Source organism: Macaca thibetana, chromosome 3 (assembly GCF_024542745.1).
Source record: "Macaca thibetana thibetana isolate TM-01 chromosome 3, ASM2454274v1, whole genome shotgun sequence".
Classification (NCBI taxonomy): Eukaryota; Metazoa; Chordata; class Mammalia; order Primates; family Cercopithecidae; genus Macaca; species Macaca thibetana.
The window spans coordinates 65,579,642-65,723,820 of NC_065580.1; the positions used below are offsets into that span (position 1 = coordinate 65,579,642).

Genomic DNA, 144,179 nt, shown 5'->3' on the forward strand with positions numbered 1-144,179 from the left:
TAGGAAAGCCTACTTAGAATCAGTATAAATGTTAATTGCTTTCCCCTTGCTTAATTCAAATCCCCTCGTGACGGTAATCAGCTCAGCTAGTTGAGCACTTGCACCTGAGGGGAGAGACACACTCTCAATAACATCATTCAGGGTGACTATTGCACACCCTGCTATGCTGATCCCTTGCTCTACAAAGGAGCATCCATCCATAGTGAGAGTCCAGTCTGGGTTCTCTAAGGGGATTTCTTGGAGGTCCTCTCTGGCCACATAGGTTTGCATTACTATCTGTTTGCAGTCATGTTCAAGCTCCCCAGATTCCTCTGGGAGGAAGTTGACTGGGCTTAGGGAGGAACAGGTTCTTAACTGGACTGCAGATCTCTCTAATAGCAGAGCTTCATATTTGAGGAGGCAGTTGTTCATTAGCCAGAGACTCCCCTTAGAAGACAGCAGTCCTGCCACATTATGTGGGGTATAAATGGTTAAGTTATTCCCCATGGCTAACTTTGTAGCTTCTGGTACTAGCAAAGTTACCACTACAACTGCCCAGAGGCAGGCCGGCCATTCTTTAGCTACTAAATCAAGCTCCTTGCTTAGGTAGCCTACAGGGTGCTGGGCTGGACCTTGGGCCTGGGTTAGAAAACCCAGTGCCATTCCCTTCCCTGCTTTCTGAGAAATAAAGATTGAACATCTCCCTAATGGGAAGACTAAGGGCTGCTGCCTCAAGCATGCTGGTTTTCATTGGTCAAAGGCCCTTTTAGCTTCTGTTTAAGTTAGGGAGCGGGTCTCAGCTGTCTGAGTTTCCTTCATAGGGTAATATAAGGGACAGGATATTTCGCCATACACCGATGTCCATAGCCTGCAGAATCCTCTAATGCCAAAGTCTCCTCAGTTGCTTGAGAGTTTTGGGAGGGAAAAGGAGAAGGTGGGCTTAAATTTTTATTTGCGTAATGCCCTGATCCCCTCTGACAAGGCTAGACCTGGGTACATCACTGAAGTCTGATGGAGCTGACCCATAGATTTTGAGACCTTATATCCTCTGTTAGTCAGAAAATTAAGAGCCTTATTTCCCTCCTGAAAGATTATCTCAGTTGGAGCAGAGGAGAATGTTATCTACATATTGTAAAACTTTAACCTGAGGATAAAGGAACAAAGAGAGGTCTTTGGACAATGTCTGCCCAAACAGGTGAGGGCTGTCTCAGAATCCCTGAGGTAAAACCATCCAATAGCTCTTTGGTCCAGTAGGAGGGATCCTCAAACGCAAACAAATACTGGGAATCAGGGTATAACAATGATATGGTTTGGATTTGTCCCCACCCAAATCCATCTTGAATTGTAGCTATCATAATTCCCATGGGTTGTAAAAGGGACACAATGGAAGATAATTAAGTAATGGGGCAGTTTCCCTCATATTGTTCTTGTGGTAGTGAACAAGTCCTATGAGATATGATGAGTTTATAAGGGGAAACCTCTTTTGCTTGGTTCTCATTCTTGAGTAACAGGAAGAGATTGGAAGAGTTTGGAGGGCTCAGAAGAAGACAGGAAAGTGTAGAAAATGTTAGGACTTCCTAGAGACTTGTATAGTGGCTTGACTTAAATGCTAATTAATAATATGCACAATGAAATCCAGACTGAGGTGGTCTCAGAAGGAGGTGAGACACTTGTTGGTAACTAGAGTAAAGGTAAGTCTTGCTATGTTTCAGCAAAGAGACTGGTAGCATTTTGCCCCTGCCCTAGAGATCTGTGGAACTCTGAACTTGAAGGAGATAATTTAGGGTATGTAGTGGAAGAAATTTCTCAGCAGCAGTGCATTCAAGAGTTGGCTTAGGTACTATTAAAAGCATTCAGTTTTTAAAAGGAAAAAGAGCATAACATTTCAGAAAATTTGCAGCCTGACGATGCAACAGAAAAAAAAAAAAATTTTATGAGGAGAAACTTTTGCCAATTGCAGAAATTTGCATAAGTAATGAGGAGCTAAATATTAATTTCCAAGACAATGAGGAAAATGTGTCCAGGGCATTTCAGAGACCTTTATGGTAGCCCCTCCCATCACAAGCCCAGAGGCCTAAGATAAATAAATGGTTTCCTGGGTCAGGCCTAGGGCCCCCCTTCTGTGTGCAGCCTACGGACTTACTGCCCTTCACCCTTCATCCCAGACACTCTAACTATGGCTAAAAGAGGCCAATGTACAGCTGAGGTCATGGGTTCTGAGGGTACAAGCTCTAAGCCTTGGCAGCTTCCATGTGGTATTGAGCCTGCAGGTGCACAGAAGCCAAGAACTGAGGTTTGGAAACCTCTGCTTAGATTTCAGAGGATGTAGGAAATCTCCTGGATGTCCAAGAAGAAGTTTGTTGCAGGGGCAGGCCCTCATGGAGAACCTCTGCTAGGGCAATGCAGAAGGGAAATGTGGGGTTGAAGCATCCACACAGAGTTCCCAATGGGGAACTGCCTAGTGGAGCTGTGAGAAGAGAGCCACTGTCCTCAAGACTCCAGAATGGTAGATCCAATGACAACTTGCACCATGCACCCGGAAAAGCTGTAGACACTTAATGTCAGCCTGTGAAAGCAGCCAAGAGGGAGGCTGTGTCCTGCAAAGCCACAGGGGTAGAGCTGCCCAAGATCATGGGAAACAACCTCTTGCATCAGCATTACCTGAATGTGAGACATGGAGTCAAAGGAGATCATGTTGGAGTTATCTAGGAAGTAACTAACTTGCTTTTGATTTTATAGGCTTATAGGTAGAAAGGAGTTTCCTTATCTCAGATAAGACTTTGGACTGTGAACTTTCAAGTTAACACTGAAATGAGTTAAGACTTTGGGGGACTTTGGGAAGGTATGAGTGGTTTTGAAATGTGAGGACATGAGATTTGGGACTGACCAGGGGTGGAATGATATGGTTTGGTTGTGTCCCCACTCAAATCTCATCTTGTATTGTAGTTCCCACAATTCCCATGTGTAGTGGGAGGGAGCTGGTGGGAGATAATAGAATCATGGGGGCAATTTCCCTCATACTGCCATCATGGTAGTGAATTAGTCTCACAAGATCTGATGGTTTTATAAGGAGAAACCCCTTTCACTTGGTTCTCATTCTTTCTCGTCTGCCTCCATGTATAACGTGCCTTTCACCTTTGGCCATGATTGTGTGGCCTTACCAGCCATGTGAAAGTGTGAGTCCATTAAACTTGTTTTTCTTTATAAATTACCCAGTCCCAGGTGTGCCTTTATAAGCAGCATGAAAACAGACTAATACAAATGGTATGCAGTAAAAGGCAGCCTTTATGTCCTGGACTGTGAAGCATTTAGTTCCCTCAAGTATTAGGGTTAGCAAAGTATAGGGATGGGAAACCACTGGGTGAATTGGAACCACAGCTTTATTAATGAGGTGGAGGTCCTGAACCAGTCTCTTTTCCCCAAAGGGTTTTTTTTACCCCCCCAAATCACCCATTGAGCAATAAACTTATCCTTTATGATTTGCTGTTCTACTGAATCAGGAGATACAGCAGTGTGCTTTAGGGCCTTCTTAGCCTTTTGAGGAAGGCAGTGGGATTCTCATCTAATTCCTGTTCTATCATGGATAGCTTGAAGTAATTGAGAGGTTTACTACTAGTCCTTTTTAAGCCTCCAATATGCACACCTGAAAGTGTTTCCTCTTCCAATTTCCCATTTTATCATTGGGATCCCATTTATAATCCTACAGTGGTACTGCTATTCTTCCAATTGGATAAGGGTCCACCCATTTCCTGGAACTACATGAGAGAAAAAGCTCATTCCCTAAATTCTCTGCCATTTGCAGGGTGGCCTGCTTTTCAGTGGTAGTCAGGGTCTGATTCAAAAGTAACATAATGTCCTTCCAGGAGAGTTCAAATACTTGGGTTAAATTCTGGAAAGCCTCTATGTACCTGTCAGCATCATCTGAAAACATGCCAAGATCTCCTTTAATTTGCCCTCAAGTCCTGTAGAAAAAAGGGACTTGGACCTTACTGGCCATATTCTTGAAGCATCTGTTGCAGGGGCAGGAGTGAGACTGGGGCATGCTTAAACCAGGATTTCTAGGATGGGGAAAGCTTGAGAGAGAACTTGGATATAAAGAATCTGTATAGGGAGAAGCAGAGGGAGTTGACTCCCTGATGGAGGTACCTCTGGGGTTTGCTTCTCTAGTTCCCTGGGATTTCCCCTTGCATCCTCTCCTGAGATGGCCACCAGAGGGCTGAATCAATCCTACAATGTTGGCAAAGGTCCAGAGTACCTTGCAGGCAAAGAAAGTCTGCATGTATGAGACTTTGGATCATTTGCCCTCATGTTGGCAAAAAAGGTCCAGCTGCACAGTGGTTTTGAAATTAATGCTTTTTTCCTGAGGAGATGCTTCTCCTTGCTGTAGAACATAATTTGGCCACACCATTGTCCAAAGGAATATGAGGTGTATTTTCTCCAGAGTCTGAGAGTCAAAGGAGTCCCAGTGATTCAGGATACACTCTAGAGGAGAATAGGCTGAAAATATTTGGTTACCCATCTGGAAGAGAGGAGAGAGAGGAGGAAAAATGCATCATTTTTTCCTTTCTCCAGTGTCTGAGGCTGAAATGGATCCCAGCAATTCAGGATGCATTTGGGAGGAGTGCAGGTGCAAGTTAGTTGGTTACCTATCTGGAGAAAGGGGAAAAAGGCATCCCTTTGTTCATTTGTCTTTCTAGTGAATACCTGGGGTACATGAGGGAAGAAAAAAAAAGCATCCCTTTTTTTATTCTGATCTTATATCCCAAAATCAGGTGACCTTTGCAGTCCCACGGGTGCAAGTGCCACCTTGACCCATGAAGCAGGGAGGCATAGCCAGCAGGAATATTCACACTCACCTACTCAGTGCTTAAACCTCCCACTGTCTGTAACCTTTGAATTCCCTAGACTTTATCTATGGCATGAATGGGAGAATGGCCTCCATCTATAAAGTTGGAGGACATAATTGACAGGAATTCATGCTCACTGTACTGTGCCCGTAGACTTCCATGGTTATCTGCCTCTGGATTCCTCAGATGTAGTTTTCCTTTCTAGGGCCTCAAACTAAAGATTGGAATTGCCTCAGGAGGGTGTAGGGTCTCAATAAATTAAGTCCCAGGTGGCCCTCACCAAATTGCAGAGAGCAACCAATGGGGCAGCCCCTCTATTGCTTCTCTATGATAAGCAGGTGAAACTATGGGAGCCAGTCCTCCTCAAACAAGGGAGAGAAAGGGAGTCCAGGGAATTGGGGACCTGGCCTAAAAATATGCCTCTCAAAAGGAAAAACGGATCAGTCTGTCACATAGAAAAATTCCCTATATATGCAGGACTATATTAACTCCTGACACAGTGAAAAAAAGAGAAGAAAACAACTTACATGCAAGGAAGGGGAAGGTACCTGGGGGAAACAGCTCCTTGCCCTACGCAATGGGTTCTTCAACAGGAGAAAGAAAACTCAATTATTACATATGCTCCATACTCCTATGAATTGGTAGATACCACAGTGCTCTCATTTACAATATACACTCCTGATGACTAAGCCAAATTCCAAATGCTCATTCTACTCAGGAATATTTATGTGGTTTGCAGCAACACCCATAACATTGTACATAAAGAAGAGATAGGAGCCATGACAGCCAAGAAAGAAAAGAAAAGAAAAGAAAAGAAAGAAAAGAAAGAGAAAGAAAGAAAGAAAGAAAGAAAGAAAGAAAGAAAAGAAAAGAAAAGAAAGAAAGAAAGAAAGAAAAAGAAAGAGCAGGCAGAGAGAGAACAGAGATGGAAAACAGAGAGGGAGATGGAGGGAGGGAGGGAAAGAAAGAAAAAAGGAAAAAGAAAAGAATGAGAAGGAAAGGAAAGGAAAAAAAAAAAGAAAGGAAGGACTGGGTGTTCTAGTGCCAACACTCTCAAGTGGTTGGGGATTAAAGTTAGTCCAGGGGCCTTTGGATAGCACTGAGGTGTAGCCTCAGCCAGCTACCCTCTGTTGCCCCAGGACCTCCTTTGGATTCCATGCGATGTCTAGACCTCTGTGAAGGGAAATTGGATTGGAACAAAGCCAACATTCCCAACACTGGAAGGTAATTGGGGATTAACAATTTCTTCTCGAGCAAACCTGTCCTCCATGTCTTAAGTCCCACAGCTGCACTAGTCACTTTTCACTGGCTAACAGCAGTTCAGTGTTTTTCTTTCATTTTGACTATTGTGGAGTTTAGAGACTCTGAAAACAGGAGAGAAATCAGCAAATCCACTTTTTGTTTTTGTTTTTGTTTTTGAGACAGATTCTCACTCTGTTTCCAAGCTGGAGTACAGATGTGTAATCTCAGCTCACTGCAACCTCCACCTCCCGGGTTCAAGCAATTCTCCTGCCTCAGTCTGCCAAGTAGCTGAGACTATAGGTGTGCTCCACTATACCCAGCTAATTTTTGTGTTTTTAGTAGAGACAGGGTTTCACCATATTGGTCAGGCTGATCTCGAACTCCTCACCTCATGATCCACCCACCTCAGCCTCCCAAAATGTTGAGATTACAGGCATAAGCCACTATGCCCAACCACAAGTCCACTTTTATTCAACCTTCTACAGATCCCAAAAAAGCCCCCCAGAATGTCACGGGATCCTTAATGTGTTACTCCCTCAGCCAGAAAACCCTGTGACCAGTGGCACCTTTGCCTGAGTTTTGCTTGAGCCCAGGGGGCCCAGTTTGTTCAATTGGCCAGGTAGGGTGTACTTGGCTTTTGCTACCAGCCTGGATCCCATGCATGCCAAGGCATGGAGTGGTGAGGAGACTGTGAGCGAGTGAGCATGGAATCTGGACACTGTATATAGCCAGGCACGCCAGCTTCGGTAGGGTGGGCAACTATAGGGACTGGCACAGCCACTGGCTTCCTGCTGCAACAGAACCAGGCATACCACAAGCAGCTTCCACTGAGGGCACTGGGGAACATGGTGGCACCCAGAAGCTTGGAGACACCAGGAACTGCAGAGCTCCAAAGAGGTTGTCACATCCCTGGCTTAGGGAGCTCCTAGGTCTGGGATCCCGGAAGGGCCACAGCTCTTCTTTCCTCTCCTCGTCCACAACGTGGTGAGGAGGGGGTATGTTTCAGCTCTATTTTAATTGTGGCTCTTTCAGTCCTGCCAGATCCGAGTTCTTGTCTTGTATCCAGGAAAAATGAGGTACACAGGCAACTGGAGCAAGGCGAACAGGTCCTTTACTGAGTGACAGTTCAGGTCTCAGGAAACCTGGAATGGGTAGCTTCTATCCACAGGCAGTTCATCCTGACGTGTGTACAGATATCAGTGGAGAGGAGACACACAGTGGGTACCTCTTCTCTGCAGGCAAGTCGTCCGAACATCTCTGCAGCCCTCAGCAGAGAGGAGACCTGGAGCAGATAGCTCCTACCCACAGGGAGGATTTGATCCTGACGAGTGTACAGCTCTCAGCAGAGGGGAGACCCACAGCAGGTAGGTCCTATCCACAGTCAGGACTTCCCATCGTCTGCCCAAGTCTGGCTGAATCCAGGGTTTTTGTGGGGTTCAGAAGGGAAGAAGTGCCTGCTGATTGGTCCATAGGCAGCCATTGGCTGGCCTGGAAAAAGCACCTTAAGTTCTCACTCTGGTTGTTGGAAGTGGCAGCCTGGCCCCCACCCTTCAAGCCATCTCTGGCTTGAAGATGGGGTATCACCAGGGACCTGTCCCTTTCCAGTCTCCTGCCACAGTTCATGGTGCCCAGGCTGTTCATGCCAAAGGGTGCCCATTCAAGCCACCCTCAGACCCCCCTCGGCCTTCTTCCTGTGCTGGTCAGCACCTGAAGTCTGGAGGGGACCGAGGTGGCAGGAGGTTGGGATGTCAGCACCACCCTGAGCGTGTGCACACCCAGCCAGGTCGTGACAGTGCCTGGGCTTGGCCACAACTTTACCCTGAAATCAGAGTGGGCATGAGGAGCACAGAGAGGCCAGGGAAGAGGAGCAAGCACTTCTAAGCCTGCAGGGGCAGTGGGGCTTCCCAGGTCCCTAAGAGGACAGGGGTGCCTGGGTTCATGGCTGCCACTGGATGGCTACAGCTGTGCCTGAGAGCGCTGGGCTCTTGTCCCACCAACTCGGAAGGGGTGGGTGGGGGGCTCCCGCATGTTACCAGCTCTGGGGAGTCAGCAGCCCTGGCTGCACCTCCCCCACTGCAGCTGGTGTCTTTGCAGCAGCAGCTACAGACTGGCCGCTTCTGTCATCAGTTATGCATTTCAATCACTGAATGTAACTAGCCAATGTAAAGAAATCATAAATAATTATCAGCTGGAGATAATGCTATAGTTCTGTTTTAGCGGATAAAAATCAAACATTAACTTGTTTTTATTTGAATCTGGGTTTTATAAATTTGTAAAACGTGCAAAAATCTAAGGCTTACATGTACAGAATTTCATGCACAATGATTGTTAAATGCTGAGACACCTAGTACGTTGGAAATAAACAGTAGAAATAAAATCTGGCAGCTTTAAATGTCCCAGTTGCATCACCACCAACACCATTTATTTATAATATTTTACGGAAAGACAAACAAGCCCCAGTCAGAGGGCTCAGAACATCATTAGCCACAGGGCAGTCCACGACTAAAAATAAAGATTTCTATCAAAACAGTATACTACTTTAGTGCCTTTTAAATATTAAAATGACGAGGGGTATGAATTGTAACTAAATTTTCTATAGATAAATAATATATAAAAGTCTACATGTTAAACATCTGCTTAGATTTCTATTGTAAAGATAAAGCATTTTCCCTTGATTAAAATTATTTACATATGCCATATATATATATGTATATATCAAATGCCACATATATATGGCATTTGAACCAGACGTCAAATGCATTTTTCCTTTCTGGAGATGTCTTTGTTTGATATCACCTACTGAAGATGATCTGATCATTAACATTAAATTTGAATCACAAGCTTATTATATTTATATTTTCCCTTAATTCCTCACGCACTTTATAAGTTTTGGAAAGTGAGGATGGGCATGGCCAAGTGGAGGAAAAAATTAAAGAAAAGTGTCTGTTACTATTTAGTTAAATTTCAAAACCTGTCCTCTCAGTCAATATTTCAGAAATTCAGATTAAGAGATCTTAAAAGGTAGGAGGTCTAGCAAAAAAAGAATGAAACAATTGAAAGGGTTGTAATAAATGAAATTGTTTAACTTAACCACAAACCTCCATTGTTCATTCATTCATCTGTTCATTAATTCATTTGACTAATGCTTATTTATTACCTACAGAATTTTATAATCTATTATAGGAAGTGAAAATAAGTGAATGAAAGAGACAAAAGTCTCTAATATTATACAAAGCTTATATTGAAAGAAGTCAAATCAAGAGGTAGTAAAATTCATGAATAATATTCAAATGATCATGAGTGTTCTGGGGAAAACTATAAAGCAGAGAAGGAGGATAGGTTGTATGTGTTAGGAGGGCCCAGCATAGACAGAGAGGAATCATATATGTATTAAAGCAAAGGCAATGAGGAATGGTGTGGGAATTCTCATTTCTTTGTGAAACAAAGAAATAGGGTAGAATCTGAATTTTATAGAAACAGAAAGATAAATAGGGTAGAGAATGTAATACTAGGCCTGGTGGCCTCAAGGCTGATAATGCTAGTAATCTTCAAGACATAAGGAAAACCCTTGGTAAACATTTGCCTCTCTTTTGTCTCTCAGCTTTTCCCAGTGACTTGAGAGAACGCTTTTTTTCCCCCGCTTCAACTCTGCTTTAGTAGAATTTTTATTTCAGCTCTTGGTTAGCACAGGTCCTATCATATCACTTACTTATTGGGTATCATACTTACAGTTCTTGACATTTTGTATATCACATACAGCTGTAAAACCTGTAGAAAGGTCTGCTTTTTTATTCTACTAGTAAGCTAACAATTTAGCCTACCACAATTTTATGGATACTAGCAGGAGACAGGAACTCTTGGGCCAGAGACGAAGGAGTACAGCACAGCAGGCAATAAGATGTGATTAGGATTGGTTAGGAAATCGTCAACTTTATAAGGGGGATACTGTAAGACCTGCCCTATCTTTCCCCTTGAAGGAGACACTATCTTTATTAACCTGGTAAAGAAATTAATCTACCCTCTGCACTGGAAGGAAACACTATTTCTCTTATCAAAGACTGTTTGCTGTACAAAAATCCTTGAAAAAATGGTTCAGAACAAAGCTGTCAATGGCTCTTTACAAGATGTGTAAAATCACCAGAATCTCATGGAGAACTGTCTCCCAATGGCTGCACGATTGAGCTCTCAACAATCTTACACAAATTACCAAAATTTTCAAGCTTATCATTGAGATTTGCAATTCTGAGTCTCTTCCCTCCTGGTCAAACTGTGTTGACTCCTGAATCCAATTTTCTAATTCTATGGTTTGTCCAAATCCAGTCTCCTATATATCATATTCCTATTATAAAATTTAATTACATTTATATTAACATAACAGATAATCTGAATTTTATAGAAATTGTGAAGTAGTCAAAATTTTTATTTCAATATCCTCAAATTTTTTTACCATATATTTTTTCTTTACATCTTGACAATATTTGTTTTATTATCTGCTTTCTTGCCTTAAGGAAAATGATGTTAAAACAATTTATTCTAGTGTTAATAAAATAATAGACTGATTTAATTACCCCTTCAAGAACATTTGCATTTCAACAAGTGTATAGTCATAACCAAAGTAATTGTTATTTGTACAAGTAATAAAGGTTAATTGAAAAGTTGTGTTGAGGCAGAACAAGCCTTTTGTGACTCTTTCTAATTCAGAAAAAGATTCCATTCTGTGTGTGGCCTCAGGTGCATGAAGCAGACCCAAGAGACCAGGACCTGTTTCATCCTGAGCAGCTCTGCTTTTATCTATGTTATATATTGGACCAGCATCAGAGATTTCACTGAATTAAAAGCTTTGTAGCTAAAGATAGAAAAAACCATCATCAACAAAACAAACCTGAAGGTCATTGTTCTAATTTATTTATGACTTAGAACTCACCATACCTTGAGTTCTTTCATTTTTACTCCTGTCATTTGTTTAAACATTATTAATTAAGGCAGCACCATTTGGTACAGATTTTCTATCTATGATTTATCTTAACCAAGGAACTATTTTCTAATCTGAACTTGCCTTGGTAAATTCTGGGAAAATATTAGTTCATGGTGATTAATTATTCCATATTCTAGACAACAAATGCTGTTGTTGTGTAAATAGAGTATGTAAATATATTTTAAGATATTCAGATTACCTGAGGAAAATATTTCTTTCAACTTGCTTAAGGGGCATTTACTTCTAATTTCCATATAATTAGAGAAGATGCATTTTCTATTTATTGTCACAAAATATAGTGTCTGTGAGTACTTAAAACTTGTGACAATCTAAGAGTGTGACTTTTGATTTGTAGAATAGTGTCAAGTATCATGGGCATTATTGGTGGGTATTTGCATTACGATTTTCCAGAAAAAAATGGTTCTTGTTTCTATGACTGTATTCCCAGAATACCTAATTATTTCAGCTCAACAAGAAATACCAAACACTTCTTTCGATCTTAGTGACTCAATCATTAAAACTGCATGACAGAAACTTTCTTGTAATATGCAATAGGGAATTAATATTCCCCACAATTAAAATATTGCTTGTCTTTTCTTTAGGGTTTTATTTTTCTTTTCTAAAAATTGCATTAAAAACAGGTATTTTTCCCAAGTAATTATGTTATTAAAATTCAAAGCTAATTTAATTTGATTACTATTCTTAAGGAGAAGAAACTTTAAAAAAATTATTAAAACTATGTCAATGTTTTTGATGTTCACAGAAATTTAAGTATGCACAGTCTACAGCAAATTCTCCCTGGTCAGGCTTGCAGCACTGTCCCTCACCTTGAGGACATGTTTGGCTTTAGTCGGCCTGATCATTTGCTAAACACATTGTGGTGATCTGTTTACCTTGGTTGACAGCCTTGAGTCCTGTCTAAGGCTAAGCTGCATTCCTCCAGGAGTTTCAGAAATAAATCACTGCCACTTCTTCTACTGCCTATAAAACCTGGGAAATCAATATGCTTCTCTCTATGTGTGGGCTTCCAGGAAGATTTCTTATAAAAATTGTCAAATAAGTACTGCTTGATAACTGAACTAGGTCTAATTTCAAGCCTGTAAAGCTGCCATTCTGGAACATACTGGAAAGTAGATGCTAACGTAAATTTAATCTGTACATTTAGAAAATGCCATATGTTCTTCATAGAAATTCCCTTCTAGTAAGGCCTCTATGCCCTAAAAAGTATATAGCCTTCTAACTTTTGTCTCATGAGTTTTCTGACACTACTTCTGTGTATGTCTAAGATTTCTCTTCAAAAATTTTAGCAAATGTTTGTGTATTTATTTGCTTATAGTTCATTTGTCTATTTAATCTTTATTATATGGTACTGAAATCTGTTTTGTGATTCTTTAATCTTTAATAAAAATATAAATTTCAGAAATGTATATATTTATTTGTATATTTTATATCTATAGTTTAAAAATTTACCAGTATACATTTTATTTATAAAACTTGTTAATTTTTCAAGTGAATTTTCTCTAGTTTACGTTTATCCATTTTATCATGAATTTGCTGAAGATGAGAACATTTAACCATTCTTTTAATAGTGATTACACTTGATTACATTTTTTTCTGGCCTATTAATTTGTGTTGTGTTGCTCTTTTTAAAAATTTGAGCTGAAAACTAATAAATTTTAAAACTTGTGAAATGCAGATATGTTTAAAAGGAAATGCATAACTTTAAGCTTGTGTATTAGAAGAAAGTACATGCTGAAAATACATAAAGTAATTACCTAACTCGAAGAAAGGAAACTAAATAAAAATGTAAGATAAAAAATTAAAGAAATAGATAACAATGATATTTTAAAATATACAAACAATGGACAAGATCAATTAAACAGTTGATTGTTTAAAATTACTAACAAAACTGATGAGGAAAATAAAACTACTAAAAAGATTAAAAGCATCAAGAACTTTAAAAGATGTAATTGCTGTTGACAGTCTGTATTACTATAAAAATTAGAAAAAGGTATAAATTTATGCCATAACTATAAAAATATGCCATGTAAAAATTTCTAGAAAAAATGCATTTTACTGAAACTAACTCAAGAAGATTTGAAATCTCATATTATTATAACTATTAAAACATGTAATGCATAATATCAAACCTTCTTTCAAAGGAACTGTTGACTCAGGTGGCATTACTGGTGAATAACTAATGTTAACCCTACAAATACTACTGCACAGAATAAAGCTTTGACAAGAACAGCATAAACTTGTTATCTAAACACAACTCAATTTATACAAGTATAAATACTCCTCAAGTTACACTGTAGATTCAATGTAGTCATAATGATTCAAACTTTTTTGCCTTTTTATGGGCAACTTGACAAATGATTTTACATTTATATGAGATTTCAAAGTCCAAGAGTAGAGATTTTTAAAATAGAAGAATAATGAGGGAAAAGTGCTTTACTGGATATCTAAGGTTTGTAAATCAGTCATTAATCCTGGATCTTATTGGTTATAAATATGTGTGTGTGAGAGAGAGAGAGAGAGAAAGAGACAGAGAGAGAGAGAGAAGAGAAATAGATTAGAGAAACTGAAAATGGAGTGGAAAACACATTTAGGACCTGATTCAGAAAAAAGTTAGCAACAAAAGCATTGGGAAGGAATGGTCCTTTTTAGTAAATGGTGCTAGATCACTTGGATAACTTTGGAGAAAAAATAAAACCTGATGAATACCACACCACATACACAAAAATAAATTGTGGAAGTGTTGTAGATCAATTTAAAACATGCAAAATAATATATTTTCAGAAATCAATATTGCAGAATATCTTTATGGCCTTGTGGTAGACAAAGATTTATTAAATAAGACATTAAAAATGTGCTGAACATAAAGGTATAGACTGATAAATTGATCTACCTCACAGGTAAGAACTTCTGTACATCAAAAGAAACTATTAAGGGAATGAAAGTACCAGGCACCAAATTAAAAAATAAACAAATGCATTTGCAACACCTCTGAAACTTTGTGCCTAGAATATCTAATGAATCATAAAGTAATATATGATTAATAATGAACTAAAATATATTAAAAATAGGTGCAAAAGACTTGAAAAGCATTTCACAAAGAGATATTCAAGTGATTATTTAATATTTGAAAATTGCTGAACTCAGTTATTAAGGCAATAAAAATTAAAACTGCAATGAGATACAAATGCAAAACACACCAGAATGGCTAAAATTAGAAATGTGAACACACCAGATGTTGGCAAATATGTGGAGTAAGGGAAATTCTCAGACATTACTGTGGAGTGTGTACATGGATTCAAATTCTTTGGAAAAAGTCCTTTTCCTGCTAAAATTGAACTTAACACCCAGTCATTTCACTCATGGTTTTGTATCCAACAGAGCCATGTGCAAAAGACAAGCTCCAACTTATACATGACTGCCTTCTGTAATAATAAAAATTAGAAACAACCCAACTTCCTTTGAAAAGAAGGATGAATAAATAACCTGTGTTTAATTTATAGAATGGGGTACTACGCGTAATTAAAAAACAGGAATTGCAGTTATATGCAACAACACAAATTAATCTTTAAAATAATGAGTTTGAAATAAAGAAACCTGACCAAAAATATACATCCTGTATGATTTCACTTATATAAAATAAAGGGCAAAGCTAAAGAATGTTATTCAGAGACGAGAAAGTAACTGTTACAAACCTCAATGTAAGGTGTAAAATTGAATGGGATAATAATAAAAATAGAGTGAGGGTTTTAGAGGAATGATGGTGCACTAGACATATTCTGTTTCTTGATCTAAGTGCCTTAGTTACCCACGTATTTACTTTGTGATATATCACTAAGATGTAAAACTCTCTTTTGTCCTCATTTTAGTTTATTGTATGCAATACACAATAGGTTAAGAGGGAAAAGATCCAATGGGAGAGAGGAGAAATACAGAGAGAGAGAGAGAGAGAGAGAACTAGGATATATAGATGGTGCTTCTTTTTAATTTTCTTAATATATGTGTGATTTATTAATTTTCATATGTTTAAATTAGATTTTTCAGATTGTAATTTAACCCAGGTTCACCTGTAACAATATTCAGAAAACTCTAAAATATGGCTTATTAGTGTTATATCTTAATAACATATATTTATTAAAAAGAAAACTGCAAAACTGATCATCAGCATCAAATGCATACTATTTATAGTTTTCGCCAGTTACTATCATTTTTTACTTCATAAGTATCCATGTTTCTTTTTGGTTTCCCAAGAGAGTCCTGAAGATATGAGTTAAAATATGTTATCAAGGGGCACTTTGTAATTTTTATCTAGTGTAGTGTTAAAAAGAGAAAACATCTTCATATCTTAGTTATTGGGTCCTGCCTCTGAACCCAAATGAAACAATGACCAACAATTGATACCACTGTAACTCCTGATGTTTTTGTTTATAAGATTTTTACATTATTAAAGCCAAAATAAGTTATGCCAAATAAAATTCGACAGCTAAATAATGATTTTCCAATTCTAATTAGATATTATTAGATATGTAACAATATTTTAGATTTAAAATCTTTCGAATATTATTTTAGATTAAAAGTCCTTCTTTGACAGAAAGAAAATCTATGCATGTAACAGCACAATGGTGGGCATTTGTAGTCCCTGAAGAAGTTAAGCCCAGACTTCGAGTCCAGCCTAGATAACATAGTGAGGGCCCATCTCTAAAAAAAAAAATAAAAACAAGTAAATAAATACAAAAGAAAAAACACTTACAAAGAAGCCTAATATGTAGAATGGATTAAAATAATGAAAGTAATGATGTTTTTCATTCTGGAGGCAATGAGCAATAGAACCTCAACTTTGTCTTCTATGATGCAGGTGCACAGTTTGAAAACAATTTCATTAATGCATTTTCTAAATGGCAGAAGTTCCAAAATTTAAAATTTCAATATAATCTTAGAATCAGTACAGGTGAAGCAAGAAGTGTAGAGAAAAAATAGTGAAAAGAAATGAACAAAGCCTCCAAGAAATATGGGATTATGTGAAAAGACCAAATCTACGTCTGATTGGGGTGCCTGAAAGTGATGGGGAGAATGGAACCAAGTTGGAAAACACTCTTCATGATATCATCCAGGAGAACGTCCCCAACCTAGCAAGGCAGGCCAACATTCAAATTCAGGAAATATAAAGAACACCACAAAGATACTCCTCGAGAAGAGCAACTCCAAGACACATAATTGTCAGAATCACCAAAGTTGAAATGAAGGAAAAAATGTTAATGGCAGCCAGACAGAAAGGTCGGGTTACCCACAAAGGGAAGCCCATCACACTAACAGTAGATCTCTCGGCAGAAACTCTAAAAGCCAGAAGAGAGTGGGGGCCAATATTCAACATACTTAAAGAAAAGAATTTTCAACCCAGAATTTTATATCCAGCCACACTGTTTCATAAGTGAAGGAGAAATAAAATATTTTACAGACAAGCAAATGCTTAGAGATTTTGTCACCACCAGGCCTGTCCTACAAGAGATCCTGAAGGAAGCACTAAACATGGAAAGAAACAACTCGTACCAGCCACTGCAAAAACATGCCAAAATGTAAAGTACATCAATGCTAGTAAGAAACTGCATCAACTAACAAGCAAAATAACCAGCTAACATCATAATGACAGGATCAAGTTCACACATAACAATATTTACCTTAAATGTAAATGGACTAAATGGTCCAATTAAAAGACACAGACTGGCAAATTGGATAAAGAGTCAAGACCCATCAGTTTGCTGTATTCAGGAGACCCATCTCACATGCAGAGACACACATAGGCTCAAAATAAAGGGATGGAGGAAGATATACCAAGCAAATGGAAAACAAAAAAAGCAGGGGTTGCAATCCTGTCTCTGATAAAAGAGACTTTAAACCATCAAAGATCAAAAGAGACAAAGAAGGCCATTACATAATGGTAAAGGGATCAATTCAACAGGAAGAGATAACTATCCTAAATATATATGCACCCAATACAGGAGCACCCAGATTCATAAAGCAAGTCCTTAGAGACTTACAAAGAGACTTCGACTCCCACACAATAATAATGGGAGACTATAAAACCCCACTGTCAACATTAGACATATCAACGATACAAAAAGTTAACAAGAATATCCAGGAATTGAACTCAACTCAGCACCAAGCGGACCTAATAGACATCTACAGAATTCTCTACCCCAAAGCAACAGAATATACATTCTTCTCAGCATCAAATTGCACTTATTCCAAAATTGACCACATAGTTGGAAGTGAAGCACTCCTCAGCAAATATAAAAGAACAGAAATTATAACAAACTGTCTCTCAGACCACAGTGCAATCAAACTAGAACTCAGGACTAAGAAACTAAATTAAAACCACTTAACTACATGGAAAGTGAACAACCTGCTCCTGAATGACTACAGGGTACATAACGAAATGAAGGCAGAAATAAAGATGTTCTTTGAAACCAACGAGAACAAAGATACAAAATATCAGAATCTCTGGGACACATTTAAAGGAGTGTGTAGAGGGAAATTGATAGAACTAAATGCCCACAAGAGAAAGCAGGAAAGATCTAAAATTGACACTCTAACATCACAATTAAAAGAACTAGAGAAGCAAGATCAAACACATTCAAAAGCAGAAGGCAAGAAATAACTAAGATCAGAGCAGAACTGAAGAAAGAGAGACACAAAAAACCCTCCAAAAAATCAATGAATCCAGGAGCTTGTTTTTGGAAAAGATCAACAAAATTGATAGATCATTAGCAAGACTAATAAAGAAGAAAAGAAAGAAAAATCAAATAGACTCAATAAAAAATTATAAAGGGGATATCACCACTGACCCACAGAAATACAAACTACCATAAGAGAATACTATAAACACCTCTATGCAAATAAACTAGAAAACCTAGAAGAAATGGATAATTTCCTGGACACTTACATTCTCCCAAGACTAAACCAGGAAGAACTTGAATCCCTGAATAGACCAATAGCAGGCTCTGAAATTGAGGCAATAATAGCCTACAAATCAAAAAAAGTCCAAGACCAGATGGATTCACAGCCACATTCTACCTGAGGTACAAGTAGGAGTTGGTACCATTCCTTCTGAAACTATTCCAATCAATAGAAAAAGAGAGAATCCTCCCTAACTCATTTTATGAGGCCAACATCACCCTTATACCAAAGCCTGGCAGAGACACAACAAAAAAAGAAAATTTTAGACCAATATCCCTGATGAATATCGATGCAAAAATCCTTAATAAAATACTGGCAAACCGAATCCAGCAGCACATCAAAAATCTTACACACCATGATCAAGTGGGCTTCATCCCTGGGATGTAAGGCTGGTTCAATATACACAAATCAATAAACATAATCCAGTATATAAACAGAACTAAAGAAAAAAACCACATGATTATCTCAATAGATGCAGAAAAGGCCTTTTAAAAAATTCAACAGCCCTTCATGCTAAAAACTCTCAATAAATTCGGTATTGATGGAATGTATCTCTAAATACTAAGAGCTATTTATGACAAACCCACAGCCAATATCATACTGAATGGGCAAAAACTGGAAGCATTCCCTTTGAAAACTGGCACAAGACAGGGATGCCCTCTCTCACCACTCCCATTCAACATAGTGTTGGAAATTCTGGCTAGGGCAATCAGGCAAAAGAAAGAAATAAAGAATATTCAATTAGGAAAAGAAGAAGTCAAATTGTCCCTGTTTGCACATGACATGACTGTATATTTAGAAAACCCCATCGTCTCAGCCCAAAATCTCCTTAAGCTGATAAGCAACTTCAGCAAAGTCTCAGGATACGAAATCAATGTGCAAAAATCACAAGCATTCTTATACACCAGTAACAGACAAACAGAGAGCAAAATCATGAATGAACTCCCATCCACAATAGCTTCAAAGAGAATAAAATACCTAGGAATCCAACTTACAAGGGATGTAAAGGACCTCTTCAAGGAGAGCTATAAACCACTGGTCAACGAAATAAGAGGACACAAACAAATGGAAGAACATTCCATGCTCATGGATAGGAAGAATCAACATTGTGAAAATGGCCATACTGCCCAAGGTAATTTATAGATTCAATGCCATCCCCATTAAGCTACCAATGACTTTCTTCACTGAAACGGAAAAAAAAAAAACTGCTTTAAAATTTGTATGGAATCAAAAGAGCTCACATTGCCAAGAAAATCCTAAGCCAAAAGAACAAAGCTGGAGGCATCACGCTACCTGACTTCAAACTATACTACAAGACTATGGTAACCAAAACAGCATGGTACTGGTACCAAAACAGAGATATAGAACAATGGAACAGAACAGAGCCCTCAGAAATAATATCACACATCTACAGCCATCTAATCTTTGACAAACCTGACAAAAAAAAGAAATGGGGAGAGGATTCCCTATTTAATAAATGATGCTGGGGAAATTGGCTAGCCGTAAGTAGAAAGCTGAAACTGGATCCTTTCCTTACTCCTTATACAAAAATTAATTCAAGATGGATTAGAGACTTAAATGTTAGAGCTAAAACCATAAAAACCCTAGAAGAAAACATAGGGAATACCATTCAAGACATATGCATGGGCAAGGACTTCATGTCTAAAACACCAAAAGCAATGGAAAAAAAAGCCATAATTGACAAATGGGATCTAATTAAACTAAAGAGCTTCTGCACAGCAAAAGAAACTACCATCAGAGTGAACAAGCAACCTACAGAATGGGAGAAAAATTTTGCAATCTATTCATCTGACAAAGGGCTAATATCCAGAACCTACAAAGAACTCAAACAAATTTACAAGAAATAAACAAACAACCCCATCAAAAAGTGGGCAAAGGATATGAACAGACACTTCTCAAAAGAAGACATTCATGCAGGCAACAGACACATGAAAAAATGCTCATCATCACTAGCCATCAAAGAAATGCAAATCAAAACCACAACGAGATACCATCTCACACCAGTTAGAATGGCGATCATTAAAAAGTCAGAAAACAACAGGTGTTGGAGAGGATGTGGAGAAATAGGAACACTTTTACACTGTCGGTGGGACTGTAAACAAGTTCATCCATTGTGAAAGACAGTGTGGCAATTCCTCAAGGATCTAGAACTAGAAATCCCATTTGAACCAGCCATCCCATTACTGGGGATATACCCAAAGGATTATAAGTCATGCTGCTATAAAGACACATGCACACGTATGTTTATTGTGGCACTATTCACAATAGCAAAGACTTAGAATCAACCCAAATGTCCATCAGTGACAGACTGGATTGAGAAAATGTGGCACATATACACCATGGAATACTATGCAGCCATAAAAAAGGATGAGTTTGTGTCCTTTGTGGGGACATAGATGCGGCTGGAAACCATCATTCTCAGCAAACTATCGCAAGAACAGAGAAACAAATACCGCATGTTCTCACTCATAGGTGAGAATTGAACAATGAGATCACTTGGACACAGGAAGGGGAACATCACACACCGGGTCCTGTTGAGGGGAGGGGGGAGGGGGGAGGGAAGGCATTGGGAGATATACCTAATGTAAATGACAAGTTGATGGGTGCAGCACACCAACGTGGCACATGTATACATATATAACAAACCTGCACATTGTGCACATGTACCCTAGAACTTAAAGTATAATAAAAAATAAAAAACTAAAAATAAATAAATTTTCAACAACAACAACAAAAAACAAAGAATCAGTACAGGCAATCCTTCAGTTGGAAAAAAAAAACATAATTTTGAGTGACACATCAGCTTTCTGATGATGGCAATTGGTTTATTCAGCTTTTCTATACATGTGATTTGTGACATGACCTTCTGGTGTTTTCAGGTGCTTTTAAGAACTAGTGCCAAATAGCAGATTCATGTAAACCTAAAAATGACTCTGAAACTTAAAAATCTGTATTGATGAAAGGCTAATGACAACAGGAACTATTTTTAGTAGAAGGTAAAGTTTACTAGTTATTTATTTGATTTAGATGTATCCAAGAGCTAGCCAAACATATTACTTTGTATTTAATTATCTTGCAAACTGGCAGTATAAAGCAAACAAAATCTGACAAAGTATTTTCAAGATCATAAAATCTGTGGATTTCATTGAAAGGTTTTTTTTTTATGGATTTTTAAAAGCTGGCTTTGCTTTTATGATTTATATATATATTTTTTTATTCATTTGAGTAGCACAAGCTGTGCCGTACTAAAGGGTTTGGTCAGCATTCTTGGCAGGCTGCAGATCTAGATTTAAAGAAACTTTACCACGTTACTATTTCCACTCTCCCAATCCTGCTCTCTCACCTGGTTTAAAGCAATTTTTTATCCAGCACCAGTGTAAAGGTGATGAGAAAGCAAATAAACAGTGTGAAACGTAACTATAATTTTGTTTAAACCAGTGCTTTACAACACATTTAGATAAGTTAAAAAATATTTCTCATATTCTTTCCATATTCTGATCATTTGGTATATGCTGATCTTTTGTTATAATATATTGCAAAATAATTTGACAAAAACAATAGAGGTAATTGGTATTTTGTATGGTCTTATATAATCAAAAAGCCTTAATTTCTATTTCAGGTTTTGTTCATTTCAACTGTTGAATTTTTTTATTCTTGAAAGTCAGAATAATTTCAAATTTCTTACTATTTAACCAATAACCAATACTCATATAAATAGTTATAATCATAAACATTAAGTCTTATTTATTGAGTGCACATGATCATTTGTTTTAATTACTTGATAAAGAAATGGTACAGGGGGTGCGGTTCCAGGATGGCCGGATAGGAACAGTTCCAGTCTCCAGCTCCCAACGTGAGCAACACAGAAGACAGGTGATTTCTGGATTTCCAACTGAAGTACCAGGTTCATCTCACCAGTGTGTCAGACAGTGGGTGCAGGACAGTGGGTGCAGCCTAATCAGCGAAAGCCAAAGCAGGGCGAGGCATCACCTCACCTGGAAAGCACAAGGGGGAAGGGAATTCCCTTCCCTAGCTAAGGGAAACCATGACACACAACACCTGGAAAATCGGGTCACTCCCACCCTAATACTACGCTTTACCAAGGGTCTTAGCAAACAGCAAACCAGGAGATTATATCCCACGCCTGGTTCAGAGGGTCCCACACCCATGGAATCTCCCTCATTGCTAGCACAACAGTCTGAGATCTAACTGCAAGGTGGCAGTGAGGCTAGGGGAGCAAAGAGCAAACTAGGAGATTATATCTCATGCCTGGTTCAGAGGGTCCCATGCCCATGGAACCTCCCTCATTGCTAGCACAACAGTCTGAGGTCTAACTGCAATGTGGCAGTGAGTCTGGGGGAGAGGCGCCCGCCATTGCTGAGGCTTAAGTAGGTAAACAAAGTGGCCAGAAAGTTCGAACTGGGGGGAGCCCACCGCAGCTCAAGGAGAACTGCCTGCCTTTGTAGACTCCACCTCAGGGGTCAGGGAATAGCCAAACAAAAGACAGCACAAACCTCTGTAGATGTAAATGTCCCTGTCTGACAGCTTTGAAGAGAGTAGTGGTTCTCCCAGCATGAAGTTTGAGATCTGAGAATGGACAGACTGGCTGCTCAAGTGGGTCCCTGACCCCCGAGTAGCCTAACTGGGAGACATCCCCAACTAGGGGCAGACTGACAAATCACACCTCACACAGCTGGGTACCCCTCTGAGATGAAGCTTCCAGAGGAACGATGAGACAGCAACATTTGCTGTTCAGCAATATTCACTCTTCTGCAGCCTCCGCTGCTGATACCCAGGCAAACAGGGTCTGGAGTGGACCTCGAGCAAACTCCAACAGACCTACAGCTGAGGGTCCTGAATGTTAGAAGGAAAACTAACAAACAGAAAGGACATCCACACCAAAACCCCATCTGGACGTCACCATCATCAAAGTCCAAAGGTAGATAAAACCACAAAGATGGGGAAAAAGCAAAGCAGAAAAGCTGAAAATTCTATAAATCAGAGTGCCTCTTCCCCTCCAAAGGAACACAGCTCCTTGCCAGCAACAGAACAAAGCTGGATGGAGAATGACTTTCACGAGTTGAGAGAAGAAGGCTTCAGACAATCAAGCTTCTCAGAGCTAAAGGAGGAAGTTTGAACTCAGTGCAAAGAAGCTAAAAACTTTGAAAAAAGATTTGACAAATGCATATCTAGAATAATCAATGTAGAGAAGTCTTCACATGACCTGATAGAGCGGAAAACCATGACACAAAAAATACGTGACAAATGCACAAGCTTCAGTAACTGACTCGATCAACTGGAAGAAATGGTATCAGTGATTGAAGATCAAATGAATGAAATAAAGCGAGAAGTTTAGAGAAAAAAGTAAAAAGAAATGAACAAAGTCTCCAAGAAATATGGGGTTATGTGAAAAGACCAAATCTACGTCTGATTGGTGTACCTGAAAGTGACGGGGAGAATGGAACCAAGTTGGAAAACACTCTCCAGGATATCATCCAGGAGAACTTCCCCAACCTAGCAAGGCAGGCCAACATTCAAATTCAGGAAATACTAAGAACGCCACAAAGATACTCCTCGAGAAGAGCAACTCCAAGACACATAATTGTCAGAATCACCAAAGTTGAGATGAAGGAAAAAATGCTAAGGGCAGCCAGAAAGAAAAGTCGGGTTACCCACAAAGAAAAGTCCATCAGACTAACAGCGGATCTCTTGGCAGAAACTCTACAAGCCAGAAGAGAGGGGGGTCCAATATTCAACATTCTTAAAGAAAAGAATTTTCAACCCAGAATTTCATATCCAGCCACACTGGATTTCATAAGAGAAAGAGAAATTAAATCATAAGAGAAGGAGAAATTAAATCCTTTACAGAAAAGCAAATGCTGCTAAATTTTGTCACCACCAGGCCTGTCCTACAAGAGATCCTGAAGGAAGCACTAAACATGGAAAGAAACAACTCATACCAGCCACTGCCAAAACATGCCAAAATGTAAAGTACATCAATGCTAGTAAGAAACTGCATCAACTAATGAGCAAAATAACCCGCTAACATCATAATGACAGTATCAAGTTCACACATAACAAGTTCCACATAACAATAGTAACCTTAAATGTAAATGGGCTAAATTCTCCAATTAAAAGACACAGACTAGCAAACTGGATAGAGTCAAGACCCATCAGTTTGCTGTATTCAAGAGACCCATCTCACATGCAGAGACACACATAGGTTCAAAATAAAGGGATGGAGGAAGATCTACCAAGCAAATGGAAAACAAAACAAACAAACAAACAAAAAAGCACAGGTTGCAATCCTAGTCGCTGATAAAGCAGACTTTAAACCAACAAGGATCAAAAGAGACAAAGAAGGCCATTACATAATGGTAAAGGGATCAATTCATCAGGAACAGCTACCAATTCTAAACATATATCGGCCCAATACAGGAGCACCCAGATTCATAAAGCAAGTCCTTAGAGACTTACAAAGAGACTTAGACTCCCACGCAATAATAATGGAGACTTTAACATCCCACTGTCAACATTAGACAGATCAGCGAGACAGAAAGTTAACAAGGATATCCAGGAATTGAACTCAGCTCTGCACCAAGTGGACCTAACAGACATCTTCAGAACTCTCCACCCCAAATCAACAGAATATACATTCTTCTCAGCACCACATTGCACTTATTCCAAAATTGATCACATAGTTGGATGTAAAGCACTCCTCAGCAAATGTAAAAGAACAGAAATTATAACAAACTGTTCATCAGACCACAGTGCAATCAAACAAGAACTTAGGACTAAGAAACTCAATGAAAACCACTCAACCACATGGAAACTGAACAATCTGCTCCTGAATGACTACTGGGTAAATAACAAAATGAAGGAAGAAATAAAGATGTTCTTTGAAACCAATGAGAGCAAAGAAAGATACAACGTACCAGAATCTCCGGGACACATTTAAAGCAGTGTGTAGATGGAAATTTATAGCACTAAATGCCCACAAGAGAAAGCAGGAAAGATCTAAAATGGACACCCTAATATCACAATTAAAAGAACTATAGAAGCATGCGCAAACACATTCAAAAGCTAGCAGAAGTCAAGAAATAACTAAGATTAGAGCAGAACTGAAGGAGACAGAGACATAAAAAAACCCTTCAAAAAACCAATGAATCCAGGAGCTAGTTTTTTTGAAAAGATCAACAAAATGGATAGACCACTAGGAAGTCTAATAGAGAAGAAAAGAGAGAAGAATCAAACAGACACAATAAAAACTGATGAAGGTGATATCACCACTGACCCCACAGAAATACAAACTACCATTAGAGAATACTATAAACACCTCTTTGCAAGTAAACTAGAAAACCTAGAAGAAATGGATAAATTTCTGGACACATACACCCTCCCAAGACTAAACTAGGAAGAAGTTGAATGTCTGAATAGATTGATAACAGGCTCTGAAATTGAGGCAATAATTAATAGCCTACCAACCAAAAAAAGTCCAGGACCAGACAGATTCACAGCCACATTCTACCAGAAGTATGAGGAAGAGCTGGTACCATTACTTCTGAAACTATTCCAAACAACAGAAAAAGAGGGAATCCTCCCTAACTCATTTTATGAGGCCAACATCACCCTGAAATCAAAGCCTGGCAGAGACACAACAAAAAAAGAGAATTTTAGACCAATATCCCTGATGAATATCGATGCAAAAATCCTTAATAAAATACTGGCAAACCGAATCCAGCAGCACATCAAAAATCTTACACACCATGATCAAGTGGGCTTCATCCCTGGGATGCAAGGCTGGTTCAACATATGAAAATTATTAACGTAATCCAGCATATAAACAGAACCAAAGACAAAAACCACATGATTATCTCAATAGACGCAGAAAAGGCCTTTGACAAAATTCAACAGCCTTTCATGCTAAAAACTCTGAATAAATTCAGTACTGATGGAACATATTTCAAAATAAAATATTAAGACAAACCCACAGCCAATATCATACTGAATGGGCAAAAACTGGAAGCATTCCCTTTGAAAACTGGCACAAGACAGGGATGCCCTCTCTCACCACTCCTATTCAACATAGTGTTGGAAATTCTGGCTAGGGCAATCAGGCAAGAGAAAGAAATAAAACATATTCAATTAGGAAAAGAAGTTAAATTGTCCCTGTTTGCCGATGACATGACTGTATATCTAGAAAAGCCCATCGTCTCAGCTCCAAATCTCCTTAAGATGATAAGCAACTTCAGCAAAGTCTCAGGATACGAAATCAATGTGCAAAAATCACAAGCATTCTTATACACCAATAACAGACAAACAGAGAACAAAATCATGAATGCCCTCCCCTTCACAATAGCTTCAAAGAGAATAAAATACCTAGGAATCCAACTTACAAAGGATGCGAAGGACCTCTTCAAGGAGAACTACAAACCACTGCTCAAGGAAATAAAAGAGGACACAAACAAATGGAAGAACATTCCATGCTCATGGATAGGAAGAATCAATATCATGAAAATGGCCATACTTCCCAAGGTAATTTATAGATTCAATGCCATCCCCATTAAGCTATCAATGACTTTCTTCACAGAAAGGGAACAAAACTACTTTAAAGTTCATATGAAACCAAAAAAGAGCCCTCATTGCCACAACAATCCTAAACCAAAAGAATAAAGCTGGAGGCATCACACTATCTGACTTCAAACTATACTACAAGGCTACAGTAACCAAAACAGCTTGGTACTGATACCAAAACAGAGATATAGAACAATGGAACAGAACAGAGCCCTCAGAAATAATACCACACATCTACAGCCATCTGATCTTTGACAAACCTGACAAAAACAAGAAATGGGGAAAGGATTCCCTATTTAGGAAATGGTGTTGGGAAAACTGGCTAGCCGTAAGTAGAAAGCTGAAACTGGATCCCATCCTTACACCTTATACAAAAATTAATTCAAGATGGATTAGAGACTTATATTTTAGACCTAAACCCATAAAAACCCTAGAAGAAAACCTAGGTAGTACCATTCAGGACATAGGTATGGACAACAACTTCATGTCTAAAACACCAAAAGCAATGGCAACAAAAGCCAAAATTGACAAATGGGATCTCATTAAACTAAAGAGCTTCTGCACAGCTAAAGAAACTACCATCAGAGTGAACAGGCAACCTACAGAATGGGAAAAAAATTTTGCAATCTACTCATCTGACAAAGGGCTAATATCCAGAACCTACAAAGAACTCAAACAAATTTATAAGAAAAAAACAACCCCATCAAACAGTGGGCAAAGGATATGAACAGACACTTCTCAAAAGAAGACATTAATGCAGCCAACAGACACATGAAAAAATGCTCATCATCACTAGCCATCAAAGAAATGCAAATCAAAACCACAATGAGATACCATCTCATGCCAGTTAGAATGGCGATGATTAAAACAATCAGGAAACAACAGGTGCTGGAGAAGATGTGGAGAAATAGGAACACTTTTACACTGTTTGTGGGACTGTAAACAAGTTCAACCATTGTGGAAAACAGTGTGGCGATTCCTCAAGGATCTAGAACTAGAAATACCATTTGACCCAGCCATCCCATTACTGGGGATATACCCAAAGGATTATGAGTCATGCTGCTATAAAGACACATGCACACGTATGTTTATTGTGGCACTATTCACAATAGCAAAGACTTGGAATCAACCCAAATGTCCATCAATGACAGACCGGATTAAGAAAATGTGGCACATATACACCATGGAATACTATGCACCCATAAAAAGGATGAGTTCGTGTCCTTTATGGGGACATGGATGAAGCTGGAAACCATCATTCTCAGCATACAATCACAAGAACAAAAAACCAAACACTGCATGTTCTCACTCATAGGTGGGAATCGAACACTGAGATCACTTGGACACAGGAAGGGAACATCACACCAGGGCCTGTTGTGGGGTGAGAGGAGCGGGGAGGAATAGCATTAGGAGATAAACCTAATGTAAATGACGAGTTAATGGATGAAGCACACCAACATGGCACATGTATACATATGTAACAAACCTGCATGTTGTGCACATGTACCCTAGAACATAAAGTATATATAAAAAAGAAATGGTACAATTTATACAACAGTTTCTGTGGTAAGCACAATTTTTGTTTCCCATTATTTCATTTTCATATACTTTCTTAATATTTCCAGAAGAATCCCTAGAAAATGTCCAAACTTGAAAGAGATAATAGTCATGTAATTTATTTTTCCACTTTGGCATGTACTGAAAGCAGGTTTGTCACTTCCTATATTAGAGTGAGCATTTTAATATTTTTTGTATTTCTATACATTATTTTTCCTACTCTTAAAGCTCAGACATTATACAAATAATTCCTCAAAGTATCACAAATATTATAAATATATATTCATTCCCACATGATCGTTTTCTTCTTTTTCTTACATTTCCAGAATTATTTCAAAACACTAGTCATTGAACTCAAATTTTGAAATTACAAAAGGTATCAGGTTCTGTATCTAAAAATAAGAACACCTGCTGGGCGTAATCTTTAAAACAAATTACTGAGAAATTCAGCAAACAAACCTCTGCAATTAAATTGTATGATAATACTTTGGAAATGAGGTCTCAAGTGAAGATGAAACACTGAACAAGATTCAGCCCTTAGAGTTATATTCATCCAGCAGATGATTCTTGAGAGATGTAGACACTTCAATTTATGGCTCTTTTAAAAAATTATAGTTAAGTGCATATATCACTTTTTTTTTTTTGCAGTGGGAATAATATGAAGCAACATAAAAAGGAAACAACCTCCCTTCATTCATTATTTCTGTCTTTGGAAATCCTGTAGTAAATAAAACACCTTAAAATTATGTAGATTGAGGAAGTTTTGATCTGTACAATGAAGTTTAAGTTCTGTATCACCTACATATTTTTCTTTTCCTTTATTTTATGAATTCCAATATGCTTCTCTGACATTTATGGGCCAATAAACAGGTTCCCTGTTGGCTAATTTAACACCTGCACATTGGGCTTAGTATAAACATAAAATCTGAATAACCTAGATGGCTAAAATTTATTATGCTGGTTTAGAAGATTCTACCTAGCTCTTAAGAACCCATTCCAACGAGGAGCTCACATAGTAAATTCTGAACTGAACAAAAGAGACAAAGTAATTATCACTATGTGATGGTTTTAAGGGACAACTGTCCTTCCATATTTCTGGATGTTTTATGTAAGGGGTTCCTCTATTATCCTGCTTTAACCCATGTCATTCAATGTATATTCACTAACTGCTATTAGTGAACACTTAGGAAAGTCTTTGTTGATGGAAACTCAAAAGGTATTGCGAAATGTAAAGTGAGCAGAATATCCCCGAAAGTTAGTAATCTAATATATGTGATAAAATGCTAACACAAAACCACCATTAAAAAGTAATACGTATGGCTGCATAGTATTCCATGGTGTATATGTGCCACATTTTCTTAATCCAATCTGTCACTGATGGACATTTGGGTTGATTCCAAGTCTTATGCAGCCATAAAAAAGGATGAGTTTGAGTCCTTTGTAGGGACTTGGATGCAGCTGGAATCCATCATTCTTAGCAAACTATCACAAGAACAGAAAACCAAACACCGCATGTTCTCACTCATAGGTGGGAACTGAACAATGAGATCACTCGGACTCAGGAAGGGGAACATCACACACCAGGGCCTATCATGGGGAGGGGGGAGGGGGGAGGGATTGCATTGGGAGTTATACCTGATGTAAATGACGAGTTGATGGGTGCAGCACAGCAACATGGCACAAGTATACATATGTAACAAACCTGCACGTTATGCACATGTACCCTACAACTTAAAGTATAATAATAATAAATAAATTAAAAAAAAAAAAAATAAAAAAATAAAGTCTTTTGGGAACCCAAAAAAAAAAAAAAAAAAAAAAAAAAAAGTAATACGTAAGCAAGTGCAGCACATCCTAATCTTGTACAATTAAGCAGGCCCAAGCTAAAGGGATCGTTGAAGTGAAACAATCAAATAAGTTGAAATCACTTTGTTACCATCTGTTTTTCCCAATGAATCATCAAGAACACAGCAAGATTTTAATTACAATATATAGACCCTACAAACAAATTGAATTTAAATAAAGTAAGTGAACAATAACAGCAGACAACACATTGCAGAATATTGAATCATCCTTTCTCATAGAAGAATAGAGAAAATCTTTTTCATACTCTGAATGATAATTTTACAAATCAAGTCATACTTGTCATACTCAATTAATCATAATCTAAAGTCACTTAGGGCGTATAGCACTGCTCCAAGAACTGAATTCTCTCCTAGCTGCTGAAATGGTCTGCTGCAACCTTAAGACCAGTTTTAGCTAGTAGTGGGTTAAACCACCTTGCATGACTCTAAAATTAGTATCACCTATCACCATCACTCACTAATCAGAGTTTACTGGCTCCCAAAAGATTCTTTAGTGCCCATAAGCTTTCTTTCAAAACCATAGGCAATAATTATCTTCCTAATAAAACCCTAACCTTTTCTTTGTTCTTCAGACATATCAAAGACCACCTGATCTGCATGTATGCTCTGAACTGCAATTTTTGCTTCCACAAATAAAATGTTAAATTTAGATATTCATCCCTACGCTGTATGTTGACTTTGACAATACTATTTCTACATACTTAAATTTATTTATTTCAATTTTCTTACAAGAACACCAAACATCTTTTATTAGCACAAGAAAGTAGCTGTAACAAGGCACATCAAGCAGAAACATGCATTACTAGTCATAGGGTTAGTGTTGTATACAAATACAGCTTTGCTTTTTTTGTAGCCTTGGCAATCGCCATAGTGATGTAAAATCACATTTTGTAGCAGCTAGTGTAGAAACTGTGGAGCACTCAACAGTGGTATAGAGCACATTCACAAAAAGACATAAGAATGGATGTGGCTATTTTACTGCCAAATATCTAGAACTGTAAATTCAGTTCTGTTACTTAGAAGTGAACACTAGAACTTGAAATAACTTCAAGAACAGCTCACTCCAGTAGTGATACATACTATTCAAAATGATGAAAAGGAGCTAAGCTATTTATGGATACAATGGTTATGCAGTACCTTTTAAATCTAAATTTTAGATCTCAGATTTCCCATTAAGAATAACTGCACTGAGGTTCTATAAATTATACTTAATTCAGCCTTGAGAATTTACAACAAAGAGATAAGTACTGCTATCCAAATTATTAATTATAGTTTAACAATAATCTCAACATCTCCAACCACTGAAGTTCTTATTTTCTGACTTGTTCGGTAATCTTCTAGTTTCATCTTCTTCATGGTTCACAAACTCATTATGGGCATAGAAAAATATCCAGCTTTTATGAAACAACAATTAGACTGCATGTCAACTTAAAAAAATCACATGGAAGAATACATTGTAGCAGCTATTCCAAATACTTGTTTTAAATTAAAGCACTCATTAAAAATATCGGTACTTAGGGCCTTTAAATAAAATTCTACTACTAATTTTGTAAGTCTGAAATTTTAAGAATGACTATTCAGAAAAGCTGGTTTACTTACCAGTACCTTTTGCAGAGAAGAAAAGGAGTGTAACTATAAACTACATCAACACTTAATTGAACTGCACTATGCCCTTGTGACTAGAAACTTGCATTTTTTTTTTCTTAAAAGGAAGGCAGTCTTTTATTTTATTTTATTTTATTGCACTCCCAAAGCTTGAATTATAGCAACTACAAACATCATTACTTCTGGAAGATTATAGAAAAACATAGACGAAATAATTTCAAAGAGTCACAATGCTGAAATACTCATCCAATATTAAGCATTTGTCCTTCAGAAAGAAATAGAATTCTTCATAACAAATGCCCCAGTGTTGCCTCACTGAATTACTACAGCCATTAAAAACTGTTAGCTAAATCACCAAAATGTTTTTGTAGTCTTACTGAATACCTGTAGTTCTATCCTGTTGTTTCAATAGGCACCACATTTATCTGAATAAGTAACAGCAGATTGCGTCTGACAGATACTAACACTAAGCTTACATACTGTATGAGAAAACCCACCACTCATACGTTTGTTGCTATAGGTGTGCTATCTTATCCACATGAAAGCAGACCTAGTTAATACCCTCTGAGGACAGGAGAGTTTACTTTGGCTTGACCGGTCCTCATTTTAACTTGTGAATCCTACCTTTTTGTTTGTAATGATACTTTTAAAAATTCCTATAACATTGATGGTAAAGGGAGTTAATCAATCCATCATATGTAGTGTACCTGCAGATTACTGCATGGCAGATATATTGCAGGCTAAAAGGAGAAGTCCCATCTAGAGATATAGTAAGCAACAGTTCAAAACACATGCAAGACATGGGATCTTTATAATGTTCTAAAAGTTATCTGTTTCATTTTAGAAGTGAAATCCACACGGGTCATGGGCATCAAAACTAAAGTTGTGAATCCACTGCTCAGGTTGTGTATGCAGGAGTTTTTGTCATTGCAAAAGCTTAGAGAAGAGGTTGTCCTTGTGCTCAGAGTTCATGAGGAAAATTTGCCTTTAGGTTTCCCTTGGGAAAGGTGCATCACTGCACAGTAACAGGGATCCCCTGTAATCTGAAGCAAATAGTACAGGAAGCAGTGTATGTAATCAGTGTGTGGACTTTCCAAGCTCCCTACCTGGTCACATGGGCATGGCCGTCTCCAGATACCTGACACTGCTTCTCCCTCCATGACTGCAAACACAAGGTGGTCCTCTTCTCTTCCAAGTCACAATTACCTTGCAGAATTGCAGAAGTGTTTCCTCTTATTTCAGTCATTCCAGGAGTTAACTTTGGTCTCAGCTTATATAATGGGTTAGCCTGTACAGTAGTTCCAAATGTATGTATTTGTGCATTAGGAGGGGGAATCAACTTCTTATTCAATAAGCCATCTTCTCTATCTTCTTTGTCTTCTGTAGAAACTAAAGATGAATCAAATGTATCAAAAATGTTGAATGTGGACTCACAGGAGCTGTATGCTGTTGAATCAAATGCCTTTTTTGGGCTAAATGTGAACCAGTAGGAAAAGGACATTTCTCAAGCATTAATTCAGAAAGAGAGATTTTTCTTTTACTAGAGAAAAGAGGCTTGACTGCGATAATTTAAATAATTTTGTACATGAAATAAATTTTGTGTACATCAATCCATCAGAAAGCAAAGGTGTCAGATGTGGAATGTTCCACTTGTGGTGTCATGTCTCGAAGAGTTTCTATTTAGAAGAAATTTGGATTTTGGATTTTTGGAATAGCAGTATTGCTATTCTCAATCTGTATATCATCCATCTGTATATCATGGTGGTTTTAACCCATACTGATGACTGATGCTGCTATCCATCAATCTGTATATCATGGTGGTTTTAACCCATATTTACCTTACGATTAGATAAATTTGTTGTATTTTCTATTGTGTTGTGTTTCTAGGTATAGTCCGAATATCCTGTGGATGGCTATTATGTCAAATATATTATTGAAAACATATTTCTCCACTTTGCCTATTGACTTATGTGCTCTTAGTTTAGTTGATAAACAAAAATAATTATGTTTACTAGAATTCTCTACTGATTAATACTTTTTGCATGACGTACCTAAATCTTGGTCAATCCTAGTGTCACAAAGATGTTAAGTTTTCCTATGAAAGTCATATTTATTTGTAGATACATAGATAAAAACAAAGTTGGATGTTTTTATCTTTCTATATATGTGACTTTATACCGTGACACCACTCTAAGTTCATGGTGTCATCTTATTGTGACTTGGCACACAGGTAAGAAATTTACAGAGTTATGGGCATATTTCTTCTTCTGTCACTTTAAAAACTGTTGTTTTGAAAGAATTTGTCCAAGTCATTTTAATTTTCAAATTTATTAGCAAATATAGAAGTTGAGGCCGGGCACGGTGGTTCACACCTGTAATCCCAGCACTTTGGGAGGCCGAGGTGGGCAGAACATGAGGTCAGGAGATAGATACAATCCTGGCCAACAGGGTGAAACCCAGTCTACCCTAAAAATACAAAAGTTAACTGGGCTTAGTGGCATGTGCCTATAATCCCAGCTACTCGGGAGGCTGAGGTGGGAGAAACTCTTGAACCGGGGTGGCAGAGGTTGCAGTGAGCTGAGATCATGCCACACTGCACTCCAATCTGGCAACAGAGCTAGGTTCTGTCTCCAAAAAAAAAAAAAAAAAAAGTTGAAAACTACTTCATATTATCTCCTCTTTAAACCTATCATGATGTTCCCCATTCAATCCTAATAATTATAGCCCGTGTAATTTTTCTCTCCCTGTTATTTCTTTTTGTACAGATTATCAAAACTCTTATCAAATACATTATAACTTTAAAAAACAAACTTTTGACATCGTTGAATTTTTCTATTGCACATTGCTTTTGATTTAATTAATTTAAAATGCAGAGCATTTTCAAGTGAAAACACAAAAAAAATTTAAACATATTTGCCTTAAAATAAATGTGCTTATTTTTGTATTTCTTCCAGTTTTTCATTCACAAGTGTAATTTTCTTTCACTATTTTTTTCTGAAGGAATTTCATCTCATTTTTTGAGATTCTCATTTGGAAATAGCAAGCTATAGGATTTACCTGCTTTGTGAGCATGCATTCAAGTCATACTTTTATTGTGTACAGGAATGTTATTCTATCATCTATTTCTTCTTTCTTAAAATAATTTTAGATGAGGTTGACCTAAACATTTTCTGTTTTTCAATTTTATATTAAATTACTTTTCCTAAAACACTAAGAATGAGACAGAGTTCAGAATAATTTTTCAAACTTAAAAAAAGTTATTGGAATAAGGGTGCTCCTAAAATTTTTAAGTATTTTATACTTTTAGGTTTGAAATGGTAGCCCCTCCTTTATTCTCATAATTTTAAATTGCCACCCTTTCTCTTTCTCTTTCTGTATTTTTTTAATCACTCCTGCTACAGGTTTGTCAATTGTGTTAATAGTTTAAAAGAATAAATATTTTTATGTATTAATATACTGTTTGTCCATTTCCTGTGTCATGGATTGCTTTTCTTATCTTTATTAGTTGTCTTCTTCTACATACTTTGCATTCAATTTACTTGTTCTTTTCTAGCTTTGTAAGTGAAACATTCAGATAATTGGTTTTAGGCCATTCTTCCTTTCTATTATTAAAAAAAAAAATCTATACAGTTTTATCTAAGCATAATTTTAGTTCCCTCCCACAAACATTGATGTTTAATATATTCATTCTGATTTATTCAAAATATTTTCAAATTTTACCTATGATGTCTCCTTTGATGCAAGGGTTATTTAAAAGTGAGGTGCTTTTTTGTTTTGTTTTTGTTTTTGTTTTTTCCCCAGTAGCAGGGGCTCTACATTTCTCTTAGGTGGAACTCCCAGAGGCAACCAACGACTCCATTGCCACTACCACTGCATTGGTACTGCCCTTGCTGGCCTCAGACTAGGTAAGGAACAAAGACCCCAAGTGCTTTAATAACACCTCAAGCAAGTCACAGCTGCCCTAAGGAGAAGAGGTCACTCGGCTCCCCAACCAGCTCCCCATGCCCCTGGTCATCACCAGGCAGGGCCCCTCAGTTTGGGGCCACGTCACAGCCACCCTACTCTAGATTGATCACACCAAGCAGCTCTAGCTCTGCATTCTTCTGGGGTAGAACCCCAAGATAGTAGTAGAAGGCCCTCTGCCACAGCCACTGCAAGAGTCCCTGCCCCTGCTGCCTCTAACCTGATGAAGAAACAAAGCCTGAGTTCACCCAAGGACTGTGGTGTAGAGTCTGGGAGTGCCAAGTTGAAATATGCAGTTAGCACTTCAGCAGGGGAGGAGCCCACACTTTCAGATCACTGAGAGGGAGCATGGCTGCAAACATGATGAAATAGAGAGAAGCCACATGGCTGAGCAAGAGCCTATCTCCTAGCCATTACGCTTAAAAGCAATTTATTGGATCACAACCCAAACTTCAACACCAAAAATACCTTACTAATATACCACCCTGTGAAATCATGTTTCAAAACTCAGATATAAATAGAGACCCTGCACAAAGTATTAGCCCCCTGGAAACAACCAGAAAAGAATTCAACTGATGGTACTCAAATTATATCACATTAAAGGAACATCAACCCACACAGATGAGAAGGAATCAGCTCAAGAACTCTGGCAACTCAAATGGTCAGCATGTCCCCCGTTGTCCAAATAGCCACGTTAGTTCCCCAGCAAGAGTTCTTAACCAGGTTGAAATGGCTAAAATGAGAGAAATAGAATTCAGAATATAGATAAGAATGAAGATCATTGAGATTCAGGAGAAAGATGAAACTCAAGGAATCTTCAGAAAATAATTATACATGAGCTAATAGATGAAATAGCCATTATAAGAAAGAACCAAACTGATTGGATAGAACTACAAAACACACAAGTATTTCATAAGGCAATTGCAAGTGTTAAGAGCAAAATAAACTAAGCTAAGGAAAGAATTTCAGAGCCTGAAGACTGGTTCAATGAAGTAACTCAGTCAGACAAAAATAAAGGAAATAACCAAAATGAACAAAGAAAACTTTCAGGAAATATTGGATTATGTAAAGAGACCAAATCTATTATCTATTTGTGTCCCTGAAGAAGATGGAGAGAAAGCAACCAACTTGAATAACATATTTCAGGATATCATCTGTAAAAATTTCTCCAACCTCATTGGAGAGGTCAACATTCAAATTCATGAAATGCAGAGAACCCCTACAAGATACTACACAAAAAGGCCATCGCTAAGACACAGAGTCATCAGACTATCCAAGGTCAAAAATGAAAGAAAAAAATGTTAAAGGCAGCTAGAGGGAAAGGGTAGGTCACCTACAAAGGGAACCCCATCAAGCTGACAGTGGAGCTTTCAACAGAAACCAGAAGAGGTTCAGCATTCTTGAAGAAAAGAAACTCCAACCAAGAATTTATATCCAGCCAAACTATGCTTCATAAGCAAAGGAGAAGTAGATCCTTTTCAGATAAACAAATGCTAAAGGAATTCATTACCACCAGACCTGCCTCACAAGAGGTCCTGAAGAAAACACTAAAAAGTATCACTAGAAAAAAAACACACTGAAGAACACAGACCAGTGACCCTATAAAACAACCGCACAAACAGGTCTTCATAATAACCAGCTAACAACAGGATGACAGGATCAAATCCACACATGTCAATATTAACCTTGAATGTAAACAGGCTGAATGTTCCAATCAGAAGGCAAAGAGTGACAAGTTGGATAAAAAAGACACGACCTAATGGTATGCAGTCTTCAAAAGACTGATCTCACAAGCAATAACACTTACAAAGTCAAAGTAAAGGGATGGAGATAAATCTAAAAAGCACATGGAAAACAGAAAAAAGCAGGGATTACCATCTGGATTTTCAGACAAAACAGAGAACAGCATGGGAAAGACCCAGCCCATGATTCAATACTTCCCACCAGTTTCCTCCCACAATATATGGGAATTGTGGGAGTTACAATGGAAGATGATATTTGGGTGGGGAGATAGCCAAACCACATCATTCTGACCTAGACCCTCCCAAATATCATGGCCTCACATTTCAAAACCAATCAGGCTTTCCAACAGTCCCTTAAAGTCCTCACTCATTTCAGCATTAAATCAAAAGTCCACAATCCAAAGTTTCATCAAAGACAAGGCAAGTCCCTTCCACCTATGAGCCTGTAAAATAAAAAAGCATTTAGTTACTTCCCAGATACAATGAGGATACAGTCATTGGGTAAATACTGCCATTCCAAATGAGAGAAGTTGGCCAAAACAAAGGGGCTATATGCCCCATGCAAGTAAAAAATCAAGCAGAGCTGTCAAACCTTAAAGCTCCAAAATGATCTCTTTGACTCCATGTCTCACAGCCAGGTCAAGCTCAGCAAGAGGTGGGTTCCCATTGTCTTGGGAAGCTCTGCCCCTGTGGCTCTGCAGGGTACAGCCTCCCACCCAGCTGCTCTCACAGGCTCATGTTGAGGGCCTGTGGCTTTTCCAGGTGCACGGTGCAAGCTGTCACTGAATCTAATATTCTGGAGTTTGGAGGAGTGTGGCCTTCTTTCACAGCTTCAGTAGGCAGTACCCCAATGGGGAATATGTTTGGGGGCTTCAATCCTACACTTCCCTTCTTCACTGCCCTAGAAGAGGTTCTCCATGAGGGCCCTGCCCCTGCAGCAAATTTCTGCCTGAACATCCAGGTGTTTCCACATATCCTCTGAAATATACGCAGAGGTTCCCAAACCTCAATTCTTGACTTCTGTGAACCCACAGGCTCAACACAACATGGAAGCTGCCAAGACTTGGGACTTGTACCCTCTGAAGCCATGGCAGAAACAGACAGTTCATTCAATCTCCACACTTATCTGAGAAGTGCAATCTGCTCATTGGTTATATTTCCCCTAGGCAGCATTGAGGATTTTTTAAATAATAAATCCACATAGGTAACAAAGAGCTTTTTAGAAGGAGAATAGATTTGTATCAAAAAATTTTCTCCCCACATGGCAGTTTGTTTTATATGTCAGTTTTAGGCTTGCCAGTGGCCTGATCTAATGGCCAGTTAGCTATAGCCCATGGCTATAGGGAATTATCTGATGTGCCTTACAGGGAAAGTGCCTGTTAGATAAGCTTTGTTCAACCTACCTGTGAGTCAGGTAGGTTCATTGGTTTCCATATGTCCCACCAAGACATCACTAACTACAGCACTTCCCACTAGGGCTTGGACAGAATGGCTATCAGGAGTGCAAATAAACTATAGATCAATACTAATAATATATTCAGTAGTGAGGAACAAAATATCTTGCTGACGTTGAAGTATAGATATCTTAAATAGAAACTGATATTAATCATAGAAGAAAACAATGATAAACTAGATTCTATTAAAATTTAAAATATCCTTTCCTCACCACTAGGAAAGTGTCAAGGCAAACCACAGTGTTCCCAATGCAAATATGAGACAAAGGTCTAATATCCACATATTAAAAATTTCACAAATTGATAAGATTAAGATATGCCACCTACCCAACTATGAAAAAGACACACAAAATCCTGAAATAGAGGCCTTAAAATTATACATATTTAAGGGGCAAATATACATATGAAAAGATGTTCAACATAATTATTCACCAGGGAATTATAAGTTGAATCTAGAATTAGGTACCACTACAGAATGAGGTATTTAATAAAATGGTTAAAAGGAGAAAGATAAAATATCAAAGGAATTAAAATAACCGAAACTCTTGTACGTTGCTTTTGGGAGTGTAAATTAACATAATCACTTAAAAATGTATGCCATTATATAGATGACTATATGTATGCCCTACGACTCTTAAATTTGACTCTCATGTTTACACTCAACAGAATATAAATATATATTAACAGCAAAATTATAATCAACAGCCCTAAACTGAAAATAAAGGAAATGTTATCAAAAACTATAATTCTATACAGTAATAGAATGAATGAATGATCAGTACATGTAACAATAGTAATGAATGTCATAAATAAAATGTCAATAAACAGAAATGAAACATAGGTCAACATATACACTATGATTTGATTTGTATAATACAAACAGAGGCAATATTAATCTATACTGTTCACAAACAGATTGAGTAAAGACTTTTCTGTTGAGAAGTGGAATGGGATGTTCATGACTGTAAATAAAAAAGATGAAATGAACTCATAGTTGCAGAAAACGAGTTATTTCTTGATCTGAAAGTTAGTTATATATTTTCCATTTGTAAAAAAGTCACGAAGGTGCCATAATATTAACACTTTTCTCAACATACAATTAAATTTCAATAATAAAAAATGAGAATGGGTAAAATGATGATATCAAAAGGCATATTTCCCATGAGGGGGTAGTGATGATAAATGGTAGCAATGAGTTATGATGTACTGGTTACAATCTGTTTTTTGGTCGTGATGCTGAGTTCACTGATTTTTGCACTCTTGGGAGTGATAAATGCATTTATTTCCTTATTTGTGGTGGCGATTTCACTGACATAGATAAACCAAAAGGAAAAGACTGACAGCATCAAATTTGGTGACAATTTGGAGAAGAAAATGGGAAAATGCTATTGAAGAGTAATTGGAAGTTTTTATTTTAATAAGGTTAAACATATACCTACTCCTATGTTATCTATTCAAAATATATAAAATATATTTCTACAAAAAAAAAAAAAAAAACTTGTACCAGTATTCCCTTTCTCTCTTCCTATATTTTTCCATCTGCCCATTCTTTGCCTTCCATTCCTTTTTTTTTCCTCTCCTAAGCAGAGTCATCTATGTTCAAGAAAGCAGGTAGAAAGAGGGAGGAGTTTCCTCCAGGAATCTAAGCTCAGGTACCCAAGGAAGTTGGACTTTGAAGTGGAGTGTTACATGTTCCAGTGAGTATGACACTGATAGGGAGCAAGAGGCCAAAGAAGGAGCCACACCATGGCCTGACATCCTAGGCAGTAAGGTGGTAAAAAAAATAAATAAATAAATAAATAAATAAAATCAGGCAGACGAGGCACAATGATTGAAAATTTAATTAGATTGACCAAATCAATTTTTTGATTAAGCAAATAAGTCAAGACATCAAGAATAATTACATTTAAGATTCTTTTACCTGCGGAGAAATGATTTTCAAATGTGGAAAGAGAGAAGGCTAGCTAGAACCGTGAGGTATTATATTAGAATTGTAAGTATTGGTATGATTTTTTTAAATATACTGTCAATCTTCATTATTCATGTGTTCCGTATCTGTGAGTTCATCTACTTACCAAAATGTATGTGTAATTCCAAAATTAGTAGAGCACATTCATGGGCATGTTTAGGCATTGGGAAAAGCATCAAAAAAATTGTAGTTACCAAGCGTACATTTTTCCGACTAAGGTCAAACAAGGGAGTGTGCTGCTTTTTTGTTTCAACACTTCTCGTAGAAACAAATGTTATTTTCTTGGTCTATTGAGTGCCACAGCTCATTCTTGGGCTTTTAGTTAATGCATTTGCTGTTTTAAATGGTCCCTAAGGATAGTGCTGAAGTGTTGTCCAGTTTTCCTAAGTGTGAGAAGTATCTGATATGCCTTACAGGGAAAGTGTCTGTTAGATAAGCCTTGTTCAAGGAAGGGTTACAGTGCTATTGGCTGTGAGTTCAATGTTAACCAAAATTATTTATCAAATAAGGTGTTTTTACACAGAAACACATATATAACAACATTATGTATTAATTAATTGATAAAAATATTATGACTGGAGGAATACTGTATTACCAGAAAGTGAGGGTATGATCAAAGAATAAAGATATGTCCAAAAAAACTAGTAGGAGCCTGCTTGAGCGTTTTTTTCATTGAGAAAATCTAGGGCAGTTTGAGCATCAAACTAAATAATGGGAGTATCACACTATAGGCTATTTAATAAAAGAAGGTAATGAGTTTATACATATATAAATAAATGAGGAAGAAAGGAAAACTCTCTTTCCTATTAATTAAAAATAAAGAAGCATTGACTGATATTCGTAATTAGAAAATTATAACAGTGAGTGAAGTTTTGCCAAGAAAGAGTATACTGATATAATATTGGAATATCTCTTTACACAATGATAGCTCTCACACTGAAAGACCTGGGCCTAGGGATGAGAAAATAGCCTCCAGACCTAGGTAGATGGTCATTTTACACGATGAAAAGCCTGCAAACCTTCAAGGCTGCTGAGAACAACAACAAAAGACTATTAAAGACATAAGAGACAAGGAGAGATAAAGTAACTGCTCCAGATTGAAGGAAATTAACAAAGCATATAAATTAAAAGCAACAGTTTTCCTGGATAGGTATCTGGATATGAAATGAAACATATACATTGATGCAATGATTAATACGACTAAAATGGAGTGTGTGGATTGGAAAACAGCATTTCCTAAAAGAAGGTGGTATGTAGGAAAGTATTCTTGTTTTTAGAAAGTGCACACTAGAGTATTTTAGAGGTGATGGGGCATCATATTAGACAAAGACAATTTTCATCTTTCTGTCTTTTTGTATATCTGTATATTTATCTATGTAATCTATAAGATAGAACATTATTTCTCATTTTTGTTTTACCCTGCAGAAACCTTTGAAATAATTTGTAAGTTTCCCACAAAAAAAATTATATCCGTAGGTGTTAGTAACTTAATGAGGTCCATAAATTTAGATATATTACAATAATAACTTTCAATGCTATTTTAAGTTGAGAATGTTTTTGTTTTTGTTTTTGGTGGATGTGCTTATTAGGACATATCATTAGCCAACTCTCTTTGTGTAGTTCCCCTTCTCCATAAAGTACATCACTTTGAATATGTCAGTAAGGCAGGTAAAGGAAATGAGAGTTTTTATATTTTTTAATAAATCTTTTTTTTTTTCTTTTTTGCTTTTTGGCAGGTAATGTATTCCTACCCCAAATTTTCACTACACAAAATGCTAATAAAGGAAGTATATGTTAAATGACTTAACTGCAATTTCAATGCCTCCATTAAAACTAGATCCAACCATTCTTGAAAAAAAAAAATAAACACAGCATACCTTTCTTAAATTTAATTTCTTTGTATACATTTTAAAAACACAAAAGGCAAACAATGTTTTTATTACATTACTGTCATAAGGTAAAATGAGATTTAATAATTTAAAGGAAAGCTAAATATATCTAATTTAAATAAAGGATATATGTTGATTTTCATTAATGTTATTGATTGTGTTGAGTAGTAAATTTACTTAACCATAATCTAAAACAATGCAAACACAAATTGGTCTAAGACATAAATTTATACAAGACTTTGAAAATATATATATATATATATATTTTTACTGAGTGACAGTATATAAACTGTAAGAGAAATTCAATTCTTGCTTAGGAAGGAGCAGCAAACTTCAACTGAAGTATAATCATACCACAGCTTACCTATCCTCTTCTCTCAAAGTCAAGTCCTCTAGCTGAGCAGAAGCTTCAAAAAATGGGTCACAGTTACCAAGTCTTGAAATTGAGTGAATGCCATTCGGTTTTGTTCTGCAGTTCTTTCAGGCAGTTTTCAAAGAGACTTAAAACTTGCTGATTTCTTTTCTCACATTCAAACCCAAGTAGCAGTGGAAAATATCACATACAACCCCACCATCACCCCCATGCGACTTTTTTTTTTTTTTTTTCCAACATGATTTCCCCAAAGATTTAGCTTCTTTTTAAATCCTAGGATTTTTCACTTAATGTCAAAATATTTTCTCCAGGGCCTTGCAGAGATTAGTTCAACTGGTTTATGTGGTGAAAAATAGCTCTTAAGTACACTAGTTTTTGAACTCATTCTTAATCTTCAAAGCACTGAGCGAAATCTGGCCTACTATTTCCTTGAAAAAAAGTCCTGCAGTAAGATGAGTAAGTTCTGAGGATCTATTGTACAGCAGTATGAATACAGTAAATAATACTGTATTGTTTACTTAACGTTTGCTCAGAGAATAGATCTTAAGTATCCTTACCACTCCCCTGCCCACACACACACACACACACACACACACACACACACACACACACAATGGTAACTGTGTGTGGTGATGAACATATTAATTTGATTGTGGTATCATTACACCATATATGTGTATGGATACACATGTCAAATCATCACAATGTATACCTGGAATATATATAATTTTTAATTTGTCAATTATACCTCAAAATGCTGAAAAAAGTAAAAAAAAAAAAAATTCCTGCAATTCTTATTTCACCTAAGTCATGCTGCTTTGAAATATTCCTTCATTAAACCACCATATTTATTTGCTTGGCAGGGGATTTATGTCCTGTTTGTTCAAACTTGTCTTTGAGTGATAAAATAATAAAGTTACCTATTTTTGTAGTATTATTCAGAAGTTATTTTTATTTTATTCATAAAAATTGTTGACAATATTTGCAACACAATGTCTTATTAAAGAAAAACAGCTCTGCATTATAATACCAGGGTTTTCTTTACTTTTTTTTTTTCTTAAAGAGTGGAAACCTCTTCTGAAGCTTACTATTGATGGGACACCATAAATACACATATCAGCACAGTCTTTATAAAACAACCTTGTTGTTTAAATGTATAAAGACAAAACTACTAAGTATATCTGGCTTTGCTTGCCTCTAACAGTTTTTTGAGTAGCTTCCATTAAAATGACAAACTGCTTTTGTGTCTTTTATTGCAATAGTGCATGGCCATGCTTGAGAAGATTGTAACTTTTCACCCTAACCTTCTCTTCCTCCATATCAAAACTTATATTTAGAAAACTCTATATTGAACTGTAAATGTGATGTAAATTCATAAACTCATAAAATATAAAGCAAAAGAACCTAACATGAGAAAAAAATAAATAAATCACAATAAAATTCATGTCTGACCTAACAATCCTTGTTTTGCAATGATTTTAAAAAGCAGCTAAATATGGTGGTAATGGGGATGGCAAGTGAGTTGTGGCATGTGAAAATGCATTATGTAGAATCAAACTCCTATTTCTCATTAACCTGTAAAGGTTGTTCCCACCCACAAGCCAATCTGATGGATTAAGGAGAAATTGAGAAAGGTAACTCTAGAGGGAAAGACTGAGATTATTGGCCCCTCCATGCAATAAACAGCTTACAAACTCTCTCTTTGGGAATTTCACCTCATATCAAACACTGAGAATGGATATGACTACATGAACACAGTTTTAGTGTACATTTCCATGTGTGCTGAATGACTTCCATTAACTTACTACCCGGGCTGCTTGGTCAATCTCTATCAGTAAAAACTTTAACATCACACGGAACTCCAAGTTAAAAAAGAAACAAAAAGCCAACAAACAAAAAGACAACTATCACTATCTCTCACAGAAATTACAGGGACATGTCATGGCGCCTTAGATTTCTTCTAAATCCCATTTGAATACCTTTCTCCCTCTCTAAATATGTACGTACATATTACTACATGTACTATACAGTAATATATACTATATATTATTTTAGCTATTACTATATATGTATATAATACCATCTTTGTATTGTGTAACACATCTATATATATAGAAAGAAAAAGGGAGATAGAAAACTGTAGATTAAATGATAGTACTACATCATTGTCAAGTTTTGTGATTTATATAATTGTATAGTGGTTAGATAATGATATAAGAGAATGTCTGGAATTTGGGGGACAACTGGGCATGATATTTCTAAAATTACTCTCCAATGACTCAAGAGAGAGAAAGAATGCTAAATTCAATAAGCAAAATGTAAACAGTTAAGAAATCTGAAGAAATGTATATTGGTGTTCTTTATAAGACTATTGCAACTTTTCTATACGGTTGTTTATTTTGTTTGTTTGTTTGTTTGTCTGTTTGTTTGTTTGTTTTGAGATGGAATCTCATTCTGTTGCCCAGGCTGGAGTGCAGTGGCATGATCTCGGCTGACTGCATCCTCTGCCTCCCAGGTTTAAGCGATTCTCCTGCTTCAGCTTCCTGAGTAGCTGGGATTACAGGCGTACACCACCACACCTGGCTAACTTTTGTATTTTTTTTTAGTACAGATGAGGTTTTACCATGTTAGTCAGGCTAGTCTCGAACTCCTGACCTCGTGATCCACCCGCCTTGGCCTCCCAAAGTACTGGGATTACAGGCGTGAGCCACTGTGCCTGGTCCTGTATAAGTTTTTATCTAAATCAAAATATAAGGTGTAAGGAATGAAAAGTCCACACATACATGAAGCCTTTAATAGTTCCCTTATATTTGTAGCATGTTATGTCTAACCACATTACTTTCTAAATTAACTACATACTTAATTTAGGACGTGACTAAAGATATAAAAAGTTACTGCAAATTTTCATGCTAGTATTTAACAATAAGTATTTTTGAATTAATAAATTGAGGGTTACTTCTAGTCTAAAAAATACGTAGAATTAAACATTCCCTTTATGATTCCTTGGTGCTCAAGACATGTATTTGTCATAGCTTCCATAATATTTTATAACAGCTTTATAGGTCTTAAGTCAGGCATTGTCATTATATGTCATTCTTAAGAACTGAATCAGATTCAGAGTGAATGTATAATACTGATTTAATCAATAAATGCATCAATCGATTTGTGTTTTTCTTTCATCATTTCATAGCTAAAGAGAAAGTAATTAAAATTGATTCAATTATTTATTAAAATTTTCAGAGATTATTTAGACTTCCATAACGAATTAAACTGTGATAAATCTGGACAATGTTTATGTTCTCATGAAGTGAAATGTAATTAAAAGTGAAGAGACCTAAGTTTTAGAATAATCATTAATATCTTTAGAATTGGAGTAGTCATCTTATCGAATATTCACCATTCCTTTATCACTAGTATAAGGACATAAAGCTAAACAATTATGAAGACTCCTTCCAGCTTTAAAATATTAATTAATATTCTCAGAAGAATCATAGGCTTGGGATATCCTAAGCACGTGTGCACACACACACACACACATAAGCAATCATACCTTAACTTTTTAAATAAAGAGCCTATTGTATTTCAGTTCCAGTCATATTTAATGATTATGCTGTTTAATAGTCCTCTAAGAACTCAAGTATATTTTGAGAAGTAAAAATAATTTAGGCAATTGTACTGTTAGATCTGAAAAGTCATAAATATACATTGTTCCAGCATCAAGCTTTGTACTATTTGCAAAGTGATAGGTTTGAAAATTCTTGTTTGAAAAATACACTGATCACTTTTTTTTCTGAAGACACAAAGTGAAATTAAATAAAAGGGTATATAATTCCACAAGAAACAAAATAAAACGGTTGTCATCAGGAGGAAAAACATTTCAACCAATTCTAAGTCCCTGACTGCGGACTAATGAATGTTTACCAAATATTGAGGACAAGGGAAAATGCAGCTTAAGTTCCTATAGAGAATGGAGCCCAAAGCAAGGCATTCTCCCAATAACCTCAGAGATCAGGATTCAAAAATACCAGAAATAAGTCAGAAAGAATGTGAGACAGGACAGAAAACATAAATATGAATGAAATGGTATTTGGAATAGTAGACCCCTCACCCCCAACACTGATGCAAACCTCTCATGCAGAAAACTAAAATCTTCCCTCCAGGTAAAGTGAAACACAGTGAATAGCCCCTGAGTTGGGGAGAAGGCAAAGAGTTCTTCATGTACTGTCATTTAGCCATCCCTTACACAAAAGCTAGATTCATCTTCAAACTTGGAAGCATCAATTTCCTGATCAATAAGCCACACTAAAGTACACAGTGTTCTGAGACCTTTTTTTCTCATTAAATATAAACAGAAAGTCACAATCACCATACATTTAAGGAAAGCCTGAAACATAGCATAGAAGGACAAGGTTACATGCACAAATACAATCTTCCTCAAACAAATATCTTTAGAGAGATTTGAAAAGACCTATTATTCATGAAGTATGATGCTATTTAAAAGATAAGAAGTGAGAGAGAGAAAAAATAAAGAGGAAGGGAGAGAGAGAGAAAAGAGGGAGGAGAGAGGCAGACAGCAGTAGGTGTTAGAAAATGAAAATGCTGAAGACAAATTAGTGAAAGGGGAAAATCTACAATATTCCCAAAAAAAGCGTAAATGGATAACAGATTTTTTTTTTTAGCATACAAGCATAAATGGATAAATATAAGGGAAGACATAAAGGACATAAACATCAGTCTAAGGTATCCAGCATATGTTTAATAAAGGTTCAAAAAGGGCAAATGAATGATCATGCCTCCATATTGAAAGGACACTCCAAAGTTCATGGAAAAAATGTATCAACCCTGAAACTATAACATATTGTGAAATAGTATAAACCAAAAATAACAAAAATTTTAAAGTTTTTTTTTCTTTAACAGGGGGAAGAAAAATAAAGAGATATAATTGTTGAGGAAATAGCTACCTGCAATGTTATAAGAATTGAATTCACATCTGTATACTCATCAGCAACACTAGATTTCAGGTGCCAATGCAGTGGTGTTTGTTACATTCTGAGACATTATTTTAGCCAAGTGTTCAGTACTCAATACCTTCAATTAAGTTTTAGCCAGAATGAAAATATTTTCAACACAAGAAGAATCAGAAAACTTCCTTCTATACATTCTGTCCTAGGAAATTACTTACGGATATGCTTAGCAGTATAAGGATATAAACTATGTGAGAGAAGATCAGAAAGGAAGTGATATCAAAGTTCCAGTGTCTGTAACAGATCTGAATAAGATGACAATCAGTCTACATTGAATATTAAAACAGGTGTGTTACAATCTCCAGGTCAGAGGTAGGTGTTTGGTAAAAAAGAAAGAGAAGGGTATTCAAAATATTTCACTTTGAACATTAAAACAGGTGTGTTACAATCTCCAGGTCAGAGGTAGGTGTTTGGTAAAAAAGAAAGAGAAGGGTATTCAAAATACTTCCCTTTTTTTTTTTTTTTTTTTTAAGTTTTTGGAACAACTTAGGACAGTCAATGCAAGGTAAAAAAGAGAAAGTAAGAAATCACAGGGATAAGAAGCTATATAGGAGATTAATGAAAGTTATAGAAGACTGTGTAAATTGGCAGATAAACGACTTACATTGTTCTACAAAATAAACATTTTGTTCTAGTTTAACTAGAAATGATAACAATTTAGGCATGAAGGAGTTGAGGATCTTTGAGAAAGATCTCTCATAGGAGAGAAAATTAAGAAATCAAAAATTAGTTATTTAAGCATTTAGTTTTTAAATATAGAATTCAAAGGGGAATGAAGCAGGAAACTTTACTTTTTATTAAAAGTCTTTCTGCTTTCTCAACCACTTGTAAATATTACTTTGATTATTCTTCAAATGAATTTTTCATATGAAACAATCATTATCAATTTGCATTTTCTTATTTCATAACAAATTTGTTGACATTTGTACAGTGTCAAAAAGTGGCAAATATCATATATAATTGTAATATAAATAAATAAAACACATGGAATGGGTTTCTGAGTCACTTCTTGTACTCTTCTCAAAACACAATCACATTGCTTTGCTTTATCTAAAATCTTCTTTTCCTGCATGGTTCTTTATAATTGCCAGCTGTTGTGATGTTTGTTTTGTTTTTTTAAAAAAATTCATTATAAAATATTTTATATAATTCCAACACAAGCTAGAAGGCATTAACAGTCCTTAAGGTACAGAGACATAGCATTTCCTTCTGGAACATTCAAAATTTCCTTGAAAAATTAGGACAGTTACTTGTTTAAAATATTTTCAGAAGATACTCCCACAAAAGCAATGATACGTCATTTGCTTTAGCCTCGCAAACTTTCTGGCATCATATTACAGTGTATTTATCAAATTCAGACATCCACTTGTATATCAATATCAAATTTAAAAACTAAATTCTCGTAATCAGAAACCGAGGTCAGCCTGACTGAATTAGCATTGAAGCTCACTTATAACCTGTGTTACCTTAAGCAAGTATTTGTTCTGTCCATTTCTGATTCCCTTTGTGAGGAACAGCATTAGTCACTTCTATTTCTATGTACACTGTGAAGATTAGATGTAAATTGTTTGCACTGTGCCTGGCTCCGATTACGTTTGTAATTCATGGGAGGAGTGTTGTTGTCAATGTTGCTGCTGGTGGTACTGATAAAATTTATCTTCATCATTGAAAACCCCAACCTTCCAACAAAGCTTTTTGTATTTCCTAAGTGATAATTGATGGATATCACCAATTCTCCCTTCAAGCCAAAAATACCCATTACTGCAGAAACTAGTAGATAGTCATTCTAAAACAGATGACGTTATAGGAAATGCAGGGTATGACCACAGAGCCATATAACTATGGTCCTTATGGCACCTATAAAATGCCTTTATAGCTAATTCCAGGTGAGTTGCTACTCAAGAGCTATCAGTCACTGAGGACAAGTATCAGGTAGCTGATGCCTTATAAAGGCAATGTACAGTTGATTATGTAAGTTCTGATGTATCTTAGAAAATGTTTCTTTTATACTCATTTTACTGATGTCCACACAGTACAGAGACTCTTATGTATTAAAGAGAAAATATATACTAATAGCCAAGTTTCCAGTTTACTCACAATACTCCTTATACATACATACAAAGTTTAATTTTCATTTTCCATAAAAGATATAAAGGTACTCATAGTTTCCTACCTTGCTATTTTTTAAGGGTAGATATTAATATAAAATAGTTTAATCTGCCAATATATGATTTCATAGTCTTCACAATTATAAATTTCTATTTTCAATGAGTTAGTCACTTTCAAGGATGTATTCTTCCATTCAAATGCCTCATTCTGTTGTAATTTTCATCAAGATATGTCAGGACATACTGAGTCCTTCAACATTCTCATAGTAGCAGGGGATAAGAGGACCTTCAATCTTCTTTTGTTTTTCAGCTCCCCTCTCATAGATGCTGTGCTGTAGCTGGTGGAGTCTGGATCCCACGATGGTGATATTAAAACGTGATTTTCTGATTAGTCTTTGAAGGACAATATTCTAATGTCTACTTTTAGAAGCCATGGTGCAAAAACTATTTGTCCCCAGTCATGATGTACTCTGTCAAACTTGTGTTAGACTGTCTATAGGGCATGTGAGTTCTCCAATTCCACACTGACATGTCTAGATTCCCCATTTTATTCTCCATAAACAATTTTCTGGGATTCAGGACAAAGGCCTTAGGTTCAACTGTTATGCCACCTCTATCAGCATACTGCACTTTTGTTTTGCATCATGCTCATGCTGAATATCAAGCTAAATAAGCTATATTTGCTAAAACTTCGGAAACTAAATTTCCTAAAGGAAGGCACCATGTTTACAGAAATGTTTGCTTCTGCCTCAAATTCTTCAAATCCCAACAACCTAGTACAGTATCTAGTACAGTATCTATCAGCAATAATTAATTAATAATAATTGACTGAATTGGTGCGTGGATAATTTGAGGCCAGAAGTTCAAGAACAGCCTGCCCAACATGGCAAAAACCCATCTCTAGTAAAAATACACAAATTAGCCCAGTGTTGGGGGTGTGCACCTGTAATGCCAGCTACTCAGGAGGCTGAAGCAAGAGAATCACTTGAACCTGGGAGGTGGAAGTTGCAGTTAGCAGAGATCTCATGACTGCACTCCAGCCTGGGCAACAGAGCAAGACTCTATCTCAAAAAACAAACAAACAAACAAAAATGACTGAATCAATCACCCTATCAATAAGATCATGTGGCACCAAGCTAATTAATTGAGTAATGGAAAGAAACAGGATTATAAGTCACAATGAAAGTAAATAATGGTTTCAATATATACACAATTTTGCTTTGCTGCAACTATGAGCTCATTGAGATGGATCATTTCCAACCATGATGAAAAGCACAGCCCATTCCTAATAGAGGGCAAATTAAGTGGTGTAAAAATGACATTAATATATGTAGAATTGAGTGAGGAAGTCTGACCTTAGGTACCACAGGGGTAATGGTTGCTGGTATTGAAGTTGCCAAGAATTTTGGCAAGATAGAGATGACCATGGGAGTTATGAACTTGCTGATGGAGTCATTAAGGAGAAGGGATTGTATTTTGAGTGTTTGTTGCTAAAACACTAAATACAAAGATGCTGGTATTAAGGGTATGGTAAGTATTTTCAAAAAGTCACTGCTGATTGGCAGTGGCCAAAGTGTAGCCTATTATTAGCATGGGAGTCTACAGCAAAGAGGGCTAGAAAAGAAAGCAAAATTTCAATTAAAGTAAATAAGTTGGATTTGTTGTTTATAGAAATATTTGATGGTACAAGAAAATATATCTTAATAGTATACTGTTACTTTGAGGTTCGTTGGAAAAATCCAGGAGTGGTTGTGAAGATGGAGAATAGTGAGATAAGCAGTGTAATAGAATAATGCTACAAATACTGAATAAAGTATTTGAGAAGTAGAGTTTCTCTCTGGTAAATAAGATGAAGAAAGCACAGGTAAAGGAAAAAATTAATAGTGGCATGGGAAATAAAACAAACGCTAAACAGAAGATATATTAGTGGAGAATATTGGAGAAGTGACCAAACCCAGACAGTAAACATCTCACTTGTGAGCAAAATTGCTCATAACCCTTGTAATAAACTATCTCAAATAACTCATGGAAGTTTGCATATATTGAACCATCGTCTTAGGAAGAGTCACAAATGCCTATGCTGTGATTAATGCTGCAACATTCATTAATTTGCTTTTGTAAATTAAGGGCTAATGAATTAAATGAAGGCAGCTGTCAGTTTTATTGTTTCAAACCCCAAATATGTGACAATACTCAATAAACATTTTTAATTATTGTTCAATAATGAAATCACTGAAGTTTGTCTTTAATTAACAAATACAAGTAAATTCAAAAATAATGTATATGTAAATGGACTCACAGGTGGACCTTAACCACCTGAAACAACTTAAATGCTGGTAAAATAGGGATACAACAATTCACAATACAATTAAAATTATGAAATGTATCAGATACACAAAAGAGTCAGGAAAGATCTACATCTTATTGTAATGATTTTCTAGACTATAAAGCGCTAAGATGAAATTTTGGTTTCCAAATTTTCTAAACTGAATCCCCAAGTAAAAGTCAACTTTTACGATTTTTAACAGAAATCTTATTTTCCATTTTACTTTTTAGTCCACATAAAGTGCTATTTATCTCTGCCCTATCCTTCATTTAAACACTTCTTGACACTTTAACATTTATTGTTTGCATAACACATTCTATTTCAAAACAGTTCCAATTTTCTTTATGATTTCCATAATTTCCCTGTGAGATAAGTAAGAATGTCATCCTCCCCTGGGATTTTACAGATAAAAATATTATCTGATCAATTTACATGGCTTGTTCACACAGATAATGTACTCAAACTTCATTAACCTAGAAACTAAGTTTCTTATTCCAAATCATGACATTATATATTAACTTTTTACTACTTTTCATTTCCTCTGTCCCATAGTCTCAATCTGGCATAATCTTCAAACTGTAGTCACTCTCTGTCTCAAGTGTAAAATACTTTCCTTCTTTATGCCAACTTGTTATTGGCTTTCTCAGTGTGGCTTTAACTGGCATCTTTTCCTCTCTGCAAATTGCTAGTACCTAAAATGAAATTATTTTGCAGCCTTAATTTTATACAAAATGCTGTATAACTACTTCATCCTAGAACAAGATCAATTGCAAATTACAGGTTATGCTTAGAGAATAAATATCTTTCCCAATTCAAGGACTGGTCATGAATTTGTCCTTCATACTACCTTATGATACAATAAAATATTGTCAGTTAACACATTTAAACTCCTATAGAGTAGAATATAAGACAGTTTTTCAAGAGAGACTTCAATATGGTTCCTCCATTTTTTTTTTTTGTAGTCCCAGTAAATTGCAATCAATTTTGTCATGACTTCACTGGCAAACAGAGAATTTAAAAACACTAGGATAATTTCTTTATCTTTCTCTGAAAGGCAAATGGGGAGAAGACCACATGACACAATAACTTGACCAAAATTTAAGAGATCAAGGTTTTAATGTTAATTCCCATACTAACACTTCCTTATGATGTACCAACCTCAGTTTCTGCAACAGTGAAAAAATGTAATTGTAACTCCATCACCTATTTCAGCGGTGTTACAGAAGATCACAGGAGATGGCCTATGTGATAGATCTTTGAAACATATAGAGCGGTTTAGAAGTGCAATGCATGAATAAATAGCCACATCTCTGCTATCTTTTTCTATTGCAGCTCTCATTATTCTGTGACAGAAAAAACCCTCACATTTTAAGAAAAATGCAATAAGAATTTTAAATTAAAAACAGAAATCTGGACAAACAAAAAAACCCTCAAGTTTGAATCCTTTCAAATCTTTAGATTCTTCACTAGCCCCTGGGCTATCTTATTTGCTATACTATTATCCAGCAGACTTTCCCAGTAAGTGTTGTGCTTTATGTCACTATCAGTAAGTCATCATCTCCTGGAAGCCTCTCTGTCTATTCCCCTTTGCCTACTCCAATTTGGCTTAGTTTCCATTTCTCTGTACTTTACTTTCTCCTCTGCACTTTTATATCTTGAACAATTAAAACTACGTAATGTAATCATATATTCACCTTTCTGTATTCCTCAATAGACTGAAAGTTCTGGACAAGCTGCTAAGTTATCTATTATATCCATCATTGTTTTCCCAGAGTCCAGCACATAAAGGTTTTTATAAGTGCATAAATCAAGTCTTTTACTCCAACCAGAGCATGAGTCGGTAGGTCTTTCTTTATTACCTTCAAGTAGTATCCAAATAAATTTAGAACATGGAGTTTACGTGAGTGATGCTTCTCTAAGTTTTGCTGTAGCATATATTTTGAATAGAGATTTACTCTTAAATGCAGAATAGGATAAAATAACTGACCAAGAAAGATCTCGAATATGTCGCAGATATCATACTCCATATATAATGACTGAACAAGGTTATCAAACTTATTTCTGATACAAATAACCCACATTAAGAACTCCATTTTAATAATTTTATCATGTAATCTATTCATAGGAAGCCCAATGAGCTCAATACATGCCCCTTGGTAAGTCTACATTTTATTAGACCACCTTTCCAAACACATTACCTGAGGTTCCATATTCTATATAAAATTGCTTTGTTGAATGGAAAAGAGTTATCACTTTTGATTAATCTTTCATCAGAAGAACTTAGTTTTCTAGGTTCAGATATTATAAAGGATGACCATGTTTAAGAATAAGAACTCAAAATTTCTTCTCCCCAATAACATATCAATATCTCTTTAGCCTAAGTTCAACTGACAATGGTCTTAATGTCTTACATGGAACATACTAATCTGTACAAACTCTTTATCATCTTTCCTATTTCCTGAGCCACAGTGGTATTTCTGCCTGCTGGGCATATGCATTTTTAATCATGTCTTTGTTGTCCTATTTTCTGCTATTCTCTAAATTATCATTTGTATTTAATCCTTTGCTGCTTTATTCCCTTGAGTCTGTTTGGTTGTACAAAGTCTCTTGGCCTAGGTTTTTTGTTTGTTCGTTAACCTCTTGCCAAGTACTTCACCATCTGACCTTCCCTCTCTATTATCTACCAATCACACTAAGGTTCAAAATATAACATTTTCATTCTTAAGAATGTGCTATTTTTTAATATAGAAGTAACAGGCAAGGCACAACAATTAACACATATTTTCCTGGTTCATGACCATTTAAATTTCAGATTTGCTTCCTTCCATGAATATTAAATGGTTCTGGTTACTAGTGGGGTTTTTTTTGGAGTATTGTAGTGTTAAATATTTCATGGTGAAAAGGCAAAAATAAGATGTACCAGTAAATACAGGGCTGACTGTATTAGCACCAACTAGCTCCTCTTCATAATGGTTACGTGTGTTATTTCACAATGCATGGAATTGAAAAATCTTTCATTGTGTACTTCTGTGTGAGCAATGGCAACATTCCAATCTTTGCCATATTTAGCCACTCAATTACACAGTTTTCATCCACTCATTGCTTGACAGAAAATCAGGTATACTTTTTCTTCAGCCTTTTAATAAAGCTATATCATAATATTGGCATTATTAAAAGTAAAATAAATTTAAATATATGGAAATATAAAATCTATATATAGTCAAGTCAATGTTCACATATTATACATTTTTTACTGAAATGATAGAAAAGTATATTTTCATGTTTTTTTCTAGTTCCCTTTCCTGTAACACACACACACACACACACACACACACACACCCCTAAGCTCTCTTTGCAGCTTTTACTTTTCAGCACCTATAGACTGTGTACTTCAGCAGTTTAAAATCCTTCTCTTTGCACAGCAGATAAAAACCACATCGAAGCCATTAACCTTATAAATCCCCAAAGCGTTTAGTGTAAGGTATGTGGACATAGCTTTTGACAGGAATAGAATTTCAACAACGCAACCCAGTGATATGAGGTATTCTCACAAAATCTACCTGCAAGGCCAAATCATTCTGTCATCAAACATTACATTTAATATACAAAATGAATCAGTGTGGTTGTCAGTTGGCTATGACATTTTTTAAAAGTACATAAAGGCCCACACAGCTTGGGTTCTTTAGGGTGGATAGCACTTCGCTTTTCAAGTTTTAGGAAAACATGCCCAATCCCTTAGAGTGTGCTGGGTCTCTATGGTTCACTGCACTCTGCTGTGGTGAGGCAGAACTATTTTTCTGCATCATCAATTATATTTCCTATGCTATCACCAGCTGGAAGTGAAGAAAGAGAAGGTAAGCACATCTATAATTTCTTTGTCTCATGTAATATTTGCACCATGTCCACAAAATCATAAGACATTAAGGTATAAGTATATCTAAAGATTAGGAAGCCTGTACTCTTACTCGTGTGTTAGGCTGGAATCTGCTCTGTCAATTTTCACAGTTGGTGAACTTATTCATCTACGATTTCAGTGAAACAAAACTCAAAAAGTTCACTTATTTATTTATTCATTCATTGAATATTTATTCGATGATGTACTCCAAAGACAGAACAGGGAAGTGAAAAGTTAAAATCCTTGCTCTTATTACCTTTGGATTATCATGGAAGGAGAGGGACAAAATAAAAAACAATTAAGTAAAAAGACATGAGGTTAGATTGGTAAGGACTATGAATTAAAACGAAGCAAGCAACAGAGAAGGGCATTGTTAAATAGAATGGGGAGTTCAATTTTCAATAAGATAATGGTAAAGGCCTCACTGAGCAAGTTTCTGGGGCACAGAGCATAAGAAAGTGAGAGCAAACCATGAGTGTTAATGAGAAGAACTCTCTAGTCAATAACAAAAGAAACAGCTGAAGATGTAAAAACATTTAGACGGTATGATCTGGTAAGACTAGAGAAGAATAAATAAGAAGGATTGCAATAGGACATGAAGTTAGAGAGGCAATGTTGTTGGAAGGGAAAGGTATAGATTTTGAAAGACATTCTGGGCTATTTCAATAATTTTTGCTTCTTTGAGTGATATGGGAAGATGTTAATGTCCTTTGTAGCATAAAACTGACATTATTGGATAGATATTCCCACTAGACAGTGGCCTCCTTTGAGGGCAGAGACTAATTTGTTTATCATTATCTTAGCACCTAGCACAATACTTGAAACATAATAAGTATTCCATAGTATTTGATAAATGCATGAATATATTTAATATTATATTTGAGAAAATGTGATGTATCATATATCATGTAATAAATTAATTTTTGCTGTTTTCTTATAATTTTCTTTTAAACTATTTTGACTTTTGCTTATTTTTTTCCAAAGAAAAAAATTATATTTGTCATTGCTTTTTTAATTGTACATGCTTTGAAAGGCATGATAACTGTTTTGAAAGTTAACCTTATAAATTTACACTATTTCTCATGAAAAAAATATATATAGATAGAATCAAAATAGATTGAAAAATGATAGTTAGATATATATGTAGATAAATAGAAAGTATTTTCATCAATGCTGGGTAAAAAGTATATAATGAGGGTCATAATTGTAAATACAAGACAAAATTAGGTCATTTATCTACAGTAGGAATGACATTGGCTTAAAATCATGTTGCTCTGTTGGAGGTAGTAAACTGTTAGTTAAATTTTGACTCTATTATATTTTGTTTTTCAGTGAAGAATTCTTTATCTTCATTTAATGAATTTTGACCACATTTTAAAAGCAAATATGATAGGATTTGGCATCAAATTGAAAATTGGTTACAAAGAAGAAGAAATGATGATAAAAAGACTTCTAGCCTAAGCAGCTAGAAGGATGGCTTAGCTGTAATCAAGAATGAAAGTATCTCAATAAAAGAAGGTCTTGGTGGAGATAAGTCTTATTTGAAGAAAAGTAAGTAGAAGATGCATTTTGACTATTCAGGTAGAGATACTGAGTAGGTGGCATTGTGCAGGTGTGGAATTTAGGGATTTGGGAGAAAAGACCAAGCTGCAGAAATACTTTTATAGGTAATTGACATGTATATAATATTTAAAGCCATGATTGTCAAGGAGTGGATTTATATGAGGACATAAATCATCCTCTGTGTCCAGAGATTCTAAAATATTGAGGTATCAGAAAGCTAAAACACCATTTTTAGCTTTCTAAAAAGTGTAGCCATTGACAAAAAAGGAAAACCACCATGAGAGTGAAGTGTCCTGCAAAATAATTGAAGAAGTACTTTGAGGAAGTAGGAATGATTACTGCATAAAAATCATGATGATATATAAAGGTTGATGAAAACTGAGGATTGCTATTGGATTTAGAATTGTAAAAATTACTGGTGATTTTGACAGAAGTAGTTGGCAGTGAAATTCTCATTGTAATATCTTCAAGGAGAATAGGAAAAGAAATGCAAATAGGTCATTTAAAAAAACTATTTTCAGCTATTTCCTGTTGAATAGGGTAGAGAAAAAGACTAATAGCTGGGAAGAAAAGGGAAAGGGACCAAAAGTTATGTGTGTGTGTGTGTGTGTGTGTGTGTGTGTGTGTGTGTGTGTGTGTGTGTGTGTTTTGGACAGAAAATATCAGGGACAGAAAGAGCCAGATGATGGAATAAGATTCTCTCGAGTTATCCAGCTACAGAAACATCAATTTGAACAACCTGAATGAGGAATGAAGGTATCCACACATACTCTCACAAGAGGTAAGGATACCAAACAAAAGGTCATTGTACCTGGTTGCAATAAAATTATAAGAAAAGATGCATTGAAGAGTGTAGGAAGGGCAGTTTTGCATTACCTGTGTCACCTTTACCCCAAACCCAAGAAGCACAGTGCAGGGAGATACTGTTCACTTGGAGGAACAAAAGGCAAGTGAGAACAGGACTTTACCTGGTACCCTACCACTGGGCCCACCAGCACCAGGAATATTCCTATGTCTCATATGATTTAAGCAGCTGGTATCTGCTTTCATAGCTTCTATGTCCACCCTGGTACCAGGCAGAACCGCACTGCTTCAGGTTTCAGGGTTGCATTATGAAGTTGATCTCAAGCTCATACTTCTGGGCCATTGTAAACAGCACCGAGCTCCAGAAAGCCCTTAGCAGGAGGCAGGTTTCAGTGGTCCCTGACTTCAGGTGTGCCCCAGCACTGCACTGGCCACATTTGGCATGGGCTTCTGGCCCATGCCAGTACCCTGCCTCCCACAAGGCTTTCTCAGACAAAGCCAATCTGCAAAAACTGGAATAAGTAACTAACTTCTTCAAATGTATAGATGTTGACACATGAATACAGGGATCAATAATGCTTGTGGAAACACAATGTAACAGAAAGGACAAAATAAGGGGCCACTGGTTGACCCTAAAAAACTGGAAATGCATAAACTGCATGACAAAAATTCAAAACAACTGTTTATGGAAGCTCAGCAAATGTAAAGAAATTAAGGAGAAACAATTCAACAAAATGAGGAAAATAGTAAGTGACCAGAATGAGAAATATGACACAGAGATTGAAATATAAAATAAATCAAAAAGAAATCCTGGAGGTAAAATTACAATGAATAAAATAAAAATTGCAATAGAAATCATCAACAGTAGACATAATCAGGCAAGGGAAAGAACTATAAACTCAAAGACAGGTTATTTGAAAATATACGGGCAGAAGAGGGAAAAGGAAAAAATAATAATAAAGAATGCTTACAGAAATGATGAAATAGCATCAAAAGTACAAATTTTCTAGTCATGAAGATTTGATTAAAAAAAGAGATAAAGGAGTAGAAAGCTTATTTAACGAAATAGTAGCAGAAAACTTTCTAAACCCGGTGAAAGGTATAAATATCTATGTATGTGAAGGGCAAAGATTGTCAATCAGATTTAATAGAAATAATACTATTCAAAGACATATTCAGACTGTCCAAAGTTAAAGACAAGAGAGAATCCTTAAAGAAACAAAAGAAATAAAGCAAATTATATATTAAGAAGTTCCAATATCCCTAGCAGCACACTTCACAGCAGAAACCTTAGAGGCCAGGAGGAAGAAAAGTTGAAAGCTTATTTTCAAAGATAGAGAACAAAACAAGAATGCCCACTCCAACCACTTCTACTCAACATAGTAGTAGAGTCCAAGTCAGGCAGTTAGGCAAGAGAAAAAAAATAAAAGGCATCCAACTGGAAGAAAGGAAGTTAAATTTTCTCTATTAAATTGTCAAATACTGAGGGAAAAAAAACACTTTAAACCAAGAATGCTGCACCCAGCCAAACAGTTCATAATAAATGAAAAAGAGATAAAGACTTTTCCAGGCAAACCAAAACTGAGGGAGTTTATTACTACAAACCTGATTGACATGAAATTCTGAAGGGAGTTCTTCAAATTGAAAGAAAGGATGTGAATGAGTAACATGAAAACATGTGAAAGTATTAAACTTAAATTGACTATTTAAACTCAGAATACTTGAGTACTGTAATGGTGGCGTGTAAATAACATATGTCTACAGCATAAAGGTTAAAAGACAAAACCATTATAAAAATGATAGCTACAATAATTTACCAAGGTATATATAACATAAAAGGCAGTAAATTATACCATCAAAAACTTCAAAACGTGGGGGAAAGATTAGAGTAAAAATATATAAAGCTTTTTACTTGTTTGTTTCTCTATGATCAAAGGTGTCATCAACTTAAAATAACCTGTCATAACTATAAGGTTTTTTGTAAACTTCATGTTAAGCACAAAGCAAAACTTACAGTACATACATGCAAAAACCAGCTGAGAATCAAAACTTATCACCAGAGAAAATTATTTAACTAGAAGAAAGATATTAAGAGAAGAAAATGGCAAAACATCTACAAAACATCTAAACACAATAAACAAAATGGCAGAAGTATGTCCTTACCTACCAATCATTACTCTAAATATAAATGGATTAAATTCTCCAAACAAAAGATGTAGAATCAAATAGCATGGAAGAGACAAATTTCTGGACATAAACAATATATCAAGATTGAATTATGATAAAAATTAGAAACTTGAATACATTAATAAGGAGATTTAATCAGTAATAAAATGTCTACTATCAAAGAAGTGCAGAACCTAATAGTTTGACTGCTACCAAACATTTTAAAATATATATATTAATTATTCTCAAACTGATACAAAAATTGAAGACAAAGAAATACTTCCAAACTCATTTTTACAATGCAAAGATTACCCTGATACCAAAACCAGACGAGGACACAACATAAAAAGAAAACTGAAGGCCAATATCTCTGATGAATATAGATGCAAAAATTTGCAACAAAATACTAGCTGATGGAATTCAACAGCCTATTAAAAAATTACTCATTGCTTCTTGGTCTTTGTCTATGGTCTAGTGTAGTAAAAGTTCATTAATCAAGATCAAGTGGAATTTACCCCAGGGATGTAAGAATTATTGAGCATATGTAAGTCAATAAACATAATATATTACATTCACATAACAAAGGACACAACAATACAATTATCTGGATAGATGAAGAAAAGTATTTTACAAAATTCAACATTCATGACAAAAACTCTCAACAAATTAGGTATAGAAGAAATGTACCTGAACATAATTAAGGTCATATATTACAAACCAACAGCTATCCTCATTCTTAATGGGGGAAACGTTGAAAGCTTTTCCTCTAAGCTCGGGAACAAGAAAAAAATGCCCACTCTCATCACCTATATTCAACCTAGTACTAGAGTCCAAGTCAGGCAATTAGGCAAGAGAAAAAAATAAAAGGCATCCAGTTAGGAAAAAAAAAAAAAAAAAAAAAAATTTAAACTGTACCTGTTTGAAGACAGCATGATTTTATACATAGAAACCCCCTTACTAACTTGGAGAAACCCCATCTCTACTGAAAATACAAAATTAGCCGGGCATGGTGGTGCATGTATGTAATCCCAGCTACTTGGGAGGCTGAGGCAGAAGAATCGCTTGAACCCTGGAGGCGGAGGTTGTGATGAGCCGAGATCATGCCATTGCACTCCAGCCTGGGCAACAAGAGTAAAACTCTGTCTCAAAATGAAAACAAAAACAGCTAAAGATTTAACCAAAAAAACCTACTAGAACTAATAAACAAATTCAGTAAAGTTTCAGGACACAAATACCAAAATAAAAATCAATAGTGTTTCTAAACACTAACCTCAACTTATCTTTAAAAAATCAAGAAAACAATCACATTTACAATAAGTACAAAAATACTTAGAAATAAATGTAACCAAGGAGGTGATTTCTGCACAGAAAACTATAAATTGTTGATGAGAGACATTGAAGAAAACACAAAAAATGGGAAGACATCTGTGTTCATGGACTGAACGAATTAATATTGTTAAACTGTCTGTGCTAGCCACAGCAATCTACAGATTCAACACAATTCCTATCAAAACACTAGTGACCTTATTCACAGAAATAGAAACAAAAATCCTAAAATTAGTATGGGAATACAAAAGCCCCTGAATAATCAAAGCAATCTTGAGTTAAATAAACAAAGATGGAAGTGTCACACTACCTGACTTCAAAATATATTACAAAGCTGTTGTAAAAAAGCAGCAAACTACTGGCATGGAAACAGACACATAGACCAACCGAACTGAATAGAGAGCCCAGAAATAAATCTATAAATTTAAAGCCAGCTGTTTTATGACAAAGGTGTTAAGAATACATAACATGGAAAGAACAGTCTCTTCAATAACTGGTATTGGGAGAACTGGATATCCACATGCAGAGGAATGAAATTAGGCCCCTTTCCCACACTATATAAAAATTTCAACTCAACATAAAGACTGAAATGTAAGACCTGAAACTATGAAACTACTATAAGAAAACTTAGGGGAAAAGTTCATGACATTGGAGTAGGGAATTAATTTTTTGATAAGATCCCCAAAACACAGGCAATAAGAGCCGAAATATACAAATAGCATTACATCAAACTAAAATATTTCTATACAGCAATAAATAAATAATACATAAATATCAGTAAAGAGATAATCTACAGAATGGGAGAAGATAGTTATAAACTATACATTTGACAAGGGGTTAGTATCCAAAATATATGAGGAACCCAAACAACACAATAGCAGGAAAGCAGATAATGTAATTTAAAAATTGGTGAAATAAATGCATAGAAATCTCTCAAAAGAAGACATATAGTAAGATAGAGGGAATAAATTCAATGTTTGATAGCAGAGCAGATTATACTTAAAGAACATGTATTGTACTTGGATGATAAACATCCTAGATATTCTGACTTAATCATTACACCTGTTACACGTGTAACACAATCTCACATGTAGCCCATAAATTTGTACACAAAAGAAGACATAAAAATGGCCAACAGGTATAGAAAAAATGTACATTTCTAATAATCAGGGAAATGCAAATTAAAAACACAAAGAGTGATCACCTCATACTTTTTAGAATGGCTATTATCAAAAAGACAAAAGGTAAATTTTGTTGGTGAGGATGCTGTTAGTGAGAATGTAAATTAGTATAGCCTTTATAGAAAATTATATAGAGTTTCTTCTAAATATTAAAATTAGAATTACCATGTGACCTACCAATCTAATTATTAGTTATATAATCATAGGAAACGAAATCAGTATATCTTAAAGATATCTATCCTCCCATATTTATTGTAACATTATTCACAATAGCCAAAATACGGGATCTAACTGTTTATCAACAGATGAATGGCTAAAGAATCTGTGGTATTTATACACTGGAATACTACTCAGCCATAGAAAAAAAGAAAAACCTGTAATTTATAATAAAATCAACAAACCTAGAGGACATTATGTTAAGTAAAATAGACCAGGCACAGAAAGACAAATGTCACGTATCTCACTCATATTTGGAATCTAAAAGAGTAGATCTCACAGAAGCAGAGAATAAAATGTTGGTTATTGGGGCTGGGATGGTTGGGAAGGTAGGTTGGAGAGATGTTGAACAAATGATATCAAATTAAAGTTAAGTAGGAGAAATAAGTTCAAGAGATTACAGATCTACTGTAATGTGGAAATAATAGTTCACAGCATATTGTGAGAAATATATTTCTTGAGAAATGCTGAGAGTTAATTATAAAGTATTCTCACAACAAAATAGTAATTATGTGAGGTAATGCACATATTAATTAGAATTAATCATTTTACAATGTATATATCCTTCAAAACATCATGTTGGACCTAGTAAATACATACAATTTTATCTGCCTATTTAAAATAAAGAAAGAAAAAAGAAAAGAAAAGTAAGCATATTGCAAATTTGTTGCCCTCTATGGAAATGGTACCATGTTAAATTCATATCATTGTATTTTAATGAGTTTTGACTTTTACATTTCATTTTAATTATCCACTAACCTTTCTCATCAACTTTGTTATAATATTCTTAAAATTGAGAACATTGTTCAGCAACTTTCCTGCTCCTTCTGCCAAACCATCAAAAACAATTCTGAAATTCAAACCTCACTTCTATTGGAATATGGTAGAGTCAATAAAAATACAAATGCCTTCCTAAATTTTGCATGTTAATTCAGAGATACAATTTTCATTGTCAACATCTCAATACTTAAAGTTTACACAAGATAGGATGTGTGTACTTCTTTTAATTAATATTTTTTCCTTCTAGTGTTATCAACAAATCTTACTCTTTTATGATATGGAGGAGGTATTTCAATTGAAATTACTAACTTTAGTCACATTTTAAAATGTGTATCCATAGTTATGTTAAACAAGTAATTTGTACTTACTTTCCTTTCAATATACCACAAAATATTTCTGAGATAGTGACTACTCTGTTCATATATTTAAATGGCCTTCTGGGGTACAATAAGGACTAAAACCAAAGATTAAATCACACAAATAGGTTTTTAGAAATTTGAAATGTCAACTTTGTCAACTATCGTCACAAAAAAATACCTCATAACAAACCACTTATTACTGTGTGTGTCTAGTATATCCATGAGAGGTAGAAAAAGTAATCCCAGCACTTTGGCACCAAGGACCAGTTTCATGGAAGACAATTTTTTCCATGGACGGGGAAGGGATGGCTCATAAGGAGCAGGCAACCCAGATCCTTTGCATGCACAGTTAACGACAGGGTGAGTGCATTTATGAGAATCTAATGCCAACACTGTGTGGCCCAGATTCTAACAGGCCATGGACAGGTCCACAGCCCAGGGATTATGGACCCCTGCAATACATTAGTAGTGGGCAGGACTACAAAGTCCCTTGGCAGAGTAGATAAAGAGAGTTGGGAAAAATGGGGAACAATGTTGCAATCCACTTTCTTTCTACCCTGCTATTTCTGTTTGCTGTATTTTTGTTGTTGTTGTTGTTATTATTATTTTTTTTTCTGACTGAAAACAGTCCACAGTTCAGGACATATCTTAAGTAGGGAACATTAAAAATAAGGTGCTAATATGGGAAGTACTTAAACCAGTATACTTTTAATCATTAAATACAGAAAAATATTGTGGCTGAGACCAGAGTTTTTGAAATCAGGCAAGCAGGAATTTCTGTATCACCCACTTCACTCAGTTAAGCATGTGTCCTTGGAGAAAAAAAAAATGTATCTTCTTATTTTTTTAATTGCATTTATGTTAGTTTGGATTTTATATATTTGTGTAGATAGTTTTTTTTTTTTTTTCCTGTTGCTTCTGGTAAATCGAAAGCTTCACACAGACATAGACATAATAGAGAGTCAACAAGTACAAACTGAAGGAAAAAAGAAAATCATGAGTAAGAATTTGACAGGTAGAAAGAAACAGAGAATTCCAAGAGGAGAGGAAAAGAGAGTAGCGGGATCTCAGGTGATAAGGAACGAAGTATGGAGTCCTGAAAGTGGTCTGTCTAGTGTGATTGGCTGAGAGGGACATGGCAGAAGAGGTAGTTTAGTGGCAAGCAGTATTCTCATCACACAAAGACATGACAATCATTTTTTAGTAGTTTTAAGAGTAAGGAGATTCTATTGATATGTTTTAAACAGGTAAGTTATATTATCATATTTCCCTTTAAAAAAACAGCACTGTGGTTTCCATCAGAGAGGTCTGGGAAGATGGGGCTGAACATAAGTTCATTCAGCTCCACACACATTACTCTACCCTTCTTCCTAAGCCAAGCAGCTCAGGGAGCAAGGCAGCCTTGGACTCTGAGGAAGTCTCAGTAGGGAGTTGGTGATGGATTTTTCTCCCACAGGTTTGCTGAACACCTGAAGAGTGTGATTAACAGGAGGGTTACCTAGACTGGGTGTGAGTGTGTCTGTTATTCCTTGACCTCCCATAGCTGAGAAATAATTGATTGCCTCAGCTGGGTCCTCCTTCTGCTATTGGGTCTGGAGGAGCTTGAGGAACTTAAAGAGTGGAAAGAGAAGTTCCTCCAGATTTTCCCACTGCCCACCTAGCCCCCAGGGATAAAGCCAACTTTGTCTTGCTTGTAAAAAATGAGGCTCATTACATCACACCAACACATATTCTGGGATGAAAAAATTTCCATTTTTTAAACTAACAAATACAAGTCCATAATTGTTGATTTTCCTTTGTCCCAGAAAATCAAGCAGAACAATAATTCAAAGTATCAAGCAAAAATAAAGTGATATAAAATGCAGGAAGGACAATAAAAGACTTGAAAAAATTTCACAATATCTAATATTATAATATTAGGACTTTTAGAAGGAGAAAAGTATTTGATGAAGGGCAGGCAATACTTAGACACATAATAGAAGGCAATTTTCTGGCAAGGAGAAAACTGAATATGCAGATTGAGAAGGCAAGAACAAAAGTCCCAAGAGAAGTTTGCCTGTCTTGCTCATCATTGAGTCCCCTAGGCAAGAAAACTATCTGGCAGATAGTAGATGTTAAATGGATTTTATTATGTGAATTAATAAATCTAAAATTTGCTTCGGGCTGAATTTCACAGAAGTTTTTAAGGTCTAGTGATAAAATGACAAATAATTTTCTTAAGGGAAAGGAGATTGGGATGGAGAAAAAAAGGCAACTGCATTCAAATAAGAAACACACATGGCACACTGGTGTTTTCTTCACTATGCCTCAACATACTATAAAACCCTGAATACAAAAGGTGATAAAATATTGTTGATCATTCATACAGGTCATAAGCATTATCAGTCAGTCATGTTATGCCATACCAAATCACAAATGGCCAAAGTGATATAAAAGTATGCTTAGATTACATATGAAAAATGTCAACAAACATTTTATTGTACAGAAATACTTGCAATATAATTGAATGAATAAGTGTCATTTATTCTTAGCAAAAAGTGGACATTTAATATAACAGTTTCTTAATTTCCTTTTATGAAAGGCCCCCATACACTTGCTAAATTGTAAGTAACATGCTTTACATCAGCATATAGCCATTGGATGCTGTGGGAACGAGGAGAGAACCAGAGAAGAAAGATGCGTCACTGTGACTTTGTACTTAGTCATGGATCACACATCTCCTTTTGAATGACTAAGGTAGCGTAGGGTAGGAGGAGTAAATTGAATTTAATGTTTCTGGGTTTAAAAAAATAACTGGTTTTGTTTCCAAAATCTTATGATTTTTTTAAAATTGTTGACTGCTATATATAAGGATGGTGGTTGTTTTTTGGAGTCTTGAAAATGTTAAAAATGTTGCAGTGGCTTCTTCCTAAATCTACTAATTTTACTATATGAAGTTATGATAAAGTGTAGACTGGTCAAAAAACTATGGGATGCATTTTAAACTATCTAAAAAATTTAACTGGTTTTAGAAAGCAAATTCCTCAAGTTCCTATTGCAAACTGTGTAAAGTACTGCATTCTCCCTCTCTGAATATATTTACCAATACTTTCAAATAATTTCATATAGCTCCAATTCCCCTTTGATATATAAGAATGTATAAAAAAGAAATAACAGCAACTTTTGAAACGTCTATTTAGGACTGTAAGCATCTCTGTTATGGTTTTTATGGGATAAAATCACTTATCATATTTTTAACATTGTTCTAATTTTAAATGTTTATTGACTCCTTTTACCCCAAGTAATTTTCTCTATATTACCCATCATCTTGTATGATGTTAATTCATTACAAAAGATGAAATGTCCCATTGTAAATATGAGTGTTCTGTGCTACCAAACTTATCTCTATTTCATAGAAACACTGTACTAATATCCAAGAATCCTGAGATTTTTAACTCATAGCAATACATCCCTCCCAAAAATCAACATTTGGACTGCTTTTCTCCAAATATTTTTGGGAAACTTCAAACTTCAGCTAATGTTTTTTTTTTCTTCCTCTTCTTCTTTTTAATGTTCTATCCCTGGTCCCTGGGCAAATGTCAGAGCCCTGGAGAAATTTGAAATTTAGCATTTCTTATGTTTATATCTCCCTCTTTTCTTGTCTATCTATCTATCTATCTATCTATCTATCTATCTATCTATCTGATCTTAATTGGATGCCCTCCTTAGACTTCATTTTTGGGCAACAGAATCATTATTGATCACTTACCTTTTATGTACATTAGATCAAATCAGACTGTGCTCTGCCTAACCTAATCTGAGGAACAAATTTTTGCATTTGGAATAATGTGAAGTGACTAAAGTACCACCTGTGTCATCCTAAAATGGCTATTCACTTTCAAACTATTCTCTTTAAAATATAAGTTCACATATGCTTAGTTGGGGGACGATATTTAGAAGCAGGTAGGACTTTCTACCATTGTTTAAATGACAGTGTGGATGAAGCCACCATCTATGCCTCATAATGAGGAAATTTCTGAATTTTGTCTGCTTTCAAAGGGTAATTTAAAAACCAGATAAACAAGAGTGGAAAAGAGTTTGGGCAGAAGTAGGGAGTGATGACATAGGTTTTATTAAAAAAAAAAAATCTTTCATCAGAAACTCAAAAGCATAGATTTCTGGTGCCTTGGTAAAGATCTACCACGGAACCATGACTATTTTTCTCAGATCACAATGTGTTCTCATGAACTTTTGAAAGCATGTTGTTCTTTAAGAACATTTCAGGAATATTGCCATTCATTAAGCTAAAACTCCACGTAGTTCTCAGAGAATTAGATTTATACATTCAATCAACAAATTGTTTGAGTTCCTCAAAAGATTATGCTTATCGATAAATAAGACAGTTACTAAATGTTATACATATGCACACATATACTTGTTTATGATTTAGGATATCAAGAATTTTCATGATGTACATTTCTATTTGGTATTATGAGCACATTTATATTAATAAATATTTTCAATTAAAGTATTAAAGATTGTTTATTCTTGAGATTTAATTCATTAAGTTAAATGTAATACATGAACATATTAAAAATTATATCATTCTGGGAGATTAATTTAAAAAAATCCATCCCTCACTCCATCCTAACTGCTCCCCACATTGAATATAAAAGGTCAACATATAACTTTTTTAGATCACTTTGATATTTTTTTCTTGGCAGTACCGTTATGATACAAAATAATACGCTTATACTGTTAACCCTTAACATATCAATATGAATTTCTCTAATTTCTTAAGTTGGATCCATTTTCTTTCTAAAAAACCTGTCACTTAGATTTCACACTTTAGTATTTTTTTTTTTTTTTTTTTACCTTTTGACTTTGCTGGAGCACAACTTCAAGCAACTTCCTAATAGAAAGGTACAAAAGAGGTAATTTTTCTGTGATTTTTCTGTTTGAAAATGCTTATTCTAAATACACATATGATTAATAAATTTATAACATGAATGTATAGGTTAAAAGCATTTTAATACATTTCTAAAGAAATTGATATTATTTATTCTGATTATTGTTTTTATATAAATGACTACATCTTCCTCTGTCCACTTTTATCTTCTTTGATTTATTCAAATCTTCCTGAAGTGATGATGCGTCTTTGGGTGTCTTTTTATACATACTGTGTTAGATTGTCAACTAGGCCCTTTCTTTTTTGATATCACTTTTATTTCTACATTATGCAACATTTAGTTAACTTTTTAAGCCTTCTATTTTATTTTAATTTTAGAAACTACCATCAGAGTGAACAGGCAACCTACAGAATGGGAGAACATTGTTGCAATCTACCCATCTGACAAAGGTCTAATATCCAGAATCTATGCGTAATTTAAACAAATTTACTAGAAAAAAAACAACCCCTTCAAAAAGTGGGCAAAGGATATGAACGGACACTTTTCAAAAGAAGACATTTATGCAGCCAACAAACATGACAAAAAGCTCATCATCACTGGTCATTAGAGAAATGCAAATTAAAACCACAATGAGATACCATCTCACACCAGTTAGAATGGCAATCATTAAAAAGTCAGAAAACAACAGATGCTGGAGAGGATCTGGAGAAATAAGAATGATTTTACACTGTTGGGAGTGTAAATAATTTCAACCATTGTGGAAGACAGTGATTACTCAAGGATCTAGAACTAGAAACGCCATTTGACCCAACAATCTTATTACTGGGTATATACCCAAAGGATTATAAATCATTGTACTATAAAGATACATGCACAAATATGTTTACTGCAGCACTATTCACAATAGTAAAGACTTGGAACCACCCCAAATGCCCATCAATGATAGACTGGATAAAGAAAACGTGGCACATATACACCATGGAATACTATGCAGCCATAAAAAGGATGAGTTCATGTCCTTTGCAAGGACATGGATGAAGCTGGAAACCATCATTCTCAGCAAACTAACACAGGAAGAGAAAACCAAATACCACATACTTTCACTCATAAGTGATAGTTGAACAATGAGAACATACCGAAACAAGGAGGGGAGCATCACACACTGGGGCCTGTCGGGGTTGGGGGCTAGGGGAGGGATAGCATTAGGAGAAATACCTAATGTAGATGACAGGTTGATGGGTGCAGCAAACCACCATGGCACATGAATATCTGTGTAACAAATCTGCATGTTCTGCACATGTATCCCATAACTTAAGTATAATAAAAAAAAGTGAAAAATAATAATAATTCTCCAATAATGTATTTGTATTCAATGTGTTCAGAAAAGTAGATGATGGGAAGAAAAAAAAAAGTCTACTATACATTTTTGAATTGTTGAAATTTAAAGGTAAGTGCATTTTTAGGGAACCTAAAACCTTATCTATGAACAAGATTAGAAAGTAATAATAAAATAATTTATGGTATTGTGATTATAGAATGTTGTTGAGAATATTTGTTGATATAATTTTCCTGGAGGGCACTTGTGTTTTAAAGACAGAGAACTTTAACGCTATGTATATCACCTAACTACATACACACAAAAAGTCTACTTTAGGAAATTTAAAATTAGGAAATTATGAGAATACTACCAAAAAGTATATGGAAAAATTTGTATTTTGTGTAGCCACCTCCATAGCTTCCATAACTTTTGTCATAAAGGAAAATTCCTTTATCTTATCCTTCAGTGCCTATCAATGATACAATCATTCTTAGCAATAATTATGCAGGTGGTATATGATACAACTCTAGCAATTGTAAGAGAATTAGAAAATACTTACGCTAAACTTTTAAGAATAGAAAGTTTTATCTTTATTAAGGCATTTTTGTTTATGAAATAAACCATATTATCTTCTAAATTAATTGGGAAAGGATAAGAATGTAAGAGTAAGACTCAATTTGACTACGAACTTCAGGTCAGAAAACTTGTCATTGGTGAGTGTATCAGAGAGAGATAAGTGCTTAGTTCTACATAAGTTCAGAGGGACGTTCTAAAATTTACATGATTTTCCAAAGCTCTGGAAAATTCTACAGGATTCAAGGTGAAACACTACAGAAGCAATGTCAATGGTTATAGAAAATAATCTGAAATGTATTCTTTGGAATAAGAATATCATTAAAAAATTAAAATGACATCTATCTATTTAACCTTATTCATCAGCTAGCAGACTCTTTTTCTGTTAAAAGAGTAAATTCAAGAGAGAGTTAAGCATTGACTCTTTAAAATGCAAATGACAAAACTGGTGCTGAAATAGCAAACTGAATCAGAAGAAGAATAAATCTCAAAAGAAGTGTATTTAATGCAAGATTAATAAGTGAAGTACAGTCAATGTCCAGAACTGACCATGAGTGAGTCTGATTTTAGCACATAGTCTAAATCAAATAGTCTGACTTTTTAGCACATCAGGAATTAAACCTAAAGAATTTTTATGAGAGGAAGTTCTCCATTAGCCATACTTGGAATTTAAGATACCAATATCTAATATTATAACACTGTTCTTTCTTCATTTCCTTTACAGCAAACATGCTCTAATCCCAATTATTGGTACAGATTACCCAAGAAACTAAAATTGGTTAAAACAGGATAGACTGAGACTTAACTGCCAAGTTAAGGTTAAATAGATGAGGTATTTTCTCCCTTTAGACAAAAACATTTTTTTAGATGTCTAAATATCCTGTTTCTTAAAGCTATAATTATACAGATTAATGGCTAAGTGAAAAGCCAGTAGAGGCCATTGACCTGAACTTGATTCATGGTTAAAAGATTCAGCCAGGTTCAGTGGCTCACGCCTGTAATCCCAGCACTTTGGGAGGCCGAGGCAGGTAGATCACCTGAAGTTGGGAGTTTGAGACCAGCCTGACTAACATGGAGAAACCCAGTCTCTACTAAAAATACAAAATTAGCCAGGCATGTTGGCACATGCCTGTAATCCTAGCTACTCGGGAGGCTGATGCAGGAGAATTGCTTGAATCTGGGAGGTGGAGGTTGTGGTGAGACAAGATCATGCCATGGAACTCCTGCCTGGGCAACAAGAGTGAAGTTTGTTGCCCAGGTGTGTGGGCAACAGTAAGACTCACTAATGCTGTGTGATTCTGGTTAAGTCAGTTAAAATATCAAATATCTAGCTTGAGTTTACTTCTCTATCAAGCTATATTCATAGGATCATTGTGAGGAATAAATTCAGTAAGAAACCTAAAGTATTCTGAGGACCCTAGCAGATGGACTTGGTGTGGATCAGTCTCCAGCCAAATATTCATAAAAACTGTGAACAAACTATGACAAAACTACATATCCAGTTTCAAAAACAATGGCTAAAGAAAGTATTTTTTAAAAAATACATACACACACACACACAGACACGGAGAGAGAGAGAGAATCACAAAGCAAAGAACTCAAGATAACGTTACTGATCCTTGCTAGGCATCAGATAAAGATATTTACCAGACTGAGTGCTTGATTTTTTTTGTCTAAGAATATGAAGAACAGTGCTATCATCTTGAAGGCAAGCAAGATGGAAACTAGAGGTAAGAACATTCATAGCACCAGAAAGCTTGAAACGATGTATACTTTGTAAAGGAAAGAAAAACTACAGAATTGAGTTTTTCTTTAAGCTGTTGAGGGATTTAGAACACCCTATCCCAAAATATTTTAAACTAAAGGAGTTTGAGAAAACTGTAGAAGCAGGAAGATTGTTTGTACCTTCCCTCATCCTTTTCACCTGAAGCAGGTCATAGAACCATGGAAGGATTTTCTCGTCTTCCCCTGAAGCAAGTGATAAGACTCTCATGTAGGAAATGTCTTCCTTCTATCTGAAAGAAAGGAGCATCCTTATCGGATGAAAGGACATGGAAAATAATCTGAACAAATAGATGTTGCATTTCTCCCCCTGTTTGTTAGCATTAGATCATACCCATTTATTCTATCATATTTCTCCATGACAGTTTCATTTTCATCAAACCTAGCATGAAAATATATGGACTTAATCATTTCTTTGGGTCTCCATTTCCTTTTGACAGCTCCCTCATCACATAAAACTTACATTAAATAAACATCTATGCTTTTATCTTGACAATCTGTCTTTCATTATAGAAGCCTTAGTCACGAACCTAGGATGAATGGGGAAAATATATTTTTTTCTCCCCTGTAATATGTATAGAAAAATAAAAACATCCCCTGCGAAAATTTTAAATTCCACCCATGGGCCAAACAGGAAATGGGATAGGAATTCCAAAAGATAATAAAACTTTAAAACTTTACCAAAAAAAAAAAAAAAGAACAAAATGGATATCTAGAAATGAAAATATAGCTACTGATTTTTTAAAAATAAATAGCATAGGAAGAAGATTAACAACTGAAGAAAATTAGCTGTTAGAAATGAGGAAGTATGCGTTAGTAAGTCATAGAAATATAGATGAGAACTAGGAAGGAGAGAGAAAGAATCATGAAAAGAACCAACACATTTCTAGTGGTAGTTTCCAGATGGGAGAATAAAAAGAATATGAAATAGACTATAACAGAGGGAATGGAGTAGAATTGTATAAATTTGAAATACCAAAAAAAGACCTAAATTAATTAATTGAAAAATCACAAGTTGCAAACATATTGAACACCTAGAAATACAGGGGTAAAAAACTAAAGAAATGACCATTAAATGCAGTAGAGCATTAGGTGAGATAAAACATCACTCAATCAGGAATGACACAAAATTCATACAGATAATGGAAATTAGTAGAAAGGATATCAAATAAGTTACTATAACTTGGGTACATATGTTCATATAGCATCATGAACCATATAAAAAAAGACTCAAATCTACATCCTGGAAACCAGACCAACAATGTGTGAAATTCAAATTACACTGGATTGGACTAATGAGAGATATGACATTGCCAAAGGAACGATTAGTGAACTTGGGAAAAACATAGCAATGTAAATGAAACAAAATTTAGCACTGAGAAATGAAAATAGGAAAGAAACCACAGAATGGTAAAATGTGGGGCAACTTCAAGTGGCCTAATATATGTGTGATAGAAGTCTCCAAAGGAGAAAAGAAGGGCAAAGGCATAAAAACTTATTTGACAAAATGATAGTCCCTAATATGGAATATTTGAAAAAGTAATTATATTAATTTGAAAAAGTAATTATATCACTTACATTTTTCAAAATATAAGTGATTCCTCAAAACAAGAAATCTGAAGAAAACTACAAGAAGGCACATGAAGATCAATTGTGCAAAATCAGTGATAAACAAATACTTTAAAACATCTAGAGAAAGAGAAACATTATATTCAGAGAAACTAAGGTAAGGAAGACAGTAAATTTTTCATTTGGGAAAAAAGCAAAAAGAAAGTGGAGAAATAGCTTTAATGTAGTGAGAGAAAAATATTCTCAGTCTAAAATCTAATAACAAATACTAAGAAAACAGACAAATGAAAACATCTGGGATACATAAAAAACGAAAAAAAAGTATTACTACCAGATTGACATTACAAGAAATATTATCGGAAGCCCTTCATTAAGAATGAAAATGGTACAAATTTGAAATATGGGTTGCCACAAAGGAATGAAGAGCCATAAAATTGGTAACCACAAGGGTAAACGTATTTTTTAAATTTTGTTAAAAGATAATTGTCATGGGTCCATCTCTGATAAAGAAATTGAATAAATAATAAATAATTCTTCAAAAACGAAAGCACTAGGCCAAGATATATTCACCAACGATTTCTACCCATATATTTGACAGCACTACAAATTCCACCTATTTTAAAATAAAATTAAAGGAATATTTTGAGCAACCACAAATAAACCTGACAGTTTAGATGAAATAAAAAATTCCATGAAAACACAATCAAATATCACTCAAGAGAAAATCTGAATATCCCTATACCTATTATATGAACCCAATTTATAGTTTAAAATCTCCCCCAACACCCACCCACACCCCCCCACACACAAACTTGATAGCTTCAATGATGAATGCTTCCAAATATTTAATTTAAAAAAACATCAATTCTAATAATGTTTTCCAAAATTTGAAAAGGAGAGAATACTTCCCAATTCATTCCATGAAGTTAGTGTTACCTTTATATAAAAGATACTCTCGCCGGGCACGGTGGCTCAAGCCTGTAATCCCAGCACTTTGGGAGGCCGAGACGGGCGGATCACGAGGTCAGGAGATCGAGACTATCCTGGCTAATACGGTGAAACCCCGTCTCTACTAAAAAATACAAAAAAAACTAGCCGGGCGAGGTGGCAGGCGCTTGTAGTCCCAGCTACTCCGGAGGCTGAGGCAGGAGAATGGCGTAAACCCAGGAGGCGGAGCTTGCAGTGAGCTGAGATCTGGCCACTGCACTCCAGCCTGGGCGACAGAGCGAGACTCGTCTCAAAAAAAAAAAAAAAAAAAAAAAAAAAAAAAAAAAAAAAAAAAATACTCTCCTGAATTTATCTTATGAATTATGTTATAGCCTACTTGTGGTACACTGTACATCCATTAGCACTTCCCAAACTGGGTGAAATCACTAGGATATGTTAAATATATTAATATTATTCCTCCCAATGTTGATAAACAGAAAAAACTAATCTATGCTCAAATAAATTATCTCAAATTTCCTGTAATGATTTTGCTTACTGACAACAGCAATCTTTCAAAATACATTTTTTTTTTTTTTTTTTTTTTTTTTTTTTTTTTTTTTTTTTTTTTTTTGAGACAGTCTTGCTCTGTCCCTCAGGTTGAAGTACTGTGGTGCAATCTCAGCTCATTGCACTTCACCTTCCAGGTTCGCGTGATTCTCCTGCCTCAGCCTCTCTAGGAGCTCGGATTAGAAGTGTGCACCACCTCTGGCTAATTTTTGTATTTTTAGTAGAGACAGGGTTTCGCCATGTTGGCCAAACTGGTCTCCAGCCTGCCTGAAGTGCTGGGATTACAGATGTGAGCCCCGGCGACCAGCTGAAATAAATCTGCATTTCTATTGATTTTCAAGGGGCAAGGATTTCAACTGTGTGTACCTATATGTGTACAGAAAGAGTGTTGCTTGGCACTTATATACATGGATACACAGAAAAATAAGGCTTTTAGCAGTTTTTACTTGTACAAAATGAGCAGTAGGATTTGAGGAAACATTGCTATTTTTCCTATTATGGAGTTCTTCAATCATGAATGACTTTCAATGTTAAATGATAAGATCAAAAAAAATACTACTCAGAGAAAATACTGTTTTTAATATAGGGAGAACACAGATTAGCATACATATTAGTTTGAAGATATAAATAATTTTCTAATTTTTACAAGTCCAAATACAAAATTATGTGTGGAATATATCAATAATTGTTTCATATATTTGTGCACTAAAAAGAACAAAACTATAACAAAATGTACAGAGATGCTTGATGTACAAAAACAAGATCCTCATCATGAATCGAACTGACTTAAACTCTGTGCACAGAAATAATTTTTAAAGCTTCTCCCTCCCTCATTCACTTTCACTTTCCCAACTTGCAAGTTCTTTGATTTGATTTTCTCACGATCTCCCTAACCTTCATATGGCCAGAATATTCACACCGAATGACTTAATGAATGCTGTAGGAGCAGAAGGAAATAGAGAAGCATCGAAGTACCTCGCATGGCTAATGAACAGAGCCGGGAGGACTAGTGCCCTTTGCATGCCTGCTCTACCACCAGACTCAGGATTCATTCCCACATCTAACACAGAGGCTTGCACCAGATCACAGTTTTTTAAAGCAATAAGGATGCTTTGAGCTTTCTTGAAAACACCTCTAACAATGTGCTTTTAATGTTTCAAGGAGACAAGGGGACAAACAAGGGCAAGTGGGGCCTGTATTTTAATAGAATAGCTTTGCTTTTAGCTATTTTGTTTTTGAACTTTCATATGAGTTAAATTGGATGAAACAGAAAAGGTCTAAAAACTACTGACCCAAGTGATCTCTAAGGCCTTTTCTATCCCTTTAATGCTTGAGGTTTTATTCCATTACTGCCTAAGTGATCAGCCAATCTAGAAGAATTAAATAGGTTTTTCTTTCTGACACATCATCTCAACTATTTGACATCCCTTTTAATATTCTTGTCACTTCTTGGTCCCAAGCAACATAATCACAGATTTCTAAACAAAGTACAAATACTCTCCTCATCCTGAAAATCTTTTTTAATTCTGGTCTGTTATAATATTATAGTGTCTTTAGTGAAATTCAAGATCGTCTGTGTTCTTACAAGTAGTTGAATCAATATTGTTGCTCTATTGAAAATGTGGAATACTATAGATTGACATTTTCAATAAGGACCAATTTCAAAGAACACTTGTGACATTTACATGCAGACAGACATTTTAATTAAGATTTCATATAGGACAGATGCTGCCCCAGGAGTTTTACATTCAGTAAGTCAACTAGTCTCACAACATCAATGTAATAGGTGTTACCGTCCCCATTTTAGAGATAGAGAAGTAAGGACTGGAGGATTGCCCAAAATTAACAAGGCCATAAGGAGAGTGCAAGGACTCCAGGTTTGACTTTAAAACATGCAGTATTAAATTGCAGTATTACATTTGCATGTGGGAGTTGAATTTGGAGATTTAAAAATGCTTCTATTTTAACACAGAGAGGGGAGAAGGAACAAGAGCCCAGTTTCCCACTGAGACAATAGCTAGTTGACCACATCCTGTTGAGACAGGTTTTTTTTTTTTTTTTAATTTATTTATTATTATTATACTTTAAGTTGTAGGGTACATGTGCATAACGTGCAGGTTTGTTACATATGTATACTTGTGCCATGTTGGTGTGCTGCACCCACTAACTTGTCATTTACATCAGGTATAACTCCCAATGCAATCCCTCCCCCCTCCCCCCTCCCCATGATAGGCCCCAGTGTGTGATGTTCCCCTTCCTGAGTCCAAGTGATCTCATTGTTCAGTTCCCACCTATGAGTGAGAACATGCGGTGTTTGGTTTTCTGTTCTTGTGATAGTTTGCTGAGAATGATGGTTTCCAGCTGCATCCATGTCCCTACAAAGGACACAAACTCATCCTTTTTGATGGCTGCATAGTATTCCATGGTGTATATGTGCCACATTTTCTTAATCCAATCTGTCACTGATGAACATTTGGGTTGATTCCAAGTCTTTGCTATTGTGAATAGTGCTGCAATAAACATACGTGTGCATGTATCTTTATAGCAGCATAATTTATAATCCTTTGGGTATATACCCAGTAATGGGATGGCTGGGTCATATGGTACATCTAGTTCTAGATCCTTGAGGAATCGCCATACTGTTTTCCACAATGGTTGAACTAGTTTACAATCCCACCAACAGTGTAAAAGTGTTCCTATTTCTCCACATCCTCTCCAGCACCTGTTATTTCCTGACTTTTTAATGATCGCCATTCTAACTGGTGTGAGATGGTATCTCATTGTGGTTTTGATTTGCATTTCTCTGATGGCCAGTGATGATGAGCATTTTTTCATGTGTCTGTTGGCTGTATGAATGTCTTCTTTTGAGAAATGTCTGTTCATATCCTTTGCCCACTTTTTGATGGGGTTGTTTGTTTTTTTCTTGTAAATTTGTTTAAGTTCTTTGTAGGTTCTGGATATTAGCCCTTTGTCAGATGAGTAGATTGCAAAAATTTTCTCCCATTCTGTAGGTTGCCTGTTCACTCTGATGGTATTGAGACAGGTTTTATAGTGAGTGTCCACTGTTTTCTCGTCTGCAGACTTGAAGAAAATGCATATCTACATGATAGGACTCTTCTGACGATAAAATAAGTTAATATATGTCACATATGAAGGACTCAATAATTTTTAGAAGTCCTTACTTTTATCCATCTGAAGCTTTTCTAGGTAGGGTGATCGGGATTAGATATTAGGAATGACCTGCCAGCAGGGTATGATTGTCTATGAGAATTTGTAGGATGGAAGATAGAAAAATGGCAGAGATAGTTAACAATATTTCATTTTAGATTATTTGTTCTTGGATAGACAATGTGTTTTAAAAGGAGAAATTGTGTTACTTTCCTAACAGAAGATAATTTAGAAAAAAAATTTGCAAGGAAGGATAATTAAAAACTAAAAGTAATAGAAAGAAAAATGTAATAGACACAAAATCTGAACACAAAGAATGAAACTAAGGGAGTCATGAGCACTTCACTTCAAAATCACTGAGGATAAGATTGAAATGTGCACATTTGGGGATGTGTTTTATATATTACTCTTTTCTGAATAAAATTTTTATTTAAGATTAGTTTATACTTTTTAATTCAGTACAACCATCTGACCAGTTAGCACCTTAAAACATAGGTATTTCTGCTGAATGCAAAGAATGTTTATCCCATAATGGCATTGGAGTGATTAAGCGATTTTCAGCAACTGTCACATTAATCAAGCACAGCAAGGGTCAGAAATCTTTGAGGCTTCAAATTAGTGGACTGCCCAAGGGGAGGGAGAGAAATGGCCTGCAGATGTCAGTTCCCAGGTGAGCGTGGCTGTTTGCACAATCAATACAGTACAGAATGCCAAAGTCACTACTCTTTACAGCCCTCATTATCAACATCAGGAGTCACTTTATCAAACTTGTCTTTTAAAATGATGAAAAAGAGGTCATTTTGATGAACACTAAGGGATGGCAAAATTAGCAAAATTGTTTTGCAGCATAAAGCAAGAGTTTAATTCAGTATCTGAGTTAAAGGCAATTTGGAATGGAAAAAAAAAAACAATAATTCAAACTTGGGATGAAAAGATTTGGGTTCAAGTCCTACCTTGATTCTAGTGGAAAATTATTTAAGATATAGAAAAACTTCTAGGACAGTGCTTGATAGACAGAAGGCATTCATTAGACTTTAATGTCTTTCCTCAGTAGACAGTGATATCCTTGTACTCCAATTTGCAGTTGACCTTTGAACAACAAAAATTTGAATTGCATAGGTCCACTTATATGTGGCCTTTAAAAATAATTATACTGAAAAATTTTTGGAGGTTTGTGACAAATTTTAAAAACTCACGGATAACTGCATAGCCTAGAAATATCAAAAAGTTAAGAAAAAGGTATGTCATGAATGCATAAGATATATGTAGATAATGGTATATTTTATAATTTACTAACAGACAGGTAGGTCCAGTGGCAAGTCGGTGAATGAATCTTATGTTCAAGGGAAGGTCCTAGTTGAAGACAAAGATATGGCAATCATTAGTGTTGATGTGGTTGTAAGATACTATTGCCAAGTATATGAGTAAAGACAGAAAAGAGAAGAGGCCCACAGAGAGAGAGAGAGTGCATTTCTATATTTAGAGATCAGGCCAATGAAGAGAAAACAACAAAGATGAAGTACGTAGAGGGAGAAACAAAAAAGACTAGAGGGTATAAAGTAAGTAAAGAAAGTATTTCAAGAAGTAGAAATTGTTCAACAGAATCAAATGCTGCTTTTAGACTCAAAAAAATGATACACTGTCAAACATTCCTGCCCTGTGCTGACGCAAACAGAGGCAGTGCCTGTCCCTGTCAACACTGAGTGTGAGTTCTCCAGCTCTGATGACCATTCCCACTCTGAAGTAAGAAAATGACCTCAAATAAGCTACATCCCTTTCCTACCCCATGAGGTACAGTGAACACAGAGACTGTGGGATGGGGCCCTGTCAATTAATCCATCCCACAGTAAGCAAATAAATTAAAGCAAGAAGGTTATACTTTTATCCTTCCCATTTAGGAAGAAGAGGGAGAATTAAAAAGAGAAGAAGGGAAGAAAGGTGAAGATATTCTTTAAATCAGCATTATAAATGCATGAAACACCCTTGGCAGTCTATGTGTGAAACAGAGCAGAATCAAAACAGCAGTTCCTTAAGAAATGATCTACATTGTGGAATACCACCCAGGTTTCTGAAGGACCTATGGATAGCACATAAGCAGGACCGATCAGAATAGTACAACAAGGACTTTGAAAACAAAATTGACGTTTTATCCACAATTCCACAAATTAGGCCAGGACAAGTGTTCTGAATCGAAACAAGTTGACTGACTGCTGAAATAGAAAAATTTGGTTAGGAAACAGTCTCATGACAATACTCACAATGTCCAAGATACAATCCAAAGTTGGTCTTGCTGAGAATAAGAAAAATCTCACATAGAATAAGAAAAGTAATCAAAAATGATTTAGATGTTGGAAATACAAGCAGCTATTATAAAATATTCCAACAAGCAATGGCAATCATCCTTGAAACCAATGATAAATAAACATTTTCAGAAAAAAGTATATAATAAAGAACAAACTGGGAATTCAGAAATAAAAATATATGAAAACCAAATTACAAAACTCCGTGAATGGCATAATAGCAAAATGGAGATGACAGAGGAGCAAATCAGTTGATGTGAAGACATATTCATAAGAAGTTTCCAAGCTGAACAACAGACAAAATTAGTTGATTTGGTTCAAATGTATGTACAGAAAATGCACCTAAGAAAATCATATCATAAAGGGAGAGAATCATTATGGTAAAGTGCTTACATTCTATTCGAAGTGGTGAAGTATTGATAGTATTTAACTGTTGTGTAGAACTGTTCTGCACATTTTAAGGCTTCTGGCAATATGTCTGGCCTCTAACAACCAGACAGATGTCATTAGCACTCCACTTCCCAGTTACAAATGAAAAATATCTCCAAATATTATCAAATGTCTCTTGAAGGGATGGGGGAATTTTCCTTGGTTGAGAACCTCCGTCCTAGAGTAACTATTAAAATTTTATACAAATGCTCTTTAGTTTAATTAAATCCCACCTATTTTTCTCTGTTTTTATTGCATTTGTTTTTGGGGTCTTGGTCATGAAGTCTTTTCATAAGCCAATATCTAGAAGGGTTTTTGCGATGTTATCTTCTAGAATTTTTATGGATTTTGGTCTTAGATTTAAGTCCTTGATCCATCTGTAGTTGATTTTGGTATAAGCTGAGAGATGAGGACTCAGTTTCATTCTCCTACATGTAGCTTGCCAATTATCCTAGCACCATTTGTTGAACAGGTTATCCTTTCCCCACTTTATGTATTTGTCTGCTTTGTTGAAGATCAGTCGTCTGTAAGTATTTGGGTATGTTTCTGGGTGCTCTATTCTGTTTCATTGGTCTATGTGGCTAATTTTGTATCAATACTACGCTATTTTGGTGACTGTGGTCTTATAGTATAGTTTGAAATCAGGTAATGTGATGATTCCAGATTTGCTCTTTTTGCTTAGTCTTGCTTTGGCTATGCAAGCTCTTTTTTGGCTCCATATGAATTTTAGAATTATTTTTTCTGGTTTTGTGACAAATGATGGTGGTATTTTGATGGGAATTGCATAGAATTTATAAATTTCTTTTTGCAGTATGATCATTTTCACAATATTGATTCCATCCATCCCTGAGTATGGAATATGTTTCCATTTGTTTGTGTCATCTATAATTTCTTTCATCAGTGTCTTGTAGGCTTCCTTCTAGAGGTCTTTCACCTCCTTGGTTAGTTATATTCCTATGTATTTTATTTTTTTTACAGCTATTGTAAAAAGCAGTTGAGTTATTGATTTGATTGTCAACAGCCAAAGTGGTCACTGTTGGTCTACAGGAGTGCTACTGATTTGTGTACATTAATTTTGTGTCCTGAAACATTGTTGGATTCATTTATCAGCTAGGAGTTTTTTGGGGGAGTCTTTACAGTTTTCTAGGTGTACAGTCATATCATCAACAAACAGTGACAGTTTGACTTCCCCTTTACTGATTTGGATACCCTTCATTTTTTTCTCTTTTCTGCTTGCTCTAGCTAGGACTTCCAGTATCATGTTGAATAGAAGTGGTAAAATTGGGTGTTCCTTGTCTTGTTCCAGTTCTCAGAAGAAATGCTTTCAACGTTTCCCTGTTCAGTATTATGTTTGTTGTATTATAGATGGCTTTAATTACACTGAGGTATGTCACTTGTATGCCAATTTTGCTGAGGATTTTAATCATAAATGAATGCTGGATATTGTCAAATGATTTTTATGCATCTATTGAGATGATCATGTGATTCTTGGTTTTTAATTACGTTTATGTGGTATTTCACATTTATTGACTTGTGTATGTTAAGCCATTCCTACATCTCTGGTATGAACCCCACTTGATTATGGTGGATTATCTTTTTGATATGCTACTGGATTTAGATGGCTAGTATTTTGTTAAGATTTTTGTATCTATGTTCATCAGGGATATTGGTCTGTAGTTTTCTTTTTTCATTATATCCTTTCTTGGTTTGGATATTAAGGTGATACTGGCTTCATAGAATGATTTAGGGAGAATTCCCTATTTCTCTATCTCATGAAATAGCGTCACTTAAAACTTTTGCCCAGAAAAAGAAACAGCAGATTAAACACACCAACAACAGAGTGGGAGAAAATCTTCACAATCTATACATCCATCAAAAGACTAATATCCAGAATATACAACAAACTCAAAATTAGCAAGAAAAAAATAATCCCATTAAAAAGTGGACTAAGGACATGCATAGACAGTTCTCGAAACAAGATATACAAATAGCCAACAAATATATGAAAAAATTCTCACCACTAATGGTCAGCAAAATGCAAATCAAAACCACAATGTGATACCACCTTACTCCTGCAAGAATGGCCATAATTAAAAAATAAAAAATAATAAATGTTGGCATGGATATAGTGAAAAGGGAACACTTTTACACTGCTGGTGGGAATGTAAACTAGTACAGCCACTATGGAAAACAGTATGGAGATTCTTTAAGGAACTAAAAGTAGAACTACCATTCTATCAAGCAATTTCACTACTGGGTATCTACCCAAAGGAAAATAAGTCATTACACAAAAAACATACTTGCATACACATTTATAGCAGCAGAATTCACATTTGCAAAAATGTGGAACCAGCCCAAATGCTCATCAATCAAGTGGATAAAGAAACTGTGAGATATATATACAGTATATATATATGTGTGTGTGTGTCTGTATGGGTGTGTGTGTGTGTGTGTGTGTGTGTGTGTGTATAGAATGAATTAATGGCATTCACAGCAACCTGGATGGGATTGGAGACTGTTATTCTAATGAAGCACCTCAGGAATGGAAGACCAAATATCACTATGTTCTCACCCACATGTGGGAGCTAAGCCACGAGGATACAAAGACATAGAATGATACAATGGACTTTGGGGACTCCAGGGAAAGGGCAAGAAGTGGGTGAGGGATAAAAGGCTACACAATGGGTTCACTGTATACTGCTCCAGTGATGAGTGCACCAAAATCTCACAAATTACCACTAAAAAACTTACTCATGTAATCAAATACCAACTGTTCCCCAAAAACATGGAAATAAAAAAAATTAAAAATGAAAATTAATTCAAAAAAGCCTTACCTGTAAGTCATCAGGGAGTTTGGGTCTTCAGGATGAACTGCACAATTCTCCTTGCTTGGCGCCCTGCAATAAATGCCTCACTTTCTTTCACTGAAAAAAAAAAAAATTAAAGAGATAGATTAAAATAATTATAAAAATTTTACAGTAACAAATAGAAAGACAGCAAATTGGAAACAAATGAACAAACAGAGAAAACTGGGGCTTTCAGTAATCAATAGAGCAACTGGATTAAAAAATGAGAGGATATAAAATAACTGAACAACTTTATCAGTCAAAAAATCTCATTAAGATTTTTGGAAACATTCTGTTAGACAGCAGCAGAATATGCATTTTTTTCAAGCATAAATAGAATATTAACCAAGATATGGGACACTCTTTTGTAAACCAATCTAACACATTTTAAAAAATCAAAATCGTGCAAAGTGCAATAAGCACTGATCAACTGGAATTAAAGTAGAAGGCAGTAACAAAAACAGAGACAAATCCACAAACAGTAGACAGTATACCTCTAAGTGATGCATGTGTCAAAAGAAAATAAATTTTACTAATTAAAATTGTAATACAATATTTAAAATAGGAGATATGCAACTAAAATAAAGCATAGAAGTATATGTATACACTAAATGCTTCTATGTCTTTAAAAAGAAAGAATACTTTCCAAATAATGCTGTAAGCTTCCACCTAAAGAGCCTAGAAAAATAGAAACATTAACTCAAAGCAAAGAGGAAATAAATAATAGAAAAAGAAATAATAAGGAAAAGAGAAAAACAATAAAACTGAAAACCCAAAAAGAATATATAGAGAGAAAATCAATGAAACTAAAGCTGCTTTTTTAAAATATGAATAAAAATTTCTAGAAGATTGTCAAAGAAAAAAGAAGAGACACAAAGCAATACCAGCAAAAAGAAAATATCACTATAGATATTAAAATATAACAAGAAAAAACTATGAACAATTCATACAATTTCAACAACTTAGATAAATTGGACCAATTACTCAAAATAATGATGTTACCAAAGCTCATCCAAGAAGATATAACCTAAATTGGATATAAGTATTAAAAACAATTTTCCAGTTGGTTTTTCAAAAATAAATTTCCAAACATAGTTGGTTTTATTAGTAAGTTCTGCCAAAAATTTAAACAAGAAACAACCTCAATTCTAAACAATTTATTTGAGGAAACAGAATAGAAAGAAATATCTCTTAGTCATATTATGATTCCAGAATTTCGTCATTACCAAAAACAGATGAAGACAATACAAAACATGAAAACTCTTAAAAATGTCTCTCATGAACATAAATGCAAGTATTCTCAAAAAATCTAACAGAATTCTATAATATATAAAAATAATATTATATCATAGTCAAAGGAGTTTCATACCAGAAATACAAGATGGATTTCAAAATCACCATTTGAAAACAAAGCACTATAATCCATCATACTGAAAATCTAAAGTATAAAAAATCCTCATGATACATTAATAGACACAAAAAATTATTTGACAAAAATCAACACCCAATAATTATTTTAAAAACCTCAGAAAAGTAGGAATAGTACCATCCTTAACCTAATAAAGTACTTCTACAATATACCCATAGCTAAAATCATATTTAATGATTAAAGACTAAAATATTCCACTCTAAGATTAAGAAGAATGCATAATGCACACACTATTTCTATTCAGCATAGTACCAGAAGTCCTAGCCAGTGAAATAAGATTGGAAAATAAAATACAGGCAACTATAACTGAGCCTATTTGCAGATTACATGATTGTGTATGAAGAAAATATCAAGGAGTTTCCAAATGTTTCCTAGAACTAAATATTGAATTTATCAAGGTTATAGAATACGAGGTCAACACACATAAAGAACTGTATTTTTGCACAATAGAAATGAATAATCAGAAACAAACAGTAAATATACAGTAACATTTATAATACCTCAAAAAGCTACTTAGGTATATCAAAGCATATACAGGATATTAAACAACATACAGAATATACATACTGAAAACTATAAATTTTGATGAAAAATAAAAGAAGACCATAATAAATAAAGAAATATGCCATGGTCATAAATCAGTAAACTTAGCATAGGGAGGATGTTAATTCTCCCCAAATTGATCTATAGGTTTATTGCGTGTCATATGAAATCTCAGCAGGATATTTTTGTAGCTATAGACAAGCCAATTTTAAAATGTATATAGAAAGGCAAATAAACTAGAATAGTAAAACAATTTGTAAAAGAAAAATGAAGGTGAAGGAACTCCACTATCTGATTCTAAGACCTCTTTATTATAAACCTACAATTATCAGGAAAGTATATCATTGGTGGACGGATAGACATGGGGATCAACGGAACACATTAGAGAATCAATGAATAAAATAGATCCACTCAAGTATAGTCAACTAATTTTTTAAATAAAAGGGCAAAAGCAATGCAAAAGAGGAAGGATAGTCTTTTTAACAAATGATGTAGGAATTATTAAATATCAGTAGACAACATTAAACCTGAAACTAACTCACGCTTCATACAAAAATTTATGAAAAATGGATCATGTATCTAAATGTAAAATGTAAAATAAAACTTCTACATACAAATATGTAGAAAATATTTTTACTGTGTGGTTAAAATGTTCTTAGACGTGACAAAAAAAACATGATCTATAAAAGAAAAAAGTCAGTAAAATAAATTTGGTAAAAATTCAAAAACCTGCTCTGTGAAAGAAACTCTTAAGCAAATAAAAATGCAAGCCACAAAATATAAAAATTATATGTGCAAACCACATATTTGACAAAATGTTTTTAACTTAAATATGTAAAGAATTCACTATACTCAATTATATGAAATCAGATAATCAAATTTGAAAATGGGCAAAATAACAGAAAGTTTATTAAAGATGATATGTATATGACAAATGCTTTTCAAATGCTCTACATCATCACCCATTAGTAACATGCAAATTGTAGCAACTATTTGATACTTCCACACATAAGAAAGGCTAACTGAAAAATAATATTAACACCAAGTGCTGATGAGGATGCACTGGGAACACAAAATGGTATAGCCACTCTTAAAAACAGTTGAACAGTATCTTTTAAAATTTAAAAGGTAATTGCCATATGATTCTTCAACCCTACTGCTGGGTATTTACCCTGGAAAAATAAAAACTATGTTCACATAAAAACCTGTAGCAAATACTCATATTTTTTAATAGGTAGTAACTGGAAACAACCAATGAGTACATCATATCTATCTCTATATAATTTTCTACAGATAGATATATCTATTTTTTTAATAATAGACATCCTAATAGTTGTGAAGACATATTTCATTGTGGTTTTGATATGAATTTTTCTAATGATTACTGACATTAAACATCTTTTCAAATATTTTTGGGACATCTATGTATTTTTTTTTAAATGTCAATCAAAATCATTTGCCCATTTCAAAATCAGGTCCTTTTTTTTCTGTTGAGTTGTAGGAGTTCCTTGCATATTTTAGATATTAACCCCTTATCAGATATATGGCTTACAAATATTTGTCTCCATTTCAACCAGGTTACAGGTTACCTTTTCACTATTAATAGTGAAACTATTAATAGTTTCTCCCTCCCCTCCCCTCCCCTTCCCCCTCTACCCTTCCCTCCCCCTTCCCTCCCCCCTTCCCTCCCCTTATTTATTTATTTATTTATTTATTTATTTATTTATTTATTTCTGGAGTCTTGCTCCATCGCCCAGGCTGTAGTGCAGTGCAGTAGTGCAATCTTGGCTCATGGCAACTTCCACCTCCTGGGTTTAAGTGATTCCCCTGCTCCAGCCTCCCGAGTAGCTTGGATTACAGGCATCCCCCACCAAACCCAGCTAATTTTTGTATTTTTAGTAGAGATGTGGTTTCATCTTGTTGGCCAGGCTGGTGTTGAACTCCCAACCTCAAGTGATCCACCTGCCTTGACCTCCTAAAGTGCTGGAATTACAGGCGTGAGCCATGGCGCCCAGCCTAATAGTTTCTTATGCTGTGCAGAAGCTTTTCAGTTTTATGTAGTCCCATTTGCCTAATTTTTACTTTTGTTTCTTGCGCTTTTGGTATTATATTCAAGAAATCACTGCCAACACCAATGTCATAAAGATTTTTCCATGTTTTATTTTAGGATATTTACAATTTCAAGTTTTATGTTTAAGTATTTAACCGATTTTGAGTTGATTTTTGTGTATGGTGTAAGTTAAAAAAAAATTCTATTATTCTGCATGTAGATATTCATTCTCTCAACATTTTTTTGAAGAGACTATTTTTCCCTATTGTGTATTCTGTCAGGCACGTTGGTGGAAGATAAATATCTATGTATCTGTGGGATTATTAATAGGGTCTCTAGTCTCTTCCATTATGTTTGTTTTTATACCAATACCATACTGTTTTAACTACTATAACTTTGTAATATATTTTGAAATCCAATAGTATGATGCCTCCAACTTTGTACTTTTTTCTCAAGATTGCTTCGTCAATTTGGGATATTTTGTGGTTCTATATGAATCTTAATTCTGATACCAAAGCCAAACAAAGACACTATAAGAAAAAAAAAAAAAACTACAGAGCAATGTCCCTGTTTATCATAGATGCACAAATCTTCAATAAAATACTACCTAATTAAAATCAGCCACACATTAAAAGGATCATACACTATTACTAAATGAGATTTATTTATTTGATGCAAGGATGTTTTACATACTCAAATTAATGAGATACATCACATTAATAGATTAAGAATAAAAATCACATGAGCATCTCAATAGTTACACAATAGGCATTTGACAAAATCTAACAGGTTTTCATGAAAGTACTCTCAAAAAACTAGGTATAGAAGGAATTTACCTTCACATAATAATGGCCACATCTGAAAAACTCACAGCTAAGATTGTATTCAATGGTAAAACATTGAAAGCTTTTCTTCTTAGAGCAGAAACAAGACCGGGGTGCTCATTCTTACCACTTATATTCAACATAGTACTAGAAGTCCTAGCCAGAGCAAACAGGCCAGAAAAAGAAAGGACATCCAAATATAAAATAAAGAAGTAAAATTACCTCTGTTCACAGACAACATAATCTTATGTATACAAAATCCAAAAGGGAAAACAACATTTAGAACTAATTAATAAATATAATGAAGTTGCAAGATACAAAGCTAACATATGAAAATTATCTATGTTTTATGTGCTAACAGCAAATGTAATAAGAATTAAGAAAACAATTCCACTTACAATGGAATCAAAAGTAATAAAATGCTCAGGAATAAATTTAATCAAGGAGGTGAAAGATCTATATACTAAAACCTACAAGGCAATCTAGAGATTCAATATAATCCCTATCAAAATGCCAACAACATTTTTCACAGAAATGGGAAAAAATCTTAAAAATCAAAGTTTATAGAGATGTTTTCTGATTACTGTTTTTCCTCAATAAACTGGAAACAAACTCAATAGCTGAGTCAAGGATTGTGGAGGAGTGCCTGAATAGAAAAGAAAGGATATCTATATATCCTTTAATATATTTAATATATATTATTTAATATATGTTATTTATTATATTTATTTAATATATTTAACATATATTAAATATATAAGGTGAGGATATAAATATATGAATATATATTTGAAGATATCTTGTATGATTGAAAGAGAACAATGTATTCCCACTTGAAACTTGTGATCATCAATTTTAAGTAAGATAAATCTCCTTAGTTGTGTTTTCCCTTGGTCACATTCAGTAGTGAGGTTTTTACCCTGGCTAAGGTTTTGCAAAAGTAGCAGACATGGGGGAGGGGGTGGGTAAGGTAGCCGAGTATATTTTCCAGAGAACGAATATAATGATGGATGCTGAATTATAAGATGGATAAGAAAAAAAAAATAGGACTTTTGGGCAACTTTTCCATAATAAGCTTTTTTACACTGTTTGCACTTAACTTATCTGTGATACTGTTCAGTATATTCTCTATGAGTCATTTTAGAAGCACAGTAGGATGGATCCTGCCTATAAAATCCACATTGTATTTCTTATGTTTATATATGTCACCGTGCCTCTGAAGTCAGGTAAATATTAAATAGAAATTGGTGGACAAAATTATTAAATTCCATATTGTATAATAACCAAAGTTAAAATGGTATATTTTCTATTAAAAATCACATATTCAGATTCTCTTTGAAGAAGATTAAATCTTTTGTTATAGATATAAACTCACAGTCTTATAAACAGTGCTTTTCCCTTTCCCTGCCTCTATGGTAAGCGACATTTTCTAATGGTACAGGAATAAAATTGTACTTTAATATCAATGTATTTCCTGTAAATTAATAAATTAATTATTAAAAGATAAGCAATGTTAAAACGTATTTTTTTTTTTTTTTTTGAGACGGAGTCTCGCTCTGTCGCCCAGGCTGGAGTGCGGTGGCGCGATCTCGGCTCACTGCAAGCTCCGCCTCCCGGGTTCACGCCATTCTCCTGCCTCAGCCTCCCGAGTAGCTGGGACTACAGGCGCCCACAACCGCGCCCGGCTAATTTTTTGTATTTTTAGTAGAGACGGGGTTTCACCGTGGTCTCGATCTCCTGACCTTGTGATCCGCCCGCCTCGGCCTCCCAAAGTGCTGGGATTACAGGCGTGAGCCACCGCGCCCGGCCTAAAACGTATTTTTAATAATTTTAATATATGGGCATTTTTTTCTCTTATTGGAGTATGCCCTTAACCCATTGTGCCTAAGTTATTGTAACTTTTTATTTCAAACACTTACAGTAATCTTTTTAACCTTATTAACCAATTGGTAGGAACTCATTATGCCTACTGTGCGGCACCACACCCATATACAGGGAAAGAACTTACAGCAAATAAATAAATAAGTAACAGTTGTTTATTACTAGGTTCAGTGAAACATATGTGGCACAATATTAATCCCTAGTATAACAGAAAATAATCAGATCATGTACATTAATTTTCTCCTTTTTAATGTTAGTTCCATAGGGCTGAAGATACTTCAGTTTTCCTTATTTAAAAAGTGAAGCATTAGTGTAAAAGTCAACTCTGCAGTTCTTTTGTGTGATGTCTCTGTGTCATATCTTTACTTTCCATTGCATAAATGCTGCCTTAGAATTTGCGACATGGTCATAAAGAGTCTAAACATAGGCATCAAATTTGTGCTTACACAGCACACACGCTTGCAAATTCCACATATAAGCTGTTGAAGTTTGAAAATGATGTGGTAATTGCTACCTCACCAGAGACCAAAGAGGAATCCTTATCTGAGAAGTACAGTGAATCACATTTTGATATAAGTAGTTCTTAATACAGTCAGATATCTAATTACTGCATGCCTGCCTGCCTGCCTACCTACAGAGAAAACTTTTATCTAGGTCAGTGTAAATTATTAGCAGTAGAAGGAAAGAAAACTACAACTCAAAAACCGCTGCCACTAAATAAAACTAAAAAAAAAAAAAAAAAAAAAAATAGAAACCAAATATAAAAGGAAGAAACAACAAAAATAGCTTGCATCTCAAAATTTAATCTTATGTGAACTAAGAAATTTTTTTAGAATATGTCTCAAACTCAGGAGCACTAAGAAATGGTTCACAATTAAAAATTATAACTATACTTTCAATAAAAGAAAAATTTATATAGTTAGATTCCCTGAATTAATACCAAGTATCTCATACCATACTATGTTGCTGGGAACACTGTCCTGGGATTCTGAGAACATAGAGAAAGAATTTGGCATCTCCACAGAAAACAATTACTGTTTCTTCACACCAATTATAAATTGTAAGCCCTTCAAGCTGAAACTTATTTGCAACTCAGTAGCTGTGTGCTCTTAGCTGGTCAATTCTGTTTCTCTGAACTTGTTTTTTCTAGTTATGGGTGTGTCAGGCTAATACATAATCATATTTTAACTCCTTCAGAAGATTGTGAATCTGGATCAACGGACAATAATCATAATCACAATTGCTTACAATTACATAGTGCTTACTGTTCCCCACTGTTCTAAACACTTTACAGGTATTAATTTATTTAATCCTTACAACAACCATAAGAAACAGTGCTATTATGAAGTCCAGTTTTTAGATGAGAAAACTGAGTTTTAGAAAGATAAAGACACTTGGGGAAGAGCATTCAAATATTAAGTAGCAGAGCTGAGATTCATACTCACGATCATCTGTCTTCAGAATTGTAGAAATTAATTTAGTATTTACAAAGACCTAGGCAAAACCCTATTGTTTTCTTATTGCATAAGGTCATAGCAATGATGATGATGACCGGAAAGATAACCACCAAAAATTCCTTCCTAGCATTATTAATAAAATATGAGAGACATGAGAGAGGATTACAGAATGATGCTTCAACTGTACTCAGTACTCTTGAGGCACAAACCAAGAGACAGGAGGGGAGAAAAGCATAAACTATATTCTAGGTTACCAAATGCCCCAAACAATTTTGTAAACATTGAAAATTTGACAAAAATTCAAATCCAAATTGCCCCAGAAGTTGTTATCCATTAATTCTTTAAAGTATGTGTATTTCTAGGGAACTAAAATCTTTACTTGTCTAACTCAAATTATCAAAATGTTTCTAAGGGCTATGTGCTGTTGTAGAATATTTCTGATGATTATTTGAGAAAACAAATGTGCTAGTTGTTAGTGAAACTGAAATAACATGAATTGGTTTAAATGCCCTTCTAGAGAAAGTCTATGTCACCAGCTTCACCTCACATACCAAACTAGTTACATTTATTTCTTAAATCATTACTAAATATTAATTATACTCTTGATGAGTATTATTAATTGAACATTAATAATGGGCAGGACCCATATGGTCATTAATTGTTACATTCTTAATACTCCAGCTCCTATCAAATCCCCTTCAATTTGGGTTGTGAGAGCCCCTCTAACTTTTTCTGATAATCTTATAGAGATTGAAGTAATAAATATAGTAGATTAATTCATTTCAAACCTAAAATTATTAGTGGTGAAAGAAAAAAAAACACTCACAATTTTAGTGGTAGATATAAATAAATTAACAAAATAGTGCTTTATTCTGAGTTCTTCATATGTTGTCAAAATGTATATTATACCAAAATAATTTCTCCAAATGTGTCTAGGCCAATTGATTCTTCCCTGTTTAGGCACTCTAATCTCCAGGCTAATAGCATTTTTCTATGATAAAAATATGATTTAGTAAGTTGAGTACACATGATCTTCTAAGCCCAGTCAACTTGGTTTCAAGAAACAAATTATTCATTCATTTATTAGTTGATATATTTACTCTTTCAATAACAGCTACTATGTGCAAGCTCTGTAACAGGCATTGGGGAAAGAGTAAATGTCTTCAGGGCCTTCAAAGAATTTACCTTCTCCTGGGAAAAGTAAATAATATAGAAGTAAATAACTAAGGAAATTACATTTTGTGATAGCTGTTCTGATATGAACGAGTAATTGGAATGGCTACTTTAATTAACATAATGTGGTAGCGAGTCGCCAGTGATGTACCCACCCCTTCCTTTCCCCCAGGTCCATAAACCACGTGTTCTTGTATTCACACCCTTGTATAGTCCCCTCCCCTTATATCTATAATGGCATATGACTTAATTTTGGCCAATAAAACACAGAGGTGATGCTTCATGGCTTGGAGGGTAAATTATAAGAAACATTGCAGCTTCTGTCTGGATCTCTTGGAATGCTTGTCTATGAACCTAGCTTCCATGCTGTGAGAAGCTCAAGTCACATGGTGTTTGGGTTGGTACCTCCACCTGGGCTCACAGCCAACAGCGAGTATCAACTTCTAGCCATGTGAGTTAGCCATCTTGGATGTCCAGCTCACCAGAGCCTTCATATGACTATAGTCCTATCTGCCATCTTAATGAAACTACTTGGAGACCTTAAGTAAGAACCAGCCAGATAAGCCCGGTCAACCCATAGAAGAATAAGTGATAAACTGTTGTTTCAAGCCACTAAGTTTTGGCACAGTTTGTTACACAGCAATAGATAACCAAACTGTTGAGAAGTTTATAGTATAGCTTCTAATGTAGGAGAGATATCAGGCACAATTACTAAGTAACAAAGTGTGTTTTTGCTATCTGTCATCCTTCCCTATCCCCAGGTACCCTGCTATCCTTAGACTCTGGCATTTTCAAAGGCTCATAGATGGCCTTTTTTTTTTAATTTGCCATAAATCTTTCAGCTATGATTGTGAGGAATTGAATGCAAATTGGTATTAACAAAATAGAGAGTTTACCATGCCCGGCCTCACACCTGTAATTACAGCACTTTGGGAGGCTGAGGTGAGTGTATCACATGAGGTCAGGGGTTTGAGACCAGCCTGGCCAACCTAGTGAAACTCCATCTCTACTAAAAATACAAAAATTAGCTGGATGTGGTGGTGGGCACCTGTAATCCCAGCTACTTGGGAGGCTGAGGCAGGAGAATCACTTGAACCCGGGAGGCGGAGGTTGCAGTGAGCTGAGATCATGCCATTGCATTCCAGCCTGGGAGATGGAGAGACACTCCATCTTAAAAAGAAAAAAAAAAATTGAGAATTTAATGGTTTCCATAATTGAAAAGGCCAATGGTATATCAAATCTAGTTGGCTGGAGGCAGGAATTCAGAGCATGTCTGAGAACCGAATCTTGTCTTTCTCTCTTTCATCTCTTTGCTGTGCTTTCTTCTGTATTGTTTTTGCTTAAACTTTATTGCACAGTCTTCTGGAAGCCTCAGAGTTATATTCTAACACCTTTGCAAACACCTAAAAGTAAGGTTCCTTCTATTATCCATAGTTTCAGCAGATTTCCCTGGTTATTTCTCTTTGACTTGGTTTAGGAGATAACCTTATATCACATTCTACAACTTCCAGGTAACACTGACCATAACATGACTCAATCTTGGTCAAAAGGAATACTTTGTGTCCCTAGTCATGGTGTCTAGCTCATATATAAGATTATCTCTCAAGCTAGGTTAAGGAGAAACAATTTGAAACATTTGTTAGAACTACAGAAAAAAAGAGCCAATATTTTCTGAAAGGGTTGAAAGGCTTCTAGAATATTGCATAGGTGTGCATAAAATATTTCAGACATACTGAAAATGTTTTCATGACTTATCAAAAGTTTATATTTAACTAACTGTCCTATATTTTACTTGCTAAATCTAGCATACTTACTTAAGAGATTATTTGCCTACATAATGAATTTGTATTTTCAGATATGTTAATATCCATGCCATAAAGGGACACTCATAAGTGAAATAATAAACTAATAATGAAACAAACTATACACAGCAACGATGGAATTTTCTATGCCAAAAATAATCCAAAGCCCTTGGCATGCAAAACTCATATAATCTTATAAAAGTATTGTGATATAAATGATCTCATTATCTTTGCTTACACATAAGGAAATTGGGGCAGAGAGGTTAAATAACTTGTTGAGTGCGATACAACCAACAAGAACGAAGCTATTATTGATCTAAGTTGTATGGCTCCAGAGACCTCTTCCAGTTAATTATTTTAATCGTGTTATCATCACTGCATTTCAAGGTGAGATTAACAAAGTTACTCTGATGAAGACTAACCCTGCAATTTTTTCTACTTGCATTTCTATAGCTAGCTTTCTAGGACTGTAATGGCAAAGGCTATATTTGTTCCACATACTTGAATTCCAAATGCAATATTATTTCTGATAAATTAACAAACCCAATTTGCCCTATTAGCATGAAATTCAGCATCTTTCTTATTCCCAAAAAGTCTACTAAAAAGAGGGTAAATCTAGCTTCACCTCTATAGAACATGTCTTATCAAGCCTTAACAGCATTTGCTTCTTGCTATTACACTATGTCACTGTGGAACACAAGTCCTTAACAATGGGGCAGATGACATTTTGTAACATGTATGTACCTATTGTGACTCTGTATTCATGCACAGAAATGAATGTCTCTACAAGAAAAGAATTTCAATTGGTCATGGGTTATTCATTTTTGGGGTCTCAATATTCAAGGTCTTAATCCAACGAATTTTCTATACTCTGGGGGAAAATGGTCCTTAAACTCGATTTTCACCTTACATGTCAGAATATCCACAACCCTTTGAATTCACTCAGGAGTAAAGAGAAGAAAACTAAAATTAAATGCTGGCAACCCTTTTTGGTTGAATATTCCAACACATATATTAGGCGTTCCCCTGTTACTCTTCAAAATCTAGGTGTTTTATAAATTTTAGAGATGAGGATATAATTTTTTTCAAGCAAATTTCATAATAACTTACTTCCAGTTCTGGGCTCTCAGAGGAACTTTTTTTTTTTTTTTTTTTTTTTTTTTACAGAAGTTCCTGCTATAGGTCAGTCGTCAACAGAATTACAGTTAGAAGCTTTCAACTGGACTTATAATGATATTTTTAAATTTTCCAAATAGAAGTTGACATTTCTTTGGCTGCTCAAATATTGCCAAAATATTTATAACATCTTGGCTGACTTCCAATGTACCTACTGTAGCATAAGTCATTTTAAATAAGTATATGATGGTTAAAAGTGCCTAATTAAAACATGTGCAATGTAGGTGGTCTTTCAAGATGGATTTATATGCCAAATTTCCACACTTACATACAAAAACAAAAACATACCTATTCTAAAAAAAAAATTCTCAAGACTACTTAGCAAAGAAATTGAGAGAAAAAACTTTACTGTATTAGGTCATAGATTCTCAGCTTTCCAACTCTCCTCCAAACACCAGTATTACCTTCCTGAGAGAGAGAGTCACCATAGTTTTATGAAAAGACACCTTTTCACAAATTTGTTCACGTGGTAAGCAGAAGGCATTTGTGCTTGCCAAGGTAGGGAAAGTTTTCAAACAAATTTGCAACCAGTTACTCATCATAGGTCTTGCAAGAAGAGAAAGACACATATTGCTGTGCCTCACTGTCATTCCTTTGCTTCCCTCCTTAGCACTTTAGCCACCTCCTGGGTAAGGTGAGACTTGTCTCAGGATATAACAGCTTGATTTTTCCTTTACAAAGGAAAGACAAGGTGGGGAGCTTAGTTGATACAGCAATAGGTAGAAGAAAAATCTACAAGCATATGATTTCTTACAGTGAAGCTCTTGGCCACCTGCATTATGATCACCAAGCTTCCTGGTTGAAAATATTGATCCTTTAGTACCACACTAGATCAACTCTTCCAAATCTCTCTGGATGGGGCAGAGGAATTTACCATTTAAATATTTAAGTCAATCCTCTAAACATGAGGTATTGTATACCCTTTTAATGATAGTGATCTAGAGGATATAGAAAATTATTTTATAAGCTTGGCACATTATTTTGAAGGATAATGTTTGAGAGATTAGCTATGGAATCAGATAGCCCTGGGTTCAAACACTGACCCTATCACTTTGGAGTTATCCATTAACTGGACTCTTCGAGTACCACTTCACTGAATTGAGAATACTGAATGAAAAGGTATGTGTAAATGCTTTACAGAGTGCCTGGTATATACTAAGCACTCAATAAATGGAAGCTATTATTATGAAAAAAAATCATCTCAAATAAACATACTACTAAACAGAATTTATGACAAGAATGAATTTCTGTTTTGAAACAAGGGATTTAAAGAAATGTTTCAGTTGAAGCTTGCCTTTTCTGTTTAGGTATCATTGTTATTCACTCTTCCTTCCTTAGCACCTCCTGCTCTGCCTTATTCGCACCTTCTTGAAAGGTTTAAGATACTGTTATCTGAGGGGAGAATGATTTTTTCTATTGTTTTTTCTTTAAAGTATTTCTAATAGCTACTCCTTTCTTTGAAGTCTTACTATTATTCGGACTTGCTATTATCTAGTTCTTTCTTTGAATACATAGTGTTGCAAAGACTCAGAACTGACCAGGGCTGAGAAAATGACTAATGCTAACTAAAATATACTTGAGACTAAGTTAGATAACAGAACACCAGATTATTCATTTTAAATAGAAAAAATAAATATCAAAGATTGTAAATACTTGTATTGGCATAATCATATTATTCCCCTTAGTCAAGCTATAGATAAGCCAAAAATATTAAAAGGCAATAATTTGTATTTAAAATCAAAAATTGTATTTGCAGAGACTTTTAAAGTACCAGATGAATGTAAGTCTGTACTGTAATATGAAGTCATAGGAATCAGAAGGACACTAGAAAGGACATTGACTTAGAAAAGGACTTCTACAAGTCAAATGTTAATGGCTGTAGATTACAGTATAATTTTGCCACAGGTTCTATAACCTTTACAGCCTAAAAAGGCCTATAGACATTTCCACTTGAGATTTATCTCCATCGTCAATGCTGGTAAGTTTGAGATCCATTAGCTAAGATTTCCTTTCCTGTGGACAACCAAAGACAGCAGCCATCCAAGGTTGTCCTTTTTGTGGACATTTTTCTTTTTTTTTTTTCCCTTTCAAAATCACACAATACACTCTAATAACCTTACCTTTTAAGTATGTTAATACATTGAGCTATAGAGGTTGTGACTTGTTGATGAATCCAAGTCTGAAAAATGCTATGCATGTCCCACTCTGTCTCTCTCATCTCATTCTGTCCTCAATCTTACCATTATATAAATGCCATTTGCACATCAATATTTAAAATACTAAACCACTTTAACAACTTACAGAAATTTTAGAATAAATTTTCTTACAAGATTGCAGTCCTATTTCTATTAATAATTATTATAACAAATATTTATTCACATAAGAAAAAATAACTACACTAGAGTTACTACAGAATGTACCCATGTAACAAAACTATACATGTACTGGGATCCAAAATAAAAATTGAAGTAAATATACAAGAATAAAAAAGTATACAAAAGGAAATAAGTACTTAATCTTTAATCAATTCAGTCTTTTCCTTCTTTTCCATTCCATAAAGACTTACACAGTGCCTATTATATGCTATGCATCATTGTAAGTATTATAAACATTATTTCAAGGATTTTTTTAAAAGAGAGCAAATGAGGAAGATCAGTAGGTATTAAGGTTAGAGTGGTAGGAAGTGGCTAGAATATGAAAGACTGTAACAATGATAAAGAGTTTAAATTTATATCTATATGAAGCTATCAGAAAGTTTTAAGCAGGCACAATAACAAGCTGACGATAACACTAATACAAAATAACACTTTGTCAAAATAATATATTTCACACCTACTATTGTGAGTCATGTAACATGTAAAAGTGTACAAGCATTTCTAGCAGAGTATTTTTTGTCCGTTTCTGTAATTCCAACATTTATTTGTATATAAACTACATGTATCCTCAAAATTTAGACCCAGTATTCAGTTAACTATTTCTGTATTAATGTGTGTTAGGGTAGATAGTATATTTAAAACTATTTTGAAGAGTATAGATGTTTGTTGCTTGTTCATGACAATTATTAGAATAGATTTTGGTTAGAAGTAACTTATTAGGAATAACCATCAAAAAATTAGTTGCATGTCAACAGCAAATATCTCTCTTTAACTACCTCGTAAACGTTGAAAATATGATTTTCCTGAGACAGATTATACAAGTGAAAATGGTAGCATTGAGAATGGCCACCAGATTGGCATCAAAGAACGCTCAGTGTTAGTCTCCTCCAGGATATTAAATGATACTAACCCTCAGCTGCAACATGTATACTCAGCAAGCTGGCCAATATCTAGCTGATTTAACTGACTTGGGAAGCTGATTCTAATAATTTAGTTCTTCAAAATGAATTTAACCCAAATAAAGTCGATTTGAGGTTGTGAAATAAAATTTGCCAAGCAATTAATGTGTGTGTGTGTGTGTGTGTGTGTAAGAGAGAGTCCTAGATGAACAGGGTAAGAGTTTACCTCAAAGACATCCTAAAAATTTATTTTGTATTATCCTTTTATAGTTCACAAAACTCTTGATAATAAAATTTAGTGTAATTATACTTTAAAGTAATAATCTATTTGAGAAAAGTTAAACCTTATTTTAGGTCCATCTTAATTCAAAATTTATGGCATTTCATGAAAAATAGAATTACAGTTAGCCTTATTTTAGGAACTCTTTTGTCTTCTCACAAAGTATAAACAAAATTGCATTGAAAAATACAAAAATGTATTATTAAAAAACAAGAGATTTTTCAGGGTAAACTCTCTAAAACTTTTAAATCCCTGTTACTTATGTTCCTCTACATTTTTACCCTGAGGTTCTTAATTTCCAGAGGAAATACAGTTCCTAAAATCTATGAAGCATATTGATGTGATGTTTGCTGACTCACATTGCTGAAAAGGGAAATAAAATAAAAATGAATGAGTAAGTATAATTTCCCTCAAATCATAATGTTCCAGCTCACAGAGTTTTAGGAATTATTGAAAGCACAAGATAATTCTTTGCTAAATGTGCATTTCTAGAGAGTCTAAACAAGTTTACCTCTTCCTTATGCCTGTCAGATTAGAATGCCCCCTCAATTCAGTCACAGGATATTCTCCTTAGGTACCTTCTTAATACCTGATTGGTTGTAGACACTATATGCCTCCAATTTTGGCTGAGAATCACAATAAGATGACAGGGTGCTCATTTTTGGAGCCCTTATATTCACTAAACACAGGTATCCAAGCATTAGAATATCTCCATATGGATATCTCTTGCTAATGGTGACTTATGCCCCTATTTGCTACAATCAAACATACATATGCCAAGCTTATTAATTAGGAAATTTTGGTTGTAGGAAATTGGCTCATGTTGTTTTAAAATTGTGCTGAAAGAGAACTACAAAATAAAAGTAAGGGCATTGTTATAAAACCCACAGGCAGGAATCCAGACCCATTACAGAAAAGTCTTAGGCTAAAAAGTGGGGGAGAGGAAGAACTCCCTGGGATTCTCCCCATTTCCTCTTTTCTTCCTTCTGCAGACTTCATTTACTCTTCTCTTCCTTTTCAGCCCAAACTGTTCTACCTCTGTCCACATGAGCCCCAACAGCTCTCAATTTACTAAACCAAATTTAATACATGAAAAGATGTATTAATCTCTTATGTCCCAATTCTCACACCCCATTAGTGTAAATTTAACTTCTTCAATCTCTGAGCTGGGGTCTTCTCACTGTTTGATTAGGTACTGCTGGGGACGTGGAGCAAATACCGTTGAAGAGTCCCAGACTGTGAATGGTGGAGCAGATCCCCACACAGAGAAAGAGCCATTGGCTCATGAGTAGGACAACATCGTCTGAATAAAAATAGCTTTTTCATTTGCTAAAAATAAATACCTGCAGAGGATGACTGTGTTTAAAATATTTCAGTTGCTCTATTTTGTAGTCTACTAAATGTCAGCATTGTCTGATAGGTAAGGTCAGAGAGTTTCTATGAATCACTACTGAAATGCAAATTCAAATAAACACATCTCAATGGGTTTTACCATATAATTATGCCCTTGGTTATCAGATTTCAGTACCATTTTACCCAATCCTAAGTCACTGATTTATCTAAAATGGGATATATTAGGTTACAAACAACAATGTATGGAATGTATGTAGCATATCTTAACCTTGTATAAAATGGGAAAGAATAGAAATCTGTGCATATATTTTTAATAATTGCAAAAATAAATGCTAGAGAAATAGCAATAAATTACTATGTACGGATGAAGAAGAAAACAAAGTAGAGGGATCAAATATAGAAATTAATATTCCCTACATGTAACTGGTTATGTGTTTTGACTTTGGGCTAAAGTAAATGATTTACATATTTAAAAATAAAAATAATTTAAAATAACTACAATTTCTAAAACTGAAACCAAACTTATAAATTCAAACTGAATATAAAGTTGATTGCATAGTCACCAAAAAAAGAACAATTTAAAGTGATTTTAAAATTTGATATTTTGACTGTAGATCTAAAGTAGAAATGCAGTCTAAGGACAAAGTAAAACTATAAAGCCATCTCAAACTTCACTCACTTTTGATTTTTAGTGATAAGATTGTTATTATTTTGAATCTAATATATACATATACATATAGCAAATAATTATGTTAATGTTTTAGGACCTAAGAATTTTAGTATAAGGAAAAAACCATATAAATATAACAGGAAAATAAATTTTAATAATATACTTTTGGGAAATATTTATCTCAATTATTTTTTCCCAATAATCATATATCCTAGCTCTGTTCACTAAAAGAGCCTATAAACAACAGCTGCCCAGTAGGAATAGGCACTCCATCTTCAAAACTGTGAACTCTGAAATTTTACAGCAACTACTGCATCTGCAAGATTTGGCTTATTCCAAGACTGGTGTAAGAACTGTTCAAGGTGAGTTTTTCACATCTGTATGAGAAACAATATTACCAAACTTGAAACTGAATCAAAGGAGCAATATATTCTGATAATGTTATATCAAAGGACTTTGGAACTAAAATGAAGAATCTTCAACTAAACAAAGATGAGAACATTTGTGCAGAAAAATAAAACAGGTTCTATTGGTTAATAAACATTAGTCCTTATTAACTCACTGTTTTAAAAAATACATTTTTAAATCCATATTACCTCAGAAATACATTTTTTACAAATATTGAGTTAATAAGGATACTTGAAGATAGGATATAGTCAATGCATAACAATCACATTAAATAACAACAAAAAAATTGATTACTATCTAGGCATCTAGACCACCATTTCCTTATTCTAAAATTGTCAATTAAAGGAAAATTTAATATCTTCCCTAAAGTCCCCATGTTGACTGTATTTTGATATACTACAGTAGTCCTAGCCAATCATGAAAAGTGCTTTTTAGAAAAGAATTAAGCTAATGCATGAGGAAGAAATGCCAGAATAAAATCATTGCTATTTTGCAATTTGCAGTGAATCAGTTGTTTCAGGCAGAGGAATAAACAATTAGAAGAAAGATTGATGGGGAACATTACAAAGAAAGGATTAGCCTATTGGCACAGAACCTATGATTAATCTTACCATTATTAAACGCTAGAAAGCAGGATATTGTATCCCTGTTAGAAACAATATTTAATATTACCAAAGTTGAAACTGAACCTAAGTAAACTTCTAGATATCACTTCCTGAGTTTTTTTTTTTTTTTTTTTTTTTTTTTTTGGACGGAGTCTCGCTCTATCACCCAGACTGGAGTGCAGTGGCACGATCTCGGCTCACTGCAACCTCCGCCTCCTGGATTCACGCCATTCTCCTGCCTCAGCCTCCCGAGTAGCTGGGACTACAGGCGCCCGCCAACACTCCAGCTAATTTTTTGTATTTTTAGTAGACACGGGGTTTCACTGTGTTAGCCAAGATGGTCTCCATCTCCTGACCTCGTGATCCACCCGCCTGGACTTTCCAAAGTGCTGGGACTACAGGCGTGAGCCACGGCGCCCGGCCATCACTTCCTGTTTTTAAGATAAAAATTATTCCTTCAACAATTTAAACGGCATCACAAGAACGGAGAAAGACCAATTAAAACTATAGTTCTTACCACTAGACAATTGACTTAGTATTTGCCATGTGATAAAAACATGAAAAAAAAGGAGGCAGAGGTTAGAGAAAAGAGTTTATCCTAAATTAACAAAAATCCAGGAAACATAACAACCAGCTTGCAGCTTGAGTGGGTACTAATTTGAACAAATTGATTTTAAACAGACATTTTTTAGACAATTGAGGAAATATGAATATAAACTGTATTAAATATTAAGGAATTACTGCTATTTTTCTTAAATAGGTGTGGCAATGAAATTGCTCAAAAGAAGAAAAATCTCTATCATTTTGAGAGATGATTTAGGACTGTCTGTTGGCAGAATGGCATGAGGTCAAAACTTGGAGGGAAAATGAAAAAGCAAGCATGTAAGTCTTGATAATTATTGAATCTAGATACTAGGTAAATAAAGTTCTCTTAACTTTGTCTAATTTTCTCTTTAATATTTCCTATATTTAGAAATTTTATGTTTAAAACACCTACGTTAATATAAATATTCTACCAATATAATTTCAAAATTAACACTAGTGCTTCTGCTTGAAAACCTGGATTGCATCCTCTGTATGCTTTTTGTTTCGTCAACTAAGAAAATAATATCTGAAAAAAAGTGAGAAAACTAAGAAAATAATATCTGCAAAACAACATGGCATTCAAGATGAGAAAGAAATCTCAAAAACAAAAACAACAAAGCTCGGCCAGAATATTTTTAAAATTTTACTTTCTGCTCACGGCAACTGTATGTTGTTGATTATTTTAAAAGAAAATATTTAAATTGAAAAGGAGGGAATTCTTTTTAATTTCTTGTATAGGCCAGCATTCCTCTGATACCAAAATCAGACAAGGACATAACAACCACAAAAACCCATAGACCCATATCCCTAATGAACATATTTGCCACACACTTGTAGACCTAGCTACTCAGGGAGCTGAGATAAGAGAATCATTTGAGTGCAAGAGTTTGAAGTTGAAGTGAGCCATGATATTGTCACTGCACTTCAGCCTAACAAGACAGTGACTCAGTTAAAAAAAAAAAAAGAAAGAAAGAAAAGAAAAAAAAAAGGAAAAAAAGTAGCCAAAATTATATATATGTATATATATGTGTGTATATACACATACATATGTGTGTGTATATATGTATGTATACACACATATATACACACACACTAGCAAGCCAGATGTTCAATTTTCTATTTCTCCCTCAATTTTTCCCAATTTTTGTGTATTTTTGGGTTGTGATGGCAAGTACATATTTGTCTATAATTGTTATGTAGTCCTGGTGGATTTACTTTGCTATTATTTTAAATATCCCAATTTGTCTTCAGTAAAATTTTTTGTTTGGAAAACTATTTTGACTGATATTATTTTTTAATTTTTGTGGGTACATAGTACCCACATATGTTTACAGGATGCATAAAATATTTTGATACAGGCATGTGATGCACAATAATCACACCAGGGTAAGTTGGTGTGCCCATCACCTCAAGCATTTATCTTCTATGTTACAAACAATCTTATGATATTATTTATTTAAAAATGCACAATTAAATTGTTACTGACTATAGTCACTCTGTTGTTTTATCAAATACTAGATCTTATTCATTCTTTCTATTTCTTTGTACCAATTAACCATCCTCACTTTCTTCCCAAGTCCCTAATCCCTGGCCTGTCTAATATTAGTATAATAACTCCAATTTAGTTGTGATTACTGTTTGAAAATTTTTATTCTATTTTTAATGCATTTATCTCTTTGAATATGAATTGTATCTGCTGTAGACACCATGAAATAACATTGTCATTTTTTAAGTGTTATCTGAAGATCGCTGCCTTTTGATTGATTGCTTAATCCAGTTATATTTAATATAACTGTTAATATGTGTTCTATTATATCTCCCCTTTTGGTTTTTGTTTTCTATGTGTTTCATTTCCATTGTTTCTTTATTTCTCTTACTTTGACTTTCTTCGTATTAAGTAAACATTTTTAGCATAACATTTAATTATTCTAATCAGATATAATGCTATATTTAAGAGGTTTTTTTTTTTTTAGTTTAAATATTCTATGTCAGTGGTTATAAGGAAATGGAAAAGAAAAATGAGGAAATTTCTCAATGAAGGTGAATAATAATCTCTAGGATTTCTGGTGTTCCTTTCTAGAGGTAAGTCCTCTTCAACCCCCAAGTGAATCACTATTATTATCAAGATATGTTCTTGATGGGAGTGTATTCTGTGCTGAGTAAAGGGGAAAAGCCTTTGAGAACCACTGTTCTATGTAAATCAAAACAGAATCCCATCATTTATATCAATATATAAACAACTACAGGCTGGGCGTGGTGGCTCACACCTCTAATTCCAGCATATGTAAACATATATAACATGCATATATATGTGTGTATGTGTGTGTGTGTGTGTTTATTACATAATAAGCAATGCCAAGGTGATTACTTCAATTACTTTCCCCAAAATCCAGTGTTTTTATATTTGTCACTATACTGGCTTTTTGAGTTGAATATTGAACACAAGATAATGGTTCACCTTTTCAACCAAAGCCACAAAGTTAATCTGTTTTCTTGTTGTTGAGGTTTAAAGAAAATGGAGAAGTTTTGATAAGGAATTAAACCTGTTAAAGCAAAGATACAGGGCACCTGGATTTTGGATTTCTATATTTACTCTGCAAAAATCCTCCACATTCTTTTTCCATTGGAAGCTAAGTAAAATTTATTGAGGCATGCGGTTGTGAAACCACAGCTAAAGGTATGTGCCCTTGCAGCTCTAAATGGGTATTAATTGCCTAGATCATCTCAACCCACAGGCAAGTATAGATTAGTGTACTAATTCCAGGAAAAGCTCTCTGCCTAACTCTCTGTCCTACTAAACAAGTCTTTTCTTCCCCCATTCCTCATTCAGGATTTGCAGAAATTATACTAGATATATTTTTCCAAAGTTATCTTGAATGGTTAATTTAATTTTGAAGCAGTTATAAAGCCTAGGAGCTGATCATGAATAACAGGTAAAGGAATTCTTCAGGGTGCTTGAAATTCCTGATTCTCTTGCATCTGTAAACTTTTTTGAAAGGTCTATTAGTCTATTTTTTGTTGTTGTTATCTATAGCAGAATCTAAAACTGAGTAATGTATACAGAAAAGCAGTGTATTTCTTATATTAATGGAGGCTAAGGTGTTCAAGGTCAAGGGGCCATATCTGGTGAGAGCTTTCAAGCTCGTGGGGACTCTCTAAAGAGTCCCAAGATGGCAGAAAACATCACACGGCAAGGGGGCTGAGTGTGTTAACACGCTTTTTGGATCTCTCTTCCTCTTCTTATAAAGCTACCTATCATATTCCTAGGATAACCTATTAGTCCATGAATGAGTTAAGCCTTTCATGAGTGTTCTAAAAACCTCTTCAAGGGCCCATCTTTGAATAGTGCCATATTGGGGGTTAAATTTCAACATGACTTTTGGAGAGGACAAGTATCCAAACTATAAAAAAAGGAAGGCATTTCTGCCCATAACCAACACTGGAATATTTCACTAATTTTGCTACTGTGCCTTTCTGAAAAGCAGACTGCAGATTCCCCACTACATTTTTAGGCTCAAATTCTATGAACACACAATTGTCCATTTACACACAAAGAGATATCCAAAATACCTTCAAATAAGAGGTCAGACATTTATTTTGGAATAAACATTTTCTAATTCTATATGAATAGATATTTCCTACATCTTAAAGTATTGATTTTTAATGTTTAAATGAAGAGAACACTAAATATCTGAGGGCAATCTTTATATGTTATATAGTTAAGATCATTATCAAAAAAATTAACATTTCTAGTTTATTATGGAAATAAACTTTCAATTTACTGTTTCAAATAAACATAATCCTCCCTTTTCCCAGACCCTGCCTTGAAGAAACCTAGGCTTTTCCATAGAACAAAGAACAAGTTTTATTTTAAAACTCAAAAATTGTCATATTGTAACCTGAAAATGCCTAAAAGATTTTTTAAATGTCATCAGTTTGAAAAATAATCTTCTTATTTTGCAATTGGCTTTGGCCAGTGTGTTTTAAGACATTACTAGGACAGATCAAGAGTTTCAGTTTCTCAAGTTTATCACATTTTAGTATATATAGTTCAATTGCTGGCTTAATTTTTTGATAAGCTCTAATGAAAAATTTAGACAGAAAAGAAGCTATTAACGTTTTTAAAGACAACGCTGTTAAAGATATTGTAACTCTGAAGCTATTTTAGTAATTAAGCAAGATATAAAATAGCGAAGGTGATGAAGAAATAGGAAAAATAACAACCCAATGTAAGAATGCTTATAATCTGAAGATAAAAACCTGTGAGTTCTAGTTCATTAGAAAATAACTTACCACTAATTTTTTACAGCTGGATTCAAGTTATAGGACAGGCATACAAGAATAGGCTTCAATTCTTACTTATTAATTTTCTCTTCTGCTATATTTTATTTTCCAAACAATCTACAGGGCAAGCTCCATTATAAGGGCTGTGGAAATAGAGTCTTGATGGGAAAAGTTGCAAAGTCATATTGCAAAGGCATGGATATCAGAACTAAATAATTGGGGCAAGATATGCATTGTAACGGAATGAAAGCATTTCTGTAGAAAATAAAAGTCTGAATTTATATTCCTTGTAATATACAAATATACACACTATATATGTTATATTAATAAACACATATAATTATACATACATTTTTCCAAGAATCCAGAGAATCAGTAAAAGTGTATTCCTTAGCATATATACATATATAAAGTTTTATATCCTCTTTAATTCCACTACCATTGCTTAAGTATGAAACATCACACTTCTCTTTTAAAATACTGCAGTGGTCTCCTAAAAGGGATCTCTTCATTTCTGTGCCCCTCCGCCCCATTTTCTTTTTCCTGTAGCATAATCAGATTGATAGATTGATCTTCTAAGAACGTGATCATGCAATGTATCTCTGCTACCTAAAATTCTGCAGTGGCTTCTATTTACACTTACAATAATATCTAAATTATCTCTCATGGCCTGAAGAGCTCTAAATAATGTGGTCCTTGCTTGTATTTCCAACCTTACATCATGGCACTTCTCTGTGTTTAATGCATCCCTACACAGAGTCTCTCTGATAGTTGATAAAAGGCATCAAGTCCTTAGCCTTATATGTTTGAAGAAGTATTAAGGCTTTGGAGTTATGTTGAGCGCTATAGATTGGCTTGCAAAACTAAACTGCCAGTATACTCAATAAATTTTAACTCCTCATTTATTTCTTGGTGCAATGAAACAATATAGCACTTCTGAACCAGCTAAGTCCCCAATCTTTGGAATTGAAACTTTCTTGTCTCATTAGAAAAATTCTAAAATGAATATCACCTCAAGCTCAGTTTGATTCCATTTACTGGGACCAAACGTGATCTAAAACAGAAGAAATTTAGCTTCTTATCTTCTTGTATTCAATCTTATTGTTGCTGCTCATTCAAATGTGATGCTGTTCCAGTTATGTTATCTTTAAAAGTTTACTATGACAAGTCCTTGACAAGACGCTGTTTCTTCCATAAGATTCAGTCATTGTCTTTAATGAGCTCTCAAGTTCAAATTCCTCATCTCTATCCGTCAGCTCTGTACCTTTTATTCTAAGAAGATCTTGTTCCTAACTGTCCTCCCCATCCAAATACCCAATCTTATAACTGTAGTCAGCTTTGAATTTTGTTGTACTCTTTCTTTTCTGGAATCTGACCAATAAGTAGGTCTTTTCATAGGTGGGAGGGTCTGTGTTGGATTGTCATTTCCCCTCCCAGAAATAAAGGCATTTACCCTTAAAAGAGATGCTCCAGTTTGTGTCTCAGCTCCAAAATAGCAATTAGATGAATTGCTTCCAATTTGATAAGTTGCTTAATTTAACTTAATTGTAATATGCTCTTTATTTCTTTAGCTTTGCCTTCAAGTCCATCTATTCCTATCTTTCTAGTATTTGCCAGAGGAGTAAAAAATTGTATTTTTACAACTCCTCATGAATTCAAAAAATACAACATAATGGTATTCATTGGGGGAATAATTGTGCCACAACACTTCTTATTTCATATGCAAAATGTTAGTCTATGATTTATCCATAGAAATAGAATAGATTGAAAATTACACCTATACAGCAAATTAAGAATTCTTGTCTCTATGCTTTTATTAAAGGTAATCTAAGGAGATAACTAGTGTCAATAATTTGCCAAGGCATGGGTTCCACCTTTCAAAAACATTATAAATAATTCAACTTTAGGTGAAGAAGCTGATATTTTTAAGTGAATGTGTTTACTTGATCTACAAATTCATGAAATTTTAAATTCAAATGAAGAATTTGCCTAGCCAATTGATTTACATTTGCAACTCTAAAGTCTCTTCTAGAAAGCAACATAACAGAATGATATATTAGAAAATGAGGAGACAGATTGGCTCCAATCTGGTATCAACATTTTTATCTTTATGATTATATTAGTTTCCTAATATATTAGCTTCTCTAACAAATTACCACAAACTTGGTGGCTTAGAACAACATACATCGATTCCCTTGCAGACCTGGATGTCATAAGTGCAAAATCATTTTCACTGGGCCCAAACCAAGGTGTCAGCACTCCTCTAGAGGTTCCAGGGGAGAATCTGTTGGAAACAGCCTTTTATAGCTTCTTACAGGGAGTAGGACCTGAATATCTTTAATTCTACCTCAAGATCATTCAGCCTACGACAATGACCTTGTGTAACCCTTAACCTCAGTTTCTTCTATAAAATCGGGCTAATCAGGATATTTTGAGAACTAAATAAAATGAAATCTTTAAAGCACCTAGGAAAATGTCTAAGAGTGATAGAAATCTAATTAATTACAGTTGTGCTATCACAGGCAGCAACATTTCCTAATTTACATTTACCTTTTGCTCTTTGATTTAATATGAAACCTCTTTTTGACACTTTATATAACCATAATATTTCAAGAGAAAATGTTTGTTAAAAAACAGAATTTAATTTCCAAGTTTGTACATGACCGTATGTAATTACTTTTTGAGGATTGCTATTTCTCTGACTTTTTCCACGTTGGTATTTTGGATTATTGGAGGTGTTAGCATATAAAGAAAAGGTGATCAAACCCCTGATTTCTCAGGCATAGTACCACAAAGGCAAATAGTGGCATATCTACTAATGTTTCCAAAGTTCATTTTGCGTGCACTGAGGAGAATTATTTGGACTTTTCTTTTAGAATTGCAGACATCTTCATTGTAACTGAAACTTATCAGTGAAGTCATCACTTCCATTATATATACAGTCAGACTTAGTGATTATAATACTGACAGTCAAAGTAAGTTCAAGGAGAAACTTATCTCTTTTAAACCTGTCTAAATTATATATCTCAGGGTCTCTGAAAGTTATTCAAATGACTAAAGATTTTTCAGGATATCTAAAGGAAAGAAAGCTATCAAATTAGTACAGACATTTAAGAAGTGACTTCTTAGTAAGAAAGAGACACTGATTAAGATATATCGGCTTAATCTTATCAGAGACCTAAACCAGGGTTTGGAACAATAGATTAGTATCACAAGCATAGCTCAGGAACTAATCTTCTACTTTTGACTGTAAACAACATCAAATACTTCACACTAGTATTTCTTTAAATCACTTTGTAATAATGCCATATTTTAAAAGGGCCTAGAATATTGGAATTAGATTTCTTTTTACCTAATGCAAGTTTCCATATAAACAATGTTAATATCTGACTGTATCTTTAGATTGCCAAATCATTGGGCATATTTATTTATTGTGAAATATATCCTAAGGTATTTAACTCTCAGATTTTGCATGGTAGGCTACTCTTCATTATTCAAATCTTGGCTGAGCTATCACCTGCTAGGAAAAGCCTTTAATGAATATCTATCCTAAATTACTATTTCCTATCCACTTACTCTTTGCAACATCACTCTATTTTACTTTCTACATAGCATTTATGTCTTTCTGAGATTACCTGCTCATTATTATCTGTCTTCCCACAGCATATAAGCTCCATGAAAATAGTGACCTCTATACCTCAAGTGCCTAATAGAGTTTATTTAGGCACCAAATACGTACTTGAATATATGAAAAACTAAAAACATTTTTATGGAGATAACAATACTTTTTTTGATATTGGAATTTTATGTTGCATGTTGACTGAGTTATGTCTTTAGGATTAGCAAACTCTCTGATGACTTTCAATTCTCAAGAAAGTACCTAAAGCTTGACATATTCAGAGAGCATTCGAGATCGTTGTTCTCAAAGGACCCTGTAATGTGTAAAAAAAAAAAAAAAAAACTGATTACAAAAGAGCCTCATGGAATTTATTTGTTTATGGAGAAATATGACCTAACTAACAAGAATCCTACCCTAGACAGTTGTTCTTTAACTTCTATATTGAGATCAGGTAGAAGGGAAGGACTATTCATTTTTCCTTTTGAATTCTTCCTGGTAGAAAGGGCATCAATTGACTCAGGCATCTGCTGGAGGATAATTGGTCTGAAAGAGATTTGCATACTTTAGTTGAGATGCTCTGTTGTGCCTCCTGTTAAAGAGTACTACGAAAAATCTCTCATTGTCTATTTCTAGAACTTAAGTCAGTGGGAATATTTGGTATCCTTATCTAAATTAGTATTTTGCTCTGTTTAGTATCAGTCCATCATGTGAACTTATCTGGAGGCTTAATCTATGTAAAAGAGCATATATATTGGAAATTGTGATTTCCACTCATGAATATAGGCATGTATGGACTGAATGTTTCCAAGTACAAAAAAAATAGAATATTTCAGTAGCTTTATTCATCAATATTTAGGACAGAATTTGTCGTTCTGTTAATTTGACCTGTTATTCCACTAATTTACTAGAAGAATAAGTAGGGGAAACTGCCAATTGTTGCAGAAATAAGTTATGTGATTTTTGCCTGCTGGTATCCAACATTCATACTTTACCGGATAAAACAGAACCAGCTAATCTTCCATTCTCAATACTCACAGTTTTCAGGAGTTGATTTAACTCTCATATCCAGAAATAGGACTTGATTAATCTAAAGTAATCATCAGATCCTCACTCCGAAATTAGCACATAGAAGAAAACAGAGACTATATTACTTTGATCCTGAATCAAATCTCATCTGAAACCGGTCCCATCCCTGGATTTTTCAGTTACATGAGATGAGTCAATAAATGCCTTTTCTGCATTAAGCAAATGGGTGAGTTATCTTCTGTATGGCACTAAAACATTACTAAATAATAGTCCAGTCCACATGTTTGATGTGTAATACTACTTCTCCAAAAACATTATGCTTAGGACAAAGGCCAATCTAGAAAATTAAAATAGATACATCTCAGGACTTTGGAAGATTCTCTGTGAAGTAAATGTGAAGTGCACAGATATCAAGCACAGTATTCCCCACCCCCACAAAAAATTGCATGCACTTAAAATATTTAAACATGAGAAAAACACAAATATGTATGCATTTTGTGAAAGATGCACATAGATGATAAATAAGAGATAAACAACATCTCTAAACAGAGATAAATAACACCTCTATTCTTCATAGATATGATAAATAAGATAATAAAAATGGAAATAGTGAAATAAATTTGCTAGTTTAAAAAAATCTCACTAAGTATAAGGCAAAGATGTTACACAAACATGCACAGCTAACTACAAAGATCAGGACTTTGCATATAAGGCAACAGAACTGTGTTTTATTAGTTTTTAAGTCATATGATCATTTAAAGAGAAAGTCATGAGGTAAAATACTTATTGGCATTGGCTCTCTAGAATGAGATCACTTGGGAAGAAAGAAGCCATCTATTAGTGAAGGGAAGGCCTCCTGATCCTTGATTACAACCAGGTCCAGGCAAACAAATGGACGAATACCTTGTGGTATATTCATAGCTGCTTTCACCACAAAATTACAAGCTCCTTGAGGCAAGATTTAGTCAAGCGCATTTTCATAGCCTCAGCACCTTGTTCAGTGACTGGCACAGAGGAGATACAGAATAACATATGTGATGAATAAATGAGTAAATGAACTGTTTAGCTCCTACTAAATTTAAGAGATTGTCAATTTGAGCTTGTTTGTATCTTCAGAATGTTGGGTCACCAAAATAATAAATACCCTTTAGATACTTCTTTGAAAAATTCAGAATAAACTGCAGAGTTGCATATTCCATCTCTGAAGAAATACTCATTGTTATATGGGCCATGTCCATTTATGATAATTCTGCTATTTGAACATCATCCCGGAAAAAGAGTAAAACTGCCTATTAAAATAGCTATCTAATCTACATCCAACATTCCTGAAATATGCTGAGTAAATAAATAAATAATAAGTGAAAAAATTCTGTAACTTCCAAATAGGAACAAAATTCACATAAACTAGAGCAGCAATCAGGTATATTCAATAATATTTAAATATTTATAATATTCATTATTTTCTCATGAAACTTAATGTTTTTGCTTTTTCATTTGGAAAATGCCTAAATGATGTGCATTTTCTAAAAGATAAGATATATTTTTAGAAGCAAATTTTTTTACTAAGAAGCTAGCACTTTTTCAACTCCTTTTTGGGAAATAAACTGAAAGAGTGTATTACTGAAATATATAAAAATGTTGTTCTATAATTGTAAATGGTTTTAAGACACAGAAAATTGCTTGGAATTCTGGAGGCAGGATTAAATTCAGTGCAGCAAAATTCAAACTGCCCTTTGAACCTCCTGCTTTTTATTTTCAGAATATAGCCCAAGTGACATATAAAGGTTTTAAGAAGTAATTTCCTTTACTATGAAAAAGCAAAACTTTTTGCATCTTCCTGTAAACAACCCAAGACTCTTTGCTCTAGTCTAGGCCTAATTCATTGAGACTCTTCAAACCAATTCTGATCCTGGACTTTTAAAAGGACCAAGTAAAAACTAAAATTAATAGAGTAATTTTCTAATAATATAAATTTTAATAGAAATGTATTGGTGTAGCTTCTTAGAGTTCAGGTAAAGCTTTCCTATACCTTATCTAATTTGAACTTCTAAATAGCCTATGTAAGAGTCCTAAGAATGACTCTGTTGACCATTTATAAACAACTCATTCAATGTCTCATAGTTTCTAAGAATGAGACTTCACAAAAATTTCATAAAAAGCTCTTTATGCCACAAAATACCCTGCATATGTGAATGTGCATATCATGAAGAAAATATATTGCCAATTTGTATTACATCTGCCATGAAGAGAAAATGCATTATTCATAGCAATCCATAATAAGATATCGCTACACAAGCGGTGCTATTTATGGTGCAATTAGTAATTGATTAAATTCTTTGTTAACAAGTAAATCATGTTAATTGGTACATAACAAACCACCTCAAAACTTAGAGGCTTAAAACAACAATTTTCAATTACTTATGAGTAATTACGCACAAATCTGCAATTTGGTAAGGTAGTGATGATGTGGACAGATTGTCTGCTCCAGCAACTTCAGGTGAGATGGGTCTACTGGGGGTCAGAGGATCTACTCTTAAGATGACTCACTCACATAGCTACTGGGTTGGAGCTGCCTGTTGGCTAGGAATTCAGTGAGGGTAGTGGGACAGGTGCTCTCTTTCTTTCCAAGTGGTCCTCGGCTTGAGCTTCTTTATGGAATGATGACTAACTTCAAAGAGGAAGAGTCCCAAGAAAGCTAGGAAAAGGCTGTATCAACTTTTATGACCTAGCCTGAGAGGTCATACAGAGATCATGTCTACCATGATCATAAGCCTACCCAGATCGTGACTTGACAATACCAAATAAAAGCTTGGGGTATTATGATAAGCACATCTGTGAATTCAGCAGCGAGCCTGGGGGAGGGGCGCCCGCCATTGCTAAGGCTTAAGTAAATAAACAAAGCGGCTGGGAAGCTCAAACTGGGCGGAGCTCACAGCAGCTCAAGGAGTCCTGCCTGTCTCTGTAGACTCCACCTCTGGGGACAGGGCACAGCTAAACAACAACAACAACAACAACAAAAAGAAGCTGAAATCTCTGCAGACGCAAACGACTCTGTCTGACAGCTTTGAAGAGAGCAGTTGATCTCCCAACACGGAGGTTGAGATCTGAGAATGGACAGACTACCTGCTCTAGTGGGTCCCTGACCCCTGAGTAGCCTAACTGGGAGACATCCCCCACTAGGGGCAGACCGACACCCCACACCTCACACGGTGGAGTACACCCCTGAGGGGAGGCTTCCATAGCAAGAATCAGACAGGTACACTCGCTGTTCAGCAATATTCTATCTTCTGCAGCCTCTGCTGCTGATACCCAGGCAAACAGGGTCTGGAGTGGACCTCAAGCAATCTCCAACAGACCTACAGCTGAGGGTCCTGACTGTTAGAAGGAAAACTAACAAACAGGAGGGACACCCACACCAAAACCCCATCAGTACATCACCATCATCAAAGACCAGAGGCAGATAAAACCATAAAGATGGGGAAAAAGCAGGGCAGAAAAGCTGGAAATTCAAAAAATAAGAGCGCATTGCCCCCTGCAAAGGAACACAGCTCATCGCCAGCAATGAATCAAAGCTGGACAGAGAACGACTTTGACGAGATGAGAGAAGAAGGCTCCAGTCCATCACACTTCTCAGAGCTAAAGGAGGAATTACGTACCCAGCGCAAAGAAACTAAAAATCTTGAAAAAAAAGTGGAAGAATTGATAACTACAATAATTAATGCAGAGAAGGCCATAAACGAATGGACAGAGATAAAAACCATGACACGAGAAATACGTGACAAATGCACAAGCTTCAGTAACCGACTCGATCAACTGGAAGAAAGAGTATCAGCGATTGAGGATCAAATGAATGAAATGAAGCGAGAAGAGAAACCTAAAGAAAAAAGAAGAAAAAGAAATGAACAAAGCCTGCAAGAAGTATGGGATTATGTAAAAAGACCAAATCTACGTCTGATTGGGGTGCCTGAAAGTGATGGGGAAAATGGAACCAAGTTGGAAAACACTCTGCAGGATATCATCCAGGAGAACTTCCCCAACCTAGTAGGGCAGGCCAACATTCAAATCCAGGAAATACAGAGAACGCCACAAAGATACTCCTCGAGAAGAGCAACTCCAAGACACATAATTGCCAGATTCACCAAAGTTGAAAGGAAGGAAAAAATCTTAAGGGCAGCCAGAGAGAAAGGTTGGGTTACCCACAAAGGGAAGCCCATCAGACAAACAGCAGATCTCTTGGCAGAAACTCTACAAGCCAGAAAAGAATGGGGGCCAATATTCAACATTCCTAAAGAAAAGAATTTTAAACCCAGAATTTCATATCCAGCCAAACTAAGTTTCATAAGTGAAGGAGAAATAAAATCCTTTACAGATAAGCAAATGCTTGGAGATTTTGTCACCAGCAGGCCTGCCTTACAAGAGACCCTGAAGGAAGCACTAAACATGGAAAGGAACAACCGGTACCAGCCACTGCAAAAACATGCCAAAATGTAAAGACCATCGAGGCTAGGAAGAAACTGCATCAACTAACAAGCAAAATAACCAGTTAATATCATAATGGCAGGATCAAGTTCACACATAAAAATATTAACCTTAAATGTAAATGGACTAAATGCTCCAATTAAAAGACACAGACTGGCAAAATGGATAAAGAGTCAAGACCCATCAGTCTGCTGTATTCAGGAGACCCATCTCACACGCAGAGACATACATAGGCTCGAAATAAAGGGATGGAGGAAGGTCTACCAAGCAAATGGAGAACAAAAAAAAGCAGGGGTTGCAGTCCTAGTCTCTGATAAAACAGACTTTAAACCATCAAATATCAAAAGAGACAAAGAAGGCCATTACATAATGGTAAAGGGATCAATTCAACAGGAAGAGATAACTATCCTAAATATATATACACCCAATACAGGAGCACCCAGATTCATAAAGCAAGTCCTTAAAGACTTACAAAGAGACTTAGACTCCCATACAATAATAATGGAAGACTTCAACACCCCACTGTCAACATTAGAGAGATCAACGAGACAGAAAGTTAACAAGGATATCCAGGAATTGAACTCATCTCTGCAGCAAGCAGACCTAATAGACATCTACAGAACTCTCCACCCCAAATCAACAGAATATACATTCTACTCAGCACCACATCACACTTATTCCAAAATTGACCACATAATTGGAAGTAAAGCACTCCTCAGCAAATGTACAAGAACAGAAATTGTAACAAACTGTCTCTCAGACCACAGTGCAATCAAACTAGAACTCAGGACTAAGAAACTCAATCAAAACCACTCAACTACATGGAAACTGAACAACCTGCTCCTGAATGACTACTGGGTACATAACGAAATGAAGGCAGAAATAAAGATGTTCTATAAAACCAATGAGAACAAAGACACAACATACCAGAATCTCTGGGACACATTTAAAGCAGTGTGTAGAGGGAAATTTATAGCACTAAATGCACACAAGAGAAAGCTGGAAAGATCTAAAATTGACACTCTAACATCACAATTAAAAGAACCAGAGAAGCAAGAAAAACACATTCAAAAGCTAGCAAAAGGCAAGAAATAACTAAGATCAGAGCAGAACTGAAGAGATAGAGACACAAAAAACCCTCCAAAAAATCAATGAATCCAGGAGTTGGTTTTTTGAAAAGATCAACAAAATTGATAGACCATTAGCAAGACTAATAAAGAAGAAAAGAAAGAAGAATCAAATAGATGCAATAAAAAATGATAAAGGGGATATCACCACCGACCCCACAGAAATACAAACTACCATCAGAGAATACTATAAACACCTCTATGCAAATAAACTAGAATATCTAGAAGAAATGGATAATTTCCTGGACACTTATACTCTCCCAAGACTAAACCAGGAAGAAGCTGAATTCCTGAATAGACCAATAGCAGGCTCTGAAATTGAGGCAATAATTAATAGCCTACCAACCAAAAAAAGTCCAGGACCAGATGGATTCACAGCTGAATTCTACCAGAGGTACAAGGAGGAGTTGGTACCATTCCTTCTGAAACTATTCCAATCAATAGAAAAAGAGGGAATCCTCCCTCATTTTATGACGCCAACATCATCTTGATACCAAAGCCTGGCAGAGACACAACAAAAAAAGAGAATTTTAGAAAAATATCCCTGATGAACATCGATGCCAAAATCCTGAATAAAATACTGGCAAACCGGATCCAGCAGCACATCAAAAAGCTTATCCACCATGATCAAGTGGGCTTCATCCCTGGGATGCAAGGCTGGTTCAACATACGCAAGTCAATAAACGTAATCCAGCATATAAACAGAACCAAAGACAAAAACCACATGATTATCTCAGTAGATGCAGAAAAGGTTTTTGAAAAAATTCAACAGCCCTTCATGCTAAAAACACTCAATAAATTCGGTATTGATGGAATGTATCTCAAGATAATAAGAGCTATTTATGACAAACCCACAGCCAATATCATACTGAATGGGCAAAAACTGGAAAAATTCCCTTTGAAAACTGGCACAAGGCAGGGATGCCCTCTCTCACCACTCCTATTCAACATAGTGTTGGAAGTTCTGGCTAGGGCCATCAGGCAAGAGAAGGAAATCAGGGGTATTCAGGTAAGAAAAGAAGAAATCAAATTGTCCCTGTTTGCAGATGACATGATTGTATATTTAGAAAACCCCATCGTCTCAGCCCAAAATCTCCTTAAGCTGATAAGAAACTTCAGCAAAGTCTCAGGATACAAAATCAATGTGCAAAAATCACAAGCATTCTTATACACCAGTAACAGACAAACAGAGAGCCAAATCATGAATGAACTCCCATTCACAATTGCTTCGAAGAGAATGAAATACGTAGGAATCCAACTTACTAGAGATGTAAAGAACCTCTTCAAGGAGAACTACAAACCACTGCTCAGTGAAATAAAAGAGGACACAAAAAATGGAAGAACGTACCATGCTCATGGATAGGAAGAATCAATATTGTGAAAATGACCATACTGCTCAAGGTAATTTATAGATTCAATGCCATCCCCATCAAGCAACCAATGAGTTTTTTCAAAGAATTGGAAAAAACTGCTTTAAAGTTCATATGGAATGACAAAAGAGCCCGCATTCCCAAGACAATCCTATGTCAAAAGAACAAAGCTGGAGGTATCACCCTACCTGACTTCAAACTATCCTACAAGGCTACAGTAACCAAAACAGCATGGTACTGGTACCAAAACAGAGATATAGACCAATGGAACAGAACAGAGTCCTCAGCAATAACACCACACATCTACAGCCATCTGATCTTTGACAAACCTGACAAAAACAAGAAATGGGGAAAGGATTCCCTATTTAATAAATGGTGCTGGGAAAAATTGGCTAGCCATAAGTAGAAAGCTGAAACTGGATCCTTTCCTTACTCTTTATACGAAAATTAATTCAAGATGGATTAGAGACTTAAATGTTAGACCTAATACCATAAAAACCCTAGAAGAAAACCTAGGTAATACCATTCAGGACATAGGCATGGGCAAGGACTTCATGTCTAAAACACCAAAAGGAACGGCAACAAAAGCCAAAACTGACAAATGGGATCTAATTAAACTAACGAGCTTCTGCACAGCCAAAGAAACTACCATCAGAGTGAACAGGCAACCTACAGAATGGGAGAAAATTTTTGCAATCTACTCATCTGACAAAGGGCTAATATCCAGAACCTACAAAGAACTTAAACAAATTTACAAGAAAAAAACAAACAACCCCATCGAAAAGTGGGCAAAGGATATGAACAGACACTTCTCAAAAGAAGACATTCATACAGCCAACAGACACATGAAAAAATGCTCCTCATCACTGGCCATCAAAGAAATGCAAATCAAAACCACAATGAGATACCATCTCACACCAGTTAGAATGGCAATCATTAAAAAGTCAGGAAACAACAGATGCTGGAGAGGATGTGGAGAAATAGGAACACTTTTACACTATTGGTGGGATTGTAAACTAGTTCAACCATTATGGAAAACAGTATGGCGATTCTTCAAGGATCTAGAACTAGAAGTATCATTTGACCCAGCCATCCCATTACTGGGGATATACCCAAAGGATTATAAATCATGCTGCTATAAAGATACATACACACATATGTTTATTGCGGCACTATTCACAATAGCAAAGACTTAGAATCGACCCAAATGTCCATCAGTGACAGACTGGATTAAGAAAATGTGGCACATATACACCATGGAATACTATGCAGCCACAAAAAAGGATGAATTTGTTTCCTTTGTAGGGACATGGATGCAGCTGGAAACCATCATTCTCAGCAAACTATCGCAAGAACAGAAAACCAAACACCGCATGTTCTCACTCATAGGTGGGAACTGAACAATGAGATCACTTGGACTCGGGAAGGGGAACATCACACACTGGGGCCTATCACGGGGAGGGGGGAGGGGGGAGGGATTGCACTGGGAGTTATACTTGATGTAAATGACGAGTTGATGGGTGCTGATGAGTTGATGGGTGCAGCACGCCAACATGGCACAGGTATACATATGTAACAAACCTGCACGTTATCCACATGTACACTAGAACTTAAAGTATAATAACAAAAAACAAAAAAGAAAAAGAATGCTAGAGTAAAAAGTAAATTGATATGACAAATTTAGACAATAGGATAAATCAGTGAGTGTGTGTGAGTGTGTGTGTGTGTGTGCATGTGTGTGTTTAAAACTTCTCAGGAATGGAGAAGAATTTAAAGTCATCTGCATAAATGATGCATTTGATATATGCATTGAGCTCCCTGAAATTTCCCAAAAGACACTCTGTTTCCTGGGGGTGATCTATCTCATCTTTAGGCAGCCCTATTTCCTTGCATTATGGATACAAAATCCATCATTCTGTAGCATTCACACACTTATCTTAGTTTCACACAAACAAATATTGAGCACCTACTAATTTTCAGTATGCTGGTTCAAGTACTAGATTTCATATAAAATATGATTAATTCCTTTTATATATGACAACTCTTTAAATATTTGAATTGATGAATGAAGATTTTCGTGCAGCCATAACTTTGAATAAAGATTCCATGGATATATTCCATGGAGATTCACTTAGTTTTCAAGTGAAAATGAAATATAAGCATGTATGAAAATTTATAATGATATTTTAATAATATATATTATAATAATTATGTTTATAATGGTGTGAGAACTTCAGTGAGATTGAATTTCTAAATGATTTATAATTACCATTTATATTAAATTATTTTAATTTTCTTAAATTAGGAATTAGTAGGAACAATTCCCTTTTTATGCTCGATTATTTGGCTGAGTCAAAAGTTAAATTAAGGCTGTAATATAATATTTACAGTATTAAAATCAAGTATATATATTCAGTATTTTATAACAAAACAGCATTGTTAAGTTTCAGTAGGAACTAAAATAATTAGCACTCTTGCCTTCTGCAGCAATGTTGGGTGCTGGTTGACTGCACATACTTCTAGATTTCTAAATGACCTCCCATTGCATTTAATTTGAATGTTGTTCTGACAGCTGTAATCAACCATAAAATGTTACCAATATAAAACAGACAGAAGCCTTCAGATGATTTTCACTGTATTCAGTATTGTCATAAACAATAAGCTTTGTTTGCAATGTTCACTCTGGTCTTACCTCAACTCCACTTAATACTTTTCAAATGAAATGGAGTTACACAATAAAAAGCTTGTTAAAATATGATTAATTAACTTCCAGTTCTTCCAACAATAGGATCCTCCTATTCAAAAATGAAAAACAAGTGAGAAATATCCCTGCTGAACAAATTAGGCCAGGAAATCTCTTTCACTAAATAAAAAAGGAATATAAATTTAGCACTCAGGTATTCAAATGAAAAATATATGGCTGTTGAAATACTGCCTATCCAGACTGAAATACTTACACAAAGGCTATAGTAATAAGAGATTAGGCAAGAATTCCATTACGCTTTATTTCCATGAAATCAGGCTATTAAGTGTGCTTGACATAGGTATACTTGTGTGGGCTCTATCTTTACATACCAGGTGGCTAACTGTCATGCATGGCTTAAAGACATCTGACAACTTCAAACTACTATGTTCTAGTGAGAAGTTTTTGGATCCTTTACCTTAGCAATTTAATGTTGGGACAGCTCTTACTCATGGGTAACAGCACTCACCAGAAACACTGTAATCTCGCTTGGAGCTATACAAAGAATAGAATTCTGAAAGTCTGCTTTCTGCTAATAGCTATGATTGCTTTTGGTGTTTGGTACAGATGCAGAGGCATTCAGAGAGAGTAAGTGTTCAATGTCTGAAATAGAACCAAGGGCATTTGATGCTTCCACGATCTGAGGGAGTACAACAGGCTGGGATTTATGCGAACAAAAAACCCTTCAAATTTGGATGAGCTTTAGTAAGCACAGACCACTCCAGTGATCTTTGTATCTCAAGCACTGAACACAATGCCCTATTCAATAAATGTCTTGCTCTTATTGGGACTTCCCATCACCATGGATACGATATTAAATATAGAAAATGTTCATAATTTCTGAATTGTTTTCAGACATATATAGAAAATCGCTTGCTATTTCTAAATATATTTTATGTTTGTTTCCTTAATATAAAGCATTTCCTTTTATTCCAGTGGGTATAAAACAAGTGAAAGGGTACCAAAAAAAATTCGTAAGAGTTGAACAGCTCTCAAAAAATCACTGGAAAAAAATAAGGCTGAGGAAAGTAATGGGAAGCTGCTTTCAATGAATCAACATTTTTATCTTGAGCATTATACCAGATGAGGGGCTTTTTGTTTTGTTTTACTCTCAACTTAGTTTATTATAAACAACAATAATACAGCTTATCATCTAATATCTGACATTTGGTCATCTAAATAAATAGAGGAAACATACAAGAATAAAAGTGAAAGACAAGTTCAATTACTACTAAGTTCAGCTTATGGTTTAAACTTTCTTCTAAATATCTTTTAAGCCAGAATTTCTAATAAAATATGCATTAATTATACTTTTTACCCATTCACAGCCAATACTCTAAATTTTAAAGACAAGTCTAATCTTGCAGAAAAATTTGAAAAGAAAGAAAATCACAAATAGGGATTAAAAGTCACCTACAATACTACCTCAGAAATAATCACTATAAAATATTGCCAAAGCAATTGACAAATATTCATTTATTAAGTCATTGTATGTAAAGCAAACAGTGCAATGCACATAAGATGCACTCTATAGATCTTGGTTATTTTGCATACTATATTTTCTGTTTGGTAAGCAACATTTTTAACTTAAAAATATGTCCTGAATTGTACTTCATGTCATTAAATATCTTGCAAAAACATCATACTTACTGTTTAAGAACAGTCCATTATATAGATAGTCCCAATTTTATATAACTCAACTAAATGGAAGTTATGTAGAACATTAAAGAGTTAAAAGCCACCATGGTAGGGAAAAGGGGGAAAAAGCCCTACAGGGCAATAAATAATCAAACATCATGATAAATGACAAAATACTTGAAAGTTGATCTAGATCTAGATTTTATTTTTCTATTTTGGATCATGAGTTGGTAGAAACTTCCGATTTTGGACAGGTCAGTTTGAATGACTCCTCAATGTTGATTACAAATGTCTAAATAGCATTCCCATCTATGCTTACAATGTCAGCTTTCCTATTAACCTTTGAAAATGATTTGAAGAAAAAGCAATTCAATAATTTCTATTTTGTACCATAAAAAAAAAGAGTACTGCTTTGTAGTATGTAATAAGTTTCATCTTGGTTCTCAAATTCATTGTATTTTATGTAACATGAGAAAACATTAAAAGCAATAATTGTAACCTACTTTATTGAATAGCCTCAGCCACTTTATTAACACCAAGCAAAAAGTAGATGTTACATTTTTAATAATTTACCAAAAAATTAAGTAGATGACAAATGTGTGTAATAGAGCTTTCTGTTTTTCTCAAACTGCAAGTTTTATTGGGTAAATTTCCTGTGGATAATTTCTGCTTATTTAAGTTTATTTTTCTTTGATTTGCTCCTCTGATTTGCTTAATGAACTGGGCATTTGCTGTGTTCATAACTGTACAAATCATGTTTTAATCTTTACCACTCTTCAATAGATCTCAAGATGCATCACTACTTCTGGCACTGGCCATCTGTAATTCTAGTCCCATTTTTAAGACTAGATTCATATATACCCAACATTTGTGTATCTTTTTTTTTAATTCCTGGGTTCTCAAGTACCCATGTGCAGTAATAAAAATTGGAAGCGAAATCATGGGAGAAGTGGAATTGGCACTGACCACTTTAACATATCTCGGAGCAGTGAATCTATGTGAGAGACCAACAATGTAAGCTATGGCACTGTACCTAAGAGACTAATTTCTAATGATGTTCTTTTGAAAATGAAAGCAAAAAATCTACATCTAAATTTGAGGGTAAACAAAAATTAAATTGAATTTCTTCTATGTCAGCACTTGAAACTCCCTGATAGGATTTAAGTGTCCACCATTATTGAGAGATAACTTCCAATTTATAAGCCAGACACTATTGTCATTAAAAATCTCTGAGCTATAAACAAGTATTGAGACATTGCATCTTAAATATGAATATGATTGTAGGAACGTAACACCAAGTATCACCCTTCTGATTATTATGGATGTTCTTCTCCATCCTATAATCCAAAATTAGCTTGGTCAGTACTACATTCTCTAGCCCCATAAAATCTTTCTCTCATGTGTTATGCCATAATAGCCAATAAGTCTAGGTCTGAATTAAATCAATCATCCATCTTTGGTGCTACACTCCTCTCTGCTTTTATTTTGCAAAGAAATTGTGAATGGACAGAACTCAACTGAATCTGTGATTTTATTACTTCAGCAATGGCAGATTAGCCTAATTGAGAGTCACCCCTCTGAAGAGAACACTTGAAAATCTTGAAAAATTGCAAAAATTTTAACCACATAAAAATATGTGATTGAGAATATTAAAGTAGTAAAACTTGAAGAGTAAGAATCCTATGGAGAAGAAATGCCCCCAAAAGTGTGCACTATGTGCAATGCTTTTCCTCTAAAAATGTTAGGGCCTTAGTCATAGCACCACAAGCATCTTGGCTTTGATAATTCTTTGTTATGTAGGGCAGTCATGTGCATTACAGAATGTTTAGCAGCATGCTGAGACTCTACCTTCTAAATGTAAGTAGTATATGACAGTTGTGGCAATGAAAAATGTCTCCAGATATTTTCATATGTCCCTTGACAGGCAAAATTGTCCGCAGTTTGAGAACCTCTGCTGTGGAGGCATTTGATGATTCAAAAGAAGCATCTGAAAAACTTGGCAGAACTTTTGTTTGGGCAGTGACTTTGGGCTAGGGCACAAACTTTGGTGTTTAGGACTTTCAAAATAAGCTGTCAGCTTAGAAACCTAAAAGGTTATCACATAATGGTAAACGTTACCCAGAAACAGAGAATGATTGAGTAAGACTCAATTTTGAATCGTTGCCATCCTTGATTGGATTAAAATAATCTATCCCAGTCATAACTGCCTGAAAGAGGCAAAAGTTAATTCTTTTTGAAAGAAAATCGTCTCTAAAAGAAGATAATATCATCCAGAGCCTCAAAATATATCAACAAGTTTTTATACATATTCAATTTTTCAAAAGGCATGAAAGAAGACAATAACCAACCAAGATACAGCCTATCAAAATAAACAGGGAATTTATAGGCATTAGCTTTACAGATATAGGCTTAAAATCACATGTATAAGAAATGAAGTTACAAAGTAATTAAAGGACAGAACTGATAATGTGAAAAATAATAGAATGGAATTTATGTTTTAGAGCTGTAATAAAATAAAAACTAAAATTAAGAATGCAATACATATTTAAAAGCAGATTAGACACTGTGGAAGAATGTGTTTTTGAACTGGAAGCTAGTTCAAACAAATACAAAGTGAAGCGCGGAGAGATAGAAAATGAAAAATCTAGAAGAGAGAAAATAACATACAATTATGGGATAAAAGCTTAATGCATGTATAATTGGAAGACCAGAAATAGAAGAGAGATAATGAGGAAGAAGTGGTATTTGAAGATATGATTTAGAATTTTCTAAATATAATTAAAAGCGTCAACAACATGAATTTAAGAAGTTTTATAAATTCTAATCCTCATTAAAATTTAATAGGAAATAAAGTATACATAGGAACATTATAGAATACTGATGAAAACCAAAAACAAAGGGTAAACTCAAAAGAAACTAGAGAAAAGAGGTATTAAAAATGGAGTAATAAAACTGACAGCTAACTTCTCAATATAAACAATGGAGGCTAGTAGATGATAATGCTAGGAATGATAATGCTTTGCCAAGTTCTAACTCTATACTCAGTGAAAATATCCTTCAAAAATAAAGTAAAAAATATTTGCAGATAATACAAAATATATATTTTAGTTTTCATCAGCATAACTGCATTAAAGGCAATAGTTAAAGGTGTTTGTTAGACAGAAGAAAAGTGATCCTAGATGGAAGCTTGAAAATTCAGGAGAGAACATAGAGCAACAGAAAGGAGAAATAGTTGACTAAACATAGAAAAATATAATTATATACAGAATGATAACCAATCGTGTGGAGTATATCAGTCAGTTCAGACTGCCATAACAAAATACCATAAAATGGGTGACTTAAACAACACAAATTTATTTCTCACAGTGTTGAAGGCTGGGAAGTCCAAGATCAAAGCGCTGGCAGATTCAGTTTCTGGTGAGGGCTCTCTTTGTGGGTCACAGATTGCCAAATTTTCACTAAGTTCTCACATGGCCTTTTCTCAGTGCATAAACATGGCCTTTTCTCAGTGCAAAAAAACGTGATCTCACTGTCTTCCTCTTCTTATAAAGCTAATAATCGAATAATAGGAGTCCAAACCCCATGAGCTCATCTAATCCTGAATATCGCCCAATTGCCCCATCTTCAAAAACCATTTCATTGAAGGTTATGTCTTCAACATATGAATTTCAGGGGATCTAAACATTCAGTCCATAACATGGGCTTTAAAGCATATTTGAAATTAAATTACATGGCAAGAATGTAAAAAAAAAAAAAAAAAAAAAGGCAGAAGCAAAGTATAAATCCCATGGGTTTTATAACTTCTTTACATTATCTAGGAAATGCAAATGTATTAATTTATATGTCACATATGTTTCAATCTATAGAGTAATCACTAACAAGTTAAAAGAGAAAGAAAATAAAATAGTTCATCAAAAGGAAGGCAATGAAAGGAGAGAAAATGTAAATATATTTCATTTGCCCTATATACATGTGATAGGGCAAATTAAATATAAATAGTAAAATGATAGATTCATTTTTAAACATGTCAGCACTTATAGTAAATATAAGCTGGCCATACCATTAATTTATTTAAAAATATCTATCAAGTGCTTGTTACGTAAGTTATTCTATCAGATGACTGTCTATTACAAATAGGTGTAAAAACCTCAGATACAACTACGCCACAGACATTGCAATATATTTCTAATAATACCTTGGGAAATCTTATTATGCATGCAAAAATATTTTTCTCTCCATTTCGGTCTAAATTATTCTTGACAGATTTACCAATAATATTTTAAATAATATAAATGACAACGTTGTCTTATATAATCTGGTATGAAATGCCACCACCTTCACCTCAAATTTTGTCTTTTTATTTCCTTCCTTGACTCCTCCTCAAAATGTCCCAAAGACATTATTCTCTTTCAAATTCATCCACATGTGTTCTACCACTCAACTCTGCTCTGTCAACAAGATCTTTCTTTCATATTTCTTCTTCCTCCACATTTTTCAGTTGTTAAATATATTTGTGTGGAAAGATAAATACCAATGTTCAAGACCCAGTTCAGACCAATTAAATCAAAATCTCTAGGGCTGGGACTGAAGTGTTGGTATTTTTAAAGCTATCAGCTAAAAGGTGGCTTAAGGGAGCATTCTGTGATGTTGGAACTGTGTGTTTTCAACTGGCTAAGGTTACATGGGTCAATGCTTTTGTAAATATTCACCAAGCTGTATACTCAAGGGGGCTATGCACTTTGTATAAATTGTAGCTTAATAAAACTTTTTTAAAATCCAAACTATCCCAGTGTTTCTAATGCACAGCTATATTTAAGAGCTATTAAAGTAAAAGGGAAAAGGAAAGTTGACAAAAAGTTTTGGGTGGTGAATATCAACAAGAATGAAAACATATAAAATATGCTTTATTATATAGTATACAAATATTTGGGGAATTATTAAAATTAAATATGGATTTATGAAGAAGAGAAAACATGTGGTTAATTAAGAAGAAAGAAACATAGAATAGAAAACTAGGAATGAAAAATATAATTTATGTTCAATTATGTCTTGGGTAGAGCTTACTGCTCTTGGGTTAAGATGAGTTTAGTTTCCAGTAAGTTTCAAGAATCATAAAATTACACAAACATGCCTTGAAGATATTTTGAGAGTTAAAAATGCCATTTGAATGTCACTAGTTGAGTTTAAAAATACAGATTTGAACGTTTTCAAGGTTCACTTGGATAATTTCTCCCAAATCATTGATATAGCAAGAGATTACCAAATGTTTAAGATTAAACCTTGAGTACAATCATAATACCTGAGGGAAAAAAAAGGGGATTAAATTGAAAAGAATACATGCAATACATATATAAAGACAGAAGAGAATCTATAAACTCAGACTCATGAAACTGAATATAAAAATAGTTTTAGAGGCAGAAAGTAACTGCTTGTATCAAAGGATGTTGAGAGATCCAAAGTAAAAAAATTAGAAAAGACCAATAAATTGTTCCAGAAGGATGTCACATAAAAATAAGTAGTTCTATAATCTGAAAATGGAAGAGATCAAATTACAAAAGACTTTTAAGAGAATTATAAGAAAATGAATCAATTGTACATTAAAAAATTGTTAATTAGATGTTATGAGTTTTAGGAAATAAATAAAATTAATAAATATAGAAAATGGTAATAACTGTAGAAAGAACTGAAGACCAGCAGACTTGCAGAATGTTTAGAATTATGTGTTAAACATATTTAGCATCTAATATATAATATCACCCAAGTAATTATTTAATACGTGTTAATGAATAATATGAACACTGGACACAATTAGAAAGCCCTTGTACATACATTTCTATTATTATGTGGGTATTTGTTTTGAGCAGGAAGAAAGATGAAAATCCTTCAATAAATAGCAATGTCAAAATTGTATTATTATAGACACTTTTTTTCAGTAAAATTTAAATTTAAGAGAATATTGAGCAAATTTGCTAATACTTTGCAAATAGAGCTTCACATATTCTTATAAGCTTTCATTAGTAAGAGTCAATTGGTCTTTTTTCACAGTCCAATTTCTACTTCCTTATTTGTAGTCAATTCCATACACAGGATCATATTACTGGAGCTTTGATAAACTGCCTTTGAAACTACTAGTCGTGAAAGAGTTGTAAGACTCAGTAACATTCAAGCAAAGAAATTTCTAACGTGGCACTGGATCGAAGTTAGATCATTTATTAGAAAAGAGATTTTTCAATCTGTTGAGTGTTCACAATTAACATACAAATAACCCCTGCATTTCAAAAGCTACTCTGTGTGTGTGTGCGTGTGTGTGTGTGTGTGTGTGTGTGTGTGTGTGTTCCTCAGTTTGCCCTCAAGCATATATTAAAGTCAGTTTGGAAATTTTTAAGAGTGTTATTTATCATTTCTTAACTGACACAGCTCACGCTAGCCTGGCTTATATTCTCAACTATGCATTGACACCAAAGACACTAAAGTGGAGTGATACTAATTCCTGTTTTAAACAGTTAAATTCCAACTCAGTAGTGAACAATGGCTAACCAAGAAGGTCCCTGAGTATTGACATTCTAGATGGAAAAGCAGATGGAAATTAAATGATTTACTAAGTATCTCACAGAATATTAACAAAGCAATAGTTAGTTATTATCATCTTCTATTTTTTAAATCGCATTGACTTGCACATGTCTTTATTAGTGTTCTTAAAACCCACAAAGGCATCTTTGTATAGAACAACTTAAAAATACGTAAAAGCATAAGAACATCTGAAATTAATCTGATTCCCATTATTCAGATATCATTATAGCATTTACATTTTTGACTTCTTTCTATGCATATGAAATCACTTTTCTTATCACACTGAATGTGCTTCAAATGCTAATGTATTGACTGAATAATTTTATAGGTTATGATGGGCCAAAATATATCCAGTTCCTTATTTTATAATTTCCAAATTTTACTCCCATAAATAGGCTTGGAGAAAACTTCCAGTTGAAAATAAAAAAAAAGTAGTATCCTTAATTAATTTTAGAAAAATCTTCTAGAACTGTATTATCAGGTTAGTGAATAAGAGTACTAGCGGTGGTCACTGTACAAATCTCTCTTCAGAAATGTCGCATCATTTTTCTTTACTACCTGACTACAGAAAGGCCCATTTCACTGTGCCTTTCCCTAATTGGAATGCTTTACTTAAAATAACCTGTGCTTTAATTAGCAATACTACAAACATACTAATATCTTCTTTCATTAAGGAAAAATGTTTCCAATATGTATTGATGATCTTGTTTCTTCTTTTGTGGTTATCTGGACTGGACATATCTACCAACAGGTAATCGAGCAATCTTAATTTTCCAAGTTTGGTTGTTTTTTAAAAATTGGATGCTTATGGAATTTTATTATGATTATTTTTAATTGCTATGGATACATAAAAGGTGTATATATTTATGTTGTTATTTATCTGAATAGTGAGAATTAGGGAGATTATATCTGAAGATGCTAGAAACATTGGTTTTAAAATGGGAAGTCTAGTAGATAAGCAGCAGAATAAGCAATTTAATGGGAAAATAGAAATAAATTTTCAAGATGTAAACATTTTTATTTTACTTTTTTATTTCAAATCAGCTAATGATGTTTTGATATCCTGAAGATGTTAAAACTGTAACATCTGACTAGAAGTAGAGATATATGTAAATATAAGACATGAGTATCACATTTATTCTTCTTTTATTGTTTCTAAATTTTAGAGACTTACTTAGGCTTTCTAACTTCCAGTTACAATAACAATGTTCTTTAGCACTTGCATGGTTTACTTTTAAACATTTATATCCGCGATTCATTTGGTGTTTGAGTGAAAGGTATAACATATAGGTTCAGTTTTACCTTTCTAAAAAAATAACTATCAAATGAATGACTTTAATACATTAATAATTAAAAAAACTATTTGCACTAGTGATTTATCATATACTATACTTTCATAGGTATTTGTGTCCATTTTATGCTTTCTTTTTGGTGCCATTGATCTTTCTGATTATTCATATGTAAAGACCATATTGTTTTTATAAGAAGATTTCTACTTTATTTTACATTATAGGAAGGCCAATTCTCCTTTGCCTGTGTTGCTGATCTTCATTTTTAGGGTTTCTTCATCTAGTCATGATTGCTATTTTTTTATATGATTTTCATATGAACTTGTTTAAATCCAGCAAAACTCTCTTGGTAATTTTCTGAGACCATATTACATTTACATTTTATCTTAGGGGATTGATACCTTTATGATATTTGATTGTTAGAGCCAACAAAATGGGACTTTGTCTTTTACTGAAGTATTTAAAAGTGGTTTTTTTATAGGTTTTACACATTTTATTTTAGGTATTATCTTTTTCTATTTTCTTAACAAGGTATTTTTTTGATTATTGTTTGAATATATGAATGGGTTTGAATTTCTCTTTTATACATTAATGCCTTATTGAAATATTTTTATCAGTTTTTACTCTTTGTGGTATTTTTATTAAAAATTTCTCTTAAATGTTCTGGACATGCTACTAAGTGTTGTCCTCTTTTCTAATTCTTATTTTTCAAATTGATTTTTTATTTTCCTATTGTTTTGGATAATAACTATAATTCAATGCTAAACATCGGTTTAGACAATAGGATGGAAAGATTTATCTTGATTATAGTGGATAGAGCTCTATTCTTTCTAATGTGTCAGATATTGGCTTTGCAATTGAAGCATATAGATTTTTATCACGGTTAGAAAGTCACAACATTTTATTTTATTTTATTTTATTAGTGCTTTATATAACAAATGGTTATGTGACTTTTTGAAGTTTTAAAAATGTATATAATTGTAATCACATTAATGGATATACTGTATTGATATACTTTGGCTATGTCCCCAACCAAATCTCATCTTGAATTGTAGTTCCCATAATCCCCACATGTCGTGGGAGGGACTTGGTGGGGTGATTTATTCATAGGAGTAGTTACTCTCTATGCTGTTCTTGTGATAGTGAGTTCTCAGCAGATCTAACAGTTTTATAAGGAGAAAGCGTTTCTCCCCCTTTTGCTTGGCACTTCTCCTTGCTGCCGCCATGTGAAGAAGGGCATGTTTGGTTCCTCTTCCACCATGATTGTAAGTTTTCTGAGGCCTCCCCAGTCATGCTGAACTATGAGTCAATTAAACTACTTTCCTTATAAATTAACCTGTCTTCGGTATGTCTTGATTACTAGCATGAGAAGTAACTAATACATGTATTGAACCTTCACTGGATTTCTGGAATAAAGCCTGCCTAATCACACTGTGTTTTTTAGTGTGCTTTTAAATATTTCTAATAATATTTTATTCATGAATAAGTAGAAATAGTCTGAACTTTTCCTATAAAATTTGGATTGAGTATCACAAAATATCTGCATTTATAAAAAGCATTGAAAGTTTTCCTTTCTAATCTCTGGAGCAATTTAGGTGGCATTAAAATTATCACTTTTGAATGTTTATTAGAATTTTCCAGTAAAATTCTGCCTGGTTCTTTGTGGGAAGTAGCTCATTGAAATATATATATATATATATATATTCCATTCACTGAATTATATATATATATAAAATTCATATGTTTACATATAATTCATATATTTCATATATGTTTATATGAATTATATATACATATAATATTTCTATATATATTTGATGCATTTCTGATCATAGAACCAGAAACATAATGTTATTTTGAAATCGAAGATTTTCACTCTAGCACTGACTCAGAAATCTACACTTTATTTTAAATATTCCTTTCTAAAGATGTTACCCTCGACAATATTCATTCTATTAGAGAAAAAATCTGTTTTCTAAATTCATTTTTAGTGTGATTTTGAGTTATTCAATTCACTGAATTCCTGATTATTTTCATAAATATAGGCAAATATCACAATGTTACTTTCCTCCTTAATACTTCAAAGGCCTAAAGTTCACTTATGAACCTCAGGATCTAAGTTTCAGTTCTCAGCTTCAGCTACAACCACATTCAAATCCAGTCTCAAGTACAGCACATGTTGAATGTAATACATTGACCCTCTCTTGGTTTGATCTTTTTATTTCATTTATTTTTCTAGTCAGTGTCTTGGTATTAACACATTCACTACAAAGGTGAAGGAGATACAGGGTTACAAAAATTGACATATAGCAAATTTTCAAAACTATTATAGACTTCCAAAGAAATAAAAAAAAATGGAGCAGTCACTTATTGGAAGGAAGTAGAAGAGTGTATCAGCTTATATGAATTCTATAGTAACATATGCCACAATAAACAACATTCAGCACAACTAGATAATTCCATAGAAAGCTAAGCTAAATTTATTTTCCTGCTATCAATTCTCCATACTTCTCAAATGTGATCCATTATCCAGGAGATAATTAGAAGGCATTTTTCATTCTTATAGTCAGACATTAGGTGATGAATGGAAGTATTATTTTGTTGACAGCTTTTAGAACTTTAAAACAAAGAGTGAAAAACGGATACTAACCCAGATATTTTAAATGTCAGTTATTTTATTTTCCTCTACTTCTGATATCTTAGAGAAGTGATAAATAATTCAAAATCTGGAAGCTATTATTTATTTTTTCTATTAATTAAATTTTAAAAACTTGGTGATAGAATTGCCACATTTGTGTTGATGTATTTGAATGCTGATATTTTAACTTTAAGAAAAAACTTTTAGGAGTGGTGCCCAAGATGGACGAATAGGAAGAGCTCCAGCCTCCAGCTCCCAAGGTGAGCGACACAGAAGATGGGTGATTTCTGCATTTTCAATTGAGGTACTGGGTTCATCTCACTGGGGCATGTCAGACAGTTGATGCTGGTCCATGGGTGCAGCCCGACCAGCCACAGCTGAAGCAGGGCAAGGCATCATCTCACCTGGGAAGCACAAGGGGGAAGCGAATTCCTTTTCCTAGCCAAGGGAAATTGAGACACACAACACCTTGAAAATCAGGTAACTCCCACCCTAATACTGCGCTTTACCAAGGGTCTTAGAAAACGACACACCAGGAGATTATATCCCACACCTGGCCCTGAGGGTCCCATGCCCATGAGGCCTCCCTCATTGCTAGCAGAGCAGTCAGAGATCTAACTGCAAGGGGGCATCGAGGCTGGGGGAGGGGCGCCCACCATTGTTGAGGCTTAAGTAGATAAACAAAGCCACCAGGAAGCTCGAATTGGTTGGAGCCCACCGCAGCTCAAGGAGGCCTGCCTGCCCCTGTGGACTCCACCTACGGGGACAAGGCATAGCTAAATAAAAAGCAGCAGAAACTTTGGCAGATGTAAAAGTTCCTGTCTGACAGCTTTGAAGAGAGCAGTGGTTATCCCAGCATGGAGGCTGTGATCTGAGAACAGACAGACTGGCTGCTCAAATGAGTCCCTGAACCCCGAGTAACCTAACTGCGAGACATCCCCCACTAGGTGCAGACCAACACGTCACACCTCACAAGGCTGGGTACACCCTGAGACAAAGCTTCCAGAGCAAGATTCAGACAGCAACACTCACTGTTCAGCAATATTCCATCTTCTGCAGCCTGTACTGCTGATACCCAGGCAAACAGGGTCTGGAGTGGACCTCAAGGAAACTCCAACAGACCTGCAGTTGAGGGTCCTGAATGTTGGAAGGAAAACCAACAAACATAAAGGACACCCACACCAAAACACCATCAGTATGTCACCATCAGCAAAGACCAAAGGCAGATAAAACCACAAAGATGGAGAAAAAGCAGTGCAGAAAAGCTGGAAATTCAAAAAATCAGAGCGCATCTCCCCCTCCAAAGGAATGCAGCTCATCACCACCAACAGAACAAAGCTGGACGGAGAATGACTTTGATGAGTTGAGAGAAGAAGGCTACAGTCGATCAAACTTCTCAGAGCTAAAGGAGGAACTACATAATCAATGCAGAAAAACTAAAAACCTTGAAAAAAGAATGGATGAATGGATAACTAGAATAATCAATGCAGAGAAGACCTTAAGAAATGATAGAGATGAAAACCATGACATGAGAACTATGTGAAAAATGCACAGGCTTCAGTAACTGACTCGATCAACTGGAAGAAACAATATCAGTGATTGAAGATCAAATGAATGAAATGAAGTGAGAAGAGAAATGTAGAGAAAAAGGAGTAAAAAGAAATGAACAAAGCCTCCAAGAAATATGGGGTTATGTGAAAACACCAAATCTGCGTCTGATTGGTGTGCCGCAAAGTGACGGGGAAAATGGAACCAAGTAGGAAAACACTCTGCAGGATATCATCCAGGAGAACTTACCCAACCGAGTAATGCAGGCCAACATTCAAATTCAGGAAATACACAGAACACCACAAAGATACTCCTCAAGAAGAGCAACTCCAAGACACATAATTGCCATTCACCAAAGTTGAAATGAAGGAAAAATTGTAAAGGGCAGCCAGAGAGAAAGGTCGGGTTACCCAAAAAGGAAAGCCCATCATACTAACAGCAGATCTCTTGGCAGAAACTCTCCAAGCCAGAAAAGAGTGGGGGCCAATATTCAACATTCTTAAAGAAAATAATTTTAAGCCCAGAATTTCATATCCAACCAAACTAAGTTTCATAAGTGAAGGATAAATAAAATCCTTTACAGACAAGCAAAGCTTAGAGATTTTGTCACCACCAGGCCTGCCCTACAAGAGATCCTGAAGGAAGCACTAAACATCGAAAGGAACAACCAGTACCAGCCATTGCAAAAACATGCCAAAATGTAAAGACCATCGAGGCTAGGAAGAAACTGCATCAACTAACAAGCAAAATAACCAGCTAATATCATAATGACAAGATCAAGTTCACACATAACAATATTAACCTTAAATGTAAATGGACTAAATGGTCCAATTAAAAGACACAGACTGGCAAATTGGATGAAGAGTCAAGACCCATCAGTTTGTTGTATTCAGGAGACCCATCTCACATGCACAGACAAACATAGGCTCAAAATAAAGGGATAGAGGAAGATCTTCCAAGCAAATGGAAAAGAAAAAAAAAAGCAGGGGTTGCAATCCTAGTCTCTGACAAAACAGACTTTAAACCATCAAAGATCAAAAGAGACAAAGAAGGCCATTACATAATGGTAAAGGAATCAATTCAACAGGAAGAGCTAACTGTTGTAAATATATATGCACCCAATACAGGAGCACCCAGATTCATAAAGCAAGTCCTTAGAGACTTACAAAGAGACTTAGACTCCCATACAATAAAAATGGGAGAATTCAACACCCCACTGTCAATATTAGACAGATTGAGACAGAAAATTAACAAGGATATCCAGGAATTGAACTCATCTCTGCACCAAGCAGACCTAAAAGACATCTATAGAACACTCCACCCCAAATCAACAGAATATACATTCTTCTCAGCACCACATCACACTTACTCCAAAATTGACCACATAGTTGGAAGTGAAGCACTCCTCAGCAAATGTACAAGAACAGAAATTGTAACAAACTGTCTCTCAGACCACAGTGCAATCAAACTAGAACTCAGGATTAAGAAAGTCAATCAAAACCGCTCAACTACATGGAAACTGAACAACCTGCTCCTGAATGACTACTGGGTACATAACGAAATGAAGGCAGAAATAAAGATGTTCTATAAAACCAATGAGAACAAAGACACAACATACCAGAATCTCTGGGACACATTTAAAGCAGTGTGTAGAGGGAAACTGATAGAACTAAATGCCCACAAGAGAAAGCAGGAAAGATCTAAAATTGACACCCTAACATCACAATTAAAAGAATTAGAGAAGCAAGAGCAAACACATTCAAAAGCTAGCAAAAGGCAAGAAATAACTAAGATCAGAGCAGAACTGAAGGAGATAGAGACACAAAAACTCTCCAAAAAAATAATGAATCCAGGAGCTGGTTTTTTGAAAAGATCAACAAAATTGATAGACTGCTAGCAAGACTAATAAAGAAGAAAAGAGAAGAGAATCAAATAGATGCAATAAAAAATGATAAAGGGGATATCACCACCGACCCCACAGAAATACAAACTACCATCAGAGAATACTATAAACACCTCTATGCAAATAAACTGGAAAACTTAGAAGAAATGGATAATTTCCTGGATACTTACACTCTCCTGAGACTAAACCAGGGAGAAATTGAATCCCTGAAGAGACCAATAGCAGGCTCTGAAATTGAGGCAATAATTAATAGCCTACCAACCAAAAAAGTCCAGGACCAGACGGATTCACAGCCGAATTCTACCAGAGGTACAAGGAGGAGCTAGTACCATTCCTTCTGAAACTATTCCAATCAATAGAAAAAGAGGGAATCCTCCTTCATTTTATGAAGCCAACATCACCCTTATACCAAAGCCTGGCAGAGACACACACACAAAAAAAGGAATTTTAGACCAATATCCCTGATGAACATCGATGCAAAAATCCTCAATAAAATACGGGCAACCCGAATCCAGCAGCACATCAAAAAGCTTATCCATCATGATCAAGTGGGCTTCATCCCTGGGATGCAAGGCTGGTTCAACATACACAAATCAATAAACATATTCCAGCATATAAACAGAACGAAAGACAAAAACCACATGATTATCTCAATAGATGCAGAAAAGGCCTTTGAAAAAATTCAACAGCCCTTCATGCTAAAAACGCTCAATAAATTCGGTATTGATGGAATGTATCTCAAGATAATAAGAGCTGTTTATGACAAACCCACAGCCAATATCATACTGAATGGGCAAAAACCGGAAAAATTCCCTTTGAAAACTGGCACAAGGCAGGGATGCCCTCTCTCACCACTCCTATTCAACATAGTGTTGGAAGTTCTGGCTAGGGCAATCAGACAAGAGAAGGAAATCAAGGGTATTCAGGTAAGAAAAGAAGAAATCAAATTGTCCCTGTTTGCAGATGACATGATTGTATATTTAGAAAACCCCATCGTCTCAGCCCAAAATCTCCTTAAGCTGATAAGAAACTTCAGCAAAGTCTCAGGATACAAAATCAATGTGCAAAAATCACAAGCATTCTTATACACCAGTAACAGACAAACAGAGAGCCAAATCATGAATGAACTTCCATTCACAATTACTTCAAAGATAATGAAATACGTAGGAATCCAACTTACTAGGGATGTAAAGAACCTCTTCAAGGAGAACTACAAACCACTGCTCAGTGAAATAAAAGAGGACACAAACAAATGGAAGAACGTACCATGCTCATGGATAGGAAGAATCAATATTGTGAAAATGACCATACTGCTCAAGGTAATTTATAGATTCAATGTCATCCCCATTAAGCTACCAATGACTTTCTTCACAGAATTGGAAAAAACTGATTTAAAGTTCATATGCAACCAAAAAAGAGCCCGCATTGCCAAGACAATCCTAAGCCAAAAGAACAAAGCTAGAGGCATCACGTTACCTGACTTCAAGCTATACAACAAGGCTACAGTCACCAAAACATCATGGTACTAGTACCAAAACAGAGATATAGAACAATGGAACAGAACAGAATCCTCAGAAATAATACCACACATCTACAGCCATCTGATCTTTGACAAACCTGACAAAAACAAGAAATGGGGAAAGGATTCCCTATTTAATAAATGGTGCTGGGAAAATTGGCTAGCCATAAGTAGAAAGCTGAAACTGGATCCTTTCCTTACTCCTTATATGAAAATTAATTCAAGATGGATTAGAGACTTAAATGTTAGACCTAAAACCATAAAAACCCTAGAAGAAAACCTAGGTAATACCATTCAGGACATAGGCATGGGCGTGTCTAAAACACCAAAAGCAAAGGCAACAAAAGCCAAAATTGCCAAAAGGGATCTAATTAAACTAAAGAGCTTCTGCACAGCCAAAGAAACTACCATCAGAGTGAACAGGCATCTTACAGAATGGGAGAAAATTTTTGCAATCTACTCATCTGACAAAGGGCTAATATCCAGAACCTACAAAGAACACTAACAAATTTACAAGACAAAGCAAACAACCCCATCGAAAAGTGGGCAAAGGATATGAACAGACACTTCTCAAAAGAAGACATTCATACAGCCAACAGACACATGAAAAAATGCTCCTCATCACTGGCCATCAGAGAAATGCAAATCAAAACCACAATGAGATACCATCTCACACCAGTTAGAATGGTGATCATTAAAAAATCAGGAAACAACAGGTGCTGGAGAGGATGTGGAGAAATAGGAACACTTTTACACTGTTGGTGGGACTGTAAACAAGTTCAATCATTGTGGAAAACAGTGTGGCGATTCCTCAAGGATCTAGAACTAGAAATACCATTTGACCCAGCCATCCCATTACTGGGGATATACCCAAAGGATTATAAATCATGCTGCTATAAAGACACATGCACACGTATGTTTATTGCGGCACTATTCACAATAGCAAAGACTTGGAATCAACCCAAATGTCCATCAGTGACAGACTGGATTAAGAAAATGTGGCACATATATACCATGGAATGCTATGCAGCCACAAAAAAGGATGAATTTGTTTCCTTTGTAGGGACATGGATGCAGCTGGAAACCATCATTCTCAGCAAACTATTGCAAGAACAGAAAACCAAACATCACATGTTCTCACTCGTAGGTGGGAATTGAACAATGAGATCACTTAGAGACAGGAAGGGGAACCTCACACACTGGGTCCTATTGTGGGGAGGGACAGCGGGGAGGGATAGCATTAGGAGATATACCTAATGTAAATGACGAGTTAAACATGGCACATGTATACATATGTAACAAATCTGTACGTTGTGCACATGTACCCTAGAACTTAAAGTATAATAAAAAATATATATATTTATCACCATAAAAATAAAATTCAAAATTATAAAGATAAAAAAAAAAAAACTTTTTGTGTTAGAAACTTCCTTTCCTTCCACACTTAATGCAACTAGAAAATGCCTTTCCCTGCGAAAAACCACAAATGTAATGTGCCTACGATTTTCTAAAGCCCTGATATATTTACACAAAACAACCAAAAGTTTCCTATGCACTTTCCATTTTCTCAAGGAATACTTCTGATTGACACATACAGCCTGATCAAAGCAAAAATCCTTTGTTGTTTCTGAGTCAAAGTCAAAAAGGTATCTTGAAATCAGAGAACGTGATTGTTTTCAAATGTATGAGTAATGCTTAATATCTTACTATATTATAAAATCCAACATTAATTTAAATAATTTTAATGTTATTAATTGTAATGTGGATACAGAGGAACTGGTCTGTTCCTTAATTCTTCATATAAGGGAAAGATATCATAAGCCTGTCCTGTTGAAATAGTTATTTTCTATGAGGGTTTCCGAATTTCTTACTCATGATTCAAGAATCAGACTACAGAAAAATTAGTGCTATTTGAGGCCCAAATATATTCTCTTTCCCCCTCTTTTTTTTTTAAGTTTTCAATTAATTCAGGAAATATTTAATAATCATGTTATACTTCGCTTGGAAGTGTGATGTTTTGTCTATATCACTTGTGATGTATTCAAACCGTTGTGGATTTAATGACTATGAAGTAGTAAATTCTGGTTTAATTTTATTTTACTGCTTAACAAGGTAGCTTATTAAGAATAACAAAATGCTTCCAGGTGCAGTGAGTTGAGCTCTCTCCATGTTACTCTTACAAATATAAGTGAACACAAACATTAAGGAATGGTATAAAAATGTATCAAGAGTGCTCAAAAACTTTATAAACTTCGACTGAGTTATTCTTATCATAGAACTTTACCTTAAGTAAGTAGAAACTCATATAATGATTTAAGTATTAGAAGTTCATACAACAATATTTAGTTTAAAATTGTGAATAAAATACATGTCCAGTAATAATGGATTGGCTAAGTTAATACTATCTATCTCAATTTATATTTATATATTCAGTAATGTAAAGATCAGCTTAAATACCATTTCCACTTGAGAGTCTCAGCTTTAAAATTAGAAGCAAAAGCTTAACAAACTCAAACTAATGCCCCAACTAAATGTGTCCTGATAACAAAGCCTCGGCCACAATGACATTGCTTATGTTCCTTGAACATGCCAAACTTACTGACACCTAGAGCCTTGGCACTCCAGTCACTATTATATTTTCTATTTCCTTATTTTTATTAATGTTTTCACTACTTTGAAGTGATTCATTTGATCTCATTCTCCTAATTATCATCTCCTTCTACTGAAATATAAGCTATATGAACATAAGGGTATGGCTTACTTTCTTCAAAAAAAGCATAAGCACATTTCTTGGTATATTTTAGGCACTCAAAAATATTTGGTGAAAGAATTAATGAATAAGTAAATTAATACCAGGATATTTAGGGACCATTAAAGCACTTGTGATAAGATTTTCAGGAAAGTGATGCATACTCATCAAAGTGTAGTTATTATATAGTAGGCAGATGGAAAATGAAAAATATATTAATATGTTAAGAATGATAAAAGAAGTGTCAAAGATAATATTGTGTTCTCTATATCATTCCTTATTTCCTAAATTATTCTGTAAAATGGCTAGTGTCAGTTTTCTAATCAGAAAATTAAACACAGCATTTAAAGCTACCGTAATATGATGGGAAAATTTGATTAATTAGAAACATTTTTTGTTTTTAAATCACCTAATGCCTACATGGCCCTTGAAAATATTACTAGAGCACTTAAAAAATTTAATAGAAAAATAACATATACATAACATAGAAACAAAAATGTGTATATTTTCTTAAAGGAAGTATCTCTTGATAAAAAATTATGAAGATGATCAAATGTTTGTAACCAATAAAAGATATTCAAAATACGCTTCATAGAAACAAAAATGTGTATATTTTCTTAAAGGAAGTATCTCTTGATAAAAAATTATGAAGATGATCAAATATTTGTAACCAATAAAAGATATTCAAAATAGGCTTTTGTCAATGCTCAAGAATGTCTATAAACACAAAAGTTGATGATTTAAAAAAATATTTGTAAGACAGACTTATATCATTTTATGAATAAGAAAAACATACAATGAAAATGCTAAAACATCTTTAAAAAGGATCTTCATTATAAAATATCAACCATCATTATATCTATTATGATATGCATCTAATATCCTTGTAAAATGAAATGGCAATTGAATGTAATTTTCTTGACATAATTAGTTGTGAAATACTGTAAGTGAAACACGGATCTGAAAATAAATCCCAATTATCTTTGCTTCTCCTCCAGAGTGCTAGCCACTTAAATATTTCTCA

General features: G+C 34.8%; 1 pseudogene; it reads right to left on the reverse strand.

Moving 5' to 3' along the window:
* Positions 1-32,217: 32,217 nt before the first annotated feature.
* Positions 32,218-33,837, reverse strand: LOC126950835 (suppressor of cytokine signaling 5-like; annotated as a pseudogene).
* Positions 33,838-144,179: the final 110,342 nt, after the last annotated feature.